The sequence below is a fragment of the Carex rostrata genome, chromosome 6, assembly GCF_964058835.1.
Source record: "Carex rostrata chromosome 6, lpCarRost1.2, whole genome shotgun sequence".
Classification (NCBI taxonomy): Eukaryota; Viridiplantae; Streptophyta; class Magnoliopsida; order Poales; family Cyperaceae; genus Carex; species Carex rostrata.
Genome location: NC_135923.1, coordinates 13,572,978 through 13,691,528, shown reverse-complemented (window position 1 = coordinate 13,691,528; position 118,551 = coordinate 13,572,978). Strand labels below are relative to the sequence as shown.

Below are 118,551 nucleotides of genomic sequence, written 5' to 3'. Positions count from 1 at the left end.
AGGTGATCAGATTCTCTTTTGGAGTTAATCTGATCCGTTGCTTATATATCTCAATTGAACGTCGTGCTGACAACTAAGCTCCATCGTGTTACTAGCTTGTTGAGGTGGCAGTTGAGACGTCTCTTGTTCTGGTGTTCTGGGACCCCTCGCGCAGTCTCTGCGTATAGTAGTGATCTCTTCAATGGTCTCCTTCCCGTTCTGACTTGCGGGACCCCTTGTTAGCGTTCCCTTCGTTTTACATGTTCTGACCGTATTCCCTTCCGCGCTGCCCCTATTACCCGAACTCATCTCTTCCCTCAAATATGCGTTAACTGAATCAAAATTGAGCTGATTTATCCCCAATTCAGCTTCCGCTCGTGACCCATTAAATCTTTTATATTTGAGCATTTCAATTTCAATTTCATTTTTTTTTCCTTCCCCTCTGATGTCAGTAGAAATTGACATAACAGAAGTTGTTCATGTGGGGCAGCAAGTAGAAAGGAGAGAGACAAAAATAAAAGGAAGAGGGAACAAACATGTTTACCACCTGAATTTTGCTTGAACTTGAAAAATACTAAATTTGAGAAAATGCTTTGGGAAATAATTGCCATGCTAATGCAAATATAGCAGCCATCCTTCGGCTCATTTTTTTCTCTTTCTTTTCTATTTGATTCGCTTCTTCACGGTTTACTTTTGGCAATATTTGGTGACAGCCATTATCGAGTATCAACCTTTGAAATTCTACTTAACGGACTGGGTGGGAAAAGACGAAGCTTGGGATCAGAGGTTAAAAAAATTAAAAGAAATGGCCGAGTGTGGGGCAGTTGCAGCACTCGCTAGGAGAATGTGTTAGTTGTAATATATAAACATTGTGCAAATAAATGATCTGTTACGTTGTTTCCTCATGTCCACAGAAGGCGCACTTAGTGTCACCACTATCTCTAATACTATCCCAAATCAGTTGACAACAGATGAAGAGGCTGTGGATCTACTCCTTGCCATGTCCACCATGGAGGAGGGGATGGAATTAATTAATGTCTGGAGACGTACCGGCTGATGATGATCGAGGATGCTGACTCCATTGTTTGGAGTGATCTGGAGTCCTCTGCTGTTTACTGTTTACTGTTTATTTCAAGTGTTCTATTGTGCTTTGCTTTTGTTTATATTCCAAACTTGTTATTTTTGGCGGGATGAATAATTTCTTTCTTTTGACAGGACAGTTTGATGGTGCTTGTTAAAGGTCTCCATTTTCGATACCTATACAAGTATTATTTTGATTTCCTAATGAAATCGGTGGTATATATCACCACTATCTTTCAAAAAAATAAAAATAAGATACAGAGTGTTAATACCAAATTTTGGTTTTTGATGATATAGGTTTCCAAAATTACTAAATTATGATTCAAAATGCAAAATCACAATTTGTAGGAATTCAATGGTTTAGGATAAATTTATATTGGTTTTTTTTTTTTTAGGAGAAGCCCTTAGGCAAAATTAATATTGGTGTTATTAAGGTTGATGCTGTTTAAAACAGTGTGATAAGAAATATTTTCATACTCAAAATGAGTATAGCAGATACCAGAAAAATGTTGTGCGTGCAGCAGATTCACAGAACTTAAGAGAGACTATCACTAGAGTGGAAAAAGAAAAATGTTGTGCGTGCAACAGATTCACAAAACTTAAGAGGCTTATCACTAGAGTCGAAAAAACATGTCATGCCATAACTAACACGTCATGATTATAATTTCGTAAAGTACCGTAACCAAGTTAATTTTTAACGTACCATGCCATAACAAAATGTCAAGAAGTGGTTATGGCATGCAAATAGTCACGCAATGCTCAAACGTAACTATTTGATCATAATTTTAGTTAGTGGCGAAGCCACCTTTCCACAAGGGTAGGCAGTTGCCTACCCTTGAAAATTTTATTTTTTAGAGGATTTGGATCTGATTAAGAACTTGCCTATCCTTAAAAAATGGTATTGTCTATCTCTGAACCAATTCTAACGATTTGTAGCGATTCTCTTTTCGTTGGACAAATTCTACCATTTTTTATGGTGAGTCGAATAGGGAAGAAATATAAGTGTGAAAATAGTGAGTTGAAGGAACTTGGGGAAGAAGATAGTGCGGCTCAGAAGAAAAAAAAAAAAAAAAACTTTAAGCATTATAAATATTAAATGGACCTAGTGTATGTATGGTGTAGTGTATTGTTCTGAAAGTATGAATTAATTCATAATAAACCATGTCCGGCCAAATGTATAAATATTAATGTATATCCCCAACATACAAAAGAACAATTGTACAATTGTCCAACCTAGTGTATTAATTAGGAAGTATATTTTGTATATTTTTTCTAGTTTAAGCTGATGTCCATGTTGTTCCTTTCTTTTATGGGATAATGTTTGCACAATTTTCCTCTACTTATCTTCATATAATATTAATTTTGTAACAATAACAAACTAAAACTTTTACCTTTTATGTAAATTGGGATAATGTTTGCACAATTTTCCTCTACTTATCTTCATATAATATTTGTAACAATAACAAACTAAAACTTTTACCTTTTATGTAAATTGTATGTTATTCGAACCCAAATCTGTTAATTTATTCGAACTCAGACTTGATTTCTGCCTACTCCTGACTCAAATCATGGCTTCGCCACTAATTTTAGTTATTTTATTCAAAATTTACTATTTAGTCAAGATCTAATAGCCTTATTACACGTGACTCACATGATCACATACTATACCGTGATTAGATCTTTCCCGTGAGGCTGTGACGTGTCATGCCAAAGTTTCTAAAGATAGTCACAACACGTAAATGACCACAGCACATAACCAACACACATGCCGTGCCGTTCCATAACGGAACAGACTCCGCCGTGCCATTTTTCCCACTCTAATTATCACTGAGGAACAGTAACGGACTAAATGCTCAAAATGCCATTCCCCGCATGTATCACCAGAAATCAGATGAAAACAAAACCTGATCCTTTGAAAGAAAGCCATGTCTTGGTCATAATACAGTAAGAATATTTAAAGCCCCGGATTTGATTAGAATATATCACTTTTTTTTAAAATAGACATTCCATAAGCACAGCACGCAATACCATATGACACTGGTAAGTGGTAACAAGTAAACACTAAGCATAACTAAATTTCAATATGAAAATCTCAAAATTACAAAGCATCTCATACCAGTCCCCTACAATGAAAATCCCTAATAAAACTACAGCATATCTCAACATCATGACATATCACCGTCATGAAAAAGCACATCATGCAGAAAACATGGCTCAGGCTTGGTAGATCACATCTCACAGAGTACAAATTTTTGGTACATGTTCTCAGTACATGCTTGATGTAAGCAGAACAATTTCTGATGTGACCTGGTCGTAGTCTGATTGCAATTTCTCTTTCACCTCTGCCTCAAGCTCCCCTTTGGCTGGCTTAGTCGAGACCAGAACACAACATGTTGGCCTCTTTGTTGCCCCAGCATTGGCTAGATCCTATCAATTGAAAAAAGCACAAGAAATGCATGATTAATTTTAAGGTACTTTTGCACAAACTTTACATATCATGTAGAGCCCTGAAAAATACAATAATACCAGTATTCCTCTAAAAGAGGAGAAAAGTACCTTCAGAATATTTTATAAGTGAAATGGCAAGGAAGAAGGTGATTCAAACAAATTGCTAAACGAAAGTGCCAAAGAAACAAATTGTATTTCAGGGTCTACAGATATCTGTTATCCTAACAGGAGCTTGCACCACATTTCTAAATTTACAAACCATGGATGCAATATATCAAGGATTCAAGGTTTCACAGGGGCACTAGTGAAAATGTCCCCTTCATTCAGGCTATGCAACTTATGTTGGTCACTCAGAGAGGCAGAAAATATATAACATGGTCAAAAAACACCTTTACAATTATGAAAACTAATTGACTGGCATTAACTGGTAGCATTATATACTCTCTACTTAATTAGCACCTATAAGGAATTGTTCTTCTGTTAAAGATACTCAGCACGCAATAGTAACGTTAACATTTTATGATTCATAACGAACACCAGGCTAATATAACCAACGTGATTAGCTGTGCAAACTTTTGAGTTTATTACTTAAATTTAATTAAAGTCTATAGATTTCCTCGTTCAACAATGAATCCCGCATGGTTAAGCCTAAGCTACTCTGATTTCTAGGAAAAACACAAGAATACTAGATGTAGTCTACTGACCTCCTTTGTAGGCACATAAATGTATGGAATGCCAGATTCTTCACATAATATCGGCAAATGCGTGATCACATCAATTGGAGAAATATTTCCAGCTATTACACACAGCCTAGGTAGATCAAAATCAATAAACAACATATCAGCAGGATTACACAACATAAACTTTATCAGTCTGGTATGGTACATATCTCATCAAGCTACATTAATGCCCTTATATTAAGGTTGCTAAGTTATCCAGCACTATCAATCTAAACAGATGTGCTACAAAAGTTAACCAAGTGATTTAATTAAATCAAGTTACAAATAAAAAGAAGACTAACCCCTTGTTGCCTCGGCGGATGCTCTTAACCACTTCCTTCACTCCTCTCCGCAAGCACTTCGCTTCAGCAGCTGAGCGAGAAAAAATATCAGAAGAACAAATTACACAAAAATCCAAATTCTGAGGGACAAAACAAAGATAAAAAATAAAGATGAGCACCTCTTCGGACGAGCTTGAAAGTTTTCTTGCAGAGCTTCTTCCCGGCGAGCGGCTTGGCGATAGGCATGAGCGAGTTGATTTTCTTCTTATCTTTCCCCGACCTCTCTGTCTCGCTGTCGCTCCCCATGTCGCCTCTCTCTACTTTCTCCTCCTTGGTGGCGGTGCTGATAGTTTACAAGGGTTTAGGTTTTCCAACGCGCTAGGGTTTTAGACTTTTGGTAGAGGCCTGGAGGCAGGGAACTCAACTCCGCCTTTGTCGTTTCGGGTTGGGTCCTGGAAAAAAAAATGTTAAATTGGGCCTACTACATTCTTATTGGGCTCTTACTGGGTTTTACGGACCTTACTTTCGGTTTGTAAAGAATTTTAAGGTCTGATCGGAAAGCTCTTTGGAGTGGAAAACGCGAATCAGAAAGAAAATCAATTCTCTTCGGCCGATCGGAACGAAGAAGCAATCAAGCAAACGGGAGAAGAGAAGATTTGTCGCGATTTGGAAGCGTTAAAATCGTCTAACGAAATTGCGCACGGAGCGTAGGTATTTGACGAGAATTGATTTGGCGCTGGCGAAAGGTGAACTAAAACCCTGGTCTTCTTCGCTTCAGTTACGAGTTAAAATAGAAAAAAAAAAAAAAAATTCCGCTCCCTTTCTCCTTGCTTGTTGTATTCCCAGTTTCTCACTCTCCTAGCCGCCGGCCGCCGCATCTTCTCCATTGTTCCAAGGCTCCTTCTCTCCATTTCGTTCTCTCTTCGTTATCCCAACCAGCGACGCAGTTAACCTGGAGTGTTTTTTCTTTTACTTCTGAAAGCTTAGCTCTCTCTTTTGGCTTCAAACCAATGGCAAAAGGTCTCGTTCTTCTCAACTGTTATTTTGTTCTTCGACAATAATTGAATGGTAGTGTTATAATTTCTGAGTGTTGAATTTTAAATGCTAACTGCATCTTTTTCTGATTTTATTATATGTAGAAAAGAAAGAGAAGCGAGAAGAAAAATTGAAGACGAAGGGGATGCTTAAATTGAAACCAGAGAAAAAATTTAAGAAGAGAAAAGTTGTGAATGAAGCGGCAGGAGTTAACCTTGCCATGGGGAGCAAGCACAGTTTAGTAGTTGCAAAAGGTTTAGTTTAAACCCTGAGACCCGAAATCACAATTTTGATTGATACATTCCCTACCGGTCTCATGAATCCTTATATTGCCAAATTAAATTGTAACCTAGTTGAGTGATTATGCCTTGAACTGGTCAATTTGGTACTTTACTTGACTTGTGCTTAAAGACCAGCACACTGAGGATTTAGAGAAAAATATCAAAAAGGGTGTAACAATGGACTGAATTGGTAAGATTCCTGTGTTCTCTTGTTCTGCCGGGACTGCATCTTGTACTGGAACTATTGAAGTGGTACTGAACCAAGCATGTTATCAGTATCTGTTGTTTAGTAGTTAGTTGCTAAACTGGTAAATTTTACAGAGTAGTAGTTTTGGTATATTTTTTTTTCTCTTTTGCAAAGTGATTACTTATTACCTATTTATGTTAGGTTCATTCGTAAATATTTTTATATATGACCTTTGTGATGATCTTTAATTCCTACTCCATATATGTTAGATACTGAAGGTCTAAAATCGGTAAAATCTGGGAAAAGTACATTGACTAAGATAAAGAAAAAGAAATTGAAAGACAAAATATTGCCTAAGCTTAAGAGCTCTTCAGAGGCTGACAATGAAGAGAGAATCTCTGGCAAGAAAGAAGAAAAAGCAGTTTCACCTGGTATGGATTGATGCTATTAAGTGTTCATGTGTTTTCTTCCTATCGATGTCTTATTACAGAAAGTTTGTCAAATTTTATTTGTTAGGTGATGACTTGGGTAATCAGGGAGAGTCAATCAGCATGTCAAAAAAGAAACTGAGTAAGTTCCAGACCCTATGGTCCATTCAAAAAATAAATATTCCAACTTGTAAGTGTTCAAAGCAATGTTTTGCTGTGTTTAACTTTTGACAGAAAAGGGGAAAAAGAAAGGGAAAAACCAAATTATCAAGAAGCAGGATATTCAATCAAAGCCTGAGGAGCGGGATCTTAAGGAGAAGAAATTAAAAGAAAGTATTGAGATGGATGAGGAAAATGCCGAAGAGATCTCATCAGTCGATGAAGATTATTCAAGGGGAATGAAAAGTATGAATTTTGAGATTTAGAACTTTTATTGGTGGGACTTAATTGGATATATAAATTATTCAATTGGGTACACTTTTTAAACTTTTGATATTAATTTTATCACTGTGAATTAACATTCCAGATACTGAATATTGTAATAATACCAGTCAAGTTTACTAGTATGTGACAGGCAGTGTACAATATGTAGTGGTAACTAGGTGGCATGCTAATTATAGGCTGTAGTGTTGTAGATTTGACACTGCTCTGCATTATATTTGAAATCAATTTGTAAGTGTGTAATATAACAGACTTAACAGAGGATATTTTCAACAGAATGGCTTATGGAATACAAGGAGAGCAGACCAGGGATGGATGTGCTTCAACAAAGAATAGATGATTTTATATCTGATCATGAGGCAAAACTTGAGCAGGTAAATGTTCATTGGCTCACACAACCAGTTTTTCTTTACTTCTAAAAATAAGAGTTGTGTTAATTTTCTTTTTTTTGTGTGTTAAGCTGGTTTTCTTATCTCTTATTTATTCCTGTTCTGTAATTTTCTTTTCTTTTTTTACCGTAAAGCCCTTCCCCAAATGAGAAGGTGAGAGAGTTCTGGCAATGTGAGTTAAAAATAAAGCCCAAAAAAAGGAGAAAATAGACTGGTTCCATTAGGAAAACCTGTAAACATGCATACACAAATGTCTACAGTTGTCCTGAAAACAAATTGGAATTCTACAAATTTGAAGAATAAACATAACAAATTGTTCTGAAAACAGGAAAAACAAGAGAGAGAAGCAGCAGCAGCAGAAGGGGGCTGGACAGTTGTGGCACACCACAAAGGCAGGAAGAAGACAACAGATGCTGAAAGTGGAATTACAGTAGGTTCAGTTGCACCAGCTGCTGTGCTTGATAAAATGTCCAAGAAGAAGAGTAAGGAAGTCACTCTCGACTTTTACAGGTTCCAAAGACGAGATGCCCGGAGAAATGGTATACTTCTTTCCTTGTAGTGAAGTTCCGTTAATATTTATTTTTCCATTGCAATATAATTGTGACTTTGAGTTAGCTCCATCCACTGTGACTCCTGAGTTGGTACCGGTATGCTAGTGTATTTTGGTGCATCAATTGAGCTCTGAAATGAGCACAATAAATGAACAAAAAGAATGCAATTAGAACGATAGGTACTGATTGAGATTTGGTTGGTTAAGGAATGGTATCAACACAGCAGGATATGAAGGGATCTTTTTTTCCTTTTCTTTTTTTATGTTTTCTTTTAAATTACATTTCTGGCCATTAAGAAATCGAGCAACACAATGCCCTTATGTTTAACAAGGCTAACAAATGAGTGAGCTTATTATTCTGATTTGTGCTGCAGAGTTAATGATGCTTCAGGAGAAATTCGAGCAGGACAAAAGGCGCATACAAGAGTTGAGAGCTGCCAGGAAATTCCGTCCGTATTAATTATTTTTTTGTTTCACCAAAATTTTGAAGTATTTGATGCTGTAATTTTCTCTGTCCTGGATAGTATGTGTCTTACCTGGCCGTTACTGAATCAGTGGGTTTATTGACTTCTGGTGTGATTTTTAATCAGCATTAAGCTCAGTTTTGTAATTTTTACCATGCGATTATTAAGGTCTGTAGGTTATCGAGTTTAGAGAAAAAAAAGATTCTCAAGGGAAAAGCCGAGTTGGCAGCTTATTTCTCTTCGCATCTAATTTCTTAATTGATGCATTCATTATCGCAAATTAAATTTCTATAAATTTTATAAGATTAGTCAGGATTAATGAAAAATCAGCATCACACATCAAATAAATCTCTTTAGTCTTTACTAAGTGCAAATTAGTGCACATGCTGCCACGTTGGCGCGCATCAAATGATTGGCTGTGGCACTGGTTACATATCACTTGTTATTCGTCACTTCATCCTAAACTCTTGACAGGGTATAATTTAAGGCGTTTATCGCGCCATAGCGTTTATCTCTCATTTAATAATTAATAGTTCAATATAAAGCTTAGTACATCAATTGCAAAAAAAAAAATCACGGTTAAAAGTCTAGTTTGAGCCTTTATTTAAAGCCATATAAATTAAAAAAAAAAACTCATGTTGCATAGCGCGCTATATTTGCGCTACACGCTATGCGCAATAGCGGGCCACTATTACCGCTATAGCGTCCATAGCTCAAATAGCGTGTTTTGATGCTATAACTTAGTGTTTAGAGTTCAAAAATGCTATAGCGAGCTATTTAGAACAGTGGTATATAATTCATCCCTTTGTTATTGTCATTCATGATATCCTGCTCCACAATCAACAACAAAATTAAGCACAAGAATAACAAGAAAGAAATAAAGCAGAAGCATTAATTACTGGTAAATTATAAATGAGAAATTAAATGACATAATTTAACATATGCGCAATTTAAATTTAATATCAGTGAATAATTAAGTCTTCTTTGGGAAAAAATAGTATTCAGAGAAGTTTTGCATGAGTGGCAAGAGAGGAAAAAGAGGAAGGAGAATTTTGCATGCTGTCATGCATATGTTATTCAATTATTTTTTTAACTTATCTTACTTTGTGAATGATGCTAATATAACTTGGTTATCTTTTAAATGAATAGAAGCATCAATCATCCATAAATCATCTAAAGTATAACAACTATAAACAAAATTATTATAATTTGCAATCCATATCCAAATTAATCTAATAAAATAGCATTGAGTGAACAAATGATCAGTGCTCAATGGTTGATCACAAAAAACACACGTAGTATCCCCTTGCCACCTTTTAGCTACTAAATTGAGTTTGATAAGTATTTTGTCCCTTCTAACTAACCATAAGAAAATTTTAATTTTCAAAGGCATATGAGATTTCCAAATGGTTGAATACTCTTTATTTGGTATTCCTCCATATTCCAACCACTTATAGAAAGAATGATTAGTAAAATTATCATCCTGAGACCAACGCCATATAAGCTTATCCTCTAGCTGATCAGATAAAGTAAAATGTTGAAATTGAAATTACAAAGCATTTCATTCTACTAAGTAAATACCCATAAGTTGTCTCTTGAAAGACAATTGTAAGGAGTTAGCAAAAGCATCTGCCACATAAATAAACCTATTATAAACAATTGAAAACAAATTGGGATATAGATGTTGCAAAGCATGTTCAGTAAACCATCTATCTAACCAAAATGCAGTTATTCTACCATTACCTATTTCTTTATTAAGGCCTAAATTAATTACCGCATGATCTTTTAGAATAGATCTCCAAAAAGGAGAACATACAGAAGGGGCCGTTCTGAAACCATACTACATTCCATCAAAGGATACCAAGACCACCTTGGTCCTTACTCTCACATACTACATTCCATCAAAGGATATTTTTTCATAGTAGAATTATCCTTATGCCATAAAAATTTTCTTCTAATTTTATTTATTTTATGCCTAATTTTGGTAGGTAATCTACAGATAGATATCCAATATAGAGGAATAGCTGATAAAATTGAATTTAAAAGGGTAACTCGACCCCCTAAAGATAATAAAGACCATTTCCAACTTTGAAGTCTTTTTTCAATTTTATCAATTAAAATTTGCCAATTTATATCCGTAAGAGACTTATTATTGATTGGAACACCTAAATAAGTAAGTGGAAGATTAACTACTTTACATCCTAACACAGAAGATAATTCATCACATTCCGATACAGATAAATTGAGAGGATACATCTCACTTTTCTCAAAATTTATCTTAAGACCTCAAACATTCTCAAAAGCCAAAAGAAGCCATTTAATATAATTCAAGATGTCCTTATCAACTTTAAGGAATAACAAAGTATCATCCGCAAAATGTAAATTCAAAATATTTTCAAAATTCAGAAAGTTTCCTAAGCCCTCGATATATCCTCCTACTTTTGCCTTTTGTAAAATTTGATTTAAAACATCAGTAACTAAAATAAAGAGGAAAGGTGATAGTGGGTCACCCTGTCTAACTCCCCTTTTACAAAAAAAATAAGGGCCTAAAGTACTATTTAAATTAACACATGTTCTACTGCCTTCTAAAGTTAATATAATCCATGTAATAAATCTATGATCAAAGCCCCTAGCATGCATCACTTCAAAAAGAAAATCTCAATTAACATGATCAAAAGTCTTCTCAAAATCTAGTTTGAATACAATCTTTACTTGATGCAATACTTCATGTGCAACAATGTTCGCGTGAAAGCGCAACTCAAGTTTCGGTACGCTTGAGAGCGTACCTTTTAAAACCGCGGTTACACCTTCCGATTAGAGTTGCAAGTGCACAACCTTATCGAGGAGTATAATCGGGTATCGATCCACAGGGACGGATTCTTTTTCTAGAGTCTACTTATCTCGACTAAAGACTAGAAGTGAGAAAGAAGGAGTTTTGGTATTTAATCTTCCTAAAGGATCAATTCAAACAATCAAACAATGCAATAGAATAGTAACTGTGCAAGGAAAAGTATAAACTGTGTTTTGATTTAGGATAAAAGATGTTTCAAGGGTTTCAGACTTCATCTCTGATTTGTCTCTAGTGGTACGGGTCTTACCAAATTGGTACGGCTAGGCCGCACCAACCTGGTCCGACAAAGCCGAGTGGGGCTTGGTACGGGTAGGCCGCACCACTCTTGTAAGACCCGTACTGATGTACCAGTACAGAGCTTACAAGTTCGAGTTGATGCATTTCTTGCTGGTACCTCGTATTAAACTCTTCAGAAAGGTTCAATTGACCATACCTAAGGTTCCTAAACCTCAACTCTCGTTTGTTGGCTCAAGATCTAGGTTTTGGAGTCAATTCTTCACCTTCTAGGGTTTCTAAACCTCAACTCTCGTGTTTTGGTCCAGATCCTCTAGTTGATTGATTGGAGATCTAAGGTATCCTCTAATCTGTCAATTAGGGGAGAATTCAACCTTTCGGCTTCAATTCGAACAAGTCTACCTAAAGGGATTGATTTGGTTGAGAGAAGGCAATGGTCACATGACCTTGTTAGGGTTGATCTACCACTATAGGCACACCATATGCAATCACAGAAAGACAAAGCAATCAAGACAAGCAAATACACAATCAATTCAATCAAAAGAGTTCATACAAGATCCAAATCAAGAAAAGCAAAACAAATCAAGAAAATCCGTCATCAAACCCTAGAAACAATGATCAACTACTCACAAGTCATAGATCTGTCCAGAAATACAAATAAAGAGATAAAGAGAGGCATGATAGAACTAGATCGAAGATCGGGAGTTGAGAAGAGGTTGATCCGTCGATTCTCGCCTCTTCCTCTTCCTCTTCCTCTTCTCTCCTTGCTCCTTTGCTCTCTTTCTCTCTTTCTCTGAGCTCTCAATCTGGAAATGGAATGGCATCCCCGAAAATGGAGAGATCCCTCACTTTAAATAGCCTCTGCCAAGATTTGAATTCTGTCAGGCGGCATCTATGTACGGCCCGTACCAAGGTGGTACGGCCAGGCCGTATAAGATGGGGGAGGGGCTGAATCGGCTAAGTCTGGTAAGGGCCGTACCAAGTCTGGTAAGGGCCGTACCAGAGAGTCCAAAAACACCATTTCTTCGTTTATTTTGCTCCAATCCTGCAGAAAACAAACAAACTCTCAGCAGTACCAAATTCTAAAGATATATCAATGAAATGCACATGATTTTGACAATTTAGAACGTGAATTTGGTACGAAATCAAGTCAAATATAGGCTAAATATGCGATGTATCAAATTCCCCCAAGCTAAACCTTTGCTTGTCCTCAAGCAAAAAGATTCAAACTTGGGTCTGAGGCTAGACAACTAAACCTAAATGCAATTACAAATCTAATTGTGAAAACTTACGTGAATCTGCTATAGTCAAGAATTTCTAGAACCATTTCAGTTGTAATTTGGACATTTCTTTATAAATCTTAATTCACTCCACCAATTGGTCAATTGGTCTTCATATTTTGAGATGCTTCTAATGATTGTAAAGGCTACATAATTAGGTTTGATCGAAACAATTTTATTCTTTTACCGAGTTTATGCCTTTATTCATGGTGATTTTTAATTTCCCCCAAGCTTGAAGCAAACTTGGGTAAGAAAATTGCGAACGACGTGTGTTGGTACAAGCAAAATTATTTTTATTCATTTATCTAATTTCCTAGGTTGGGAGGCGAGCTCAAAGGCGCCTAATTCATTTTGAATCAGACTTATTGCCAGTACTCGCTTATTGCTCCTCTTTTCATCATGTTTTTTTTTTTTTTTTTTTTTTTTTACAAGTACCATGAATACACACATCCATCGGTATTCATTCATACCAACAGATATTCCAAACTTTCTTAATTGAAAATCTCAATTTCCTAAAGGCATAGTTCAGTTTATTCAAATAATTTCGTTCGATGCAATCCTAAATTTTTCATCTTTTTCAATTATTAAAAACATCTCAACCTAAGCAGTTCAACAACCAATCATGGGTTAGTTCCAATTCATTCAGGGCTATCCTAATTTCAACTAAAAAAGTTTCAAAGTAACTCTTAATTCTAACAGTTTACGCAAATTTTCACCTAACAATGCAAGAAAATACGAAAAAAAAAAAATGCAAGTAAAATAACGATAAAGAAAACATGTCCTACATGCAAATGTCTCCCCCCAAGCTTGTCCTGAGCATTGCCCTCAATGCTTCAAGACAGAAAGATAAAAGAAGTGTAAAAGCTCGGGTAAAAGAGAGCGAACCTAAGAAGTCTAGGGGGGTGGGGGGTCAGGCCAGTGCCCGTGGTCCATGAAGAATCGCCAGTCAGTCATCTGTCGCTCCATACTCTGAATACTCTGGCGCTGCTGAACTACATCAGCCCGAATGTCAAAAATAGCGTCCCCCTGAGCGGCCTGCGTCTCCTGTATGGCGAGCTGAGACTCGAGCAAGCTCGTCTGAGTCTCCTGGATGGCCAGCTGCGAGGCCTGAATGGAGAGCTGGGTGGCCTGCATGGAGGTAATAAGGGCGTACATCTCGCGCATAGTGGGCTCATGAGTGGGACATGAAAAAACTATTTGTTTAATCTCCTCTAAAGTAAAGGGAATTTCTAAAGAACTATTTTGTGTGAAAGATAAATTTTAAGAATCTGGCCATAAATTAGATTGTAAGGTAATCAATCTAGTGGAAGAGGAACCCATAAGACTTATATAATAATCAGTAATGTGTTTTAAAATAACTGACTAATCAAAGACCATCACGCCATCAATTTCTAAACAACTAATAGTATTTTTCTTTTTCGCCATCAATTTCTAAACAACTAATAGTATTTTTTTTTTCTAGAAAAAGCAGTGACATGAAAAAACTTAGTATTAAGGTCGCCCTTGAGAAACCATTTCAATCTAGATCTTTGTTGCCAATATTTTCCCTCTTCCAAATAGATTTTATGCAACTCAAATTGACAAAATCGCCAATTTTCAATTTCAACATCAGAGAGTGTATGGCCATCCAAATGTTGTTCGTAAACATCTATTATATGAAGTAAACTGGACTTAATTCTCTTTTTTCTCCTTGAACATTTGAACTCCATCCTCTTAATTTCCTTCTCAAAAATTGCATTTTCAGTTTCCAATTTAAATCTAAATCATTTGTCAAAGGGAATGATATCCATCAAGAAGAAAGCAATTAAAAAAACCCATCATATTCTAGCTAAGACTTATCAAATCTAATTAACTTGGAATGAGGAAAAAATAATTGCTTGTGTATCAAGGATAATAGGATTATGGTATGAATATGTCATAGGGAGGGAAGAGAGTCTAGATAAATTAAAATGAGCATTCCAAGTAATATAACACAATACTCTATCTAATAAAGCTTGGGGAAGGGGAGTTTAGGGACCTAGCCCAAGTGAACGTACGATTCGGTAAAGACGGCTTCATTAATTGATTATTTCTAATAAAATAATTGAATCTACTACTAATTATATGATTAAAAGTTAACTCAGTCCTTTCAGACCGCCTTCTAATCATATTTAAATTCCCCATAGTAAGCTAAGCACTAATACCCATATTACCAGTATCTTACAATTCTAATAAAAAATCTCTTCTAAAGGTCTCCTAAGGCTTGAACTAAAAGGAAAATCAACGGGTAAACAATTGGATGCATCACAAAATATTAATACAAGAATGATATAGTGAAAAAATATAATGAAAAAAATAATAAGAAGAGACACACAAATATTGTACTTGCTGCGTAGCGTTTTGGATGACAAAAAATAAAATAACATTAAAAAGTGTAATCCCTTTTCAACTCTCCTTTATTTTCAATCATTCTAACATTTTATTAAAATACAAAAGAGCGTTTTTTTTAATTTATTTTTCAATAAAAACTTGCACTTAAAAAACAATCTTCACGCAGAATCACACCACTATATAATAATACTACTAAAATAAATTAAGGATCATCGATCGCACAATCTTTGCATCAAAACAAGTCACATAACTACTTTTTGTGAACTTAATCTCTAAATACCTCTCATAAACTTCTTTATGCTCTTTATAATGCATATTCAGATATGAAAGAGTGCATATTTGGACACTGCACGCTCTTTATAATTTTTTATCACACTTTCCTGCAATTATCTTAATTTTTTTTAAAAACTACACACTTGACAATTCTTTTAAAAAAATTACACCAGTTTTTTTTTTTTTTTTTTTTTTTTTTAAGTTTTGATAAATATTGTGTCAATCGTCATATTTTATATGAGTTAATTATTTGTCTGTACATAGAGTACTTGCAGCATTTACTGTACTAGTGAGAAGACAATATTGTCAGCAATTTTAATGCTTGTACTGCTTTAATGTGACTTTATTTGTTAGCAGGCCAAAAACATCATTTCCACAACTCTGCCTCAAATAAATCGTTTCAAATAATAAAATCATCTAAAGAATTGCAGACCCCTCCCATTGAAAATTTTAAAGAAGAGAAGCAGACGATTAGTCGTTGCTTTCGTCTCAAGTTCTCAACCTCTTGATACTTGCATTGATAGTAATTAGTGTATATATCTAATGATCCATCCATCCCTTTGTTACTGTCATTCATGATATATATTCTTCTGCTCCACACTCAACACTCAAATTAAGCACCATATATCGTGCAAAATTTTATTCAATTATTTTTTAATGTATATTTACTAATTATTACTTGCTATGTACAAAACGTGCTACCATATAAGTCTATTTTAAATTTACAATAGATAGTTCACAAAAATATTTATTTATATGTGTTATGTTATTGATTTTGAGCATATCCTAATATTTATAACGAAATTATTATAATGTTTTTTTTTAAATATTTATAATATTTGAAACATTTGAATTTAAATTGTCTTAACTTATTTTATTTAAAAATCTAATATTTAAATTGTGACAAATTTAAACAAAGAATAAAAAACAAAGTGGCATTCAACTTGTAAGCAGGAGTACAAACTTCTCCTGACCACCCCACTACCAAATTCATTTATAAAATCCACTTTCATTTATCATTTATCATTTATAAAAATAAAGAAAAAGGAGACCACATGAAAAAAAATAAAAGAAAGTGAGAAAGAAATATAGAAAAATAAAACTAAATTTTGCAATATGTCCGATTGGAATTTCGAGTCTATGCCGCGGGTGATTTTGAACAGTCAATTGCAATTCGAGTTGATTTTCTTGAAATATCGTTATTAGGTAACTTTATTTCTCTACAATCAGTGTCTTTGTGTTTGATCAGTATGAATAATAGATATTGTATTGTATTCGAATGTTGAATTATGAGGGTATATTTAAAGAGATATAGGGTCTAGAAATAAAAAAAATTGTTTGTGGGATTTAATTATTCAAGTACCATGGTATCTGAAAACTTAGACCCAGCTGATTAAATATGCGTAGTGTCTTTGCGTGAAAACAAAGCCAGATAACTACTTTTTAGTGAACTCAATCTCCAAATATTTGTAATAAACTTCTTTATGCACTTTATAATGCATATTCAGATTTTGAATATTGTACACCTAACTATTGCGCGTTTGGATATTGTAGAATGAATATCTATCTGTTTTAATTTTGAACACAACTGTTGATGTTTATCACACTTTCCTACAATTATTTTAAACTCTGTGAACTCATCTGTTAAAAAATACACAATGGACAGTTATAAAATACACATATTTAACTACTACTTAATATAAATAACTTTTTTTTTCTGATGAAAATGTAAAATGGCAACTTGCCACCTTATTTAAAAGAAACGTACTATTACAAAAAGAATATTTAAAATGTAGATTTGATTATTAAAAAATGAATTTTTAACTATTTTAAAATAGCAATTGCATAATATACATATACTGTTTAAACTTTCATGTTTACAGTTAAATTCAAATTAATTTTCAAAATAAAATAAATCTTACACTTCATAAAAAAAAAATATATATATTTTTTTTATGTTAACAAAAATTAGGGAACATATGAGGACGAGGACTTTGAGGTAGTTATGGTATTCCCAAGAATTAAGTCCCGGGGTAGCCACAAATCAGCAGTTTGCCACAGGAATAGATTCATGGAAAATAGACAAAGAATCTAAGTCCGTAAAAAAACCCTAAAAACCCTCGCTCGCTCCCCATTTCAATGATTCCAATACCATACGGAGTTCGCGGGAAAAGTGAACCCACTTCATTTCCATCGTCTACTCTTTTCTCGACTCTCCCAAGAATAACTAGAACTACAATTTCTCAGTGGAATCGGAAACAAAATTAAAGTTCGTGTCAATGGAGTCGGGCTTGGATCAAGACCAGAAATGCTTGATCGATTGCCTCAGCGCCACCCTCGACACAAACCATGATATCAGATCCTTTGCTGAGGAGTCGCTGAAGCAAGCCTCCATCCACCCCGGTTCTCCATTCTTATTTCCTATTAATTATTATTATTATTTTTTTACATTTTCCATAGTACTTGGACCAGTGCAACTATGAGCGCAATGGAGACAATTCAAACTCCTGTATTTTTATGTAGCATTGTGATTCTATATGAGATTATGCTTGTTAATTTAAGATTATTCGGGGCTAATTACATCGTTGGGGTCTCCAATTCCAGGATACGGTGCTGCTCTTGCCAAGATTATTTTCAACAAGGAGATTCCCTTCGGGTTGCGTCAGATATCCTTTTTAATTTTTTTTACCCTGATGTTGACTGAACATTTGTTTCTGACTTTTAAGAAATGTCATGACATTATATTGTTTAAAAAGGGCTCATTGACCAGATAACTATTTCTATTTCCCATTTTAATATTTGAAATATACCCACTTCATTCTATGAAACTGACATAAATTTGTCATCTATTTGTTCCCCTGGAATCGGCACATATATTACACATTGAAGTTTCATATAATGGAGAACAACACGGTTAATTGCTTTAACAAGCACAGCTCAAAAACGCAGAGAAAAAATGTTTTCCTTAATTTTAATCACCTGTCAGCGGTTTTGTTGAAACAGTTTATTAAGCAGCACTGGCAGGAAGATGAAGAAAATTTTGTGCCTCCAATTGTTTCTGCTGAAGAAAAGGTTATCTTAGACCTTTTAAATTCAGATTCTGTCTTATGGTACTTTTGCACTGGTTAAAAAATATAATACTTGTACTATGAGCAAGTGTTGGCATAATTTCTTCTTTTTTTCTCAAAGAAATAACTGCTATCATAATTTGATTTTGTTTTTCCTCTCTGCACAGTTATATGCTTTATCTAATTGAAATTGCCATCGGATCTCAATTTTGTAGTTATGCATGTTACGATTTCATGATTGGATATTTTCTGATCCCATGTCTAATTTTTTCTTTTTGTCGTCAGGGTGTGATTCGGCAACTTCTGATGCTATCTTTAGATGACTCTCATGGCAAGATTCGCACAGCTGTCGGCATGGCAATGGCTGCCATTGGCCAGTATGATTGGCTAGAAGAGTGGCCTGAGTTGATTCCGTTTCTCTTAAAGCTAATTAATGATCAAAGCAATCAAAATGGAGGTAAAACAAACAGAATCTTCAAAAAGGTTACTAATGCATGCACCGATACCAAGCATCTTTAACATGGATACTGTTTTAATGGTCTGGTACAGGTGTTTGCCAGCTTAAATACCTATTGCCCATTGCATGTTAACGGTTCCTATTGATGGTTAACTCATTGTTTAATCTCTTATCAAGGCTCAATTTGTGGTCTCTATATGGCCAAATAGCACCACAAAGAACCATAAATCAAACTGTACCGTACTGGACTAACAGCTATGCAAGGATAGGTACTGCTCAAGTTTTGAAATATTTGACTAATACAGTAGCAAGTACTTGGTCATGTAGTAACATTGAGACTTTTATTGAACTCATTGATATCCTTTATACTGTCACTCTCACTGTCCCCTACTCTCTCTCTCTCTCTCTGTGTCTGTGTCAGTTCGAGGAGCCTTGAGATGCCTGGCCCTTCTGTCAGGTGATCTGGATGATGTGTCTGTTCCAAAATTGATGCCAGAGCTGTTTCCATCTATGCACAAAATAATATCATCACCAGAAGTGAGTTCAAAGTTCAAGCCGATTAATGTAAAAGAAAGGACATTGAACATGACTTACCTTATTGTCTTGGAATTTGATTTTTTGTTTGTTTTTCAGATGTATGAGAAAATATTACGTGCAAAGGCTGTTTCCATTGTTCATGCTTGCATCTCTGTCCTGGGTTCTATGAGCGGTGTTTATCAGGTAGGTAGATATTATTTTTATCTGATGTTCTCCCCCCTCATTGGATATGTATTTATGGACTTTGGCTCTTCTATTTTATTTCAGAAGGCAATAGTAATATATAACCAAGGATTACCATTCTATAATGGTCAGGTCCAGAACAAAGAGTAATTAGCTGTAGCTTCATAACCGTATACCTGGTTCCAGCATATTCTGTTGCATTTCTTCTTTGAAACTTCAAATGAAGTTGTCTGCATTTGTTGAGGCTTTAACATCATCTTCAGAAAGAAAATAGAACACTAGAATAATAAAATAATGTTGATAAATAAAGCAAAGATTGATTCAGGGAGCATGATTAGTCTCAATAATGCAAGTTGATATAATTAGCTACAGTTTTATAGTGTGTTTTGCTTAACTTCTTATCTAAATAACTATTTGAACCGGATCATTGGTGCAGAAAGAAGCTATTAATATGGTAAAGTCGATCCTTACTCCCTTGATGGAGCAGTTTTCAATTATATTGCAATCTCCTGTGCAATCAGAAGATCCTGATGACTGGAGCCTTAGAATGGAGGTATGTTCACCAATTGAGATCAACTCTTAATTATAACATTTACACCTTAAAAACAATCACTATTACAACTGTTGCTGTGCTTTTCTTTCTCTTTAGGTGTTGAAATGTTTGCTTCAGATTGTTCAGAGTTTTCCTACTGTATTGGATGGACCTTTCTCAGGTATGTTACTATAATTTAAAAAAGAGTGAGAGTTGTAACATTAATTGATACACTAAAATTTTGGCTGGAGTAATTGAACGTAGTGGTACATTGACTGAGATGGTATTGTTTCCTCAATAAGCACCAATATAACCTGGAATAAAGCTTCTAAGAACCCTCAATCTTGCTGTTGAGACCCAATTGTGTAATTACTTTACCACCTGTGTTAACCGTTAACCTTCAATTGAACCAAAAAACCTCAAATGTTTGACCTAGTTGTTAACACCAGGCAAACCTAGGAAAAACCAAGAATATGATTAAAGTAAACAAAAGAGTCCAAAACAATGGTGGAGCCAGTAACTGAATGGCATCATACCTAGTTCATACTGAACTTTGCCAAAATTATATTGAATCTTTAATGAAATATTTGATTCTCTTGTTTCATATCTAAAAGAGTTGTTCCTTTTTATTGTTTTTAAATTTAGGTATATTGGCACCTCTATGGCAAACCTTTATTTCTTCATTCAAAATCTACCAGTTGTCGTGCGTACAGGGAACAGAGGATTCCCATTCGGGTAGGTATGACACTGATGGTGCTGAACAAAGTTTTGAGGCCTTTATCATTCAGGTAATACATTTCCATGTTAATGATGTCCAATAACAAAACAATAACCCCTTTTAGTGTTAAGTCAGCTCAAGCTTTTAGAATAACTGGCCGGATTAAAATTTCAGGTAACACTTTCAGTTCTTCAAACAATTTATTTTGGTCGCACAACCTTGTAACAAGTCTGTAATGGTCTTCATTCATTGCAGCTGTTTGAACTTTTGATAACCATAGTTTACAACTCACGATTGGCTAAGGTACAATTTTTTGTAATGTTTGACATTATGTTTATGGCGTACAATAGTTTGGAATTAAAAAGATATTATATGCAGGCTATTCGAGGCAGCATCAAGGAACTAGTGTACTATACAGTGGGTTTTCAGCAAATGACCGAAGAACAGGTATTTCATTTTGTGTGCGCTTCTTTGTCTTTTCCTCTTCTCTTCCATTCACTAAGTAATACTCGGTACCAAGGACCACTTCCTGATGTCAATATTACGTTTTCATCACTTTATGCTTTACAGCAATATTTTTAGAATCAAACAGTACATTGACATAATCAAGCTTTAGTTCAACAATTCATTGGTCAGACCGGTGAGCCAACTGGCTTGACTGCTGATTGTCTAAAAAGTTATATATTTATGAATATTAAAACCATATATAAAATAATCATGCTGCTGCATACTATCTGTGGGAGTTCACATGTATGTATTGAATGAATGCCATGGGATCTAATTGTTAGTAAAATATTGTTTGATACCAGACTTTAGACTTTAGCGTTCCTGACTTCCTGTACATAAGATTTTGGGTTGTTAAAAATCACATAATTCTCCCTCCGACAATTGTACATTTTGGATCATTTTCATTCTTACTAGAGACCGGAACTAATTTTTTTTGAAATAAATTAGAGATCTGGAAGAGAAAGATTAAAATCTAAGAATTAAATTAAATCTACTAGAAAACCAAGATTTCCTAATGTTTGGGTCATTGGGTTTTTAGTAAAAGCCGGTCATTTAACCTGGTTTTGACCGGTTCAGTTACATGGTCTTTTTAGCAGATAAACTGGAAAAGCCTGTGAGTCAGTTTTTTTGCAGTCCAATTGGCTTGTCTAATCTAATAAACACAGGTTATAAACTTACCAGTTGATGGCAGTTGCAATTTTTCTTTGTTTTAGCTTTTATGGCCTTGAAAACTAAGATTCCTGGAAAAAAAATTGAGAGATGCTAAATATCTGGAATTTAATCATAGTAATATAATTTGTCATATTTGGTGACTTCACTAAAGAATTTGTCATGCTTATAATCCCTCTGAAACTTCTCCACTGGTCTGACATGTTGTAGGAGCACTCTTGGTCTCTTGATGCTAATCATTATGTGGCAGATGAAAATGATGCTACCTATAGTTGTCGGGTCTCTGGTAAGTGGTAAATGCATAACAATGCACAGTACTACTTGCATTTAATTTATACCTAGTTATGTTTTGGGATATTAATTATACACAGAACCTACAACTCCTATGACATCTTTTGAGATGTTGATTTGTTTATCTCAGAATTTTGTCTATCTCAGAATTAGAAGATTACCTTTTTACATATGCTATTTTGTTCTATGGTCTTTGAAATGGGTACTTATTTATATATTTTGGCCTCTTTTAATTATATGGTTCATTAATTTGAATTTTTTTTCTTCAATACACTAAGGTATACTTTTGCTGGAAGAGATCATAAATACTTATGGTCAAGAAGGCATTGATTCAATTTTGGAGGCTTCTCAAGCACGGTTTCATGAGTCTTGTAAAGCAAAAGTCTCAGGCCATTCTGATTGGTGGAAAGTGAGTTTCCCTAATTCCATTATGCAAATTTGCTATAAACTATGGCTGTATGGTGCTTTATAGCAAGGATAAGTATCAGCTAGTATTCCCGTAAACACAAACCAGTTGGTTTATTTAGGGCATTTGAAACATCCTTGACATGAGACACTCGTTGTAACATTATTTTCTAACAATTAACAAGTAGGTTCTTTTCAACTTTTATGGCAGTTGCAAGAAGCATCTCTTTTTGCACTTTCTTCTATTTCTGATGAACTACTTGAAGCACAGGTCCTCCCTCGTTCTTTCTCTGTGTCTCGCTCTCTGATATCTTTTCATTTAAATGCTATCAGTTCTCATTATTTTTAGTGTGATTTTGTTCAGGATTCAGAGCCAACAAATTACAACTTGGGGGAGCTGATTGAGCGAATGGTAACTGAAAGCGCTGGAGCTGGTACACCTGCACCTCCTTATATTTTAAGTCATTATGCATTAGTTCATCTTCTAATGTCTTTTGGGCTTACAGGGGTTGACATGCATCCCTTTCTACATGCACGTGCATTTGCCATGGTTGCCAAATTCCATTCAGTGGTAACTGCCTAATTAACTTCATTAACAATTTGTTTCCATAGTTGATTTTGGTTGGATGCTGGCCATATCTGAATTTTCTTAGCTGTTTGTTGTTTCTATCTGATTACTGACTAGTTTTGGTCATTATTATATTCTTTTGACCAGATAAGCAAGAGCACCTGCGAACTATTTCTCTATAGAGCTGCCCAAGCAATAACTTTAGATGTGTATGTACAGCATCATTTTTATATTATTTGTTGTTATTACATTTCATAGACTGCCCTTAATGTATCACCTCTACCTATTTTTGCCCCCACGTAATTGCATTTTTTTAATATTTTGTCCTACTTTTGTTAGAAACAAACCTTCATTTTTTATTTCTTATTGGTATCTAAAGACTCTTTTGAATTGCAAAATCTATTGAAATTGCATAACAAACACACTATCAATATGAAGTAGTGAAGCACAATTCTTTTGGATTGAACTTTTCCAACATGTATGCATGATAATGATGTACAATGACACAATTTCTTTTCTGATCATAATTAAATCTTTGATCTTTTTTTTAATAAATAATTGTTTTGAAGCAAAATAGCAGAGCAGATAAATGAAGCAATATTGTTTCAGCTATGTTTGAATTCATCTTCTCCTCCTAAGATCCTACAAACACTTGGTCAACCTTCATGACTGAGTGATTATTTAACATAGATACCTCATCAAAATGACTCTTGCTTACATCAATGCTGATCACGATTTTCTTCTAAAAAAGTTTCTGGAATCTCCTTTGCTGTTCATAAAAATAAAATAAGATGGAATGATCTGAACTGAAAGGGGTAAAAATGAATTGACAGACCTCCACCAGTTAAAGTTGGAGCTTGTCGGGCATTGTCGCAAGTCTTGCCAGAGTCTAAACAGGAGGCAATATTACCAAATATAATGAGCTTATTGTCCTCTCTTACTGATCTCCTGACAAAGGTATCTTCTTTGGGCCTTAATTGTAAGTGTTTTATTTCTGGGTGTGTCTTGGTTATTATCTGTCCACTTGGTTTTTTAAGTAATCGTTAACCAAATCTGAAAAACAGCTGGACAGGGGGTTGAATCATAGGGCAGTATGGTTTAATTTGCACTGAAATGCTTTGGCAAAACCTCAATCAGACTCTATATTACCTTTCTGGATTAGTAATATACATTCTCTGAATTGAAAAATGAAGAAAATGAAAATAATGTTGGCAACAGGCGTCTGAAGATACGCTGCATCTTGTATTAGAAACCCTTCAAGCAGCCATTAAAGCTGGTATTTTTTCCATCTTAATATGTTGTTCTATTATTGCTTTTGTTTTCATTTATAGAAAGGTGAAATCGCTTCTATAGTCTTGAGACCTAAAAAATGTCAAAAATGGCCTTTGAAAGGGTCAATTTGTGTGTCACATGGACTACAGAAATTTGGAATGAACATTGGGGGAACTTTTTTTTTAATATAAGGTGGGATTTGTAACAGAGGAGGCTTCTGGGGAAACGACATTTGGTGCAATAGATGGCTACATTTTTTTTTTGAACGATCCAAACTCAAAATTTTAAGTGACATATCTAAACCTTGAATGTGATTTTCTTCACAAGTAATGTGTGGGCAAAAAAAAAAATGCAAATGTTTTATATTGTTTTCTACAAAATATAGAAGGCAGAAAAATGGCACGCTAAATTTGACTATTGCAATTAGCTTTGATCCTTACATTTTTGGCATCCTGACCCTATTTTTAAATTCTTATATTTTACCATGTTTAAGTTAATTAATACCATTTTATCTTTTCATCTCCTTTTGTGCATGTAGCCGGTGAACAGTTTGCATTGGTTGAATCAGTTCTTTCTCCTATCATCCTAAATGTTTGGGCTCAGCATATATCTGATCCTTTCATTAGCATTGATGCAGTTGATGTTTTGGAGGTTAGCTTGATGGTTCTTTTCTATAAAACATGTTTTGTTTTTAAGGAAAGCTTTGGATTTTCATGACGTTTTAAATTGACAGAATGCAGTGTTTCTATTGAAGATCACTTTTAATTATAACCCTGTTATTGAACTTTTTCTTCATTTCAAGATATACTCGAATAACCAGATAGGATCGTTTTGACTCTAAGAGTGACCAATAGACAAACTTTTGCACAAATTCGTTTCTTAGCTCCACTTTTATCTTTTCTTTTATTATGCAATCATGGCAAAGCTTCCACTAAAAATAATTAAGGACTGCGGGTAAGAATCCAAAGCAGTAATTACATTTTGGATCTAGAAGCAACACACTGTGCATAATTGCATTAAGTATTGTGAAATCAAGGCCCAAGCAATCATTCTTGACTTCTTCTATTATTTTATTGGTGTGCAAGCTGAGTTGGGTTTGTTTTGTGATTCTCATAAATCGTTGTTCCTTGTTCCTTGCTAATTTGTAATAAACTAGAACCAGCAATAACATTAGTTTTGATAAACAGAAAACTAAATTCTTTAGTTTATTTTACTTGACAAAAGTTCAGCTTTCAGGCAATCAAGAATGCTCCTGGTTGTATCCAACCGCTGGTTTCTCGGATTCTACCAACCATTGTGCCAATTTTACAAAAGGCATGTTTTTAGTAAATTGATGAAGTACAATAATAAACTTTCTACCTATTACTCATTTCTTAAATTTCAGCATTCTTTTATCATTGCTCATCCATTTATGTTGAATGAGACAGCCTAGGTACCAAAGAGAGGGTTTGGTCGGTGGCTCACTTGACCTTGTAACCATGCTACTTAAGGTTCGATTGTTATATCTTTTTATTGTCCTTTTTACCCTTCTTTATTTACCTACTAAGCACTTTGATATGTTAATGTTTACTTGTAAAATTCAGAATGCCCCAATTGAAATAGTGCGGGCAGTTTTTGACAAATGCTTTGATCCGACGGTTCAGCTCATTTTGGAAAGTGAAGATCATGCAGAGATGCAAGTGAGGATCTCTTAGTAGTTATTCCGATTTGATGCTTTTTGTTCTATCATTTGATAATTTTTCTTGGCCTTTTTATTCTTAATTGAGCTCACGGACAGAGCTTTTACTGGGCTCACTTGCCAAAAGTTTCAAAAAGCTCACTGATACCCCAATAAACTGTATGTTAAAGTAACTCTACAACTAATTACCTTTATGATATGGAATTGTAATCCTTGGTCATGACCAACAGTACCCAAGCATGGGTCTGAAATAGTTGGTCTCATGCATTTCCTCGAGTTTATGGCATATGACAATACTAAATACAATAAATTACATTCTGTATTATAACTTGAAAACAAGGCTTATAATGACAAACTTATCTCAATATAGAATGCGACAGAATGCCTGGCTGTCTTTGTGTCTTTGGGGAGGCAAGAAATACTTACTTGGGGTGGCGATGCTGGATACATCATGAAAAGACTTCTAGAAGCCGCTTCAAGGTAGGGTGACTTTGTTCCTTCGGCTATGTGTCCATATTTGATGTTAAGCAGCAAGTAAGCTCTCAAATTACCAGATTGAGAATTTATTAGCAGAAGAACACAATAATAAATAATCGAAAAAAATATTTTTTATGTTCTCCACCTTGTTTTTTTCACGTAGGCTTCTAGATCCAGAGCTCCAGAGCTCTGTGTCTTTATACGTGGGAAATTATATCCTGCAACTCATCTTACATCTACCTTCGCAAATGTCTCCCCACTTGAGAGATTTTGTTGCTGCCATAGTCAGACGATTGCAGTCTTCAGAAATAGAGGGGTTGAAGTGTTCTTTGATTCTTATCCTTGCCAGACTTGTGAGTTTGCTACATATTTAAACACATTTCTTTTCTTTTCAGTTTAGTTTTAAGTTGATGTTTCATTCTTGAGATCAAGCCTTAGTCTAGGTTTATCGCCAAGAAAGATTAAAAAAAATGAATGGTTGTATGCCCCTCAAATACCATGTTATATTCACTATCTTTCCCAAAACCATATACTTTCAGATTCTGATAAAAGGAACCAATCATTAGGTATGATAAAAGGTACGGTCTATTAAATATTGACAATTTTATCCTTTAACTTTAATAACTCTCCTGTTGCTGCATATGGTCAAATGAACTAAAATAAAGAGGACAAGTTTTTGTTAAGCTAATAAGGTCTTGATTGAGCTATAAAAAAGTTGAGTTGCAATTTAGTAATTTCAATTTGATTGTCCATTTATTTCTAAATTATGTGCTAATACTTTCAAATGTTTTATTAGGGTGTTTTTTTTCTTAATATGTAATGTTATTTTTAATTGAGATACCTATTTTAAATTTGTTCTGATCAGAATTGCATGCAAATGAGACCAAAAAATTTAAAATTAACTCGAGCCATGACCTGAGCTACAAAATTCAACCAAAAAAGGAATAGCTTTAAGCCATGACTTAACTTTAGACCTCAACTAAACATAAAATAACTTAGACTGACCTAAAGTTGGAATAACAATTTAGGCCTCCTAAATTTTAGGCTCAACCAAACACCACCTTAACCTGTAATATAGATCAAATACATAAAATGTTGGGTATTATATTTCCCTATATCATAAACTATCTGTTATAAGCTGGAAGACTTACTGATCTGTCTTTGGTGTTGTGCTCTTAGGTACATCTTAGTGCTCCAAATACTAATCAGTTTATTAACCTATTGTCAAGTATGCCTGCTACTGGTTATGAGAACGCTCTTGCTTTTGTGATGTCTGAATGGACTAGGTTACAAGGTTAATTTCTTGCATTCTTCTGTCATTATACTAAAACATTCCGGGCAAATTGCAGAAGAATGCTAAACTTATTTTTGTAATATTCTTTCTGTATTAAATTGATGTTCATGTCAAAGTGTAGGTGAGATTCAGGGAGCATACCAAATAAAGGTGACAACAACTGCATTGGCCCTTCTTTTTTCTATTCACAATGCGGAGTTATCAAAGTTGCAAGTCCAGGGGCATCTCATCAAGGTATTAAACACAATGATGGTTCTATAACTAATTATCTGTTTGGCAAACAGTTGTTTTAATTATCTGTTTAGCATACCAAATAAATGTGACACTATCATTTCTACTCGTAATGCTGTTACATTGCTCAAGGCCTTTTGGTCTTGCAAATCCAGTCAAACTCCTAAGCCGAATAAAAAAGAAATAAAATAAAATAAAATAATAGTTGTGTGCTCCTTGCACAATTTGGAGTTTAACAAAGACTAAATGTGGCTGGCTCAAAGATGACATAAGAAATATACCTCCTTTTCGTTTTACTTGTTTTCTGTTGTCTTGATTAATTATGGAAACTACAGAATCCTGGAGGTATTACAACACGCTCAAAAGCCAAGTTGGCTCCTGACCAATGGACTGTGGTTCCTCTTCCAACAAAGGTATTGCCGTACTATGTTGTTATAGTTCCATCAGCTTTCCTAGTATTTGCTATTATCATCTTTTAAAACAGTACCTGTCTCCTTAATAGCATTTGGTGTTTCTTGCTTCTTGCAGATATTTTCACTATTAGCTGATGCTTTGTCTGAGATATTTGAACAAGCAATGGATAATGATGATGAGGTGTCTGCTTTAGCAGTAGTTGCTTTTTGGCTTGTTTTGTAAATGCTTTTATCTTGTATATATTTTTTACTTTACTGGTTTGTTTTTCAATTAGCAGGACAGTGACTTGGAGATCTCCGGCGCTGGGGATGAGATTATGTATGCGTCAATGGTGCCATCAAGTGTTAATCCATCAGTTCAACACTTAGATGCCATGGCTAAAGTGCTTGATGAGGTTGGTTTTAGTCAAACTTCTAATACGGAGTTCTTGTCCTTTTATCTTTTTTTGGTATTTCTTGTTTTTTATTTTTCTACTTCTTTCTTTTAGTATTTGCTACGGCTATTAGATGCTTTAATTGTATAATTGAATAAATCCTTTTCTCGACTTGCCTAGGATGATGAGGATGATGGCTATGATGATGATCTGACTAAAGATGACCCACTCAGTGAGGTTTGTCAGAAAATAGTGTTCTTATTGACAAAAGGTGTTGACTATTGTAAACATAAGATGTGAATTGCAATTAATCGTTGGTTCTTTTGGCAGATAAAGTTGGCCGAGTATCTAGGGAATTTCTTTAAGAGTATATCAGAAAGCGATAGATCCCTTTTTGATTATTTGTTCCAGGTAATACTGTTAACAAATAAGATTTATATTATTAGAAAAATAGCATTCCATATTCCTAAACTTGTGGAAAGTTAAAGAGAACATCTCCAATGATTTTGTATTATGTGTTATGTGCCAATGAGAAGGTTGTGCCCCTCCAAATGATTTGGTCTAAAGACCACGACTAAATTTGGCATCTAGTCGGACTGAAATCAGTAAAAATATTAACCGCCCACATGTCAAAAAATTGATTCAAATTGTTATACTAGTGACTGCATGCATGGAAGGACTCAATATGCAATAATAATGTTCTTACCATTTCTTAGTTAACTACATATTTGAATTCTGATTCAACTAGGTCAAATTACAAAGTAATCAATAGTGAGTCTTAATCTTGAATTTCTCAATTAAGTAGTGTCTGTGTATAAAAGGCTGGAGGACTATTCTGTTTTTCAATTTTTTACCTTTCTTATTAGCCCTTATATCTCGCAAACAGGGATGTATACTAGCAATATTTGCAGATTTTTCTAGCCTTTACTGTCAATTTGTCATGCTTAGCAATGTGCTTTGTTTTTTTATACCATCATTGCAGGGTTTAACCGATTCACAGAGGGCTTCTGTTGCTAGAGTTTTGAGATCTTGATGTGGAGAGCCTTTGAAACTGCTAGATGTTCTCAGTGTTTCATATGTTTTCTTATTTGCAATATTGAATTGGTTTATTCAAAAAGTGTAGATGAATTAGTGTGCAGTAATTTTGATAGAAAAAGTTTTCTTGAACTGCATTATTATGGGGAATGCAATTATTTTTCCTGGAGTAGGTTTCCGAGTGGAACAATAGATGTCGAAAACTTTGGACCGCGTTTGGTAACAATTTATTTTATTTTTTTAGTTTTTTTCAGGAGGAAAAAACAATGTGTTTGGCTTGTACGGGTGAAAACGGAGCGGATAATGCTGATACCATATCTGCGTATTTGTATAGTAAACGGATATCAAAATTCAAAATTAAATCCGTCTTAAACGGATACGGATACAAAATAGATAGTTCACGGATACGGATATAAAATGAATAATGGTCGGATAATTAAAATATATGAACTTCTAAGATATAAATATTAAATAAAAAATTAAATGTAAATATTAATGAATTTATAAGAGGTAGGAGATAATCTATCATATAATATATATATCAAATAAAGGAATGGTAACAAAATATGTTGTGGTTTAGTGGTTTGAAGTTTAGTTCAAAGATCTTGAGATGGGAGTACATGGGTTCAAATTTCACCTATAACAAATATCAGATAGTTCGGATATTTGCTCTGTTTAGGACTCCGTATCCGAATCCGAATCTTCTATGAATATCCGATAATTATCCGAATCCGGATAATCCAGCTTCGTTTTCACCCCTATTAGCTTGACAATATTGATTCAATTTTTTTAATTGAGTGGAAGAAAAGAAAGAAAAAGAAAAATCAGGAAGTGATGTTATTGAAAGACTTGGGATCTTGGATAGGTCTAAAACATAATTATCCCATCATTGTGCACACTAATACGGGGAGGATTTGTTGAGGCAAAATGCTTTGCTTCTGTTTTTACCTTTTATAGGTCTTACTTTTGGTTAGTGCTGACCATCACATTAGCCCAATATATCATCCAGTTCTACGGATTTAGGCTTAATTTAAATCTCTGTTTGGTTTGGTTCTCAAACGTTAGTTTTTATCAGTGCGTATTGTTTTTAATGTGATTTTTGTATCTTTTGTGGGTTTGGTAATATCAAAACAAATAGTTCTTTGTCATGTTTTAGTCTAGTGGGAAAACTTTCCCTTGATAGAAAATTTTCAGGTGTTCAGTATCAGAACTGGAATTTCAAGTATGTCGCTTACTGAGTATTAATGTTCTTTGCTTGAAATTTTTTTTCTAATTAATAAATTCACAAGAGAATTTGAACCTAAATGGATTGGCATTCCTATTTTGTGCCATACTTTTTTGCTGTTCTCCACCACTATATTGATCAAATACTCTTCAATACGTCAGATTAACTTCAATATTTATGCTCTAGTCACAAACTGTGTCACCCTCCGACATTTATTTTTTGCAAGGAATGAAGGTCTAGCCTTTATCCGTATACATTAAGGCCCTGTTCGGCACGCAAGGTTTGAATGGGAATAGATGGGATTTTTGATGAATTCCCAACTTTTTTCCCGAGCCCGTTCGGAGGCCCTGTTTTCTCCCAGCTGTTTCCCACCATTTTCCCCGAAAAGTTCCTACTCCCATGTAAATTTATGGGAAAAATAAAATGAGCTCCGACTGAATGATTTTTTTCCCATTCTTCTCTCTCCTCTCTATCCACGTGGAGCTGTCTCATCCCTTATCTCTCTTCACTAAACTTAACAACGAGCATTATTAAAGAAGTACATATATATAGAGACTTTTCTTTGCTCACTATGTATTGTGGGACTAATTATTTGTTCAGATCCGGACCCGTGGGTTCTTTTTTTTTAGGTGTCACTTATTAACACTTGGATCTCATGTGTAATGGGCCCCCCATTTCTAAAGCAATTAATGGTGTACATCAACCAAGACTAGTCAATAAAATTGATACACATGTTAGATAGATTATGCAACTTCTTTTATTTTATTTTAGACCATCAATTACAGTAAATCAAGAGATAAGTGACGTTGACAATAAATTTATTTGATAATTGACAAATTGGTTAGGTAATTATTAAATTATTATTATTAATTATTATTTTTGGATTATTTTGTTTGTACCATTCTAGTAACATTTTTTTATTAGAAATGATCAAACTTTTTAATATTATTATTTAATCAATTTTATTTAATTTCATTAATATAATTTTTTTTAAAAATATGTTTATCAAATGTTACAATTTACAACCCATTAAAATATTAAATTTACAGTATATTATTGGTCTAAATAAATAGATGGTGGCACGGCATTTTTTTTTCAATGTAATTTTATATTTAATTACTTTATATATTAAGCTAACTTTAACATAATTGATTAAAATCAATACATAACATAACATAACGCTATACTATTCACAAAAAATAATTAAATAAAAAATCATTTATAACTAAATTAAACTAAAACAATCAAATAAATATACATATTTTAAAATAAATAAAGATTTCCCACAATTAATCCCATGATACAAACGAACACTCATTTTTTCATATTCCCATAATTAATCCCGTGCATTCCGTACCCGTGGGTTCCCACTTTTTCAAAAGTGAATTCCCATTCCCATTCCTATTCCCATTCTGTAATCCCGTGACATCCGAACACGCCCTAACGGTCTGTTTAGATGTCGTGGGATTGTGTGGGATGAGATTTTACATGTTCAGGAACCCACTTTTTAATTTGCAGGAACTCATACTCTTAGGCTCTGTTCGGCACGCAGGATTTGAATGGAAACAGATGGGATTTTCAATTAATTCTCAACTTTTTTTCCCGAGCCCGTTCGGAGGCCCTGTTTTCTCCCAGCTGCTTCCCACCTTTTTCCCCAAAAAGTTCCCACTCCCGTGTAAATTTATGGGAAAAATAAAATGATCTCCGACTGAATAATTTTTTTCCCATTCTTCTCTCTCCTCTCCTCTCCTCTCCTCTCTATCCACGTGGAGCTGTCTCCTCCCTTATCTCTCTTCACTAAACTTCACATTGCATATCATTAAAGAAGTATATATATAGAGAGACTTTTCTTTGCTCACTATGTATTGTGGGACTAATGATTTGTTCAGATCCGGACCTAGTGTTTTTTTTAGGTGTCACTTATTAACACTTAGATCTCATGTGTAATGGGTCCCCCATTTCTAAAGCAATTAATGGTGTACATCAACCAAGACTAGTCAATAAAATTGATACACATGTTAGTTAGATTATGCAACTTCTTTTATTTTATTTTAGACCACCAATTACAGTAAATCAAGAGATAAGTGACGTTGACAATAAATTTAGTTGATAATTGACAAATTGGTTAGGTAATTATTAAATTATTATTATTATAATTTAGATACGCTTTGTATTATATTTTAGACCACCAATTATTAATTATTATTCTTGGATTATTTTGTTTGTACCATTCTAGTAATATTTTTTTATTAGAAATGGTCCAACTTTTTAATATTATTATTTAATCAATTTTATTTAATTTCATTAATATAATTTTTTTTTAAAAATATGTTTATCAAATGTTACAGTTTACAACCCATTAAAATATTAAATTTACAGTATATTATTGGTCTAAATAAATAGATGGTGGCACGACATTTTTTTTTCATTGTAATTTTATATTTAATTACTTTTTATATTAAGCTAACTTTAACATAATTTGATTAAAATCAATACATAACATAACATAACGCTATACTATTCACAAAAAATAATTAAATAAAAAATCATCTATAACTAAACTAAACTAAAACAATCAAATAAATAAAGATTTCTCACAATTAATCCCATGATACAAACGAACACTCAATTAATTCTTTAACTCTTCGTCTTATTTAACATTTTTAATAGTAAATCTGATTAACAATTATGACAAAATAGACAGAGATGAGAAATTGAATTGTAATTCTCTTTTTTTTTTTTTTGAAAAATCGTGGCAGATGCTGTCAGATATATATTAATACCGAAAAATAGAATAGTTACAACTCCAGTTAAAGGAACATCCCAGCATCATTACATGACTATGTTCCATCTGACATCTCTACTTTACCCCATCAAATGCTAAGCCAAACTGACTCTATCATAAACTCATAGCATGATTCAAAAAAAATAAAAAGCAACAAGAAAACCAGTATGTACCAGCAACTGGTACAACTAGTATCTTTCAATTTTAACAGTGCACTGCCCACAAATACCCCTCCATTAGAATCTTCTCAGCAAGGATATGTGGTTGTCTCATTGCCCCCTTGAAAGATACTTCCGTTCCTCTCCTTCCAAATGAACCAGCTTACACCCACAAACCACCTGATCCAGGTTGTGTCCTTTCCCCTGCAGCAGGCTTTATATGCCGCAAGAGAGTTGTACCACTCCTGCTTCCCACTACCAGCAGGTTTAAAGATTTGAACCCAGCTTATACGAGACCAGCCACCATACATGAACTGCATATGAACATAGAAAGACTAAATGTAACACCGACTCAATCGGGCAAGTGCTACACATTACACAACCAAAAAGATAGAATTTCCATCCCTTATTATCTAAGTCGTGCACCACTGGAACAGTGCCTCTCAAGTTTCAAAAGGTGGGACCAAAATCAGCTCGAAGTGTACTGGTAGTCTGGTACCATATCAGTACATTCTCTTTTAAAAAAAATAAACTAGTAATCAACAAATTAACCTTTTACTCCAATACAATAAAACACAATGGTGAAATATAACATAATTGTATCCTTAAGTAAACCTTTGCCAATTTGTGCCGATCAACTTTTTTTATATAAGGAGGTCAATTTATCAATTTACAAGTACTGGTAGATGCAGGGTAATTGTATACATGCATCTATATATCTAGTACTGGTATGTATGATGTTATTTCTCGTTTTGAGAGCTAATTGCGGTACTTTTCACATTTTTCAGAGGTGACATGAAATTTTTTATTTACAATAAACACCACAATGTTATCTAGGACACAAATAAATGATAAAATGCCAACTAGGCATGCAAGATGTTCAATGAAATGCCACAAAGCAGAGAGCAAAATTAGCATCTAATTTTGATTGACATTGGGAGATTGAGAAATTTGTTCAATAAAATGCCACAAGGCGTGCAAGGCGGCTCAACTGCGTAGTGACTGTGAGATAAATTTGTTGTGTTTACCTTCGCTGAAGAAGTTCATCTTCCTTTTCGTTGCTAAATTTTGTCTTTTCCTTGACTAAAAAGTTGTTAATTTTTTCGCTATAGCTTATCGCTGACGGAGAAATAGAGAGAGAACTGAGAGAAGAGAAGAGAGAACGTCAGAACGACCGACGCGCCGTGGGAAAAAAAAAAATTTCACTCCAACTTCATTATTTTTTTCCATCTTTTAACACTGCAGTGGGAACGGTTTGGGAAGAAACTGCGAGAACGGATGGAAAAAAAAAATAAACCTCCAAACACTGTTGGGAAATAATGTTGAAATATCGTCTCGATCCCATCGATTCCCACTAAAATTTTGTCATCCAAACACGCCCTAAATGAAAAGTTCAGTACATAGGTTTGTTCAGAAAACCTTAGTAAAAAAGGAGAGTTGAGGGTCCAAAAGGATTGGGTTAGTATGGGAAAAATTAAAATAAGAATGAAAGCAACTAAGAAAATTAAAGAGCCATTGTGTAAAAACTTCAGCCAGGGTCTGCGCTGATTTGTGTTTCTCTGTGAATATCCTAGCACGTCTCTTCCTCCAGATAACGAATTGTGATACCATCCAACATTTGAAGACAAAGATGAGCATACATGCAAAATCATTTGCATGATGATTTTATGGACCAGAAAGGATTGACTGAAAAAAAAAATTGCCTTCTCTTGAAGAGAATAGTTCAATTAACAATTACTTTATACAACCTAAACAAGCTTTGAAACATTGAAACTTAAAACTCAGGTAATTAGAATTAGAGAACTCAAGAAACAACACCCATTTAACTGGTTAGTAGTTTCAATGGCTGAAAACAAAGGAACCCACAAAATATATCAATATGAACTGTGAAAGAGATTCAATGATCAGATACTTCTATGTCAACAGAACCTCAAGCAGAAGCAGGATCAGCCTGGGGCTCGTCACAGCTGGTCATTGGCAAGTCAGAGTTGGACTTGGGATCGACAAAGTCAGGCATGGGTTCATCACAGTCATGCTCAGCTTTGTCGGATTCAGGCTTAGGCACATCAGTGTCAGGCCTGGGTACATCAGCTTCTGACTCGGGTAAATCAGCTTCAGGTTTAGGCACATCAGCTTCAGGCCTAAGCATGTCACAGCTGGTCATTAGCACGTCAGAGTTGGACTTGGGATCAACAGAATCATGCATGGGTTCATCACAGTCATGCTCAGCTTTGTCAGATTCAGGCTTAGGCACATCAGCTTCAGGCCCGTGCAAATCAGCTTCAGCATTAGGCACATCAGTTTCAGGCCCGGGCAAAACAGATTCAGGCTTAGGCACATCAGTGTCGGGCCCGGGCAAATCAGCTTCAGGCTTAGGCACATCAGTGACGGGCTGGGGCAAATCAGATTCAGGCATAGACATATCAGTGTCAGGCCCGGGCACATCGGCTTCAGGCCCGGGCACATCGGCTTCAGGCCGGGGCAAATCAGCTTCAGGCCCGGGCAAATCAGCTTCAGGCTCGGGCAAATCAGCTTCAGGCTCGGGCAAATCAGCTTCAGGCCCGGGCAAATCAGCTTCAGGCCCAGGCAAATCAGCTTCAGGCCTGGGCAATTCAGCTTCAGGCTCAGGCAAATCAGTATCAGGCCTGGGCACATCAGCCTCCATCTTGGGAAAGTCGGCTTCAGGCTTGGACCCGTCACTTTCGGGTTTGGGCTCGTCAGAGTCGGGCTTAACTGGCATTTGTGTTTCTGCCTCAGCTCTTATGGCATTTAGGCTGTTTTCCATCTCATCAACTTTCTTTCCTAGATTGTCTAGTTAGAATATGTTAAGCACAAACAAATTTAATATATTATTGGACCAAAAATTAGGATACTGACCCCGCCCAGTAATTTGTACGCGTTTGCCAAGCCAGTAGTGTGCCTATAGTGCTAGCATATATATATATATTTTTACTCTCTTTATAGTGATTGAGATTGTATAAGAAAAAAATGTAGCAGATGCTTTAATGAAAGACAGACACAGTATGAGAAATAACACAGCTATAACAATAATAGAGATGGTTCAAAGGATATTCCTTGAAAGAAGGTCAGCAGCCAGTTTCTCAAAATTGCAACTCTGAAAATTCATTTATTTATTTTCATCAGTGATATATACAGATAGGAATAACAAAGCATGATCAATCTTAAAAACACTTGCCATTTTCCAAAGAAGATCCTTTACCTGAAAAGGAAAAAAGAAGCGCATTAACAAAAATTTAAAATCCACATGCTTTTTTAATGTTTCCAGGAAAAAACACATAAACTATACCACAAGGTACAAACTTCCCTTATTTTTCTGAAACTTGCAACTCATTTTAGGAAACCCTTACCACTATGAAGCCTGTCATTGGGAGCCTGGGAGGTGATTATTGGCGGACTAATGATAATAACTTTTGTAGCCCTATTAACCCTGGTAATATCTTTGTATACACTTGCAAACTGAGAAATCCAATATCAAATCTCTCATAATCTTTTTATAAACATCAAAACAATCCCTCCACTAATAAGAAAAAGGGTTGCTTTCTGGCTCGCTCCTTCCTTACTAAAGGACGTAAATTAGAGTATATGTATCTAACTTGAAAGAGGGATGGAGGGTAATTTGGTTATCTTCTGAAGGTAATGCGGGACAGGTTGCCAGATATTTTGGTTTGAAGTGGTACATTGGAATTTTTGGGTTGGCTGGGGTAGACAAGAAAATATTCCCTATTTTAAAGTATCCTAAGAACATTAATGCAAAGCCGAGACCACATGCAAGGTCATAACTCGTAACCACAAAATAGAATTTAGACAAGCAATTTAATGGAATGGAAGTTCACGGTATTTTACTAATGCTGTGAACTTACAAATGTTGCCGGGTCATCAGTTGTCTGACTTGAGTTCTCTTCATCCAGTTCAGCCTACAAAAATTCAAATTGCACGAAATAATTACAAGAAAAATTACAAAAATATCAACTCGCTATCATACCAGTAGACCAGTACACTAATAACCATACACACTAACGCTATAGTAGAACCGTGAACCCCGAACAGATCGAAGAAAAGTGAGAACATTTACTTCGCTTAAAGCTGTTAGAGTGCATGAGACTTAAGCAAGGATCTCGAGATCTGGTTCGGAGGGAAGAGAAAAGACGAAAAACTAGGGGTACTCACCTTGGCCTGGAGATTTGGCTTCGTGTCGACTTCCATGTCACCGATGCGAAACCCTAGCAGAAAAACGAGCGGCACTGAAAGAGGAGAGAGTACAGGAAATGTGAAAATGGAAAGAACAAGAGGGGAGGAGGAGAAAGAGATGGCGGGGTTTATGTGACAATTGGGGTAAGAAACCAGAATCCATATGCAGTCAGGTGAGGTACCTGACCTGATACTTGAGATCCTCACCGTTTATTTTAATCTGGCACGAATCTTAACGAATCTTAAAGATTCCTTAAATTCAAGAAACCCGGTGTGCCAGTCAAAATGCGAAGTTAATTGACCGTTTTACCCGTTAATCCGTAATCAACTGATCACCCTGCGGAACTTTCTTAACATCCCCTTTAAAATATCTGATTTTACATATTAGTATCCACTTACCAGAGCTAAATTTCTCGAGCAAATTAATTGGAGTTCGGGGCCATATATAACTTATATAAGGCTATTAATGGATAATTGGATACAATATATGATTGATAATAATAATCAGGAGCAGACCCAGCATGTACTTCGGATTAAATTTAGTGTTAAAATCAAAATAATTTTTTTGAATTTTAATTGGTAATTAGAACTATAAGTTAAAGCATCAGAAATTATAAGTCAGAACATTGAAAAATAAAAATTAAAACATTATTTTTTTTATTGAGTACTTAATTAGTTAATAAATTTAAATCCGATTCAATATTTTTTTTTAACTCCGATGAAAATCCCAAATCCTCTCCTGATAATTTCACGTGATTATTGATAATAATTTATACAGATGCAACTGCTTAATTTCATTTCATTTCAACAAAACAAAACAAAACAAAACAAAGCTGATTATAGACCAACTCTCGGCTTCATTGGTATCCCAGGGGCGAGCCCACAGTGGCCCAGTGAGGGGCAACTGCCTTTCCTTTGAATTTTGGAAAATATAGTGGAAAAACTAAGTCCAGTTCGTTTCTTTTCTGCTCTCTTCTGAATCCAGTAAGCCCAATCTGTATTCAGTACAATTTAATAAAATTACGGCCAAGCCCAACTAAAATTGAACTCGCTGGGTGCCTGAGCCGCTGGTGCTATTTAATAAAACTAATAGGACTTCGACAACATCTCTTAATCCTAATTAGAATTAAGTCTCAAGGAAGCTTAAGGAACCGATGTTCGGTTGTCTTAATCCGTGAGTGATAGCTAAGGAGGCTAAAGAAAGGGATAGAGGTGTCTTAAGACCCAAGTAGAGGATTAAGATCCGGGCAAAATGAGGCTAAAAGAGCTAATCTTAATCCGTGCTAGGAAATCGGTGTTCGGCAGGATTAAGCGACTAAGGAAGCTAAAGGAGGCTTAAGGAAGCCTTGCCGAACAGCCCCAATGGATTCATGTAGGGCTGCACAAAAAATTCATAGTTCGTAATTTGATTCAAAAAAGTTCATAAAAAATTCGATTCAAAATAGTTCAAAATTAATTCAAACTATATTCAAACTGGACCTGGTTCGTTCGAAATAGGTTCACAAACTATTATAGTTCGAATCTCAAAGTAACGTGAACCGTTGATTTCCACTGATGACTTATGTTCGCTGATGATTTAAAAGTTAAAACATAAGATCGCTTAGCCATAAATTATAACTCGTAACCCTTGATCTCAGTTTTAAAACTCTAAACGACTTTCACCTCTTGGTTTTGACGACTACGATCACTCTTCCTTGTTGTAAAAATGTTCGTAAAAAATTCGAGATAAATTCGTAAAAAAATCGATTCAAAATTAATTCAAATCAAAATTAGTTCGAAATTAATTTAAATCAAACTCAAACTGGAATAAGTTTCATTCGGTTTCGATTCGTTTATAGCCCTAAATCATGTATCGCTGATTTTATAAAAATTGAAGTCGCGTCGCTGATTATAAAAAAAAAACGATCAAGCACACCCAATGTCGCTGAATTAAAAAAAAAATGCCAAGCTCTCTGTCTCTGAGACTCTGACGCGAAAACAATTTTTTTTTTTTTTTTTTTTTCTGAATCTCAATCCTCACGGAAAATTTCTTTGAATCGCGAACCTCTCTGAATCGTAAGGTCAAATTTCTCTGATGCTCTCAATTCTCACGGTAAATTTCTTTGAATCTCAATTCTCTGAATACATACAACTTCAACCCAATAAGTTGACCGCGTCTTATTGAATTCGATTTCTGCCTCTCTCTGATAGAAATCCTGCATCCGCCCCTGAGTATCCCGCGAGTGGTTCTGAGCTGTCCATCTTCTTTGTTGTACCGGCCATGCCAACGCCCCTGTCCATCTTCTTTGCTGTACCGGCCATTCAAAAAGTACATTTGAAATGGTTGGCCCATGCTTCCTGCGAGGCTAAAAAAAAAGACCAGGTGTAATCCCTGTTATGAAGGATTTTAGTGTGACCACACGGAACCTAGCTAGCTATTTAATTTAGCTGCCCACCTCCATATATAACCACAGCATATGGCTACTAGATGCTCAAATCAAACAAAATCTATTAAGACTTGTGTCAATCAGCTTAAAAATTTTAATTTTCAACGAGCCATGAAATGAAACAATTAAGACCCGCTGCCACAAAGCACCAACATGTCTGGTAATAAGTTTCAATAAAATTACAATAATCAGCTGTTAATTGTGCCTCGGATAATCTCCGAAAAGGCCAAGTAAGTAATTAGATAGATATTTCTATAATCATTGTATTTTTTAAATGACCCCTCTTTTGTATCTCATTTTATAAAATTCTACCGAGTAGTGCTGGTCCTAATAATTTGAAAGTATCTGATGTTGCTATAGTACTGATAATGTTATAAATAGGGAAGGAGTCAAATTGTGTAGGTTTGGTGTAATTAATTCATTAAATTCATGTAAAATAAAAGCTATTGTGTTGTACTTTTAACCAACTATGCCAATTTTTTTTTTTTTTTTTTGGTAATTTGTCATATTGATCCTTTTTGAATTGGCTGAAAATTGCTACAAAAAAGCACTTGGCATAAACCACACTCGTGTTGATAAAGCTGATAGAGAAGGTAAAGAATAATGCATCAACATATGAAAGGCGATATGAGTATTGTGAGCGTGAGAATTCCATGAACAATCTTAATATTATATATTTAATTATTATACAGTCGAGAAAGAGAGAGAGAAGAGAGAAGGGTATATTTGTTAATTTGGTTTTTAAAATAGTTAAATAAGAGGTTAAATAAATGAATGGGATAAAAGAAAGGATGTTAAGGATTTATGGGTAGATTGGATATTATGGTGGTTTCATGAGAAAATTGGCTATTTTGAATGTTTGTATGAGTACACTAGAAATTTTTCTTTGAATTATATGGTGATTGCATGATCGAATTTCTTAATTCATTTTGGATTCCCATGAAATTAGCGGTGCAAGGTTGCTTTAACTTAGTTCAAAACTGTGTAAATATAACTTTTTCTTATTCAATATATCGTTGGCAACAATTTGTCGCTAACCTAAAAAAAAAGAAAAATAAATTAGTGGTGTAAACGGAGCGGGTAATATCAGTCCGAAACTCCGAATCCGTTCCTAATTCGCCTATGGTACAAATACGGAAAAACGGAGCGGAGAATCTCATTTTGGATACACATGAAATGAAATCCCTCCCAACGCTGTTTACAGTTCAGCTGGTAACTCCAGATAAAACGAATCCAATTCAACACTCAATGTGTGTAACGATAGCATGAAATTAACAAGCATTCATCCTAAAAATAGAAAAACCACCTCAAACCTCTTTACACACCTTCACTATCCAGCCCCTCGTTTCATGACCTTAGATAAAGAAAACAAAAAAAAAGGCACGTTGAAAAGAAAGAAAGGAGAAAAAACACAAAGAAAGACCTCTTGCCTCCTCTTTCTCTTCCTTTTCCCTTAAAAAAAAAAAAATCAAATCATAAAGAATGGCTCGTATAAGCAATGGCTTGATTACAATAATAAATATTCTCACCCTCTTAGTTTCTTTTGTGGTCATTGGTATCGGTGCTTATTTCTCACTCCAGACGAATTTGGTTTGCCAGAAATTTCTCCACTGGCCGGTGCTAATTCTCGGCATCTTCCTACTTGTCATCTCTATTTTAGGCATTATCGGCTCCTGTTGCCGCGTCTCCTTCTTTCTTTGGATCTACCTATTTGCCATGTTTATGTTAAGCTTGGCAATGGTCGTTTTAACGGTTTTCGTGTTTATCGTGACGAATAAGGGGGTCGGAGATGTGATATCGGGTCATGGATATAAGGAGTATCGGCTCGGGGATTATTCTAGCTGGCTTCTGAAACAGGTTGGGAATTATAATACATGGTCAAAGATCGAGAGCTGCTTGAAGAGCGTAGAAGTTTGCCATGGTTTCACTGAAAAGAGGCTGATAAGCGCTAATGAGTTCTACAAGAAGAATCTTTCGCCTATTCAGGTAGATTTTTCTCTCTCATTTTTTATTTTTATTTTTTGCCTACAACACAAGATAAAACATCCCTGTAATATTTTTTTTTTTCATACTGGTACGATTTTCCTTCAGTTGATACAGGCCCATGCAATGCTCCTTTATAAAAAAAAATGCAAATCATAACTGTAGTAAACAGTAAACCTGCCATCTGTACAATTTTTAATTTGCTCAATGCACCTTTGTACTTTTCTTGGCTCAAAATTACCAATTAAGTCTCAGCACCGTTGCAATTTAATTTAGTGAGCGCAAATATATATATATTCTCACCTCTTTAAAATTCTTGTCTTGCTAATTGTAGATTTGTGATCACTATCAAGTATCAACCCTAAGTTACAAATCCCAAAGTATAATGAAGTAATGAATTTTGATTACATCTTCATGATATTGTAGTCTGGCTGCTGTAAACCTCCAACCTACTGTGGTTATGATTACGTAAACGTAACCTACTGGCAAGCACCAAGATCCGGGCTCAAGTCAACTGATGCAGATTGCAAGGCATGGAGCAACAACCAAGAGAAGTTGTGCTACAGTTGCAACTCGTGCAAGGCTGGTGTTCTTGCAACATTGAAGACTAAATGGAAGGAAATTGCAATTTTCAACGTGGCCATTATTGTTTTCTTTATTCTCGTTTACACCATCGGGTGCTGCGCTATGAAGAATAGCCAAAGCGACAGGTACAGGAGGCAGTTCTATGGTCATCATTGATTGTTTGCATATTCAGTTATTGAATTAGTTCCTTCTTTCTTTGGCTCTCATGGCTCATTTATTTGGTGTTTAAATGTGTGTAGTTTTGATATATTCAGATGTATTCAATATTTTTTGCGTTGTTGGCTGCTTAGTTCTCTTACGAGCAAGCTTGTAGTCTTGTATTCCGAGTTTCCAACCTCGTACTAGCCTGTTTTGGTTTTTGTTATCCAGAAAAACAGACGCTAAACGAAGCATTTGGACCTGAAAATAAAACCAGAAAGAACTTGGGTCGTTTAGTTTTTTGTTCTTCAAGTGTGTGCGCCAATTCTGTTTAAAGTCTGATCACAGATAAGTTACGTCGTTAAGGGTGACAATTAAATGACAATTCTGTTTCAAATTTCGAATTATATTATTAACCTTGTGTTGAGAAGTAGCAAATACAATAAATTACAATTTGGTGAACAAAAAGATAGATGCACAAATGAATTGGATATATCTATGAATAAAAAAAAAATTATTCAGCCAGCTCAGATAAAATTAACTCATCGAGGCTTCACTCGTTGGACGACTGGTGCCAGTGCGAATCGACTCATAGACAGTTATATCTGATCTGACAGAGATACTAATGGTCCAAAACTTGTGTTGGAATTTTCAAATAGAAACAGATAGAATATATGAAAGAGCACCCAAATAAAGTAAAAAATCAATAAGTTAACTCAACTCACAACTGATGTCAAAAAGAAAGACAGTACAGATGCAGAATAATTCTTTTTGTCTCATGATGAGTCATGCAAAGCTAATATATACAGTACAGATGAACATAGCAATGCTAGACAGTATATATAATCAGTTCAAGTTCCATAGATACTATTTACATTGATCAGAAAGTTTCAATTAATTCCCTAGAAATGTTCAAGTATAACATCCACCCGCGGCTTACACCGTTTTCATAATCCCTAAAGAAACCTACATAACATCACGAAATCATATGTGCCCATCCTCCACTGTATTTAGAAAAGATGCTCAATGTGACTCGGGAGGAAGAGCAATGCAGGTACATTCGGAAACAGCACATGGATTTACCAAATCTCAAATGGGTCTATGATCATTTAGCAGGAATGCAATAAAATTATCCCTCTATAAAACGTAACGTGCCCTTGCTCCTCCAAAACTAACCAAGCTATCAATATGAGGATGAGCTGAGTAGCAAAAATCATAATCAGCTACAAAAACCTTCTCGCAGCTACAATTTGACAAGTCATAATAATACAACCCCGCATCGAAACACTGATCCTGTAACAAAATCTTCTCACCACTTATAAATAACGGCATCATATATGAGTGTCTTGGCACCATAAGCTTCATTTTTTGACTAAAATCACTCTTCCCGTCAAAAATCAACAAATGCATCTCTTTCTCTTTTGGGAAGACAAAATCAGGCATGATCGTCAGACAAAGCTCGCCTCCCAACTCTCCTAGCATGAAGTCATTTGATTTTCTATCAAATGGTTCGATGTTGAGATTAATACAAGTAACCTTTTCTTCCTTTAAATCAAAGCGAATGAGCCAAACCTTATTATATGAGCCAAAACCTAGCCAAAACAAGGCACCATGAGAGAGGACTCCACAGGGAAACAACTCTCCGTTAAATCGTGAAACAGGGCAATTACCAATCGCCACTTGTCTCCATGACTTGTCCCCAATACAGCACACCTCTAAATGCGGTTCACCTTCATTCATACAAAGATATACTAACTTGTATTCCTTGGATGAAGATACAAACCCTATGGTGTAGGAAAATAAACCATATTGCAACAAATTGGATGGCCTCAGTGGTGTCAGATACTCTCTTGTGGTCGGGTTGATGACCGAAACAACCCTGCTGGAGTCATCATAGAGGCAAATTAAACCATTGCACGACCCACCAAATCTTCGTTCCTTGTATGAAGGATTTAGTGAGAGATTATTTGTAACAGTCCATGTTTTGGTTTCAACCAAGGATATATAATTTGAGTAAAACAAGAGGACTATGGGAGGCTTGGTGGAGGTAGAGGCATGATTTAGTTGTGATTCAATAAAGTAACGGCTTCTAATCAGGGACCGAATGCTCTTGGATAAGGTTTGGAATTTTATTAGGGAGCTGCCAGGGAGGTACAAGAAAATTTTGAAAATTATTTCTTGAGGAAGAAACCAATCTTTCTCTGACATGCTTGAGAGTTATATCAAACCTGTAAAAGGATAGTGTGAAACGAGTATTAGATAAGTTACAAAAATATAACTGACCAATTCCCTCGGCTACTGTAATTTGCCTCCAGATGTTGTATTATAAAAATATTTAGCATGCATTAGTGAGTATGAATATACACCAAATTTTGATAAGCCACACGTTTCTGTAGATCGCAGCAGTTCACTATTTTAGTATTCTTCGAACACATTCACTGGATTAGATATTACATCCAAAACAGGATTAATCCGCAATGTATTGTAAAATCTAACCCTTGTTTCTTAATTACAAAGGTAAATAAGTAATAGAAGTTGTACAACTTTAACCAAATAAATTATCTGTCTCAACATATAACTGACAAGAGAAATGACTGGAAGAACAACTAAATCCTCTTGTTAAAGGAAAAGTTTACTGTATTACTCCAAATATCATCCTTTTACTCTCAAATTGAAATAGCACGAAACATAGGAGCATTAAGAAATGGGATACTTTCTGTTCCAATTTTCCATGAGATAGATAAGAGGAGAAAGATGAACTCAACTAAGGTTTCCAGAACACTAGCTATATTTCCAAATAAAACAGGTATAAAAACATTTAGCTTCAGACCTGATAAGCAAAGATTCGACTCAAAAACCTAAAAAAAATGGACTCTGATTCGGCTCGGATGATTGAATCACACTGGGATATTACGAAAAGCAAAGATTCGACTCGACAATTGAGTTAGAAACAAGTATTTAGAATTCCACAGAGAAATAACTCCAATAAATAAAACACCAAATCAGGCCTATCAAGAAAAGATGAAATCGAAAAAAAATGTAAAGAGAAGAAACCTTCGATCAATGCTAACCTGTGGAATCCCTGATTGCCGTCGAAACCTAGCAAAGATCTGAACAGTGGGCAAGCAGAGCAACTTATTTTATTAGAAAAAAATAAAGTTGAGCAGTATATTATCGGAGAAGGTGAAGGTCAGAGGAGGGAATCATATCCTCCGAGTACCGCACGGTACAATGAGATCTGCATCGTCCTTTTTAATCATGCACGAATGTTTAAACAGATCTCTATTGTAAGGAAAGAAAGTAAGCTACCGAAACTCTAGTATCAGATTACTAGTGAATGAAGGATGGAACCAAATTTTCAATACAGAGTACAGACCAGGGGATATCGAAAATTTGATTCGTTACACCCCTGCCACAACGCTACATGCCAGGCCACACGGGAATAGGATGTCGATGTACTCAAGCAAATTTTTGTACACCCCGGAGTCCCGGACTGAAAATTTGTTTCAGTCTACTCCTCCTTTCTTTTTTTCATTTTTGTTAAGTTTAATATATATAAATAAATCGTAAAGTAAATAGTTTTAACTAAAATAATTATTTTTATTTCTGTGTTTGTATTAATATGGTTAATAGTGTTAATATTATTTGTAATATGTATATTGTTATATATTTAATATTAATTTTTTTATTATTATTGTTAATTCTATTTTTATGGCTTTCAATTATTTGTTTTTTTGGATATTATTTCGTTTGTCGAATGAAATTAACAAAAAATAGTAATTCATTGACAATTCATTTTTGTAATCAATATAAATTAATTTGCAACCCAAAGAAATCTAACAAAATATTGCAAATAATCAAACTTTAAACGGCTATAATTTTTTACGGTAAACTCTGATTTTAGTGTTTGACTCCAATTTGAAAAGCTCATGAAGAGATCTATAGTGGAATTTTCATAGCATAGCCAAATTTTATTTTTTTGAAGTTTTTTTTGTCTAATGCAAATGAAAAGGCCCGAATGAAGAATTTGGAAAAGAAAAAAGCAAGAAAGGTCGGAGTTCAGATCTAGTGAAGTAACTCAATTTTTGGGTTTTGGATCGAGACCGTTCGATTTGAATTCGTCGCTCGAGATCTGAAGTAGAACGCACACATTCCGAGCAGCGAATCTGAATCCTGAGACAATATCGAGCGAATGATTCAAATCGAACGGTCTCTATCCAAAACCCAAAAGTTGAATTACTTTACGGGATCCAAACCCGAAAGGTCGCCCCCATCTAGCTTATTTTCCTTTCAACTTGTACAATTAGCACAACTTGGGCTATCTGGAAGGCAGGATGCACTACTCTTTGCACTGCTGACATCATGGCAATGGTTGATTGAGGAGCTGAAGTATAACTCCAAATGTGTTTTATTGGTTCAGGTACCGGTAAAGTGTGTCATGGTACCGAGACAACAAGGAATAGTTCAACAAACGGCCAGCACATGTGATTGCAATGGCTTGAACGATGTGCTGCAATTAACAATTTTTTTCTATTTAGTAATTCAGGGCAACAATGTACAAACTCCAATTTGAAAATAAAAAACTACTAATAGGCTAACAGCTAACCACTCACTCTGAATTAAACAAATTTGGTACCAACAAATTTGCATAAACATGCCAATTGAAGAAATAAAACACTCAAGTTCTCTAGAGTAGAACTAGGGTGTTCTTAAGTGAACTCAAGTCTAAAATCTATCAAATTGGTTTCAAATGACAAATTTGAACTGTTGAAATCCGTCTACCTTATGAGTGATGCGTCTTTATATTAAAAAAATTTAATTTTGAAGATTAATTTTGCATTGAACCAAGTGGTCAAAAAAGATTAAAAAAATGAATGTATTAAAATTAATTTATTAACCTTCTAATGTTGATTGCTTGACTTTATAGTTTATACTAAATTAATTCAAATGTTTAAAATTTTCATATGTAGATACATCACTCATAATTTAGATGGATTTCAACGGTTCGGATTTGTCATTTGAAACCAATTCAATGAGTTTTAGACTTGAGTTCACTAAAAAACTTGATGAACTTAAGAACACCCTACTTCTACTCAAGTTCTCTATGTTAACACCTAAGATGTCAATATTGTCAGGTCAAGCTGTTGTCAATACATCACAACTATTCAAAAATACGATAATTAGCAACATCCTAGAGCTGAAATTTGATTGCAACACAGTAAACTGGTTAACAGATCAGATATAGACTTGCAAAAAGTACAAAATAGCTACAGAGTAAAAGAGTACCTGCCTGTTCAACAAATGAGGTGATATATAGCACCAAAATAAGACAGTACGATAAAAATTGCATACTCTGTTAAACAAATCTTAAACCAAAAAAGAAACCCGTATCCTCTGTCGAACAAGTATACTAAGCCTACTAGCACAACTAGATGATGCTACCTTTTAGGTGCATGGTGACAACCTAACATGGCTGTAAAAAATAGATTCAAAAACCACAGTACAAGATCGATCTGTGCAGTGATCTTCTGAATGTTTATCAAGACAGAAGCCAAATGACATAAAAAATCACCATTACAACATTCTTTGTATTTTGAACTGGTACAAATCATAATGTACATTTTTTTAGCCTTCATCCATCACTCCACAAAAAAAAAAATTATAATACGCATTTTTTATGAACAAATTTGTGGAGGAATGAGTTGCAAGTAACTAATGAAGCAGGTGATGCTAACATTGCCAACCAAAGAAAATGAGCACTTATCAACGGCCTGGGAGGAGCTTTCTCTGTGAAGAATCAGAAGCTGAGCTTGTCGTACCAAATCGAGCTGGTATTACACGAGAAGGAGATAGGATCTCAACAAGCGATAGGTTGTATGAGTCTATGCCTAGCCGGCTTTGAAGCCAACCTTTTCTTCCTGAGAAACCGTCTGTCATTACCCAGCAGTTGCTGAAACCTAGACTATTAAGTGTCTTAGCAACAATTTTTGCAATGTCAGAGTACCTGTACGAAGTCAAGGAAATTTCAGATTGCTACAAGGGTGAAATTGAGAAATAATTACCCATTTCTGATAAGTAATTGGAGTATACCCATGTTGTTGTGATAATTACGGCACAACTTTTAACAGTCAATTCAGACTTATCTAGGCTAATAGTAGTGGGTATATGTCTCTCATAATGGAGGCGCATTCAAATTCAGCAGGGTAGAAATCAGGATTGAGGAAATGGGACATGCGTAGTTTCTATGGGGCTTTTAATAAAAGAAAATGATAGGAACTGACGAGTCCATGATAACGATGTTGGAACCCTTGTTGACCCGTTTGAGGTAAGAAATCTTCAGTGCAACTATGTCAGCCTCCACTTGCTTCGTGCTCCTTACTAGGCCTTTTAGCTTGCTAGGTAGCTCCTCCAATCTAAATATAAAGAGAAAAAAAGGGCCATAAAGTCCAGCAAAACAAGGGTATCTCTCTTAAGTTTGTAGAGTTCAAATTATATAGGGGAAAACTTGACCTGTATTCTTTCAAAAGGATAGAAACATAGTCTCAGAATAAGCTGTTTGAAAATGCAGAACTTGCTAACAATAAATGATCTACAACCAAGACCTGGCACATTTAACCAATTGTACCCAACCACTTTGTAAATCCCCATTGTGACATAAATACCTTCTCTAATGGTAAGACCATCATTTTGTAAAATTAATGACAGTAAAGTATGTGAATGGTCCGTTCAGTACTTACGGGATTGCAATCATGTTTTTCTTCGAAGCAGCTGGCAGTTGTGGCACTCCTGCTTTATCCTTATCCTTCTCTGAACGTATGTCAATCAGAAGATAATTTTGCGAGGATATTCCTTCAAGAGCTTGTGCAGGGGTTAAGTTCCCTAACAAAAGATGAAAGATCAAGTGTCAATATTTTGACATGATCCTGCAAGATTAGACCTGTTAAAAAAAGTCATATTCAAAACCACACAAAAAGGACCAGAGGAAATTCTCTCCATGTATAGTGTAATATCATTTTCATAGCTTCTAAAGTCTGCATCAGATAATAACATATCATTCCTGTCCTGGTCTTGCCTGTATAGAAGTACTTGTACATGGCTTGATACCAGGCTTTTCCGGGTTTTCTATTTCAATCATGCTTCTTTAAAACTCTTCCTTAGAACTATTAAGTGTCTTTACAAGTATTAAAGTAATACCTACTTCAAAAAATAAAAATTAAAGTAATACTGGTATCTGATGGTACTAATTGAATTTATCCTTTGTTTTCTCATACTATGATCTAGCAAAACAAGTCAGAAGTACCAAAAGCTGAAGTATCAAACCAATAACAAGGTTTCCAATACCTTTATAACCACGAAATGTGAAAGAGAACAGTGACCAGAGCGGTGGAAGGAGAAGGTACGCAAGAAACAATGCTCCAGCCGACACAACAACAACTGAAGGATCAGAAGACGTGATGGTCTCCACAGTTGCTGAAGCAATGGGCTTAGCCCCTTCTATCACTTTCGTAGTCTGTTGTGCCGCATCTGCAACGGTCTACTGAGAAAACATATATCAATAATTACCACAGATATTATCTCAGAGTCAAGTAAGGAATAGTTTATATGCATATGCTAACCAAAACATCAATTTTCTTGGCATTGCCATGTTGATTATAAGTATGTAAGGATCCATGATTTATAAGAATATGTAGTAGTGGTTAGTCGGTTCCTCTTTCTTTCCTTTTCCCAACTTCTGTTCTTCCCTTTTATTGTCGGGTCAGAATTTGAATTTGTGCTCACTGCATCAACATTATATACCTTCTATGTAGTAGCAGTTAGTCGGTTCCTCTTTTCTTTTCTTTTCCCAACTTCTGTTCTTTCCTGATATTGTGGGGTCAGAATTTGAATTTGTGCTGATTGCATCAACATTATATACCTTCTTTGTTATATCCAGCCAATTCTACTCTATCATGACCTTATGTCCAAAGGAGGTAAATAATGTAAAAAAAAAAAAAAAATTCAAAAATTTCAAAACAAAATGAAACAGAAGAAACAAAAAGAATACCTTCACAACAGAAAAGACAGGGCTAGGATCAACTCCAGCACTCTGGAGAGCCTCTTTAGCCTGCTTGGAGGCATCAGAAACAACTGGTGAAGCAATTTTCAAGGCTTCTTGACCAGCGCTTTGCAAAACCGGCACAGCCGCATCCACTCCAGGTTTCAGCACCTCACTTAAAACCTTGAAAACATTTGAGGCAAAGTCTACAGCCTTTGACCCTGCGCCGCCAACTTGATCTATTGTCTCTTCCACCTACAATAAACCCATCAGCACAGTAAAATTTCTACATATCCAAAAAATTACAAGAATTAATGGCAAAACATTCTGTTCATTTTTTTATAATATGGTCAACTGGCATCTGATTTAAATACAAACACGCAGATAGCAACTAAGTTAGGAAGTTAATTATGATTTATGACCCAATCAACTGGCATCTCGAGAAGCCACCGAACACTGGTACATTGTTGAATATTTATTTATCAAATAAAACTTGAAGAAAAGGCATGGGGAAAGGAAATGCCTTGGTGATAGAGGAGACGAGATCTTCCTTGGAGATGGCTACAGCCTGGGCCTCGCACAAGGCACCGGGACTGGAGAAGAGAGCTAGCAATGAGAGCGACGTTGGCACTGGAGAGAGCAATGGAGATATCCGATCACCGCTGGATTTAATTTGGGGTCTTGGTGAATTCGTCGGTCTGGTAGAAGGCCGAGGCGGGAGCGACGGTTTGGTCACCGCCGCCGCTCGGATAATCAGCGCCATATCTCCTCTGATAACCGCTCTCTCGGTCTCTCTCTCTCTGCTTACTGGACTGAAGTGAAGGGGTGCCGTGCCACCCAGTGGAGATCTGCACGCTTGGTTGAGAAATTCCCAGCTCAGATGGGGTTTGTATTGTTATTGTTTCTTTTTCTTTTTCTTTTTGGTTTGTAATGGAACTGAGAACTGACTTGTGTGGTTCACGTGGAATTGTCGTTATTAAGGTCTTTCCTTTGTGTTCTCCAACTTAGAGTGGGAAAAGAATGGAGATCTGTTCGTATTGTGAGTTAATATTTTCATTTTTGAAGATCAAACGGCTGAACCAATTGTGTATTCAATTTTATATTAATTACAATATTTTTATTAAAAAAATCACTTTGATTTTAAAAAACTAAACCATTCAAAAGCAGTAGTCTTCTATCTATTTAAAAAATAGTAAAAATATTGTAATAAATATAAAATTTGATCTACAATTATATTGGAAATCACGTTGAACGACTCAAATTGACTATTTAAACTTTAAAAAAATAAATATCTCCATTCTTATATTATGCATGTAATTGTCCTGATCCGTCAACGACTAAGATTAAAAAATAAACTTTTGAATTGAATATCAAATCTCCAATCACATAATATGTCTTCTTTTGATTAAATACATTTATTTCTCCTTACAGCTATCTTTAATTCTTGCAGTTAAATTATTTTCTTATTTCTTCATTTCATCCGTTTTATTTCTCATCTTCCTCTATAATTCCAACAATGAAAATATAAACAATCATATTTTTTTTCAGATTTTGTCTATGGCTCCTGTGTCTTATGAATAGGTTAGCTTTGCTTTTTATATCCTTAAGGGAATATCGATGCTGGTAGCTGCGATAGTGCAAACTCACATGTACTCATACCATTGGTATTAATCAAGTGCACACGGGCTTTCGCAAGCAATAAATAAAAAAAAAATACTGGCTTAAATTTATCTTCCTCTTTGTCTCTCTCTTTTGACTTGTGGGTCTGTACAAAATTTAAATTTAAGTTATTTCTTCTCAATTTGAAAATCCAGGAATATCATTTAATATTTGTTGTGTCGCAAATTCAACCATTCTTCAAGTATGGTCAGCCAAAAATTCGGCCGAATAATCAAAATAGTTAGCTGCTTATACCGACCCAACTAGGATTAATTCTATCTATTTCTTTACGATGCCATTACTGCTTGTGCTAGTTGTAGATGGTGAAGGCGGTGTCGCTTCTCACAGAAGCCACAAGGCGATTTCCAAGCTAGTTGTAGATGGTGAAGGCGGTACCGCTTCTCACATAAGCCATAAGGCGATTTGGAAATTGCCATGGCGATGGAAGTGAAGTCCAGTCCAGTTCCCCCCCCCCCCCCCCCCCCCTTTCTTTCATCTAAGCAGATGTTTTTGTTTGATGGATCTGATTATTGCTCTCGGTTCTTCTACTTAGTAGATCTGGCCATCGTTTTTCGGTGCTTCCGCTTTCTGGATTTGATCTCAGCTCTTTGTTTTGCCTTTCTAGGGTTTTTATTCTTCACGACAAGCAATTTTTTTTTTCTCTTTGACAATGAAAGAGTGGGTAGACTGAATTGTACATATAGATACTTAACTTTATATGTTGTTGTCTGTGCTGGAGGTTTGTTGAAGTTTGTTATGTACTAGCTTTCTTCTCCTTTTTTTCCTTTCATTTTCTTGCTTGCACACTGGCGGCTGTTTAAGGGTAAAATAAGTAGTGATTTTTTTATATCACATGACTTAAAATATTGTCATTTATCGAATTGCAAATGCTCATTTTTGTAGAATCATATTACTTTAGTCATTTTACCTAATTTTGTAGAATTTCATATTTCTATTACTTTCAGGTCTAAAACAAGGATAAAACGAAGCATTCTGAACACTAAGTATTTGCCATTTAGTTTGGATGCAAATGAAGCAAGGAACTGGAGCACGAATATGAAGATTCTCAGTCGCGGACAAATGAAGCCTAACTATACGCGATTGAGGGAGCCATCCGCACAGAGGTGCACATATTACACTGAAAGTTGTAGATCTCGTTGTCTAGTTTCCAACGCAAGTTGAATCAACTCAATCAGAGCTTGGATGACGATTCTACAGCTAAAATACAAAAGGTCATCAAGTCTGTGCGGTTCTGCACATATGCGTGCGTTTGAGCATGCAACTGGATGCGATTCAGCCAGAACCGTGCAGAATGTAGATTCCAGAAGGAATGATGGCTATAGAACAAATTGGACTCCAAGCTACTTGCTTTCCAAGTACTAATAACTCCAGAACTCGTCCCCATCTGCCCCAATATGTCTAGGAAGCCTATAAATACCAATCTCTCATCTTTCAATTTAGCAAAGTTAGGATTAGTTATAAGGCATATTGGGCGGCGCAATTCTACCCTTAATTCTGCCTAAGGGCAGAATTCTGCAGAGAACAGAAGCAAGGCGACATCAAGAAGACTAAGGAGATTCTCAAGATGTATTCCTTCCATCTTTTTTTCTTCTCTTTTGTTGTATTATATATTTTTTTTCTATCTATTTTCATTGTGTATTTGCCAATGAGAGGCTAGATAGAACTCTTCTAAAGTGAATACATGTAATCTTGAATTCTTATAAGTTTAATTTAGATATTTATTTATATTTATCATTTGCGTTTGATCTGAATTATTTTTGTGATTTATTCTATGTATTACTACCTAACTTGGTGCTTTTTAACCTCGACAGCATAGAGATGTGTACTCCATGATAGGCGTATAGGGTTGACCAGTAGAAATATGGTACAATTATCTTAGATCCAATAAGAGAAATAGACGTAACTGTTGATCTCTTGTGATCCGAACCTCAGTTAGAAACCTATTGGAATATAGATTTGCAGATGAAAGTCACATTCTATAAAATGATAGTGGGGAAATCTTGGTTATTTTAACCACGGAAGGTATATAGAAAAGACGTAACTGTGAACTTAAAACCTTTTAGTCTTGGTAATTGAGACTTAACATTAATCTTTATGTGATTGCTTAGGGTGAGGCTAGGGTACCATTCCCTTACCGGTCCTACTCAATTAGGGTGTTATAGCATAACTGTGATTAAGACTAGAACATGATTAGTAACTCTCATATTGCATTTGATACCAGTACAGGGCGTGTGTGATTCTGACTGGAGTGAAAACCAGAATTGTATGGTTCGCGCAGTAGCATGCAGATAGTGACAGAACAGCATGTGATTGTTAACTTTACTTGATAGGCTTACGCAGTAGCATGTAGATGATGACAGAGCCGTATGCGATTTCTCACTTAACCATAAACTAAATAAATGAATAGGAATGACATATAGCGTGATCCCTAGAACCCTTATTATCTTTAATCCTTTACTTTAGTACTTTGATTGACTACCTTAAAAAAACATAACTCAACCAAACAACCAAACACAACCAATCAAACCTAGAATTAGTGAACAATTTAATCTTAATACACTATCCTTGTGGATCAATACCCCAATCTATACTATACAAGACATTCATACGCTTGTAAATTGATTATAGAGTAAACAATCAATGGGCGGAACATAGTGTTGTTGAGGGGGTGCTAAGCCACCCTTTCATTTTTTTTTTTAATCATGTATATAGAATTTCATGTAAATGATATATTTTTGTACATGGCAGCCCCCTATGTATTATTACAAACTTATAGGGTCTAAAAATAAAATTTAAGAAGCAACTTCTTGACTTTTTTATTTCCCATTTGCAATCTTGACTCCTAGATTTGCGTACCATCAATATTAAAAAATAGATAACTTCTTGGCTTCTTGCTAGAATTAGGAAAGTTAACCGTATAAAGAAAATAAAAGAAAGAAATTGAGCAATTGAGCATTGAATGCTTGAAAGAAATGAACCCGTTTTTTTTTATGTACCACCGTGATAAATCAGAATTAAATCAATACCACCCGTTAATTCCGAATTCAGATTCCGCCACGTTCGCACAGTAGATCTGCGAACGGGTCGCTACCCGTTCGCGTAATGGATAAGCGGACTGACCCGTTCCCAACGACCCGTTCCCGATGACCCGTTCCCGACGACTCGTTCCCGACGACCCGTGCGCGTAACTGATCTGCGGACGGACCCGTGCGCGACCTGACCCGTTCCCGATGACCCGTTCGCACTATAGATATGCGTACGTGGTGGATCCGGATATAAGCCCCTCCACAGTGGTTTAAACCGCCTGTCCCTGTCTCTGCACTGCCGCGTCCAGCACAGTAAAAAGGTAATTTTTTTTTATTAGTTTAATTTTGTTAAATAATTTAATTTAATTTAGTTATTAAGTAGTTTAGTTTTATTAGATAGTTTATTTTAGTTAGGTACCAAAATAGTTGTATATTATAAATTAGATTAATTTTTTTTCTAGTTTTAGGTAGTTTATTTTTGTTAGGTACCAAAATAGTTGTATATTGTAAATTAGATCAAAATTAGGTACCAAAATAGTTTATTGTAAATTAGATCAAAATAGTTGTATATTGTATATTGTAAATTAGGTACCAAAATAGTTGTTTATTTTTTTTTTGTAGTTTTGTAAATATTTGTGTTAATTAGATCAAAATAGTATATTGTGATCTATTTGTAAATATTTGTGTAATTTACGATATACTATTATTTGTGTATATTTTTTATTAAATAGTAGTATATTGTAAATTACACTAAAATAGTAGTTTAGTTGGGTACCAAAATATTTGTGTATTTAAACCAATTTAGAATTGTGATTGTATGTAGAATTTAGAAATTATATTTAGAATTTAGAAATGTACCTATTTAGAAATGTACCAATTTACAAATCGACAAATTTAGAAATGTTGTATTTAGACCAAAATAGAGTATAAATGCACCAATTCAGAATTTTTTTTTTCTGAATTAGCGTAGATTGTAAGATTTTTTACCGATTCATTCAAGAATGGTGATATATTATTGAATTACCATAGATATTTGTATTATTGTTAGATTTGTACTATTTGAAATTATCAATAGAGGTCAAAATTGATAAAATTGATAAAATTGTTAAATTTGTTGTTAGTATGGCGTAAACCAGCGGTACCAATCAAAATTGGACGCAAGATGATTTACAGTTAGATTTATCACTGGCCCGTCACATATATCTATGGTGCCCGGCTAGGACCCGTTACAGATTGCTCGAGCCCCAAACCCTGAGTCAACTGCAACAATTGCCTAGTATTCTGTCTGGAGTTATGTCTAGAGTTTTGTCTGGGGTTGGCTACAACATATAACTCCAGGAACTTGAAAGTCATATTCATTGTCATTTGGACATATAACTCCCAACTGCTATCGTCTTGTACTGGTAGCTGTTGGAACCAGGTTTGATTGCCTTGGCCAATATTGATTCTTGCGGTAATTATCAGTTCATAATTACGGTGGTCAATACCGAGTTGTTGGTACACTTCCCTATTTAAACCTCTAAAATTCAAACCAAACCGGATATTGAACATTTTCGGCACTTGGTGGCTATAATAAGCGCCATTTGGTCCTTGTAATACTTCACCATCAAAATAACAAGCAATTCCAATAATAATTGGTTGAAACCTAATAATAAAAAATAACTAAATTAAAAAAACTACAAAAAATAAATTTAAAAAAAAAAGGATGAAAAAGAAAAAAAACGTACCTATGCAGCACCTTCGGTGAAAATGAGGGTGTAGAATGCTCTGCGATCTATATCTATATAGGGAGAACGTGCCACGTGCGCAGATCAACAATGCGAACGGGTCTGTCCGCAGATCTGTTACGCGCACGGGTCATCCGTCCGCAGATCTGTTATGCGCACGGGTCGTCAGGAACGGGTCATCGGGAACGGGTAAGTCCGCATATCCATTGCGCGAACGGGTAGCGACCCGTTCGCAGATCCAGTGTTCGAACGTGGCAGAATCTGAATTCGGAATTAACGGGTGGTATTGATTTAATTCTTATTTATTAGGGTGGTACATAAAAAAAAAACGGGAAATGAACCCCATTGAGCAATTGAACATCTCTTCGGCTCTTCCAATTCACCAAAATAGAAAACAGATTAATCAATTTTTGAAGAGGGGCGAAATCCAACGGCATATGAAAAAATTCATAAAACAAAAACAAAGTTAAAGAAGAGCTGTGAAATTTAATTTTAATTGAGGTTTGTATTTTTTTTACTTTTTAAAATTTTTATTCATTGTAATTTTGAGATAAAAAATAATAATTTATTTTTTAATATATAATTTGTACACAGATGAGATTATTGCTGAATTTGATTTTTTAGGAAATCATAGGTCGAAATTTAAATAATATATGAATTTCATGTTTTTAATTTAGTTTTGATAGACATAGTATTTTGTTGATGCTAGTTATTTATTGTATCTATTTTATGAACTCAAATAGTGAAAGATTTTGTGTTATAAATTTTTTTTTAAATGATGTTTAGCTTCCCTTATATCCAAATCCTAGTTCCGCCCCTGTAAACAATTAGAATTATAAATATTATTATATCTGATTTTGACCCATCAAGCGGCTCTTCATTGAGACTTTTGAGTGGTGATTGTGCCGGTCCGGTTGATTCAAAGTTCCCGATCTGGTTTGATTTAGTATCTCTTTTGGAACTTTGGAGTGATGACTGTCCTAGTCCGGTTAATTCAGTTTTTGGTCCAGTTTGATTCAGTGTTTTCTCTGATGTAGTATGCCAAAATGAATATGACAACTATGCACACCGAGGAATCAATCACTAGGCTCCTATGATTTCCATCAAGCAATGATGACCAACTTGGTCTCAACATGATGCACATATTCCTTATGCGTTTTTAGTTTGTTTACAATTGTGGTCTAATCTTATGTAATAACTAGTTTGTAACTCTTTTAATTCAATTTTTTTTGCCTATGGCTTCTAACAAAAAAGAAGTTGTAGATAGTGAAATCCGAAGGCGATGAATTAGAGGCGATGTAGATATTGTATTCACTTTCTATAAAAAAAAAAAGAAGAAGAAGAAGAGAGGAAATCAGCTACATTTTTTCCTCGTATCATTTCAATCAATTTTGATTTTAACATATTGTTTTCTCTGTGTGTAATCGAGTTGGCATATTGCTCTTAATCAAATTTTTTTATGGTTGTCAGTAAAGCGCGACAACATATATATTGATAAAAAAGAGTATTTACAAATGCAAGCTAAGAACCCCTCGACTCTCTCTCAATTGATGGGATGTTTTTATTAAAAAAGTAAAAAAAAACATTAAGCGGATTTAAAGCAATAAAATGAAGTCAGCCATTATGTAACGAACTCTCAACTTCAAGGACGGTATCATTGATCAAATAGGGACTGGTTTGCGTTTGTTCGAGAAAAGACGTTTGTTTCTTTCTTTCTAAAGTGCCCACAAACCGACTGCCCATACCACATGCCAAATCAATCTCGGTCTTTTCTAGAGTTCCATTCCCGTATGCTCCCATAGATGTTGTAGGAGCTCTGTCTAGTCCTTCAACTCGATATGAGCCGTTGAGTTCAATCCATGTAGCGATCTGACTGTATTAGCCTATAGTGACTGTGGACATTTGTCCATATTTCATGACCACTTTGTCAAAAGTCCAACCTCCCATTTATCTTCATTAAGCATACCCTCTTTCAATTCACTAGACAATTAATGCCTTTGCAAATATCGTTTCTTTTTCAGAGAAAGTTTCGCCTCATTTTGTCTATTTGTCTTATAACCCCCATAGGTATCTTGAAGGCTTGCATTGCCGATAATACTGCATTAACAAGTGTAATCCTTACCCCGTACGGTAGAAAGAAGGATGTTCATCCCTCCATTTTACACTGTACTGCCTCTATCATTGGTTGGAAATCTATCTTTCTCAGTTTCTTCACCGACGGCTCTTAATCAAATTTAAACAATTAGTTAAAATTAGTTTTTGTAAAATTTAGTAATTAATCAATTATAAACTTGATTAAAATTAGTTGTTGTAAAATTTAGTAACTAATTTTAAATTAAATAGTTAAAATTAGTTGTAAAATTTAGTATCCAAATATAAACCTCTAGATCTTAGAGACCAATGATGGATAGGAAGTTTATATTTGGTTGGATAATTTGGTTAAACTTAATGTTTACAAAATTATTTCGAAATTAAATCAAAATTACATACCATAATGTCAATGTTGGTCTATCAAAATTACAGCTTAATTTGAAAAAAAAATTATAGACACTAAGCACGACAATTAGTTTCTAATGTATCTACAGTTGAATAATAAAATTTACTCAATCAATTATAACTAAAATTTAATCTAAATACTGACCCCAATAGTTAAAAATAAATTAGAAGTGTTAAACAAAAATGCATTGAGCATTTGACCGGCTGATTTTCTCTGTTTTTTTGACTAAAAAGTGAATACGCAGATTTTGTCGGAACACAGAGATTTGACCTAAATTAGTTTTTATTCATATCTTTTTGTAAAAATTGATTAGTGCTGGTTTTTCCAGCAGCTAGAAAAATCAATAGTATTTTAATTTTCTATTTATTTTCAAAATGTTTTGTTTTTATAACATGTTTTTTTTTAGTATGGATCCGTAAATGCCACAGGGCACTCACGTACTGTAAAGGGACACCGCAGCATTAATAAATTATTCACATCGATTATAATTATTCACTGATCCCAAATTATAACATGTTTTTCAAATTATAGTCGAATTATTCTTGAATCACAATTTTTTTACCCCGCCGAATTGAATTACAAATTCTTTAAATTATTTCAACGGAAGAAGCTTTCGTTGAATGAAAACTAGCCTCCACTGATCCCTAGAATCGATGGAGCAAAAAAAACCCAATCTACACCGGTTCCTAGGACCGGTGGAGCCTGTTTTTATCCCGGCACAAATATGCTGCACCAAAGGCCACATCAAAGCCTCCACCGATCCACAGGATAGGTGTAACTTGACTATAATTTGAAAATTATTTGGTACCACACAAAAAAAAGCCCTAGAAAAATCCGCATTTTATTAGCCAATAATTTGTGATTCATGTTTTATTCGAGAATAAAATGTATAATACGTTTTTTTGCATTTTATTCAGAATTTGATTTTGAAAGGTCGAAAAAAAATTAAACGTGAATTAATTATGAGTTGTGTTACTATTCTAACCACAAGAAAAAGAGAAAAAAGAAACATATATATTTGAGACAATTATTCAAAAGTGAATATACAAATAGAGACTAGAAATACATTGAAAAGTGAACAGTATTTTGGATGGTGAGCACACATAAGGCTACACCACAACCAGCAACAAAGAATGAATTAGTCAAGGCAGTGGTTTTAAAATTCAAAATCAAGGCTCCACCGGGATTTTTTTCAGAAACCATAATTAAAAAAATAATTTTTAGGGAACCAATAAGATTACCTTTTTTTTTTCAAAAACCATAAGAACCGTGGGAACCTCACGGTCTGGCCATTTTTTTTTTTCCAGACCGTGTGCTTCTCACGGTCTTGCGAAATTTTTTTTTTTTTTTTTTTTTGGATTTGTCCACACCTGCACGAAAATTGCCACAGAAGATCCGAAATGAAATTCAAGACCGTGTGCATCCAACGGTATGAAGAATTCCAATCTCAAGACCGTGTGCATCCCACGGTCCGGCCCTCAATTCTGAAGACCGTGCGCTTCCCACGGTCTGGGTTTGGTTTTAAACCCACAGCGAGACAGAGGCTTTCTTCCCCCACGCCCCCTTCTCCATTTTTTTTCTTCCTCTTCTTTCTTCCTCTCTTCCATCAGATATTTTTTTTTTTTGTACCCTCATAATTAGAGTAATTTTTATTTTAATTACATAAGTTGATATATTTTTGAGAGAGGAACAAAAAGAGCTTCAGATCTACAAATTTCGTTAGGTATGTATTTGATTCTTTTATTTTTGATAAATAATATGCAATTATGAATAAATGAGTAGAATAAATTGTTTATGTAGTATAAATGGTTTATGTATAATTTTAGTGTAGATGAATGTAGTAATTGTATGGTGATATGTCTATTTGCATATTTTATGTGCATGTAATTTTTTTTAGTTTAGATGCATGATGCATGTAGTTTTTTTTAGTGTAGATTAGTGTAGTAATTTTTGGATTATTTATTTGTGGTTTATGTAGTAATTTATTTGCATGTAGGTTTTTTTAGTATGCATGTAGTAATTGTTGGGTGATTTATTTATTTGCATGTTTTATGTGCATGTAATTTTTTTTAGTTTAGATGCATGATGCATGTAGTTTTTTTTAGTGTAGATGAATGTAGTAATTTTTGGATTATTTATTTGTGGTTTATGTAGTAATTTATTTGCATGTAGGTTTTTTTAGTATGCATGTAGTAATTGTTGGGTTATTTATTTATTTGCATGTTTTATGTGCATGTAATTTTTTTTAGTTTAGATGCATGATGCATGTAGTTTTTTTTAGTGTAGATGAATGTAGTAATTTTTGGATTATTTATTTGTGGTTTATGTAGTAATTTATTTGCATGTAGGTTTTTTTAGTATGCATGTAGTAATTGTTGGGTTATTTATTTATTTGCATGTTTTATGTGCAAGTAATTTTTTTTAGTTTAGATGCATGATGCATGTAGTTTTTTTTAGTGTAGATGAATGTAGTAATTTTTGAATTATTTATTTGTGGTTTATGTAGTAATTTATTTGCATGTAGGTTTTTTTAGTATGCATGTAGTAATTGTTGAGTTATTTATTTATTTGCATGTTTTATGTGCATGTAATTTTTTTTTAGTTTAGATGCATGATGCATGTAGTTTTTTTTAGTGTAGATGAATGTAGTAATTTTTGGATACATGCATGATTTATTTGCATGTAGTATAAATAAATTGTTTATGTAGTATAAATAATGTAAAGTAATAGAATGAATGTGAATATTTGATTGGGTTTGCATGTTATGCATGTCAATATTGAATGTTAATTTTTTTTGTATGTATTTATTTATATTGCAGTGAAAAATGCAAGGAAATGAAGAATCTTTATTGCAGTTGCCTCATGCACAACATCAATCACATTCGGCATCTGTAAAGGTGTTTGTTCAATATTGGTTTGGATTTAAATTTACTTATTAAATTCTTGAATTGAAATTTAATTTTTGGTTAACCTTTTTTTGCATTAAAATTATTGTTCCAGCCTGATCATGCACTGCGTCCTGGAGCTTTGCAAATGCACATTGACTACCATGAAACTATGAAAGAAGGTTTAAAGAATTTGGGGTTGTATCAGATGGTCGAAGTCCACCACTGCCAAGTTGATAGAGAGTTGATCACTGCTCTCGTGGAGAGGTGGAGGCCCGAGACAAATAGTTTTCATCTTCCGGTAGGGGAGTGCACGGTGACATTGGAAGATGTCAGCTGTTTGTGGGGCTTATCTTTCACCGGTACAATATTTTTTGCTGCTAATTTAAAATTTTGTTATTAAATGAAATTTTGTACTAGTATAATTTTATTTAACATCTATGTTTACAGGGAAGACTATCTCTGGATGTACTGACGATAATTGGTCACAATTGATCCTAGATTGCCTAGGACAGGAAGTGTATGATGGTTACGAATGGGATGATAATGATTTTTATCATAAAAAGGTGGAGAATAAGGGTGAACCCAATGAGAAAGTAACAATTTTACAAAACTATGTGCGTCTTGCATGGTTGAGAAAAAAATTTGCAAATACGGATTTGGATGAAGTGGAGGACCAGGATGTTATCGATCAGCACACACGAGCATATGCTATGGAGTTGTTCGGGACTATAATGTTTCCCGATTCGAATTCAAGCTCCGTTCGATTAATGTATTTACAATTTCTGGAGGATTTGGGACCTCGAGGTCAGAATTATTACAACTGGGGAGGTGCTGTACTAGCATGCCTATATCGGGAGTTGTCACGGGCATGCAGATATAAAGCAAGTTCAATTAATGGTCCATTACTACTGCTGCAGATGTGGTCTTGGACCCGATTTCCTATAGGCCGGCCCAGACCACATGATTTACCATCTGACAACGAACCAGTGGATGAGAGACGGGCTTATGGAGCAAAATGGACTATTCCGCATCGATGGAAGAGTAACCCTAAGAAAGGTACATTTGAATAATAAATATTATGTTTTTCCATATAAGTATGTGTTGAATGTACACTTATAATTGTCATGTGTTTCCAACTTAGGCACATCGCATTATCGGGATCAGTTTGAGCGTTTGAAGTCCAATGTTGTCAATTGGACGCCGTACAGAGGTTACGAAAACATAATGCACTGGCACTGGATAAGAGACCAGGCGTTCTTTCCATGCCGCGTGTGGTGCATCCATTTCTGGGAGGTAGAGTATCACCTTCCCGAGAGGGTTTTCCGACAGTTCGGATTCTTTCAGGCAATTCCTCCGCCGGCTCCGCCAGCCTTCAGCTTACTTGAGGATATCCGCAAATGGACACGAGGACGAGGGTTGTTTGGAGACGGAACCTCTGTGGACTGGAGCAAACATTTTCACCAATTTATCGTGGAACCTCCCCAAAATTTTACACGGCGTTCTGAACATGGACAAGTTTACCCTTATCTTCCAGATAGGTACGGTTAAATCCTACCCTTATATTTTATTGTATATTTACATTTGACAATGCAAGAAAATATTTATTAATTTTCATTTTTACCCAAGGTACCACGAGTATATGAAATGGTTCATCCATCATGGCATGTTAAGTGTGTATCCAACGCAAGATAATGAAGAAATTCTTAGCTAGACAGTACCCGAACAGGAAGGAGACGTAGCAGGTATTGGGTATGTCCCAGATGCCATGATTCAAGCTCGTTTGGTAAGTACATGAGTTTTTTTAATAGCTTATTTTATTTTATTGTACCACACCAATTATCTTTTAAATATTTCATTTTCTTGTAGAGGTTCCGCCAGTTGAAACAGACCGCAAAAGGAATTAGCATGGTAAAGACGCCTGGACAGAAGGCCTTTGGACTTATGATGCTTGGAAATTGTCGCGATGTCCTATCCGATCTCGGGCAGGTGGCACTGTTCAGAGCCATGCTCGAGCAGGCAGAACTTCCAGTTGATATAAGAAATATCGATATCAGCACTGATTTTCCGGACCAATTTCCGATGGAACCACGGGTCGAAGTTCCTCAGACCAGCATGTATGGTGATATGTCTGACATTTTCCAGTCGATGAGGTCCATTAGGATAGAAGGGCATACCCTAGGAGAGAGTGGTGGCCTAGGAGATGGTGGTGCCGGTCCATCAATGGCAAATCCTCCTCGACGGAAAAAAAAACCACCCAACAGATATAGCGACTCGAAATTCAGACATGCTAGGGACAGAGAACATGGAAATGAAGACGAAGACTTAGTATAGTCGTTTAGCTTGTTTAGTGTATGTTTTGTTATTTATCTTGTTTAGTTTATTTAGTTTATGTTTAACTTATTTATTTTATTTAGCTTAGTTATGCTTAGTGTAACACTTGAAAACTTCGAAGTCCCAGCTTTTGACCAGATTAAAAGTTCGATTTAGAGCAAACGGCTACATGGATTTTGACATACTTTATACCAAATTAAAGGTATGGAAGTCTAGTTTCCAGAAAACATAAGTTCTCTATACAAAAATATTACAGATAAGTACAGTTTTAATGATTAATGGGCAAAGGTCAGAACAGCTACAGATTTTTTCACTTCGAAGTCCCAGCTTTTGACCAGATTAAAAGTTCGATTTAGAGCAAACGGCTACATGGATTTTGACATACTTTATACCAAATTAAAGGTATGAAAGTCTAGTTTCCAGAAAACATAAGTTCTCTATACAAAAATATTACAGATAAGTACAGTTTTAATGATTAATGGGCAAAGGTCAGAACAGCTACAGATTTTTTCACTTCGAAGTCCCAGCTTTTGACCAGATTAAAAGTTCGATTTAGAGCAAACGGCTACATGGATTTTGATATACTTTATACCAAATTAAAGGTATGGAAGTCTAGTTTTCAGAAAACATAAGTTCTCTATACAAAAATATTACAGATAAGTACAGTTTTAATGATTAATGGGCAAAGGTCAGAACAGCTACAGATTTTTTCACTTTTTACCACGTCTAAATATTCTACTCCAACGGCTACCAGATGGACGGCTACCGGATGCCTCTGCTTGGCTACCAGATGGACGGCTACCGGATGCCTCTGCTTGGCTACCAGATGGACGGCTACCGGATACGCTTCTTCGTGAACCATGTGTAGCAGTTGCCTCTGCATACATAGGGGATGCCTCTGGACGTGGACCAGATACGCTTTTTCGTCTTCCACCAGTTGCTCCTAAGAAATAATAACAGAAAATTGTTTACATGTTTCCCAAATAATTAAAATATTCACTTATTCACTATGTAAATTCCAACCTGAAGTTCTTGTTCTATTTGATCCCCCTGGACGATGTACTGAACTACGAGACCTAATTCGAGCTTCCATATCATCCATACAATTTGGAATTCTCTTGTGCTTCCTCCTACCCTTATTAATTTTGTTTGGGTCTGGCCTGATTGTGGGTGCTCCAGCTTCAAATGGCCAATTGTGGGCGTTACCAAAGCCGGAAAAATTACCTCTCCATGTGTTGACATATTTTTCAACGCTATAATAGTGGCTTACATAATTCGTCGACTTTAGACGTAACTTGCAACACACCGCTAGGACATGGTCGCAAGGAATGCCAGTAAATTGCGGTTTTTGACACTGACAAACAGGCATCCCCCCCTCTCCAAATGAAAATCTAACTTCATACTTCATATCCCCCTTCACTCCCTACAATCAATAAATTAAAATAATTACATGTTACCATTTATAAATTTAAACTGATAATTTAAGTAAATAGCTGACATACCGTTCTGACGACTCCATTATGAACTACGACCTCAAAAACGTTGGGCCCCATTGGTATCACTTCATGCTTTAATCCTTTTGAAGTTCGATATTGTAAAACTGATAAAATGTTGTCTGAAAATCTCATTCCTCTTTGAACCCACTGTTGAGCGACCGTACCTCTTTTCACATACCAATCCACAACTTTGTAAAATGTGCGCTCAACTATTGCTGTTACAGGCAGCTGGCGAGCCACTCGAAATACGTTGTTCAAGGATTCTGATCCGTTTGTAGTCATTATACCCCACCTATTCAGGCCTCCGTCATGACATTGTGCCCACTTATGAAGTTGCAAAGGCTCTTCTTCGAGATTTTGCAACCGTTTGCCTCACCACATGACATACTGATGAGTAGTAATACTCCTGCCTTTTATCAAATCCATACCCTCATAAAACCTCCAAGGTTTCATCTTACACACAAATTTCTTGAATATTTTTTTGATAATTTGGTCCTTGCACAACTTGTAAACATTTGACGCAATATGTTGAGAACATAATCGATGAACTGCTTCACCCCTTTCCTCACACCACCCTAAATCAGGTCTATCAAACACTGAACGGATTGCAGCATGCTGGTCTGATATAACGCATATCCGACCAGGACCGACAACATTTTCACGTACAAATTGCATAAACCAGCCCCAATTGGATGAACTCTCCTCATCCGCAATTCCGAACGCAATTGGTAATAATTGTTGTTCTGCATCATAAGCGCATGCCATGAATAATTTCCCTTTATACCTGCCGGATAGGTGTCTAGCATCTACACTTATAACTGGTCGGAGATATGGCCAGGATTCAATGCATGGACCGAAAGCCCATGCCACACGGGTGAAAATACGGATGCCCATTTTTGTAGATGGTTCGTGCTCAATTACGTATTTTGTTCCTGGGGTAGACATCTGGATTGCACCGAGCAAGGAAGGTAGCAGTTCGTAGGCTTTTTTCCAAGAACCAAATAAATCAGCAATAGCCAACTCCCTCCCTCTCCAAATCTTGTTGTATGAAGGCTCGACCATTTTGTATATATTTCTAACTGCAAATCGACATGCTTTAATTGACATCTCCAGGTCCTCCTTTAGACCAGGTCTGATTACATCTGCAATCATCCTGGCAGTCAGCTGACGACTGTCTACTTTACAAGCAATACTGTAACAATTGTGCTCGTCTGGGTTTGTTGCAATTGTCCAATTTCCCGTCTCAGTGGTTTTTGCGTACACCCTCCATGGACACCCCTCTGCTCTACATACAACTACATAACCAGTACGATTGGTATATTGTTGTTGTAATTCTAAGTTATTATTTAGGGCAAATGCACCCAACTGGGATTTAAGATCGGCTTTGGAGTCAAACATCTGTCCCACTGAAAATTGACCGTCAATTCTGGGTGGATAACCAAAAAATGCTTCATCCTTATATGGCATCGGCACATCGTCATTAAATGCCGGAAAAGGATGCTGCAATCCTCGATTAATAAAGGGAATAGAATTTACCCACTCCTTCATTACATCTTGCATTCTAATTTGATCCTCCATTTCAGCCATATCATCTTCCCCGACAGCTGAGCCACCAAGGTCAGAGTTTGTGTCTGAGCTAGAGTTTGTGTCTGAGCTAGTATTATTATTCATCTCGTTAAAACGAGTTACCAAATCATCCAATATCGGTATTTCGGGTGGGTCATCATAATATATGGGTGAATCAGACACCGTTGTGTCTCTACTACTTCCAGGTACACTACCCGGATATGGGTCATAATTGGTATGACTATCAACTGGTACTGACTCAACCACTAAATCAAGAAGTTTAAAATTCAGTACCGGAGTGGCATATTCAAGCATCATGTGCCATATCGTTTCCTCGTCTACGCTAAATAACTGGTATTTTTCTGCTGAGCCAGGTGGTGCCGTGTTCAAACGAGCCTTGATTGTCAGATCGAACTGACTAGGGAGCAAATGAATGCTAACATATATATGTTTTCTTAGCTCATGAAGACTGGTTGAATTAGTAACAGGAAATGTGCAGGTCGGTGCGTCTGAAATTTCGCGTCCATAATAAACATTTATTATCACTTAAGACATTATCTGAACAAAAAAAATTCATAATCAATAATCGATATCATTTTCAATTTTACAACCTAAAATATGATCGTCATTGAAAAAATAAACTTACTACAATTACTTATACTACAAAAAGAAAAAATTATACATAAACCATTTATTTATACTACAATTACTACATAAATCATAAATAAATAATCCAAAAATTACTACATTCATCTACACTAAAAAAAACTACATGCATATACACTAAAAAAAACTACATGCACATAAACCATGCATCTACATAAAACATGCAAATAAATAAATCATCCAACAATTACTACAATTACACTAAAGAAACCTACATAAGCAATTTATTCTACTCATTTATTCATAATTGCATATTATTTATCAAAAATAAAAGAATCAAATACATACCTAACGAAATTTGTAGATCTGAAGCTCTTTTTGTTCCTCTTTCAAAAATATATAAACTTATGTAATTAAAAAAAATAAACACACTAATTATGAGAGTACAAAAAAAAATTAAACTGAAGGAAGGAAGAAAGAAAAAAGAGAGAAGATGAAAAAAGTGGGGAAGAGATGCACTGACTCGACAACGAAGAAGTAGGAGGTAATCGTGCCAAGGAAACAAATAGGGACCGGACCGTGGGGTTCCCACGGTCTTGAGATATATTCATCAAGACCGGACCGTTCCCACGGTCTTGATTTCAATTTAGGTGGACCGTGGGAATCACACGGTCTGGAAATCAAAAAAAAAAAATTGCGGATCTTCTGTGGCAATTTTCGTGCAGGTGTGAAGAAATCCAAAAAAAAAAATTTCGCAAGACCGTGAGAAGCACACGGTCTGGAAAAAAAAAAATGGCCAGACCGTGAGGTTCCCACGGTTCTTATGATTTTTGAAAAAAAAAAAGTAATCTTATTGGTTCCCTAAAAATTATTTTTTTAATTATGGTTTCTGAAAAAAATCCGCTCCACAGGTCCTAGGGAACGGTGGAGGTACAATTCAGAAATCTTCTGCGGCGAGACTATCTGTTGATGCAAAATTGGCTCCACCGATCCCTAGGACCGGTGTAGATTAAATTTTTTTTTCTCCACCAGTCCTAGGAATCGGTAGAGACTAGTTTTTGAAAATCCATCCCAAGAAGGCTTGTTCCATTTAAATTAAATTAATACTATTTTAAAAAAAAAAATCTAGCGTTCCTATGATGTCCTGAATGCAGAACAAAAACGATGTTAACCGTCCAACATTATAAAACTGTGCTCAAGTAAAACCTGTGTTCCTTTAAGAACGCAGTACTTAATAAATACTGTTATATATAGTCTAGTGAAAGATTCCCATGGGACAACAAAAAATTTAAATGCCAATTAAAGAAGTACATCATATACCGATTTTTTTATGATTGTGCTTCAATATCAAACTTATATTTTGCCTATTATTCAATGATCAACTCCATTGCAAACTCAGGAATACTAACCAATAAATTTATATTTTAATTGACGAAATGAAAGTAATTGATTGCAGCTTTCAAAATATTCACATTATTATTCCCTTAACTACGGACAGCAAATATTTCTCCTTTTAAAAAATAAAAAAAAATTACCAAAAAGCCAAACTTAGAAGATTTTAACTATAATGAAGCCTCAGACATCCAAGGAAGGAATTATAACAGCATCAACTCTCAAGCCTGGCGAAGGCGAAAGCTCTTAGGCGAAAACTGCGAATTTACTGAGTTTAGTCCTCATCGGCTTCTTAATCGAATAAATTATTCCCCCAAAAATATTTCAAAGATTTGACGCTAAATTGGCCAGATATCCAAGGAATAATGAGATTGAATGAGATAGATCTATCATTATCAGCCGATTTCAATAGAACCAAAAAATCAATCAATAAATAAATCATGACGAAATTGATAAGATCCAAGGACAGATTTGTTTGAAAAAGAAGCATCAGACATCCAAGGAAGGATTTAAGCAGCATAAGCTCTCAAGCCTGGCGAAGGCGAAAGCTCTCAGGTAGAAACTGCGAATTTCTGAGAAGCCTTGTTTATCATCACATGCAATAAATTAAATGAAAAAGAAAAAAAAAACTTCATAAAATTGTCGAAAGCATTTGAAAGGGGAAATCGAAGAATCTTCTACTCAATCGGGGAATCAATTCAGCAATTTAGCTCAACATCTGAGATAAAATAGTATAACATTAAACAACATAGCATTAGGGTTTTGATTCGAGCAGTGGTGAATGAAATCGTACATCAGCTGATGATTATTTATAGGCGACAGAGACAATTGGAAATGAGAGGCGGTGGCGAAGATCTAATTCTAATCTAAGCAAACGGCGACGGTATGAAATTTAGGGTTAGGGTTACTATTGGGCTGGGCCTATTTGAATAAATTCATAGCCCTGTTCAGAAATACTACGGTATATATATTTAATATCATAACATTTCTGGGCCTTATTTTTTCAAAAGTTGAATTAAGCCTTTTGATTTTCCTTCTGGTGTGTTTTGGGTTTTCTTTTGACAAAAATCCAGACCAATTGGTGTTATTCAAAATTCAACCGGGTTTTAGTAAGCCTGAATCATTGGTTTGGTTTGGTTTGGTCCAAATAGCAAGAAGCCATTGGGTCCAAATTTTCTACAAGCTCTCTTTATTGTTGGATATTATTAAGAGGAAGGAGTTCAATGTCAAAATCCATGCTTTGGTATGAACTAAAACTTCACCATAAAATTTCAACCTCTATGTGGCTTGTTAAAAAAAAATATAATGAACCCGTACTAAGGATATTCTTTAGTATTGACAATTTATATATTCATTTAGTGGGGTAAATATTTTAACAGAGCAATTTTGACTTTATGCATCGCCCAAATCATATACAGGATTGTTTTGACTCTACAGTCCGTTAGTGCCCTTTAAGGCTTCAGCTCAATTTGTGTGGTTTGGATACGAGAATATCAAAGTAATTTTCTAATATGGAATATATTCAACATATGATAGGTACAAGTAAAGATTTTTTTTTTTTTTATCTTATCAAGTAAGGATATGTGTAAGAAAATCTCCATTAGCTTATCAGGTAAGCTTATGGTCATAACATTGTGTCCGTTCTCCTAAAAAAATAATAAGCACAAAATTATATATGATGATTTTATAATCATTCATTTAGTTAGATAATATGTATAGACATGATGAGTTTATTCATATAACATGTTGTACAATATTGTTTAATGAAATATATAAAATATATATTATTTATTTTATTTTATGATATTATGTACATGTTGTTGTTGGGGGTAAACATTTATAAATTCAGATATGAATGAAATTAATCAAATAAATCTCTTAAATTAAACTAAAATTGTGTTGTTCACATCGGATTAATAGAAGTCCGCATTAATCCAACATGATAAATAACATCTATTTAATTTCTGAAATCTATCCTCTCAGTTTTATACTTTTATTGGATACAAACACAAGTAGATCACAGATTGAGATAAAAGTTATGAAAAAAAAAGGGTAAAGAGAACCAATGAAGAACTAGAGAGTTGTATATCTGTAAAATGAAATCACTGAGGAGACAATGGATTTTTCAAATATATTTGGTGTGAGAAAGTGGGCCCAACAGAACTAGTCGTTGGCGCCTCTTCATTATTATTTTTTAATTAATATATAATTACTTTTTTGGATTAAAGGAAATAACAGATAACATTTACAATAATGCATTTCTAGTTTAATCCTTGGATTTTTGAATATTATGGATGCATTTGAGCTCTCCTCTTCTAACAAATATGGATATGTGCTGAAATGGAAGTTTTAAGTTTTCCAAATATGTTTGAATTAAAAAAAAAATGTAGCTTTATGTAGTAAAATTACTTGTTTACTATTTATTTGGAATGGAGTATATAAATTATCATTTTAATTGCCAATTATTAATTATTTGTCCATTAACCTTAATAAACATTAACATATGATAGATAATGATGATGTTTAACGGATAAAATATAATACAAATGAATTAATTCTTAGTACAAATGTAAAAATTCATCCGTTAGATTTGTATTGTATTAGTTAATATTGATGCTGGTATTGAGTTGCGGAGGGTTTGTCTGTAATTGGGTTTCTTTCAGAGGGTAATAATAGCATAATTTTGGGTAAAGAGTTTAACAGAGTAGTATTTACTTCATGCAGCACATGGACTATAGAATCAAAATAGGACTGCATATGTTTCATGCGCGGCATGAAGCCAAAACTACTCTGTTAAAATATTTTCCATAATTTTGATTTAGCTCTTCTGTTAAGTTCCAATATTTATTTAATGAAACGGATAGTAAAGCTAAATTTTCTTTTAAAAGAAATTAATACGTTGACACTGGGGACAGCTAGCCCCATAGCGAAATTAAAGATTAATTGCTTATTAGATTCCGACAACCGGAATCATGTCAGGTGGGAAAATATATGTTAGCAAAGGAATGAGATCACTTGTCCCTCAGGGTGCAGGAATTTTCTGTCCCTACAGTCACTATCGAATGGGGCCGGAGCACTATTAACATTAAAAATTTTGAACTGGGGGCTCATCTCGAATCCACCGAGAGTGACTCTGAAGGCAGGAATTTCCTATCCCCAAAGGGGCAGAGGATTCGGTTCAGTTAGCAAAACACTTTGTATTGTCTCTGCATCTTTATTGCTAAATCTTATACAATTAATAACTAATGGATATTCTATTGTTTTAAGGAATTTATTATACGAGAACAAATAAGCAAGTGGCGGGATAATAATAATCTTGCTAGAACTTTTTTTTTCTGAATCAATGCATGATTAGGAGTGCGAGAAGCATTTTCATATCCTTACTCGTAATGTTAACAAAAAAAAATTATCCTTACATGTACTCGATAATCGAAAAAACAAAATCTTACTTATAACCATCTTATCGAATACAATATAGATTAGATAAACAAATAAGATAGTGCTATTGAATATATATAGATATAAAATAGCAATAAAACTATATCATATTATTCATCATCTTCATATATATAATTTTAATTTTTTATTTTGAATTATTATTGTATAGGAATAACGGGTAAGAAATAGTCATCCGTATCCTTACGTGTTATATATGCTAACAAAAAGGTTTATATTATTGTTTGTACCCTTCAAGCTAAATGAATAAAATTCTACGGTTGACACCTCTAAGGTTTATATTATTGTTTGTATTATTTTGAATTATGGTTTTTGAATACGGATAAATGAGTAAAAAAATGCCATTGACACCTCTAGTATGATCTATTTTCAATTGTTTACAAAACCATAGAGCATGCTCAACATTTCTTTTTGTGAGATAATCAGATAATGCATGTGCAAATTAATGGAGGAAAAAGAGGGGTCTCTGTGTAGGAGCTTTCACTTTTCTTTTTCTTGAAAAACAATGCATGCAGGCACTTTGATGTTAGTAAATGCACTTATAAGTGTTGTACTGTTGTTGCAACTAGCAACTATTATATGCACGATTCGTGGTGCTTATTTCTTTCTTCCCACATTTATTGTTGTTGGTATTTCAGTAGTTGTTAATGTTGCTGCTACAATCAAGATTCACCTAATAGAATGGTCGGTACAACAACAGAGTAGACACTTTTCGCGAAAGAAAAAACGAATTTATGACGGTACTCCCTTGTGAAAAGTACCGCCGCGAAAAGAAAAAATTGAACATACTCCGTCGCGAAAAGTCATTTTTTTATCCTCGCGAAAAGTGTCTCATTCCATGCTATTTTGAGGTCTCAAAACACTATATTCATTGCTTAGAAATCTATTTTTATCTTAATACCAGTTTTACCCTCAATAATTATCTTCTATCTTTGCTTCTTATTGTCAATAAAGAAAAGTTAATTATTTTGTAATAATGCATTAAAAGAAATAGCATGAATAATACACAGTTCTTATCAAATATATCATTTTTTTCCACATTCACATATGATTGATTGTAGTTCCATCTATTTTAGAATTCTACATGACATAATCAGATATTTGTTCCATTAGAAGACATGACAACGTTAACTTTGCTCCTAAAAAATCAATACATAAAATTAATTGCATGTAAATGTCTTTACACGCAAAAGAAAATGGCACCCAACTAATGGCATCATAAATCCAAAGAAAGAAAGAATCTAGTAGTGTTGTGTGGCATTGCCTATGGAGTTATCTAGTGACTCAACCTATCTATAACCGCTATGAACCTTCTATAGTGCAAAAAAATAGGATTCACATGTCCCCCACTCTCTCTCTCTATTGGAGGTGATAAAGTGTCAGGTTCAGGCTCCTTTCTTTGCAAAAAGATTTTAGCACTATGGCTTAGTCGCTAAGAAAAAAATTAAACTTTTAAGGGCACTATCGGAAATTAATAGCTTAACCTAGCTAGCTCTTACCTATTTATCCACTTTGGATTTTATTTAGTGGGGAATATTAAGGAAAAGAATCAACCGACTATTAATTTTGCTTTCATATCATACTTTTCTCAAGTTTTGATGATCTTATTTACAGGAACCCCACCAATTTTTGGGTAATTATTGAAATAGAGAAAATCCATTTCTATTCTTCATTTTGTTCATCTTACTTTGTTTGGAAATAAAACTAAGATTATGAAAATAAAAAAATTAAAAAAAAAAGTGATCTACAATGTGCTCTTCACATGATATGATTTTTCTGGCCGTTCGGCACTATATGATCTGCTCTTTTATTTTATTCCTTGGTGGGAACAAGTTGTGCAATAATATATTTTGTTTCTATTGAAGAAACTTAAGAAATCTCTTTTTCAATACTACAAAGGTTGTTGCTATTACCAGTGCATACCTCTCTGAGTTTAATGCATTAACTCAAAAGAGCATCTTTTGAGTTTAATACATCTCAGTCGTCTCATCAGAATCGAAGCCAATCCGGTCCACGCTTATGACGCACGGGGCCTTTTAATATTAGTGCGGATCTCAATCGGACGGTCTGTATCTATTAATGCACAGTCTGTTAATGCAGAGGATATGAATTCTACCTCTCTATGATAGTTTTCTGTGACTGGAGATGCTCCAACTTATCATCTTCTTCTTCTCTACAATATGTATTAATTTCTCAATCTTTTTAGATAGTTTATTTCTATACTTCTCCAGATTTGTCAAACCCTAATTCGGGTCTAGTGACAATTTTGGTAAATCAGATGAAGTTGTGGTTTTTTTTGGTGAATCACTAATTTGGGTCTAGTCATAATTTTTTGTGACAATTCTGGTAAATTCTTTTTCTTCATTTGTAGGAGCCGATTAAGAAAATTCAATGACAAATGAACTCTATTCTATTAAAATTTACTTAGCAATTTAAACTCATACCTAATGTCCAAAATTAATGGAATATTAAAATTTACTTAGCTATTTAAACTCATACCAAATGTCCAAAATTAATGGAATATGGAGGCAAGACCTTCATATTTCTTTGTTAAAAAAATATTTACTTAAACTAAAGTGAAATCTTATAAGTTTTATATTCCGATCCGAGGATTATACTAATTAATTTGTTGATTTTTTTTTTTTGATAAAAATGGGTAACTCCCACCGATTTTCTATTGAAAATCAAGCATTTGGGGATTGGTACCAAACCACTGGTATCACACCCCTTACAAAAATCGACCTAAGATATTAGGTCATATAAGCATTCCTAAAGCAATGTCAATTAACAACAAAACAACTATAAAATGCAAAACAAAACACCATAGCATAATCCAACTACTAAAAAGATTAGAAAGTTAACAAAAAAAACATAGAAGTCCTTCATCTTTTAGGATATGATCACTCTTGGTCTATATCTCATCTTGGCCTCTTCCACCTAAAAGAGGCAGGACCTCGTCCTCCTGAATAGCCACCTCTAAACCCCCCTGTATCATCAATCCATCAAAGGTAATTAATTGGAAGAGTTGAAACATCGCTAGGTAATATTAAAGAAAGTTTAAGTTTAGATTCACCATTTCTAGAATTAACCCAAAAATTTGCCAAAGAGAGAATTTGAAACCCAACATTCCTTGGTGTAGTTCTAACGCCTCTTGAAAACAAAGTTTGTTTCTAACTAACCATATTGTCTATAGCACAACATTCCTTACCAACTCTACCTATAAACCATAAATCCTCTATAGATAAGTAATCATACTACTCAAAGTCATTATAATTTGCAATTCAAGACCATATACAAAATGACATTGTCTTAAATCTTGCTTTGATGAGAGTTCTAATACAATAATTGTGTCTGTGCTGTAAACTATTGTAACCTCATTTTGCATATATTATCGAAAATAAAAATCTAGAAAATAAAATTAAAACCATTGATTTTTATTTTCTTCGGAATAAGATGTGCATAGAAATGAATATTGTAAGTGGAAGAGTATTTGTTTTGTGTTAAGATAATAGTTAAGCAGTGTCTTACATCATCAATCTATATAATCTAAAACTTCAACAAAATGACACAAGGAATAATGCAAACACTGATATTTTCAACAAACGGTGACTAGCTGTTTATTAGTATATTTTATCAGGGAAAGTTCAAATATTTTCATTTTTTGGCACCCATTGTAACTCTACAATTTAATTTTTTAATAATAAAAATTCTAAAACGCAAATGTCAAAATAAAATGTAATCGTTAGATGAGTAAACATTATTTTCTCTGCGCCTATGTAAAAAATATCATTTTTTTTTAGTTTTAGTTTTATATGAATCGTTAAGTCGAAAATTCAACATCTAGAAATTATGAGATGGATTAATGTACATCGTCAATTAAAATATATGTTTTAATTCACACTCATATTTTACGATTTCAAGATTCAAAGCGATTCAAACCACTCAACATGATCTACATATTAAATTGTACTTGGAGATCAAATTTTATTTATTTTGAAATTCTTTTAACTATTTTTTTGGATAGATACAAGATCGTTTTTTTTATGGTGATGAATTTTATGTAAAACAACAATCAATCTTGTATCTATCTAAAAAAGAATATATTTTTTTTAAATGTAAAATTTTATTTCAAACACAATTTAATATGTAGAACATGTTGAGGTAGAAGCATCATACCGTACACCTAGTCCATCAGTGCAGCAGAAGAGTCCCGCTTGAATGATTAATTTGAATCCACTGTTTAAATTTTAAAAATATAAAATATGAATAAACATAAAATTAATGAATGCTTTAAATTAGCTCATCTTCATCAATGTATTTTGCAAATCCTCAATATCAATTAAAACAAAATTGAGATCAGACGTTGCATAGGAATTATCCAAAAGATTAATTACTTCTCTTTTCCAAAACAACAACTTCACATTTATTCATCATAAAAACGACCCCAACTTCCAAAAGATAAACTTGGTCGGACGCCATATAGAAAAATATAAAAAAAAAAAAAAATCCAAATGTATCTTAACCAATGAAGTATGATTTGACGGTCATGGTTAAATTGTGATGTAGTTTCTATCATAGTGATAATTTAATAATTCAGAAAATATTTGGAGTAAAATATTTGTGATTCGAGAATAATTTGAGTATAATTTGAATATAATTTGAAATTATATATTGAGTTCGGACCGATAATCTTAGTTCTACAAGAAAGCAAAAAAAATATACATATATATATATACTATGAACTATGAAGTTTTATGGCCTAGAAATTTGAGAATAACTCGGATATAATTGGTATAATTTGCGAAAAATTTGGGTATTCCAAATAATACGCAGATTGATTCGCCAGCAGCTCAAATTCGAATAAGTCGTGAATTTTGTTGCTATGCTTACTATCTTTCAGTGGTGAAATCACATTGAATCAGATATAGATAATTTTTTTTTCTGAATTTTAAAAACCAAGTATAAATTTATATATAACAAGACTGTTGTCTATTTTAAATAAAAAAATTTGTCTATTGTGATTTCTTTGAATCTATATCTAAACAATCTAATTCTGAATTAATTAATTTAGAACAATCCACAAACCGTACCAGTAAATTATTACTCACTATATAACAGATCAAATGAATATTTGCTCAACTCGTTAGGTAAGGTAAGTCGATTAAAAATCATGTGATATACTGATATATGACATCGACGTGACATTTATCATGTAGTTGCTTGTAATTATATACTTGTCATATAGTCTTCTTCTTCTTCTTTTTTTTTTTTTTACGTTTAGATCGCTCATTCACTTATCCAATTTTTTTTTTTTTACATTTAGTAATTGTATACAAGATTAAGACTGAGAGATTAGATTTACTTGTCATATATGCTTATTTTTGGAATAATTTGTAACCTTTTGATCATATATAAACCGAACTTAAAAAATGAAGAATTTATATAATGAAGACGCTTGGAGCATCAAATGTTTAGATTAAATTCAATACTATGATTTTACAAATTTAGTAAAATACATAGATACGGTAAATGTAAAATGTAGCTTGACTGCTTGACACCTTGTCCAACCGCTGATCAATAACCGGCCTGGCCACATATCAAAATGTTAAAAATATAATCTGTTAGGACCTGCTTTTGGTCCCAATCAAATCATAAGATCAATTGATTGTGCAAATTAAAGGTATAAAGTTGCAATTGTGACTTGACCCGTCTACCTGTAGCTGTAGTATTCAATTTTGCTTCTCTTTCTGTGGCTCAGGGGATTTGACTTTTCAGTTTAAAAAAAATCTATATATAGTTTTCTTTTTTCTTTTTCTTTTTATTTATTAAGGCCGGAAAGCTCCTTTCGGCTTTCGCTTCTTATTTCTTTAATTTTTTTTTAAACCTACTCACTTATCTTCCCTCTATTAACGAGACATTTATTGCTTTGGGGATTTTTGTTTGTTATTGTAGTATTTTATTCATAAATATTTATGCTCTCAAAATTATATATTTTTGTATAGAAGGTCATTGTAACAATGTTTGAAATCCGATTCATGGGCGGATGGTAGTGGAGAGAAAAGAAGATCTGTTTGGGTCCGATATCCATTAGATCTAAAGTGGTTCCAATGGGTTCGGTAACCGTCGGATCTGCTTTAGGATTCATGTATACATATTTTAAAGGAGATCTGCTTTAGGATTCGTGTAAACAGATCCAACGGTTACCGAACCCATTGGAACCACTTTGAGTCCAATGGACATCGGACCCAAGCTGCTTCCAGAGAAAAGAGGGCTAAGTATTCCTGTAAATTGAAATTGTTGTAATTTTGTCTATTAAGCTTGTAATTTTTCTATGTATTAATAATTTTAAGCTCGGCTTAGATAATGAAATTATACCACATTATATTTTTCAGTACTCTCAATTTCAAATTTTTAGTCCCACCTCTAATCGATGTTTAAATTGGAGATAATTTGTGAATGTTGGTCATCATGCAAAAAAAAAAAGTGCCTAAATTAATCAATCTACTAAGAAGAATATGACAATATTAGCAAAAATTATTATTAATTACCTAAAAAATTGTTATTATTTTTATTATTCAGTGAAACTAATCAATGTTTGGTTTAGTAGCAAAAGACAACACCTTATATGTATAAGATCGTGGTTTCAAAATCCGGATAGAAAGTCCTACATAAACAATTAAATAGAAGTTGGTAAACTAGATCTCTATTTTTTTATCTCAGAGAAAATATCATGAAGCTATTGTGATTTCAGGTTCTAATTTCTAAATACCGTAGAACGAAAAGTAAAACTGCAAAACCACTTGTGTTAAAGTTATAGCAGCATTGTGATTTCAATTTTTTTTTTCTGAAAATATGAAGCCTGAAGTCTAACCCAAACTTTATTTTTATTTTCTTTGAATATGTTTTTTTTCAGTTGAATTCTCAAAGGCCTGAAAAAGATTGATCACATTCTTCATGTTGCTCACAACATTAACCAACAAACTCAGTAGTTTTTCTCCCTTTTCTTTTGTTTAAACTTCACTGTTATAGATCAGAGTTAAAATTTTATGTTGTTCTCTTTATTTTTGGTTATGTCTCAGTCATAATTGTTAAATTTATGATGCCTCACCGTGTCTTTCATCAAATAAAAAATGATAAAATTTATATAATTGTTAAATAAAGGATCAGAGATAATATTGAGGGATCACAAAATACAGGATTCTTTATCTTAAGAATCGGAGATAACATTTTATGATACTTTATTGTGTCTCACATTTTTTTATCTTTAATTTAATATTCGTACAGTTGATTTGGACCAGTCAACATGATGTCCATATTAAAATGTGCTTGAAGACCAAATTGATAATATTTCAGAAACCTTCTACTCTTTGTTTAATATGTACAACATTATCGTTTCTAGATCATAAAAAAAATGTACATATCTAAAATATAGTAAAAAGTTCCATAAAATATAAAATTTGGTTTCTATGTACATTTTAATATGAAAATCAGGTTGATCAATTCGAATCGACTGCTTACATTAAGAAAATATGAATAAAAAAAATGTGAAGCATGATGAGACATGAAAGACATGATATATTTGAACTCTCCTCATCTTGAGGAAGGTTAAAATGTCTCAAATAAGAAGAAATGTGAAGAAAATTTGAAACCTCTCCTCGAATACAATGAGGCAGTTGAACCCTTTTTATATTTTATTGGTAGTAGAACTAGGGTGTTCACCAAGTTCTTTTGTGAACTCAATTTTAAAATTTATCAGATTTGTTTCAAATGACGAATTCAAACCATTGAAATTTATCTACTTTACAAGTGATGCATCTAGATAAGGGGATTTTAAATTTTCGAACTAATTTTGTATAGAGTCAAGTGGTAAAAAAAGTTTTAAAAAATGAATACATTAAAATTAATTTATAAACCAGTGTTGTAAAATAACAATATGCACTCATCGGACAGATAGGGTACAGTCAAGCAATTAATCGGGAATAATCGGGAATAATCGGCCATAATCGGAAATAATCGGCTGATTAGTCGAGAAAACCGTGACGGTTTGATTACTGCTAATGACTAATCGGCCGATTAATCGCACTAAACGGACATTTTTTACAACACTGTTATAAACCTTCTAATTTTGACCACTTGACTTTATACTAAATTATTTGAAAGTTTAAATTTTGTGCATGTAGATGCATCACTCATAAAGGAGATGACTTTCAATAGTTTAAATTTATCATTTGAAACTAATCTAACAGATTTTAGAGTTCGGTAGACAAAGAAAATTTGGTGAATTTATAAACACTAGTTCTACTCTTTTAATGAATTTGGTGAATTTAAAAACATCCTAGTTCTACTCTTTTATTGGATTATAAAATTTGAGTGGTTATTGTAGAGAAAAAAAAAGTTTGGATTTGTCAGAAATCAAGTTTAGAAGAGTCATGTGACATTATCCTAATTAAAAAAAAAATCATATAGAATATGTGAAAAGTAGTATAAAAGACCAAAATATCCTCAAACAAGAATAGCTCCAGTATCTATGGGGTATAGCCGTATAGGCTTCTTAGCTAGTCGTATAGATAAATATTTTGAAAAAAAAAAAAAATGTAACCACGAGTCAACGACGTGCATATACAGGAAACAGGAAAGTATACATGATTGTGTGCAAGATAATAAATGAATAAACTGAGACATTATTCTGTACAAGATAATTTTAATAAAATGATTTTACTATTGCATTGAATTCCAACAATTTCTTATCCGTATGTATTGAGAACACAAAAATTGTTTATTATTTTTTCACTTATTAAAATGAAAACATTAATACTTTATCACTGAGATATACCTATTTTGTTAATTTGAATGACAGGTATTTCTCAATATTTTATTTGTAGCATTTTAAATAAAATTCAGAAAGCAGCCTACATTTTTCAAGATCTCTATACCAAGCAGTATCACTCAGGGGTGGCACACAGATCTAGTCTGTATGTCCCGAGTTTTTTAAAAATATCCAAATTTATAAATATTTTATTATAAATAACCACATTTTTGTCAAAATTTTATTTTTGCCCAAACCGTACAGATTATTTATGGTTTCAATTAAAAATTCAAACAGTAAATATTCCTTACGGTTTGAATTTTTTTTTTTATTTAAAAATTCGGACTGTATATATTCCTTACGGTTTGAGTTTTTTTTTTTTTAGTCCAACTTTGCACCTCTGGTTAACATATCAAACCACCTTCAAAAATCATGAAAATTTACCGACATGTATTCTTGACTTCATAGAATAAGATTGTGAAGTTTCATACAAAATCTCAAAACAGATTGTGAGATATCGGCTCTCAAAAATTGCCCGAATTGCAGAATGAGTGCTTCTGAGCCCAAATTTGCACCTCTGATTAACATATCAAAACACCATCAAAAATCATGAAAATTTACCGACATGCATTCTTGACTTCATAGAAAAATACTGTGAAGTTTCATACAATATCTCATAATAGATCGTGAGATAATGAAACATAACAAAACTGAAAACTCAAACATAATAAAACATAATATAGCTAAACTGAACTAAAACTCAAACATAATAAAATATAACATAGCTAAACTGAACTAAAACTAAAAAAAAAAACTCTCTATCAATGGTAATCCGAAGGGCTATATCGGTTAGGTGCTTGATAGGCAGAGTGGAGGCATGTAGGCAGGACCCTGCAAGGATACCAATTAGTTTCGTTATATTTTATTATGCTTTGAGTTGAGTTATGTTATATATTGTAATCATTCTTGGAAAGTATTTATACAACAAAAAAACACTACACTAAAACAAGAAAATTAGGAACAACAATACGACTTGTTCAATATTGGAATGAAATATAATCAGGGTTGAATGTTAATACCTCGACTCTACCTGTCAGTAGTGGAACGGAGAGGACGGTGGCCCTGTCGCCTACCTTGCATTTCATGATTTTTGAAGGTGTTTTGATATGTTAATCAGAGGTGCAAATTTGGGCTCAGAAGCACTCTTTCAGTAGTTTGGACAATTTTTGAGAGATGATATCTCACGATCTGTTCTGAGATTTTGTATGAAACTTCACAGTCTTATTCTATGAAGTCAAGAATGCATGTCAGTAAATTTTCATGATTTTTGAAGGTGTTTTGATATGTTAATCAGAGGTGCAAATTTGGGCTCCGAAGCACTCCTTCAGCAGTTCGGGCAATGTTTGAGAGCCGATATCTCACGATCTGTTTTGAGATTTTATATGAAACTTCACAGTATTATTCTATGAAGTCAATAATTAATGTCAGTAAATTTTCATGATTTTTGAAGGTGTTTTGATATGTTAATCAGAGGTGCAAATTTGGGCTCAGAAGCACTCCTTCAGCAGTTCGGGGAATTTTTGAGAGCCGATATCTCACGATCTGTTTTGAGATTTTGTATGAAACTTCACAGTCTTATTCTATGAAGTCAAGAATACATGTCGGTAAATTTTCATGATTTTTGAAGATGCTTTGATATGTTAACCAGAGGTGCAAAGTTGGACTAAAAAATAAAAAAAACTCAAACCGTAAGGAATATATACGGTCCGAATTTTTAAATAAAAAAAAAAAATCAAACCGTAAGGAATATTTACGGTTTGAATTTTTAATTGAAACCGTAAATAATTTGTACGGTTTGGGCAAAAATAAAATTTTGACAAAAATGTGGTCATTTATAATAAAATATTTATAAATTGGCTGTGGCTAATTTGCTGCCGGCAGCATTTCTGCCGGCGGTGCTGCCACTGTTTTTTCTATTTTTTGATGTTCAAACGACAAATCTAAACCGTTAGATGTTTAATCTATATTATAATCTACTTGGAGACCAAATTTTACATTTTTTGGAATTTTTTTACTATATATTAAGCTGGTTTGAAAACCGCTGATTTCAATGCTGCAGAAATTTACTGAAATCAGCGGTTTTCAAACCAGCTTAATATATAGTAAAAAAATTCCAAAAAATTTAAAATTTGGTCTCCAAGTAGATTATAATATAGATTAAACATCTAACGGTTTGGATTTGTTTTTTGGACATCACATGGCTAAATATAGCCCCGGCAGCACCTCTGCCGAAATGCTGCCAGCAGCAATTTAGACAGACCCTTATAAATTTGGGTATTTTTAAAAAACTCGGCTGTATGTCGCTATAATCAAGTAAAAAATTTAAATTCAAATTGCATGGCACGCGCTCCTGAATGACATGACAAATAATACGATGAAATTTTAAATTACATGACAAATGATACGTAAAATTTTCAATTACATGATAAATAATACATAAAATTTTAAATTCAAATTGCATTGCGCTGAATGAAACACAGACCTAGCCTTTCTGCCAGTGTTGTAAATAACGGTATACAATCGTCGGACGGACAGAGTACCGCCAAGCGATTAATCGGGAATAATCGAGAATAATTGGGAATAATCGGCCAATTAATCGGAAAAATTCATAACAGTTTGATCACCTCCAATGACTAATCGGCCGATTAATCGGCCTAAACGGACGTTTTTTACAACACTGCTTTCTGCTAAGTTTGGAGATTTTGAGAAACGCAAGCTACTTTAAAAAAAAAAAAAAAAACAATGCTACAAATAATAAATTCGGCAGGTAAGCCGAATAGCGTACCAATTTGCACTTAATAATTTACTAGAAAAAAAGTTAATCATACATATGAGTCATATGACCGGTCCTTGAGCAGCTTTATTTTTTTTATTTTAATCCTTAAAGTTTGAAGTCCTAATGTTGATAAAGTTATTCTTTTGCGAAAATGTTTATTCAAATATTGGAACCCCTTATCACCACAAATAAAAATATATGTAAAAATAAAAGTCTGCATGCATCATTTTATATTTCAAAGTCAGACGGTGCCATGTGGAGAAAGACATGCCCCCACATTTATTCAGAAAAAAAGCAAATAATTATTTTTTGGGGTTAAAGTTGACCTCCTATTAATTTGTTTATCTTATCTTGCAAGTTTTGACGAACTCTCATTCATTTGTGTAATTGTTATCAATTGTTTAGACACAAGTTGATTAACCAGATACTCCTATGAAATGAAACTACTCTAGATACCTTGTACGAAAATAAATATTATGTACAACCAAGCAATCATAAATTCATAATGGCCATAATGAGGCATGAATTAATAAACTATTACCATATAGGAAAAATTATCTTATCAGGTGTATATTAAAAAAGTCTTGTGTTTATGAATAATAAAGAGACGCATTTAATTTTTAGAGAAGGTATCTGAAAATATCAAGGTTCTAAATAGCGATTATAGTGGCATAGCAGGGATACAAAAAAAAAAGCTATTGCGAATAGCGTAGCTATAGAGGAAGCTATCATACATAGTGTTTTTTCCTTTTCAATTTTTTTATTCTATATTTCTACTAATTATCAACATAGTCAATATTGAAGAATTGAGATAACAACTAAATGACAACTAATCTAAGTCTATTATTTTTATCTATTATGCAAATAAGAAAGAAAAAAAAAATCTAAAAAGTAACATTATTTAATAGTTCATACTTCATGAGCAATTAATTTTATAAGGTAAATAAAGTCAGTGTACATATTTAAACATTTTATATATTATAATAATAATTAAAATCAGCTTTCAATTGAAACGAACAATAATAATTTTACAAATGAATACAATACGAAGAGCAATCAACAGGAATAATTAATATTTGAATATTTTCTCGATATAAAATGAAAGAATTAATCACAAATAAAAACAGAAGCACATAGTTTGGTTTAACATACTTATCGTAGAAGACACTACTACTACAAAAAAAAACCCTTTTATATCGGTTAGAATCGCGTTGCGCCATCCGGATCCGATTCGATGCATATCGCCCGATAGGAAATGTAGACATCTATGCTATCGGATCAAAACAGATGGCGTTAATCAATATACCATCAGTAGCGCACCTTTGACCATCGGATTTGACGAACCCAACGCCATCGCTTTTGTTTCTCCAACCGATAACAAATGTGATTAACGCTCAGGGGTGCAAACAGATCGGATACGGGTCGGATAGTGGTAAAACCATATCCGTATCCATTTTTATTTTCCGGATACGGATACGGATCAGATATTAACCGAATACGGATACAGATATCCGCTTTTTATAATAGTGAATGACATAATTTTTTTCAAAATACATATTAAATTATATAATATATATCTACTATTCGGATACGGATAATTAAAATTCAAAACCATATCTGTATCCGTATCCGCACGGATATTCGGATATCGGATATCCGTATTAAATTTTTGGATACGGAGTCGGATACGGTCGGGTAATATCCAACCCGTTTGCACCCCTATTAACGCTGTCCACTGAATTTCAATAGCTAATTGCAATAGCGTCTTGCACCATTTGTTTTGTCTGTGTTGGCGTTGGCAAATTCTAGAATTCTACCGGGTCATTAATTTCTGGACCGATGGTGATGTATATGTAATTATTATTATTTTTTATTATTAATTCTTGTATTACAGACTAGCTTAGCCATTTTTAAAACATATAATATAATCAACAACACATAGGCATCAACAACATATATATTATACATATACAAGTCATATATATATACAAGTCGTTCCTCTAGATAGGAAAAACACAAGAGTAGTTAAAATTAACTTGCAAGTCGTATTCAAATCATACAATAGGTACAAGTTGTCTTCATCATTCCCTCTAGCCTGCAGCCTTTGTGCTTCATCAAACTCGTTATGTGAAGGAGTGACCAATTATGTTGATTAAATAGGTACATCGCAGAGCCTCATCCAACAATCCTCTCTTGGAATTATCTCCATATATATTCACTACTAGTGGTTGAAATTGGAACAAAATTTGAGTGCATACATTATTAATTAAGTAACAATGAATATTTTTCAAAAATTAAAACATAATACGAATGATAGGCTTTACTACCTTTTGGAGTGTAACGGTGGTCACTGTTGATCACGGTAGATGATCGTGACAACGGTCCCCATCACGGTAATCCTCTCGAAGGATTAGCGATGTGGTGACGCTAAATCCTACTTTATGCGTTACGAGATTTGTACATGATTTATTTATTCTGTTATCACGGTCATTGGACCGTGACAATGGTAGGCCTCACTTAGGTCAATCTCAAGATTATTTTACCAATCTTACATATACATTATCCTTAATCTTGAGTTAATACTTTTGCTGATGTTGTATTGCAATGTATTAATTCATCCTTGATGTGTAATTACTAATCCTTCACTCGTCATGAACCTGCACAGATATTCAAGAAGGAAAACTGTAAAATGCAATTATGTATGTTTTGCAAATTTAGTTAAACAGATAAGTCGAGGGCTCCCAAAAGCCAACAGGTAGCAATAGCGTGTCACATATAGCGGGAATAGCGGTAAGCTATTACAGCTATAGTAGTTATAGCTAAGTTAGCGCACTTATATCTCATAGCTTAGCGTTTATGGTCCAGAAAAGCTATAGCGCCGCTATAGCTAGCTATTTAGAACACTGAAAAAATATAATTGGCTAAATTAACATAAGTTCTTACTTTAAAAAAAACAACTAAAACTAAAACAAATGAGCAAAAAAGTATCATTTTCTTGGTTTCTTCCTCGTGATATAAGAAGAGGAGTTAGTTTTATTGTTTGGTTTAATTACCGAAATTTTTAAAAATACCATAATACAAAAAAAACAAACAAAACAAATAATCATCAAAACCTGCAAATTTTAAAAATACCCTGACCTCAGCTAGCTATAGTGGACCCCCTTCCTGGAGGGCTGCATCCCCTAGTAGCGGACCCAGAAAGGGGACCGCTTCCCCTAGATGCGGCCCAGTGGGACCTCAGCTAGGCGATGCGTCCCATTTTTTTTTCCTTTTTTTCTTCCCAAACATATGCGACTGATACCGAAATTTTTCATTATATTATTTTTTAAACAAAAGATGCGGTGCAAGTTGAAGAATTTCTTTTATAAACCATAATTAGAATACAAATTATCAAATTTAAAACACATATATTGAACAATCATAAATAATTTTAATGATTTTTAAATAATAAATGAAACTGTAATCCATTAAAAAAATAAGCAAACACACACAACAAATTGTAAATGCATCATTTTTTTTTTTGAAAAAAACTTTAAACAATCATAACTTTGGCTAGGAAAATCAGATTTGTGCATATGACCACAATTTGGAAAGGGAGGAATGAGACAGATCCGAAGGAATCATTATTGCAAAAAAACGTCGTTTAGTACCTCAAAAATTAAGTTTAAGTTTTCTATCAACGATTAATACATCTGTTTTGAAAAAAAAATTGTTTAGTGCATATGTTTCTATCAAAATTCGTTTAGTGCATCTGTTTGGAAAAAAAAAAAGGGAGCCGCATCCTCTAGCTGAGGTCCCCAGTCAGGGGGTCTGCTATAGCTAGCTGAGGTCAGGGTAATTTTAGAATTTCCAGATTTCGATGGTTATTTGGTTTATTTTTTTAATTATGATATTTTTAAAAATTTCGGGTTTAATTATGATGGATGGACAGATAACAATGCTTACTTTTGTCTAAAATACAAATTACAATTTTGTTCGAATAGTTTATTTTTTAAATAGAAAGAGGAGGTCTAGTTTTTTAAACTTCAATTATTGTTCATAAAAGATTCTCTATTTAGATTCCGAACTCACAAAATTTTATACATAGAGTATTGTTATTTGACACTAAATCAAATACTGATTAGGTAAAGACAAATTTTAGAAATATATATATATATATATATATATATATATATATATATATTTTTTTTTTTTTCAGTGAATGTAGAGACAATAATGAAATATATATTTAACTTTGAGACATTCTATATTTTGCCATTTTATCCCATTAATTTTTTTATAATTTGAACTCCAATTTGTTGTTTGAAAACATTGTATCGTTCAAAAAGAGACGTATAGTCAATGATAGATAATAAAGTGCTACAGGTTTGAAGCCTATTCAGGTCAAAAAATGTTGATTCCGAAACTGTGAACATAAAGAAACATGGTGATTTAGTGCTAGCTTTTATAAAAGAAAAGAAAGAAAAAGAAGGGTTGCACCGTTCTTAATTTATTGGATTATTCTTTATATATATCCTGGATAGATCAGTTGTCCTCTCCATTTAAAAGTATCTCTTTTTTATTTTATTTTTTAATTTGTTCACAATGTAAACATAACTATCAGTAGGACCAAATCAGAGGATGCGTCGTGGCATCGGAGGAATTAACCACTTAACCCTCAGCTTTGATCAGCAGTAGTGGTATATATATATAACGAAAGATATATATATTTATTGACCTACCCCTTAATACTTAACACAAGATAATATTTACTTATGTCAGATTTAAACTAGAAGAATAGTAATAAGGGTTTTTCAAATAAATAGACAAATTCAATGTATGTTAGCCAATAATTCTTCCCACGCACGTATAATTTAAGGCAATGCTTTTCGTGTGAGAAGTCTAAGTTCGAAATTCAGATGAAATAATTATTTATAGTCGGGAAAGTTTGACCTCTAATTTTTACTTAATTTTTTAAGTTAAGGATATTATGATTTATCATATTAGAAGTGAGGTTGACAAATTGAGGTGTATCATTTTTTTTTCTTGATAAAATGGAAATGAAGCAGCTAACAGTCCCCCAAAAATCCCCGGAGATTTTCAACTAATTATGTAAAAATCAATACTAAATCCTGTAAACATAAAAACCCGTGAAAGCTGTTAAAAACGCGTGAAAACTGTTAAAAACGCGTGACAGCTGTTGGGGACCACCTTCTGTGAACATACACATAATATCCTGTAAATATACACATATTATCCTGTAAACATACTAATATTATCCTATAAACATACACATATAATTATGTAAACATACATAGTGTACTTGAAATTATAGCAGTTGAAATTATGGCTAATATCCTGTAAACATACACATATTATCCTGTAAACATACACATATTATCCTATAAACATACACATATAATTCTGTAAACATACATAGTGTACTTGAAATTATAGCAGTTGAAATTATGGCAGTTGTGGTAGTTAAAAACGCGTCAGAACTAAGCTAAAAAGGGAAGGCTTTATACACGGGGATTTTTGGGGGACTGTAGCCCGGGGGATATTACATTTTCTCAAATGGAAATACCTAGCACTGCTGGTCCGAGGCAGATTCATAATTTTAGTCGTGAGACAAAAAAAAAAAAACAAATTGGGTTCAAATTCAATAGTTAATTGGATTCAAATTTATTGATTAATCGAGTACTAGATAAAAATCAATGCGTTAACTTATAATTTTCAATACTCTGACTTATAATTTATAATGCTCTAACTTCTAAACTTAATTACCAATAAGAATTAAAAAAAAATCCTAATTTAACCCTAAATTTAATTCAAATTACAAATCAGAATTTCAAAGGGAGGCAAATAAAATTTCATAAGAGGAAATTTGATACGGACCTATAGATCTCCATAAAAATTCAAAATATATAGAGAGCAGTTGTCATCCATGATCCTGATTCAATCTGCCCCTGCCACCGGTTTTATAAACCAAAAGTATATCTACTTAGGTATCAACTATCAAGTATCTGATACTGCCAGTTACATTAGTCACACGAGTACATGACATGATTAAATAAAAAACATATAAGTTTACTTAATGCTTTTTAGAAAACATATTACCACGGGTAAATTGGATGATAATATACTGCTCTTCTGTCAGAAAAATATATTTATGTTTTTCTTTATTCCAATCGTTCAAATGTTTTTAACATTCCAGATTTAATGTGTGCAAATCTAAAAAAAAGTAACAGATTCGGATTTTAAAAGAGGAGCACCAAATTTGAACTGTTGAAAATATTCAAACGGTTAGAATGAAAAAAAATAAAATGAAACTGCTTTTTCTGGAAGACGAGCACAGATTCTGATCCTTTCTCATATTCATCCCTATCTCTTAAATTTTACACATAAGCATTAATCCACTTTCTCTTCCATCACCGTTTCCACTGTACATGACATGACCTACACTTGACAAATCTCTTATACATCAAAATAATGCCAAGGCTACAAGGACCAACTAGCATAGAATTAGGATAAGTTTAAAGTAGGAAGCATCGATCCCTATAGTCTTACATCTAAAAGAGAAAGGTTAGAATCTTTTGCTCCTATTGAACGTAATTTTTTTAGAGGGACCTCTCTGAAACATCACTTATTGTTCTAACTAAATTATATGACCAAAACTAGAGTGTGATGTGCTCACCAAGAGGGTTTGGTAAGCACAACTCCAAAAGTATATCGGATTGATTTCAAACGTCGAATCTAAACCATTGAAATTCATGTAGTTCATGAGTGATGCATGTAAATGCAAAATTTTGAAAGTTTCGAGTTTATTTGCTACAAGTTCAAGCGGTCAAAAAAATGATAAAAATTGAATATATAAAACAACTTATAACTTATAAAAGATTCATTACTTTGACCGCTTAACCTTATAGCAAATAAACTCGAAATTTTTAAAATTTTGCATTTACATGCATCACTCATGAAGTACATGGATTTTAACGATTTGGATTCGGCTTTTGCAGTTGATCCAATATACTTTTGGAGTTGTGCTCACCAAACTCTCTTAGTGAACACATCAATACATCCAATGTTGTCAAATACGGCCGCATATGCTTATGTAGTGGTCTTCTGCATATAAAATCTCATACAGTCAAGTTCATGCAGTTTTGAATTCACTATATGTAGGCACTGCGGCTACCGGTAGGCATAATTAATCACATCGATAGGATGAGAAGAAACTTCCTATGGAAAGGTAACGCCTCATGCAAAGGTATTAACTGCCTGGTCAACTGGAAAAAAGTTTGCACCTTGAAAATAAACAGGGGACTAGGAATAATAGATCTGCGATGCCAAAATGATGCGCTTTTGTCCAAATAGTAATGGGCAATAGGGGACAACCAGAATGGGATTTGGCTGACCACCATAAACAGATTGTATGGCATTACTTCAGTGGCTCAGATACGCCAGAACCCAGATGCATCTTCCTTCATCAGGGCTCTCTCACATCTGGTCCCTTTCTACGAGGTCTTGGCCTAGGCAGACAACGAGATGCAGTGTAGATAGACCTCAACCGGAAAATATACATGTGGATTGGCCTACAGGATCATGCACGACACAGGTATAGTGGATGAAAATCACAACCCCCTATGGAAACTGCGAGTTCCAATGAAGATTAAGATTTTTATATGGTTAATGTTACAAGATAAGTTCCTTATACAAGAAATACTTCTTGTCAGAGGATGCACTATCCAGCCGGGATGTCAGCTTAATTTGCATAATTAGTATTGTGGAAACTAGAAACCACATGTTGCGGGGATGTGTTTCTGCGGTGAATTTATGGAGAGGGCTATGTGCGTACTTCAACTTACCACATAGAGGGGGTCAGGACATAGCAGATGCATGAAAAAAGGGACATGCCAACCGCGATCCCCAAGAGAGGCTAATGTGGAATGCGGCTTGGGCAGCGGGTGCCTGGGATCTATGGAAAGAAAGGAATACGTGGTATTTCATAAACAAGAGACGCCCTTTGAGACAATTAATAAATGATACAACTATGGATGTCATTTCTTGGTCGCATTTTGCTTAGTTCGTTCGCAGTCATGGAGCCGATAGGAGCATACTGCATCCTCCTGGCAGCCATCTTTTCGAGTTAATTTTACAGCCTTCGTTTTCTATCGGGCTAGGTGGCTTTAACTTAGCCCGAAATTGTGTAAATATAACTTTTTCTTATTCAATATATCGTTGGCAACAATTTGTCACTAACCTTAAAAAAAATAGAATATACAGGTGCATATACGGTCCATGCAGACTTGAAAAAAGTCTAAAAATTATTTTGCAGTGGAGGAGATTAGAATCTATAACTTTTATAATATGAGAAAGAGCACAAACTACTAGACTAAACAAATCTTTAGATATAAATTAGTTTTATTTTATTTATATTTTTTAACAAAGCATAGTAAAACCGCATATGTACTTCCGCATACAAATCTGCATATGTAGCTATATGCCGCATATGCAGTATGCAGTGGCCTTCCGCATGCATAAACAAAACCGTATTTTACAACACTGAGTACATCACACCCTAGCTTTGCTCAAATTATATATCCACAAGATCACATCTTTAATCATTTTAATGAGTTAATATCCTTTGTGGTAGGGGGGAGCATCTATTAACCGGAGACCATTTATGCTAATGCAATTGAGAGGGAATTTGTTATAAGAAGCGCCAGCTATATATCCACTGTCAAATATGCTGTATGAAAGAGCAATTAATTAAAAAATAATTTCGCTGAAGACTCAGGCAGACCACATAAATGACAAGAATTATTTCTTTTTAAATCAGATTATTTTTGTCAGTTTTCTTCTTCTTCTAACTTGCTAAATTAGGAATATTTAAATTTTTAGTGGAACATTTTTGCTATTAAAATTCATAAAATTGAATTTCTCTAAAGTGAATATAAAATTTATCATCATTGGAGGACCATGATTTTGTATATTGCTGGATATAAACTAAATAGAAATTTGGATCAACTTGGATATTAATCAATTCAGATTTGGATGTGATCGAGTTCAAGTTGGTTCGAATTTGACTTGCATCGATCGGACTTTATGAGTCATTAAATTTTTATCAAGAAAAATATCTGATTGGTAGCGTTTAGAGTTTAGACCCCGGCCGGTTAATATATTTTAAAAATATATATATATATATATATATATATATATATATATATATATATGATGAGCCAATTCCTTGCACGGCTGTACTGCTTCTTGCTTCTATCGCAAACTCACAAGGAACTCTGTTTGAAACTAGGCCATGATGCCTCTAATGACCGTGACTTTATATTCAGAGGAATTCGTATCACCTAAGGTAACACAGTAATTTTGTTTAGATCCGACTGTCCGATCAGAATTCACACAAATATTAAAGAGGCCATGTGTATTTCATTTCGTGCCAGATTGATACGGATTATGATCGGACAATCTGGATGCAAACATAAATGTTTTGGTACCTCAGAGGGGAGTGTTGTTGTTCTAATTCTAATTAAGTCGAAGTTGATTGATTGGAATCCTAAATTATCTGAAATTTTGAATATTATCAATGATAAGTACATGTAGAGTGATAGCATGTTGCAAATTCAACATATATAGTTGAATCAATGCCATTTTCAGAAGAAATTATATTCGGAAAGAAAGTTTCATAATCATTTGGGCTGAAATAAAATGGACATGTTGTATTGACATTGAATTTGTTTGACATATATGATAAAATAACATTTATCAAGATAAACAATTATATTAATAGATAAATTATTTATTATTCAGATAACTAGTGTGTTACATATGATACCTTTTAAAACTAATTAGCCATTAATTAAGGATTAAAAAAATAGTGGTTTAATTTTATTCTATGATTGAACAATTCTCTAATAGTACTTAAATCTAATACATGGTCAGTGTAAATTACAAAAAAAATATATATTTTGGTTTTTGATCTTGATGAATTTTGCAATAGAATATCACATTTGTTGTTGATGTATATATTTTCAATTAATAATTCAAGATTGATTGGATACATGGTTAGATTGCATTGATTATCTGCTTATCCGAAATTTAACCACAGAAAGGAACGAACAAAGTTTGAGTGGTCGAGATTAATTGCAATCACAACATCTCCACTTTGACGTCAATAATTAACATCTAGGGCCTGTTCGTTTTGTTTTTTGTTTTTTTTAAAAAGTAGACTTGTAGGTATTTTTCTCATTGAGTGTTCGTTGTTAAAGTGTTCTTTTCCATTTCACAATTTCTATGGGTTTATATCCTTGTCCGCTTCACATTTTATGAGGGAAAAAACAATTGACTGTGAGCTCCGTTTTTTTTCCAAATGGCACAGCTCTTGCAAAAAGAAGAATATGTTATATCTTTCGTTCATTAATTAAACTATGTGTCTGCTTAATAATTAAACTACATAATTTATATTTATCAATGTTTATTAAATTAATTAAATTAAAATTAACTTGCACATGGAATCATCAACGACATGATCCAATTATATCAATAAACAATGATTAAGCTAAAATAATTTAAAATACATAGATATAGAAGTTGAAACACAAGACTAACAATAAAACAAAACATAATTTAATATGTGATATTGTTTTATATACTCCTGCAGCTTTGTCTCAAGAAAATTCTTTTTATGGCATGTCTCAAGTTCTAAGTTATCGGTCCATTAATTAAGAGATATAGTTACCTTGTTTATTCATTAATTAAAAAAAATAATTATACTCATCAATGCTGGCTGAATTAATTAAATTAAAATTAACTTGTACAATCAAGTACTCAATTAAACAAACACAATTTAATAATACAAAGGCTAAAATTAATTAAACAAGTACAATTTAATAATACAAGAAATTATTAAACAAGCATAATTAAACTAGCAACACTTAATTTTTTTTGCAGTGTATAGTCAATTCACTCATTTGTTTTTTAGAATATGATATATACTATTATATTGATCATAATTAGTAATTAGTATTAATACACTTAATATGTTTAATTATATTATTACATCTACTATAAAAAGAAAAACAAACCAACATCCAAACAAATTTTCCATGCATTTGCCGAACACCTATATTCTAAATTTTTTCATGAGTTATATGACTTTGATTTTGACAAATTAAAATTTTCATTCCCATATTAAAAATTCTCATTCCTACAAAATTCCTTTGTTATCAAACAGGCCCTAGGGTTTTTCAAAACCTTAATATAAGGAGCAATTTAGAGTCGCCATTTCAGGTATGTAATCAGGATGTCTTAATTAAATGATTAATTGAAAATCCTTCTTGATATCTGTCATGTATTTCGTAATAGATGCTCTTCCATCATACAACCAATCATTGCTGAATGTAACTGAGATGGTTTTTATTATATATAACTTTATACTAGATGTCTGACTGAGTTAGACTATTAACATATGCATATTACGGATAGATATGAATTTTTATTTTTATTTTTAAATTTTAAACAGCTGATTCAAACAGTTGAATTCTATATATATTCTGTCTGATAAGATTTTGAAAAATATTCAAACCGCAATTTTATTTTAAGATTTTGAATCAACTTTCTGTAAATTAAACTCACGGTTTTAGTCCTCTAAAATTGTAAATTAAATTCACGGTTTTAAACAATCCACGTGAAATTTCCATTTGTTGTTAAAAAGTTACTTTAGTCCAATTTGACGTGCTTACGTGAATCTAATAACATATCATAACATATATTATATTCAATAGGGTACGTTTGGATGCACACTAGAATAGCTACTATTGAGAATAGCTAGAATAACTACTATTTGAGAAGGAAGCGTCTAATTGTCCACCATTTGTCCACAGCTTTGACTTGCGCGAATATTGTAAAATTACTTCTACATGCTGTATAATTATACAATATATCACATAAAATATATCAGTTAATCACAAAACATCAAGCAACTATTTGAAGTGGTCCCATTATAGTTAGAAAAAGATTGCAACTTGCAAAACATGACAAAATAAATGTACTTTCAAACTGTACTTTCGGAAATTACAGTTATAGGAAGCTATTGGCATTTAGAGTTAGTTATTAGCGGTTATTGGCCGTTAGAGTTAATTATTAGCGCCCGCACTGGGTTGAATCTTGTATACTGTAAAATTGAATCTTGTATACAGTAAAATTTTCAATTGAATCTTGTATACTGTAAAATTGAATCTTGTATATTGTAAAATTGAATCTTCTACACAGTAAAATTTACAATTGAATCTTGTATACTGTAAAATTGAATCAGCAGAACTGTAAAATTGAATCTTGTATACAGTAGAATTTTCAATTGAATCTTATTCGGATGAGTAAGAAGCCTCTCTATCATCTCTTTCCTCCAAATTTTCACAAGATGAATACTGTAAAATTACAATATAAATACTGTAAAATTAACAAATCAATACTCCATATCGCCTTTCTATCATCTCTTTCCTCCATATTTTCACAAGATGAATACTGTAAAATGACAAGATGAATACTGTAAAATTAACGGGGCAATACTATAAAATTAACATATCAATACTCCATATCGCCTCTCTATCATCTCTTTCTTCCAGATTTCCACAAGATGAATACTGTAAAATGACAATATGAATATTGTAAAATTAACAAGACAATACTGTAAAATTAACAGATTAATACTCCATATCGCCTCTCTATCATCTATTTCCTCCAGATTTCCACAAGATGAATACTGTAAAATGACAAGATGAATACTGTAAAATTAACGGGGCAATACAGTAAAATTAACATATCAATACTCCATATCGCCTCTCTATCACCTCTTTCCTCCATATTTCATTTGAAATGCTAGATCTGTTACTACATACAACGAAAACAACAAATTCAACAAAAATAACTTACTAGATTTGAATTTTGCCGTGCTCTTCAACAAAAACAACTTCTATTCGATCGCGCTCCATGATTGAAGGTTCCATTGCGATCATGTATAAAAAGCGAGATCGAGTCAGTAATCTCAATTAAAATCGACATTGCAAAGGAAAAATGAATCAGAGAAGGTAAATACAAAAAAATAACAATTACGATTTCGTTGCCGTCACGGCCGATCCAGATTATTCTTCCGATCCGATCCGATCATCTCTTTCTTATCCACTCTCGTTGCCGTTGCGGCCGTCAGTAGAGAGGTGAGAGAGAGGAGAGATGAGAGGCGAGAGGCAGCCAAATGAACAATTACAACAAAATAGGAGAAGAAGGGAGAGATGAGATCAGATCATCCTTTTTTGATTCATCCCGTGGTAACGAGTCTGATCGGAGTGTCTGATTGGAGAGCGAAAGATAGGAGAAGAAGGGAAAGCTAATTTTGGAGAAAAACATTTATGTCGTGATTTTATAATTTATCGAATTGGATAAGAGAAATAGATTTCCGTTAAAAGACAGTTAGACGGGAGTGGATAAGGTTGTGGACAAATGGTGGACAAAATCCAATGGACAGAAACATTTTCTCTTTGAGAATGGTGCTAACTCAAAGCTATTCGGAATAGCTAAAAGTTATTTGGATGCATTCTTTGGAATAGCTACAGAGAATAGCTACTATTGAAGAGCCCATTCGCGCTATTCCAAATATTTGTTGGGTTAGCGGAACAAGACTATTCTGGCTGTTCGAAATAGCGTTTGATGTTGTTTGGATGACTCTAGAATAGAATAACACTGCTATTCTAAAAATAATGCTATTCTCAGTGCATCAAAATTGCAAACTCTCTACGAGTGCATGAATAATAATTAGCAATTTAGCATCCTATTTGTGGCCGAAATTTTTAAATATAGCATAATTCAAAAAATAATAAACCAAAACATCATTTTTCGGCCAAAATTATAAAAATGACGTGGCCGCATCTAGGAAAAGCGGGCACCTTTTTGGTGGCCGCATCTAGGGAAAGCGGCCAATATTTTGGGCGGCTTCTATGGGATGCGGGCACGGCCGCTTCTAGAGGATGTGGCCACCCTGGCTATTTAATTTTTTTTTGTTTGATTTTTTGTTTTCAATATTTATAGGCTGTGTATGGTGTTTAATTTGGAAGCCGAAATTTTATTTGAAATATTAGATTAAGATACGCCTAAATAAATATTCCATATAAGTACTACTAAATAAAATTCTTAAAACTATTACAATAAACAAGCAATGCAATCACAACATAAAATTGATTACTAGATAAAAATATATTGCTTGCCTCTCTCTCAACCTGAAAATTGACAAACAAAAATATATTGTTATTATTAGTTTTTTTTTAAAGCTGCAATTTAATTTAAAAATATGAGTTAACTACCTTGTGCATCTCGAGCAGCTCTGTTTTGTTGTTCTTGTGTATCTCGGCGAGCCTGATGTCCTCTCCTTCTATTATGCAGTAAATCAAGCCACATCGGAATCCTATTGACTCGCCTTCGACCCAGAGTAATATTTTTGTCATTTGGAACAAGGGTTGGGCCTTCGTTTTGCGACCAATCAGACTGATTGTCATACACATGCCATTCACCCATCCATGTGTTGATCAGTGTCTGGATGTGGTAGTAGTAATGTACGAAACTGCCAGGGTCGATGCCTCGGAGACGGCACACTGCCAGAACATGAGAACATGGTATTCTGTTTAATTGCGGCTTCTGGCATGTGCATGTAACCGTGTTATCATTCGTGATTACCACCATGTATTTGTAATTGGCCTCGGTAAACTGGCCAGAAGCATCAGACATGTATGCATTAACTTTCTCTTGTGTGGATGTTACCTCAAACTCGTTCCAGTTGCCAAATCCACCGAGCGTTGTCATAGATTGTGACCTCCCGCACCGTTTGTTAATCAAATATTGCTAGCATTCCTTGCTCATATCTCCTCATCTTCCTCTTCGCCACACATATCCTGAAGTACTTGATTGCTTGGTCATTGCAATGGTTCTTCTTCATGTTTTCTGCTATATGAGTAGCACAAAGACAGTGAACGCACTCATTCTCGTCTTCCTCATTCCATCCTAGATCATCCTGTCTAAACACCTTTTTTATTCCCTTGCCCCTATCAGTGATGACACACACGAACCTAGAGCGAACTACATTGCGCCTCAACCATTGCATGATCATGCACAGTCTTCAAAATTCTCTGTATCTACCAAAGAAAAAGCCAACGGAAGGAGCTGATTTTCTGCATCGTAACCGGTTGCAATCAACATTTTACGTGTATTAAACCATAAAAAAAAGTAACTAAAAAATTAACATATCAATTTCGACTACATTTGAATAATTAAAATGACATATCAATTTCGAATTTTATTACCTTTGTACCGGCCTGATAAGAAACATGCATCAACAGTGATGACAGGTCTCAGGTGTTGAAAAGCCTCTATGCACGATCCAAATGCCCAAGCCACCCTATAAAAGTACCTGTAAGGTCCAGGCTCACCAGTTGAATATGAGGTCACATCAAACAATGTACCTGTCAATAAAACAAATTAACAAGTTCCACATTTTTTATTTTCAATGTTGTTGAAAGAAAATAAATAATATAATACCTGGGTTTTTCCGCTTAATTGCCTCCAACAAGGGGACTATAAGCGCGTATGACCCCTCCCAACTACCAAATTGACGGGCAATTGCCAACTCCCTTCCACGCCATAATTTGTTGTACGCAGGTACCTGATCGTTGTACGTTTGTGCAACCGTGGTTCTGACAGCATTGATACTCAAATCCATGTCATTTCTCATGTGCGCGGTGATGCAATCGGCAACCATACCAGCCGTCAGCTGTGCATGATCTATTCTTGTGGCATCCGCATGACAAACATGTTTTGTTGGGCACCTGGATACTTTCCATTGTGTACCAAAACCAATGGCCCTTGCTAATATGTACCAACCACATCTGGGGTCCCTGCACTTGAACCTAAGGCGTTGTTTGTCGCTGTGCGTATTTTCAATCTCTTTATTACAAAGAATGTGAAACTTGTAAATTGCAGCTTTCATTTCCTCCTTTGAATTATAGCATTGCCCCTCTGACAATTCATTCTCAAATTCTGCATGTCTATGAAACAACCCCACATTTGCTTCCTGAAATCCTGATAGGTCATTGAAAGCTGCAATCGGGTGCTGAACCTCGCGACCCATTATCCGAAACCCTTTATCAACCTTGAATTTTTTGGGCTGCCCGAGCACAGGCCCAGTATCTTCCTTGTCACTTTGATCGCTCATGCAAGCAGGATCAACATTCCCCCAATTTTCCTCTGCCTCTTGTATTTTTGGATCCACCGTGTCCTCGATTTCATCCGGATCACAAAGCTGACCCCAATGAGTGGTCGGACTAATACTAGCAATTTGGTCAGGTTGGGGTCGGGACCGACAGGAGGGCTGATTAGTAGACTGTCGGCCCTCCTGAACTGGGGCTTGACTACTCTCAGGCATGTCAATCTGCAAAGGGGTTTGGGACCGACGGGAAGGCCGACTAGTAGACCGTCGGCCCTCCTAAACTGGGGTATTACTACTCTCAGGCATGTCAATCTGGAAAGGGGACACTGGACTTGAGGAGCTTGACGTATTACCCCGAGTAGCACTCCGGATTAATCTCGCAAGGGGGTTGGGACACTGGACTCGGTTAATCTCCACATAGAGTTCAATTACCTTGTATCCACCCCCAGAAAAACTAATGGTCTGGTTGTACAGTACCTGCCAGACTCCATCATTATAAACAGGAAATAATTGGAACCAGGTTTGTCTTGAACCAGTGGGCATGCTAATTTTGGCCTGAATATCAAGGTCATATCGATCCTGATTCAATCCCAGGTTTTGAGAAATAATTGATTTCAGAACCAACAAATCAGTACCCGGCATTACAGGTATCACAGAAACCGGCCCGATACTATAATAAACCCCATTAGAGCCTGTTAGAACCTCACCACCAGTGTCAACTGATACCATTACAGCCATTTTGGTCTGAGTATATAAGAAAACCTAAAATTACAAATTAATTACAAATACTGAAAACAAAATTTGAAAAAAGAGAGAAAAGAAAAAACTTACAGTTCAGCTGAGAAGAAGAGGAGGCTCGGTGAAAACGACCCGTGAAATGAACTCTCTTTCCAGAAAATGGGATTTTATAGAAATGTCGGTTTGGACCGCATCCTCTAGAAGCGTCCAGGGTGGCCGCATCCCCTAGAAGCGGCCGTGCCCGCATCCCATAGAAATGACCTAAAATATTGGCCGCTTTCCCTAGATGCGGCCACCAAAAAGGTGCCCGCTTTTCCCAGATGCGGCCATGTCATTTTTATAATTTTGGCCGAAAAATTGTGTTTTGGTTTATTATTTTTTGGATTATGCTATATTTAAAAATTTTGGTATTTGTGGTTAAGCTTAATTTACGATTTTAGCCTAAAATCTAAAACCGTCAATTAAATTCACCGTTTTAACTACAAATAAAATAAAATTTTGGTTTTTCGGAAGCGTGAATTTGTTTCGCAGTTTTAAAGGGACTAAAACCGTGAATTTAATTTGCGGAAAGTTAACCCAAAACAATGAAAAATAATTGCGATTGGAACATTTTTCAAAATCTTATCAAATATGATGTAGAATTCGAAATTTATTATTTTTTAATATTAATAAAAATTTTGGTGATCTTCAAATGAAAATGTAACTGCATACCATATTTTATGTTTATTATATAATTTATTATTATTTTTTACATAGATAGAAAATTATTGTTTTTTAAAAATCCAGAATTCTAAATTAAGTGACTTTCTTATGTAAAATAATTGTAAATAAATTGTAAAAAAAAATAACTATTTGGACTTTAAAATTGAAGTTACGAGTCATGTTAGTGTTATGATCTAAAAACCAATCATAGGATAATTGTTTTTTAAGTTTTGGTCATGTAATTGGATGATTTATTTATCATCTTGTTCCTTGAGTATTTTATTACTTATTGATCATTCATGTTGAGGACTTGAAATTGTGGATCTCTATAAAGGAGTTAATAAATACTCTAAAGGGTCCCTAGTCTTGGTAATTAACAAAGAACATTAATTATCAATGAAATATTTGCATTTGATTAGATGATAATCATGTTCTACATAACATATGATAAGGAGTTGTCAATCTAATCAAATGGATACCTAATGGAGATTAGGGAATTAGATGTGACCAAAATAAAATATTTAATATGGATTGTATTTGTGTCATTAGTGTTTTATTTGTGTTTGGAATTCTAAGATATGAAATGATTGTTTCTCTCACATGAGAATGCGTATTTGTGGGTATTATCCAACGCTATTCATAATTGGCAGTCATACAGATTCTATCTCAGTATGTGTCTCTCATGTGGAGAGATAGTAATTATCAAGAATACCAATGTCCCTCATGTAAATGAGTGATGATATCATTAGGCCCCTTGATGAAATGATACAAGTATGTGCACATATAATTAAGGAGTTAATCATAATTACTGAATTATTTCGGAATCAAGAAATGAGTAGATTTGCAAGGATGACACATTCCTACCTTGGATCTATTCATGATATTATAAGACATGGAATTGACACAAGGCAATTGCTGCCTTAGGGATTCGTGATATAGTAAGTACTTATCATCTGTGTCTTTTGGGTAATTACAATGCATATTGATAGGTGCCTCTTGTAATTTATGGAATCGAAAGGAGTTTTAAATTCTATTGCCAAATGACATAGATCCCACATGGTCACACCAATAAAGAATTGATTATAAATGCTCATTGATTTATTTGACATGTGTGACATGATTAATAAATTAGTTTCTCTACCTAAAATGAAGGTCGAAATAGTGTTGGGTTTTGGTGCTACCCAATGCCTTAGGCTTAAACTGCGAAAATACCGTAAAACAAAAATTTTGCTTCTAACTTAAGCCGAGGATTAAAAGAGGTATGCCAGAAAGACCATCGAAAGTTTCTTTTCCCATCTTTCATTGGAAGAACCCTTTTCATCCTTTAAGATCTACTCCTTGATTGATTTCTAAAACTTTAATCTACTTACCAATTAAATAGATTAATATAACATTTATACCTTGTTTCCAAATTACAATTGGAATGAAGACCGTCTTGCCTCGGAGCACCAGAAGTCTGATGTCTCTATAGGTTATCTACCAGGACTACCCAGAGAGTGATTTATTTTTTTTGCCATAAATACCATAAACTACAAAATTCTACAAAAAATACTATTCACCAGAAAGGCGTAAGAACACTATTCATGACCCGCAGTTATTCTAATTCACTAACAAGCAAAAATAGAAATACCGTGATTTTTGCAAAAATATTATTCACCGATCCCGTAAACACTATTCAACAACCCGAAATATTAAACGTGAATTACATATAACTTTCTTTTCTAACCAAAACACAATTTAATAGAGAAACCGAGAAAGAGAGAAAATAGAATATCGAATCGATATGATACGATATAAGTGAATTAATAATTTCTCTCTCTCCACCCAATGTCCTTTTATAGGCCAAGTGTGGCGGTTCCCAAATGACCCAAATACCCCTCGTAGGGTTGGTTAGGGGTGAAATGACCATTTTGCCCCTTAGCCCAATAAGCTTTGATTAGTTTGGGTATTTGTATTTGGGCTTTAATTATTAATTAAGGATTTAATGCTAATGGGCTTTAAATTCATAATTAACATTTAAAATTCAAATCAAATATATGTAATTGTCCTGAACAATTATATTTCTTTCGGTTGTTGTTTCGGTAACTTTTATACAACGTGTCGTTCACGTTTATAAATTAACCTTTGTTTTTGCTTGTCATTTTTATATGACATTTATAATTTAATTATATCACGTATGATTAATTATAACCATCTTATTATTAATCATAATTAATTTATAATTAATCAATAAGATTCTCCAATTACGTCATATACGGTGTGACCCGATAGGATCTGTGTTATGTTGGTAAATAGAATTAAAACTGTTTTAACTTCTACAAATCATGAGAGGCACCTGGAAGAATGCATCATGACCATCCAATTGCACAGATGATGCTGTACTGTACAATATCATGATCCAGTAAACTATTTTACTTGTGTTAATTCTTTTGTCTCATAGCTATCAGATCAATTTCAAGGTAGGTGTGTGTCATCCTTGCAAACATAATATTTTATTGATCTCAAGCAGATTATCAAATATGATTACTCTTGTAATCATACCGCTAGCAGATAATTCTTACTCTATCAAGGGGCCCAGTGATACTATAACTCGTATAGAGATACGAGGGACAATAGTCTTTTGGTAAACCATCTATTCCTAAGCATAAGTTATGTATATCGAAGTGCTACCGTTATAGCTGTTTTTTACGGACAGCGTTAGACAACACTCACACATACACATCTCTTATGTAGGAAAGATGAATACCTCATACTTTAAAAATTAACATTGAATGAAAACATTAATGACACAAACATAATTCCATTTAATATTTCATTCATGGTCTGTCAAATACCATGTTCCTGGAACATGTATCTATGTGATTAAAATGACATCTCTTGTCAGTGGTTTGTAAAACTTAACCATCTTTTAATCCACATACTAACTTTGTAGCGGTCAATTAGTGTTCCTGCTAATTATCTCGGTTAGAGACTTTTAAGAGTATATATCATCTATATTACGAAGTTTCACAATTCTAGTCATTAACTCAAAATGATTCATAAATGCAATAATACTCAAGGCAACAAAATGATTAATCATCCAATTCATGAACAAAAATTATATGATAAAATTATCATATTATTGACTTCTAGATTATTACATACTAACAAACAGCTGCGCAGAATTGGAGGCCGAAACAGCTGCGTAGAAAAACAGTATGTTCGGCCAAGGCCGAAATAGACAGTTCCCGGTTGAAACTGAGGCCGAAACAGCTGCGCAAAAAGCATTTTTTCTTATGAATGCTAATTATGGCTGAGTGAAAATCGTAGGGAAAACTTCTAGGATGTGGAAAACTGCTTGTAAACTGTATGTAGGCTATTTAAAGAGGTCCTTACTGCCTAGAAATATTATCCTTTGTTTTAAAGAGTTGAAACTCTGCCGAAATACTATCTTTCACCCGTTTTGATCTCTCATGTGTTGAGAACCCAAAAATCATAGAATCAAGATCTAGTTCTCTTGGAGGATAGAGATGAAGGAGCAACCAAATTAGTATTATTTAGCAAGAGGAATATTTGGTTTCTAATTAGTTTCTTGGTGGATACCGTGGATGGTTTCTACTTTGAAGTCTTGATTTGGTGCAACTCGTTCAAGATCACGTGCGCATCAACCAACCACAAAGCCAGAGCAAGACATCAACAACCATTAGCATCAAGAAGGAGGTGGAGGCTATTACCCTACATCTAAGGACTTTCATTTCTTGTTTGGAGACAAGAAACTAAAGGTATGACGCTTATTTATTTGGAAATTGATTTCTGTTTGATTTCAGTCACATATGATGTTTCTTTAATACTTTTTTTTTATCAATTTTTTTAAAATTCCGTTGCCTTAAATACTATAAATCTCAACAAGTCCTTAGTACATGCTGCTCTGTAATATTCATATTACCATAACCTCATTCAAAGATATTATTTATATTTAAAATTTGTTGAATGACTTTTTGTTTCTATAAATTTCTTATTTTATATACTTTTATTTTGTTTGTTAAATAGATAATTTTCTTTTCGAAATGACTAAAATCAATTCTAATATAAGTGAGGCTATGGTACTCTCAGAGTACTACTCTGCATATCGGCCTGAGTTATGAACTCATGTACCTTCGATTTTAAAGTTTAAAGATTTAAATAGCTACGTAATATTTATATTAAAAATATATTTAAAAACTAAATTTTACATATTTTATAATTTTTTAGGTAAGTAAAAAATGAATAATCGGAATTTTTAAATTAATTGAAATTTGATTTTCAAGTACATTTTTATATGAATATCATATTGAAATAACTTGAACTTTGAAAACAAAATTTAGACCTATAATACGGTTTGATGTGCGCTATGCAAATAGCGTAGCCTCACTCATTCTAATAGAGTAATAGTATTATAGGGAAAATTTCTGATGTACCCATACAAACTTTCATAATAGCCAATATTCTCATAAAATCACTATAATATATAATATTCCCATCAAAACTTAATGTTTTTTCTTTATCCCATTTTATTTGTTTAATCTTCTATTTAATTATTTTAAAAATACAATTGACAAATATACCTTTCTTCTCTTTGCTTAAGTCTCCTTCCTCGTATTCTCTTTGCCAAAGTTTCCTTCCTCTATTAGTCTGTTTACCTTGCAAAACTTAATTTTAATTCATTTTTTACCATCCAAATTTCTGAATTTTACCCTAACAATTTTTTTATTCAACCGAGAACAAAACATAAATTGTAAAAACATCTGAATACAAATATATTTGTCTGTATTTTTTCTGAACTATCATAGTCAAGATAAAAAAAGTTTAGCTATTTTTGTTGAACATGTTATGATAAAAAAAAAAATAAAGCTTCATATTTTGTCAGCATGCAGTCATGTAGCTTCCTATTAGACAGTACTGTAGGCACCGTAAGCTTTAAGATTTATTCAATAGAAGTTGCCTTTTAATTTAAAAGAGCCTAGACAATTTATATTGTAAAAAATCCTTTACTTTGAACTCGGTAAAAGTAAAATAATATGATAGAATAATAAAAAAAAATCGGATAAAGCATCATTATATAATTATGTTAATAGTTTTTACTGAAAAAATGACAAAAAAACATATTTTGCAAAAAAGAAAAAAAGAAAAAAAATAAATAAATCAGAAATAAACAATTGCCTGCCTTCCCCTCATCTCATGTGATTCGGCCACCAGATATATAAAACATTTAAGTCGATGTATACATCTAAACTTGTCTATACTTGATGCTTTAGAGTTGCCTCTGTTTAAAACTAAATTCTATATATAAATCTAAACTTTTTGGAGAAAAGAAAACAGTAGAGTAAAGCTAGGGTGTGATGTGCTCACCAAGAAGGTTTGGTGAGCACAACTCCAAAAGTATATCGGATCGACTTCAAACACTGAATTCAAATCATTGAAATTCATGTACGTTATGAGTGATGTATGTACACGCAAAATTTTGAAAGTTTCGAGTTTATTTGCTGCAAGGTCAAGCGGTCAAAGGAATGAACCTTTTATAAGTTAATTTATAAGTTGTTTTATATATTTAATTTTTATCATTTCTTTGACGCTTGACCGTGCAGTAAATAAAATCAAAATTTTTAAAATTTTGTATATACATGCATCACTCATGAAGTACATGGATTTCATCGGTGTGTATTCGACATTTAAAGTCGATCAGATATACTTTTGAAGTTGTGCTCATCAAACTCTCTTGATGAGCACGTCACACCGTAGCTTTACTCAAAACAGTATCAACCACCAAATAAAGGAGAATAAAGTAGAAAGGAAAACTGAGAAACTCTTGTCCTACTTTCTGGAATGGAAGATTTTTTGTTAAAGAAGACTCAAGTTCTACCACTTTCTCCCTCAAACGAAAAAAATCTACCACTTTTTATTACAAAATTATCTACATTTTTTTTCACAAATAATTATTTTCATCCCAAACTTTCCATCAAGCACAATTACAAAAAAAAAAAAATAGCACAAAATAAAAAAAATGAACCTTTTAATTTGTAGTATAAAACTATTCGAAAAAATAGATGGTACCATACAGGACCTTAAGAAAATAATAATTAGTCATTTTATTTATCCAACCAATTGAAGAGAAGAATCAGTTTTTGATATAGTGGCAGAATATATCATTCTACGTGTGAAAGATCATGAATTTAAAATTCAAATGAAATCCTTAATATATATTATATAAAAATTAAAAAGCTAAACTTTTCATCTTTCTATCTCAAAAAAAAAAAAAATTCTTATTTCTCCCTTGAGCTCTTTCTAGTTTTCTTATTTCTCCCTTGAGACTTTAAATTTTCTTATTTGCCTCTTAACTAGTCGAACTCTTTCTTATTTGCCCTTTAGCTTGTTATTGTTAAATTAACTCTAGTTAAATGACGATTTATCTTAATTTGGTTTAGATTAGCAATTGAAGAAAATGCCATCTTCTCTCTATCCTATGTATCCAACCTTCATATTTGCGACTTCAGTCTTTTCTCTGATCAAGACCAACAGAGCAGAAAACATACCAAATTATATTCCCAAATTCATATCAGCTAGCATCTTTATCCATTATCCCACTCAAAATCACCACAATAATGAGTAAATTAAACATAGTTGATAGCATCAAGAACATGGTCTCCAATATTCTTGTTCATTATTTCCGTTATTACTCTGTTTGCGGCTATTTTTATTAATACCCTAAAAAAAGTTAATTTTAAAACTGCCCTCATGTTTGATTTTTTTTTTTAAAATGCCCCGACTACTAGGTCCACGGGCGGCCCATTCCCCATAGCGGACCGCTTGACCCATGGACGGTCCTCTAGGGACCAAACCGCTCCCACCCCCCTCCACGGGCGGTCCGCTATTTTTTTTTTTTAGAGATCTGATCTTAATATTTTCATTTGTGAAGTTTTAATTTTTTTTTTTTTGTTTAGGGTGTATGCCAAAAAAATGAGACATTTGATATATTTATGAGTAATGTCATAACTCTTTATAACTTTGATTTGATTTGTCAATTAGATATCATAAGTCTAAAGATAACACTAATTAAGGACTTGGCCTTAATTCAAAAAATTTCAAGCTCTGACAGCTTGTTGATTTTATTCTCTTTATTTCTGGTACTAAAACAGTAGTTTCGAGCTATTAAAATATGTTCAAACCTCAAATTAGATCTCTGTTCATGCACAAGCACCCGAGACTGACCTCTGGTTTGGTATCAAGTCCAAACTCAGCAGCCAAGCACTAGGCAAATGCTACTGGTATAGTGCAATACACTAAAAACATCAAATTTTACCTTTGCTGGTAAATTAGCAAGTATGAATTGATACAGAGACCAAACTGTAAAAGTGATTACACCAGCATGTAGAGCATTAAAAAATAGACAAAATTGACATAAATTTGAATTTATTTGGATTTTTCTACAGTTAGTTATGAATTTCTAAAGTTTAGCTTTTGAAAAAACTTTAAACAACCATAACTTTGGCTAGGAAAGTCGGATTTGCGCATATGATCACTTTTTGGAAAGGGGGGAATGAGACAGATCCAAATATTGTCCGGAGATATACCCCGGGCATTCGAACCATCAGAATTTTAAAAAAATATCATTTAGTGCCTTAAAAATGTAGTTTAAGTTTTCGTTCAACGGTAGGCATACAATGATCGGTATTTTGTTTAGTCAAAAGCCTAAGTGATTATTCAAGAATTATCCATATAATTATTTTTAAATGCATTTACTATTTATTGTGTTCGTTTGCCTATCTCTGAACAAATAATATATGTTGACAATAATCAAATAATTCAATTATTATCTCTCTCGCTCTCTAAAAAAAAAGAAGTTGATATCATTGATGCAATCTAACCATATTTCCTTGTGTATATTTGAATAAAATATATTATTAAGAATCAATGCCAAGTTCTTAATTAGTGTTATCTTTAGATTTGTGATATTCAACTGACTAATCAAATCAAAGTTATAAAGAGTTACGACACCTCACTCATAAATATATCAAATGTCTTATTTTTTTTGGCATACACTCTAAAAAAAAAAAAAAAATAAAAACTTCACAAATGAAAATATTAAAATCAAATCTCTAAAAAAAAAAAAAAATAGAAGACCCGTGTGGGGGGGGGGGGGGGGGGGGGGGGGGGGGGGGTTTGATCTCTAGAGGACTGCCCATGGGCCGGCCGTGGACCTGACGGTCGGAGCATTTTAAAAAAAAAAAATCAAACATGAGGACAGTTTTAAAATTAACTTTTTTTTAGGATATTAATAAAAATGGCCGCTCTATTTGGCTTGAGGTGACTCATTATATCCTCCTCTTTTCTGCTACCTTAGACATTTTAAAAATAATGAGCAATAGTATATATAATTAATACATAGCTTTAATTTAGTTGATTCCGTAAAAGTAATTAAAAAAAATAGTCTTTTTTAAAAAAAAAAAAATTATTGGCAGGACTGCCATGTGGTTTTATTATTGCATAAAAGTAGTACAAAGTTCCGAAATAATATAGAGTATACAAAGTTGTGGGATGAAGTTAAGTGCAGCACTTTGATATGTTGATATAAAAACTTGAAGTAAATGTATAATTGACGCAATTAATCAACAGTGAGATTATAGTAGCAATGTAGCATCCAAAAACTACCAACAGATATTGGCGACTTTTATTAAAAAAACATTTAATTTCTTTAATTTTTAATCAAACCACCCACAAGAATACAAGATAGCATGCACCAAATTAAAACAAAACATTTCTTACTCGCTAAAGGGTTTTTAGGATGAACTGACAGTAGCACCCATGCACTCATTATTAGAGAGGAATTGACAGTAGCATCCACGCAAAAAGAACTACTAAATACAGTGAGATGCTGACTTAGGGGACCCACACTGCAGGAAATGGAAGCGATGCACTGGAGAGGGAGGAGTTCCTTCAAAGTTTTTTTAATTGCTAGTAGCGCGCGGTTACATAAGGTTTATAACAAAATTGAATAGAAAATGGGATATATAGCTCAAAACAGTTGAGCTTAATTGAACACAAGAAGTCAATGCAGGATTAGAAGGAAGAAAGAAAACAATTTGCAAAACAAATGGAGCATGCAAGTAAACCAGTATCAGATTGCTCCACTGTGTTGCTGTCTCAGTTAATTAAGCAAAACCTAAGTTGTTCTTCAATTTCCTCCACGAGGTCTGCAACTGCTTTATCAACTTCTGTGAATATTTAGCTACTATTTGTTGCGTTTCGTTGCATTTCGTCGGAGAGGATGAGAAATTTCTAAACTTGTAGAATTGGAATCAGACAGAAAGGACATGTTAGATAACATTTAATTGTGAATTATTAACTCAAAGAGCAAATAGAAAAGAATTATGAGAGTTGAGAGACATGTTAGATATAATAAAGAGTATAAGGGTATATAGAAAATTCAAGAAATCTTTCAGGATAAATAGAAAATTAACCCTCAGCGAGGATACACAGCAGGTTTATAAGTCCTGCGATGATGTGATCCCTTTAGAATCACAGCAGATTTATTTCCTACACAGAGGAGCAGGTACATTTCCACATGTGGGTCCAATGCAACATGTGTTAGATGCAAAACCACCTCACCGGGCTCAAAAAAGGCACTCGCATTTTTATTTTGAATTCATATCATTTCACGAGGTAGCTAAAATTTTGAGTTTCAATTCGGACGGTCAATTTATTTTGATATGATGTACTTCACTTCGAATCAAATTGGTTTGAATTTTAATTGAAAAGTTATAATTCAGACTCAAAATTTGAGTTTCCTGGGTGCCATTCGGCGAGAGAGGATCAAGTTTTTTTCATCTTTTTTAGCATTTATAGTTGCTTAATCATTTTGATCATTAATTTTTTAATAAAAGTTAAATTACTACAAAAAATGTCACTACCAGCGAGGATAAAAAATGGCTACTGTCAATGGTACACCGTCCGAATGTATCAATATTACTGACAGAAGTATCTGTGAAGATGCCGTTGACAAAGAAACACTTTTATCCTCACAGATAATGACAGATTTTTTAGTAACCCCTCTTTTTGCCTAAAAACTTAATCCATTTCCAGACCTTAAGAAACTTCTAATTTGGATCTAACTTTCTTAGCATCTATTTACAGACAATCAAACATGAACTCCTTTGCGCGGATGAAGATTTAATACTTGCCGGATGGACAGCTGTCATCCTTTTTCCTCCTCTCCCTTCATCCAACTCCATTCTTTTTACATCTTATAGTCCTCATCGCTGACACAACTCCTTTCTCTCAGTTATACCTTCTCGAGCGGAGAGAAAGAATGAGGGAGGGAGGAGGAATCGGAGCTGAGCGGAGTCAATTGGAGCCAAGAGTGCAGTACCGTAAGAGTTCGAAGCATAGGGTTCCATTTCTATTGGAACACAATGGTGAGTAGATCTGGCCATTGTCTGAGCATGGTGGCTGTCGAAGAAGCTGATTCGGTCATAGAGCGAGATGGCGATTAAAATATTATGGTGATCAACATCCAGGGGCGGAACTAGAATATTGAGATGAGAGGGGGCTAGAAAATAAAGAGTAGTGTAATTTTATTTTATAAAGAGGGCTAAAAGTATTAATACATATAAAATTTATAAAATTTCATGGACAAAATTACAAATTTTCAATGAATGGAGGTGGCTTAGCCTCCTTTCAATTCTATTATCTTCCGCCCCTGTCAACATCTCAATTAGAGTGCGACGATAAGTAGATTTGATTACTGTTGAAATGCGACAACGGTCGAAAAAGTGGATCCTGTCGTGGAGCGAATTGAGGATTAAAATATTAGTTAAGTTTAAAAGAATTTATGAGAATAAAAAGTAGATTTAAAAAATATCATTATTTAATTTAATATAAATATATTTTTCTTAATAAAAGTATTAATTGATATTTAAAGTCTTGACTTATCAAAAAAAAAATTGCCGGACGGCATCTTTGAAATCAGAATTTTCTTAGTCCGGGCCGACACACTGTTTGACTAAAGAAAAGAAAAAATGAACATGTTTGTCCGAATTACATTCTCGATTTTTATTGAAATAGTCGATCCAAATCGTTTAACATAATGGATATATTAAAATGCACTTGCAAATCAAATTTTATATTTTTTGAAACATTTTTACTATTTATTATTTATTTAACAAATTTACGATGATAATTGAACGAATTTGAAACTCTAGCACTTTTCATATATTAATTTGGACTCTAGAACAAAACTTTCAATAGTGTCATTTTTCAATGTGAATTTTGTGTTTGACATATGAAGTAGCGGTGTGTTGGTAGTGGTGAAGTAGATGTCATTTTGGATAAAAAAAAATCAAATTGTTCCCATCGAATATGCAAAAGTAAATAGTAAAGATGAAAGGCGTTTTAAAAAAGATGAAATTTTGATGCTTCAAGTTTAAAGCACCTTTAAGACTATTATTTATCACTTGAAAACACTTTTGGTAAATTAATGTTGGCTCTGTTGGAGTTTTAAACTCCCATCTCTCTATTATTCAAAATTTATCAGTTTAATTCAGAAATTTAATAAGATAATATTTCATACTCCAAATATTTTCTACAATTAGTGACAACTTTTTTACCATTCGATTTTTCGTAAAATATATAACGACGATATATCTTTAATTTTTGTATCCGGTCAACACTATATGTTTCAAGTTAGGAGTAAAGATAGTGTATGTTAGGCTCATCAAGAGAGCTGAATAGCTTAATTTCAAAATTTATTAAATTGATTTCAAACAATGAATTCAAATTATTAAAAATGATCTACTGTAGGACTGATGTATGTACATACAAATTTAAAAAAAAATTAAATTCATTTCATACAAAATTAAGTGATCAATAAATGATAAAAATGAATACATTAAAATAAGAGAAGAAATATAAGAGAAAAAAATTGTCACTTTGTCGAATGCATATAAAAAAAATTGGAACTTTGTACTTGGAGACCAAATTTTACATTTTTTGAAAAAAATTTACTATTTTTTTAGATTTATTGAAAATCGATGTTTTCAGACAAATCTGGATCATAAAAAAACAATAATTTTCAATAAATCTAAAAAAATAGTAAAAATTTTCCAAAATATATAAAATTTGGTCTCCAAGTACATATTAATATGGAGAATAAGATGAACAGTTTGGATCGGTCATTTGAACTTTGAATCCAGTGATTATTAGTCCAATGCACAAAAATTCTTATGCATTGCAATGCACCATAGCCCAACTCTATATATATATATATATATATAGAGAGAGAGAGAGAGAGAGAGAGAGATGGGCTACGATGAGTTGCGAAGTAAATCAACTATTTTACTTCACGCTCATATTTTGCAATTTTAAAGTTCAAAACGTCGATCCGAACCGTTCATCTTGTTCTCCATATTGAAATGTGCTTGGAGACCAAATTTTATATTTTTTGGAATTTTTTTTACTATTTATTAAGCAATTGTAGCTACCATGCTACGAAACCAACTCTCGACTCAACCTTTTAAATGTGATCTAAATTTTATTCGGAGTCGCCACCCGTAATGCAATGGGAAATATACAATCTAATTTATTTTATGCCCATGGATAAGCTAGGTTCGTGTCTTGGTTATGAATGTGGAAGGTGTTAGGCACCACACTCACCCGATCAATTGGTCTCTACTAATTCTAGCTTTCAAAATTTTATTTCAACGATAATGTATATTACAAAATGAGATAAGCAAGCTTGACAAACAACAATAAAAATAAGGAAGAAAGAAAAAAAAAAAACAGAAATAAAGCAACTAAGAGAGAATCAAAAAAATTTCAAGCCACAATGGTCTTCATTCTCGTTATTAGCACGTCATGATAATTCTTCGATGGCTTGGATGGATGGTTTTAGTATTTTGAGAACTTGGTTAATGGAATAACATAACAAGGATGTCACTCATGATTTTTGAGGGTCATTATGTTAGGGTTTCATGAGGACATTTGTTGAAAAAACTGTTTTTCTTCCTTGCTGTTTTTTTTTTCTGTGGGCTGAATTATGGACGTTTTGCTCTCTTTTTGTGCTTTGGATGCTCTAACCAACCATGAAGATGAAGTGAAGATGTAAAGGGATATTTATAGGTGGAGTTGGAAGCCATTTGAAGTAAGAAGTTTGTTTTAGTCTTAAGTTGGATGGTTACAAGTTGATATTCATTGTACTGATATATACTTGAGATGTTTGGAGTGGATCATCTAGCTTGCAGTAGCAGGTGTATCCAAAGGATACCCACAAAGTTGATTGGCATACTTTTAAAATGTTACACGAGTTCAAATAAATATGAACCACCTACTTACTCTAGCAAGTTTTTATTACACGTATGGTTTCCATTATATTTAACTAGTATGTTATGTATAGGTTCGTTGATAATGGCACAAAGCTAAAAATAACACAAATAACTAAGCACTAAATGAGCACCATATATATTTTATATGCTTCAATACGATGTTTGTCATGATTTACTAAGAATAGTGGATCCCTAGCTTCTTTCACTCGAAAATCATTTTGTTTAAAGGAAAAGAGAGATGATTTATGCTAATAAATATGAGTACATTAATTTATTAATTTTTTTAAGATGCAGAAGTATGAAAAGTTCAAGCACACACTGACGGGAACACAAAAAAAAAAATTCAGACGCGAGTCGACACCAGTTTGAAAAGAAATTAGATGCAAGAATCTTGTTGTAGTTTTTTCCTTTTTTTTATTATTATTGATTATAAAATGACAAACATGCTGAATTTTAGAGGAAGATATCTCAGATACTACAAGAATTAATAGCATAACCTTGCTAATTAAATTGTCACGATACCTGATTCAAAGTAGCAAATTATGAGGTAACCGAAGTACATATCTAGGATAAAATAAGGTTGCACCTTTGATTATAGATAAACAGGAATAACAGATTTGAGTCTCACATACGTACACACACACACACACACACATATTTACGATGATATCATATATATTTAGGTGTTGTGATTTGCAACAAATTGGCCAATACGTAGCTTTTATCTTCTAAGAATTCTCCATAAAAGCCAACAAATATATTCCTTTTTAAGATTAATGTAATTAATATCTAAGAACAATGTCATGTGGAATAGGCAAAAATCTTGCTGATATGTCAAGTACAAGTTGGTCTTTTGATTTGAAATGACATAAGGAGCTAGAATATAGCTGAAAAGGGATGTACAAGTTGTTCTTTGGCTGGTTTGTCCACTTGCAAATGTGATTTTAGTATATATTTTATAATCACAACTTGCCATATAATAACTAAATCCATTCATGAAACCTCTTTGAATTTGTCTAGCTTTAAGACATGGTATAATCATGCATGAAGCTTCATGAAATATAATTTTTCTGAATTTTTCTGACATCATAAAATATATTTGCTAATTCTAGAACACTCAAAAATGACTTGTACGCTGAATATTAAGAACCAATATGGAAATAATAATATGTCCTTAATATTGTAATATCTTCCCAACTAAAGTGTGAATTCTAAGAGTTTGCATATTTATAAAATTGTTCTGGTGGTTCAAATTTTTTTTACTGAAAATAATATTGATAGGATCAAATTATGCATATTCTTTTTGAAAGATGTATATGTGATTAAAATCCAATATAGCTAGATATCAAGAAGAACTGCAACCCAGCATATAGTTTTATATGGCTATCATAATTAAAACATGGTTCGTATAACACATTGATGGTATGGCTATTTCCTTTGAAACTCAGCTGCCTAAGGTTGAGTTGAGTTCAATCATCATCCTAACCACCAATTGTATTTCATGTTGCACCTGATATAGGAAAGAATCCAACGATGAGCGCATCAACCTTCCATTCTTTTATAAGTTATCATACCGTTTATTTATTTATATATGTATATTTTTTAGTAAGACTTTGGATTTGACTTATCACTACCGATAGGTCCTACATTTGCCGAATAGTAATCCTTATAATTACCTATGCAGGGTGTACTG

At 33.8% G+C, this 118,551-nt stretch overlaps 8 protein-coding genes and 2 non-coding genes across 19 annotated transcripts; 3 read left to right on the top strand and 7 right to left on the bottom strand.

Moving 5' to 3' along the window:
- Nucleotides 1-3,026: 3,026 nt before the first annotated feature.
- LOC144555216 (Ribosomal protein L7Ae/L30e/S12e/Gadd45 family protein) lies at nucleotides 3,027-4,916 on the bottom strand. Its single transcript, XM_078303468.1, has 4 exons — nucleotides 4,687-4,916; nucleotides 4,529-4,598; nucleotides 4,212-4,317; nucleotides 3,027-3,486 (listed from the first exon to the last, which is right to left on the bottom strand). The coding sequence occupies exons 1-4, from the start codon at nucleotides 4,811-4,813 to the stop codon at nucleotides 3,325-3,327; spliced, it is 465 nt and encodes a 154-aa protein (XP_078159594.1). The 5' UTR covers nucleotides 4,814-4,916; the 3' UTR covers nucleotides 3,027-3,324.
- Nucleotides 4,917-5,310: 394 nt separating this feature from the next.
- Nucleotides 5,311-8,389, top strand: LOC144555928 (ribosomal RNA-processing 7 protein). Of its 2 annotated transcripts, none has more exons than XM_078304371.1 (8): nucleotides 5,311-5,527; nucleotides 5,647-5,796; nucleotides 6,280-6,441; nucleotides 6,527-6,580; nucleotides 6,673-6,843; nucleotides 7,156-7,253; nucleotides 7,597-7,807; nucleotides 8,193-8,389. In XM_078304371.1, the coding sequence occupies exons 1-8, from the start codon at nucleotides 5,518-5,520 to the stop codon at nucleotides 8,276-8,278; spliced, it is 942 nt and encodes a 313-aa protein (XP_078160497.1). In that variant the 5' UTR covers nucleotides 5,311-5,517; the 3' UTR covers nucleotides 8,279-8,389. The 2 variants fall into 2 exon arrangements, with proteins under 2 accessions (XP_078160497.1, XP_078160496.1); XM_078304370.1 differs by having other exon boundaries at nucleotides 5,350-5,527; nucleotides 6,289-6,441.
- Nucleotides 8,390-17,437: 9,048 nt separating this feature from the next.
- On the top strand, nucleotides 17,438-30,245 carry LOC144555215 (ARM repeat superfamily protein). Of its 7 annotated transcripts, none has more exons than XR_013511996.1 (33): nucleotides 17,438-17,693; nucleotides 17,895-17,956; nucleotides 18,270-18,362; nucleotides 18,644-18,815; nucleotides 19,237-19,352; nucleotides 19,449-19,535; nucleotides 19,972-20,088; nucleotides 20,185-20,248; nucleotides 20,713-20,855; nucleotides 21,041-21,088; nucleotides 21,164-21,232; nucleotides 22,172-22,247; nucleotides 22,531-22,661; nucleotides 22,869-22,928; nucleotides 23,022-23,091; nucleotides 23,164-23,228; nucleotides 23,373-23,434; nucleotides 24,059-24,182; nucleotides 24,444-24,501; nucleotides 25,036-25,148; nucleotides 25,734-25,811; nucleotides 25,925-25,987; nucleotides 26,081-26,176; nucleotides 26,546-26,655; nucleotides 26,816-27,005; nucleotides 27,832-27,946; nucleotides 28,063-28,180; nucleotides 28,513-28,590; nucleotides 28,706-28,771; nucleotides 28,869-28,985; nucleotides 29,145-29,201; nucleotides 29,295-29,375; nucleotides 29,947-30,245. XR_013511996.1 is itself a non-coding variant. In XM_078303466.1 (33 exons), exons 1-33 carry the CDS (start codon nucleotides 17,570-17,572, stop codon nucleotides 29,995-29,997), a joined length of 3,069 nt encoding a protein of 1,022 aa, XP_078159592.1. In that variant the 5' UTR covers nucleotides 17,438-17,569; the 3' UTR covers nucleotides 29,998-30,245. The 7 variants fall into 7 exon arrangements, 5 of the variants coding, with proteins under 5 accessions (XP_078159592.1, XP_078159591.1, XP_078159589.1 ...); XR_013511997.1 differs by having other exon boundaries at nucleotides 28,866-28,985; XM_078303466.1 differs by having other exon boundaries at nucleotides 28,068-28,180.
- A 5,604-nt stretch (nucleotides 30,246-35,849) lies between these two features.
- Nucleotides 35,850-38,504, bottom strand: LOC144555682 (uncharacterized). The gene is made up of 5 exons (XM_078304085.1): nucleotides 38,356-38,504; nucleotides 38,049-38,102; nucleotides 37,364-37,387; nucleotides 37,235-37,282; nucleotides 35,850-36,976 (listed from the first exon to the last, which is right to left on the bottom strand). The coding sequence occupies exons 1-5, from the start codon at nucleotides 38,389-38,391 to the stop codon at nucleotides 36,098-36,100; spliced, it is 1,041 nt and encodes a 346-aa protein (XP_078160211.1). The 5' UTR covers nucleotides 38,392-38,504; the 3' UTR covers nucleotides 35,850-36,097.
- Nucleotides 38,505-42,263: 3,759 nt separating this feature from the next.
- LOC144556186 (tetraspanin-8-like) lies at nucleotides 42,264-43,748 on the top strand. The gene is made up of 2 exons (XM_078304691.1): nucleotides 42,264-42,788; nucleotides 43,212-43,748. The coding sequence occupies exons 1-2, from the start codon at nucleotides 42,285-42,287 to the stop codon at nucleotides 43,524-43,526; spliced, it is 819 nt and encodes a 272-aa protein (XP_078160817.1). The 5' UTR covers nucleotides 42,264-42,284; the 3' UTR covers nucleotides 43,527-43,748.
- Nucleotides 43,749-44,276: 528 nt separating this feature from the next.
- On the bottom strand, nucleotides 44,277-46,701 carry LOC144555915 (putative F-box protein At1g32420). Of its 2 annotated transcripts, none has more exons than XM_078304355.1 (2): nucleotides 46,580-46,701; nucleotides 44,277-45,736 (listed from the first exon to the last, which is right to left on the bottom strand). In XM_078304355.1, exon 2 carries the CDS (start codon nucleotides 45,714-45,716, stop codon nucleotides 44,646-44,648), a length of 1,071 nt encoding a protein of 356 aa, XP_078160481.1. In that variant the 5' UTR covers nucleotides 45,717-45,736; nucleotides 46,580-46,701; the 3' UTR covers nucleotides 44,277-44,645. The 2 variants fall into 2 exon arrangements, with proteins under 2 accessions (XP_078160481.1, XP_078160482.1); XM_078304356.1 differs by having other exon boundaries at nucleotides 46,563-46,693.
- Nucleotides 46,702-49,064: 2,363 nt separating this feature from the next.
- On the bottom strand, nucleotides 49,065-52,398 carry CAS (calcium sensing receptor). 2 transcript variants are annotated; one of them, XM_078304689.1, is made up of 6 exons: nucleotides 52,067-52,398; nucleotides 51,553-51,798; nucleotides 50,850-51,042; nucleotides 50,246-50,387; nucleotides 49,790-49,921; nucleotides 49,065-49,512 (listed from the first exon to the last, which is right to left on the bottom strand). In XM_078304689.1, the coding sequence occupies exons 1-6, from the start codon at nucleotides 52,304-52,306 to the stop codon at nucleotides 49,272-49,274; spliced, it is 1,194 nt and encodes a 397-aa protein (XP_078160815.1). In that variant the 5' UTR covers nucleotides 52,307-52,398; the 3' UTR covers nucleotides 49,065-49,271. The 2 variants fall into 2 exon arrangements, with proteins under 2 accessions (XP_078160815.1, XP_078160816.1); XM_078304690.1 differs by having other exon boundaries at nucleotides 51,562-51,798; nucleotides 52,067-52,306.
- A 13,810-nt stretch (nucleotides 52,399-66,208) lies between these two features.
- LOC144555725 (uncharacterized) lies at nucleotides 66,209-70,057 on the bottom strand. Its single transcript, XM_078304136.1, has 3 exons — nucleotides 67,195-70,057; nucleotides 66,716-67,115; nucleotides 66,209-66,635 (listed from the first exon to the last, which is right to left on the bottom strand). Exon 1 carries the CDS (start codon nucleotides 69,070-69,072, stop codon nucleotides 67,561-67,563), a length of 1,512 nt encoding a protein of 503 aa, XP_078160262.1. The 5' UTR covers nucleotides 69,073-70,057; the 3' UTR covers nucleotides 66,209-66,635; nucleotides 66,716-67,115; nucleotides 67,195-67,560.
- Nucleotides 70,058-70,931: 874 nt separating this feature from the next.
- On the bottom strand, nucleotides 70,932-71,042 carry LOC144556338 (small nucleolar RNA SNORD14). Its single transcript, XR_013512345.1, has one exon. It is a non-coding gene; the product is annotated as a small nucleolar RNA SNORD14 (small nucleolar RNA).
- Nucleotides 71,043-71,237: 195 nt separating this feature from the next.
- Nucleotides 71,238-71,353, bottom strand: LOC144556337 (small nucleolar RNA SNORD14). Its single transcript, XR_013512344.1, has one exon. It is a non-coding gene; the product is annotated as a small nucleolar RNA SNORD14 (small nucleolar RNA).
- Nucleotides 71,354-118,551: the final 47,198 nt, after the last annotated feature.

Coding starts and splice junctions, on each gene's coding strand:
- LOC144555215 (XM_078303462.1), top strand. CDS start 17,570: ATGGAGTCGGGCTTGGATCAAGACCAGAAATGCTTGATCGATTGCCTC. Junction 25,149..25,733: donor ATGCAGTTGATGTTTTGGAG/GTTAGCTTGATG, acceptor TTCAGCTTTCAG/GCAATCAAGAATGCTCCTGG. Junction 28,986..29,144: donor TGGCTAAAGTGCTTGATGAG/GTTGGTTTTAGT, acceptor CGACTTGCCTAG/GATGATGAGGATGATGGCTA.
- CAS (XM_078304689.1), bottom strand. CDS start 52,306: ATGGCGCTGATTATCCGAGCGGCGGCGGTGACCAAACCGTCGCTCCCG. Junction 51,043..51,552: donor CTGTCTTTTCTGTTGTGAAG/GTATTCTTTTTG, acceptor TTTTCTCAGTAG/ACCGTTGCAGATGCGGCACA. Junction 50,388..50,849: donor CACATTTCGTGGTTATAAAG/GTATTGGAAACC, acceptor ATCTTTTGTTAG/GGAACTTAACCCCTGCACAA.
- LOC144555725 (XM_078304136.1), bottom strand. CDS start 69,072: ATGATGCTTGAATATGCCACTCCGGTACTGAATTTTAAACTTCTTGAT.
- LOC144555915 (XM_078304355.1), bottom strand. CDS start 45,716: ATGTCAGAGAAAGATTGGTTTCTTCCTCAAGAAATAATTTTCAAAATT.
- LOC144555216 (XM_078303468.1), bottom strand. CDS start 4,813: ATGGGGAGCGACAGCGAGACAGAGAGGTCGGGGAAAGATAAGAAGAAA. Junction 4,599..4,686: donor TTTCAAGCTCGTCCGAAGAG/GTGCTCATCTTT, acceptor TTTCTCGCTCAG/CTGCTGAAGCGAAGTGCTTG. Junction 3,487..4,211: donor TTTATGTGCCTACAAAGGAG/GTCAGTAGACTA, acceptor TTCAATTGATAG/GATCTAGCCAATGCTGGGGC.
- LOC144555928 (XM_078304371.1), top strand. Junction 6,442..6,526: donor AGAAAAAGCAGTTTCACCTG/GTATGGATTGAT, acceptor TTTATTTGTTAG/GTGATGACTTGGGTAATCAG. Junction 6,844..7,155: donor TTATTCAAGGGGAATGAAAA/GTATGAATTTTG, acceptor TATTTTCAACAG/AATGGCTTATGGAATACAAG.
- LOC144555682 (XM_078304085.1), bottom strand. CDS start 38,391: ATGGAAGTCGACACGAAGCCAAATCTCCAGGCCAAG. Junction 38,103..38,355: donor AGCCAAATCTCCAGGCCAAG/GTGAGTACCCCT, acceptor GAATTTTTGTAG/GCTGAACTGGATGAAGAGAA. Junction 37,388..38,048: donor CTGATGACCCGGCAACATTT/GTAAGTTCACAG, acceptor TTTCCTTTTCAG/GTAAAGGATCTTCTTTGGAA.
- LOC144556186 (XM_078304691.1), top strand. CDS start 42,285: ATGGCTCGTATAAGCAATGGCTTGATTACAATAATAAATATTCTCACC. Junction 42,789..43,211: donor AGAATCTTTCGCCTATTCAG/GTAGATTTTTCT, acceptor ATGATATTGTAG/TCTGGCTGCTGTAAACCTCC.